Below are 144,179 nucleotides of genomic sequence, written 5' to 3'. Positions count from 1 at the left end.
TCGTCTCCTTGAGCTTCTCGGGGCCTCTCTGTCCTTCTGCAGCTGTAGGCAAACCTGAAGTCCTCTCTCACATGACTGGGTCCACATGGCAGAGCTCCCCTTTTCTCTGTGTCTCTCCTTTCTCTCCGTGTGTTCTCAGTTTGTGTAAGACCCAACAAGAGGATAGAGACCCAACCTGGGTCACGCCTCACTGAGTAGTCCAATCAAATGCCCTAAATCAATCTAATCAAATGAACAAATCAAGTGATCTAATCAAAGATTCCTTAACTGAATTTAATGCAATCAAAGAACCCCACACCCACAGGAATGGATTAGTTCAAGAACATAATTTTTTCTGGGGTTCACAAAATTAAAACAGTCACAAAAGGGTCACTTGTCTCTCCCCTCTCCTCCAGGACTTTCAGCTTTGGGTTGCTCTGTGGCTTTTCTCCCGTGTTTAATGAGTTCACCTTCTGGAGGCTTCTGTCTGTCTCTGCAGCCTTCTTTCTGTGTCTGGGCTTTTTATTCCTCTGTTTATAAAGGACTCCAGTAAGAGGATTAAGACTCACCCTGGGTCATGCAGTCTAATCAAAGGCCCTTAACTGAAGTAATTTAATCAAAAGTCGCACCTACAATAGGCTTACATGCACAGGAATGAATTAGTTTTAAGGACATGATCTTCCGGAGTCCACCCAGCTTCAAACGATCACAGCATCCATATGTTTAGAAGCTTCTGGAGTATTCCTTCATATGGTGATGTGGAAAACCTCAGGACAAAGGGCCTCTACCTAGTCAGTTCCACCCAAGCACAGCACTAGGTGCAGGGTCTGGTGAGGAGCTGGCTCTGAGCACAGAACGCCTGAGGCCAGGGTCAGGACCCAGTCTGGGGAATGGTGGGGAGGGCAAGAGTCTGGGGACAGGTGGTCTCTCAGTGGCCTCCTGGAGAGCCCCTGCTGAGACGAGCAACACGCAGGCCCGTGAGCCAGCACCTCAGTCCCTCCCAGGGGTGCCTAAGGCCCAGCTCTGGAGAGAGGCACTGCTTCCTTCTGGTGTTGTATTCCTCTTGACACCACCCCAGCTCCTGCAGATGTCCACTCTGGTCACCTTCCCAGGTCCTGCAGGCCCCATTCTGCTCCTGCCCCCCAGCCCCCGCAGGCGTCCACCCTGGTCCCCCCAGCTCCCGCAGAGTCCACCCTGGTCCCCCAGCCCCCGCAGAGTCCACCCTGGTCCCCCCAGCCCCCGCAGGCGTACACCCTGGTCCCCCCCAGCCCCTGCAGAGTCCACCCTGGTCCCCCCCAGCTCCCGCAGAGTCCACCCTGGTCCCCCCCAGCTCCCGCAGGCGTCTACCCTGCCCTCCCAGCTCCCACAGGCGTCCACCCTGGTCCCCCCAGCCCCCACAGGCGTCCACCCTGCCCCCCCAGCCCCCACAGGCGTCCACCCTGGCCCCCCCAGCCCCCGCAGGCGTCCACCCTGGCCCCTCAGCCCCCGCAGGCGTCCACCCTGTCCCCCCCGGCTCCGCAGGCATCCACCCTAGCCCCCCAGCCCCCGCAGGTGTCCACGCTGGTCCCCCCGGCTCGGCAGGCGTCCACCCTGGTCCTCACAGGGGCTGGGCTGTGTGTGCGCCTTGGAGGCGCCCACAGCCTGACACCCAGGCCCTGGTTCCAGCCTCTCTGACGCACTGACCAGAGGCAGGGGCTGAAAACACAGCATGGAGAGAGAAGCAGCTCCACTTTCTTCCAGGAGGTTGGCGACGAATCACACAGGAAGCTGCAGGCCGGAGATTCTGCCGCCCCAGGAAATACGATGGCCGAGCCGCGAGCAACCGAGGAGAACCCCGAGTCCCTGCAGCGCGGCTGGACCGCGGGAGACGGGGCTGAGCACAGAGCGTGCTTGGCGCAGTCCTGGGGCCTGGGCGTGGTGTGAAAAGCTTCTCAGGTTTAGCTCAGGGCTCTGTGAAATCAAGCAGTGTTGTTTCGCATCTCCAGATGAACGCAGGTTGTTCTAATGTGCGCTTTGCAGTTCGGTGCCTCCCAAGCTGCTGCCGAAGTCGGTGGAGGCCAAGGGCCAGGACAGCGGGACAGGGGCCTGCAGAGGGTGGGGAGGCCCGGCCTCAGCGCAGGGGTCCAGACCCCACCCGTGCCCACACCCCCGAATCCTGCTCCAGGCACTTTGGGAAAATGATCCCAAAGAAGGACCAACTTGGATATATAAAAATGTCCATGACAATGAACCTTGAAGATATCATGTTGAGAGAGCGGAGGGTGGCTCAAGCAGCTGAGCGTCTGCTTCCCACCTGGGAGGTTCCGGGTTCAGTTCCCCGTGCCTCCTAAAAAAAACAAAAGGCAAACATCAAGCAAACAAACAAAAAGAACCAACTCAGGGGAGCCAGTGTAGCTCAGTGGCTGAGCACCAGCTTCCCCCATGAGGTCCCACGCTCAATACCTGGCACCTATAAAAGGTATCATGTTGAGTGAAGTAAGGTACACGCAAAAATGACTGATACTGTTTGAGTGCACTTATATGAAATAACTAGGATGTGCAAATTCATAGAGACAGAAACCAGAGTACAGGTTGGGGGGAGGAAGAAGAGGAAATGGGGAGTTGAGGCAGAATGGGTGCAGTGTCTCTGCTGGGGTGATGGAAAGTTTTGGTAATAGATAGTGGTGGGGGTAGCAGAACATTGTGAATGCGATTCGTCCCACTGAACGGTGTGCTGGGAGTGGATGAGATGGGAAAGTTTATGTGTGTGTATGTTTCCACAGTTTTAAAAGAGAGAGACTAAATAGACAATAACAGTTAAATGCAGTACATGATCCTGAACTAGATCTAACAATGAAGGAGAAAATGCCCAAAGGATGTGTCATTGGAACATACCAAAAAATTGGAATATAGACTTAATGCTTTAAATCAATGTTAAATTTCTGAAACTTGATAACTGCACTTCATATGGTTGCATTAGTAAATATCCTTGCTTTTAGGAAATACACATGGAAGTATTACAAGTTCAAGGAGCATGATGTACACAGCCTTTCTCAAATGTTTAGAAAATAGAGAAATGATAGATAAATAGATATAGATTAAGTAGATGATAGGTAGGTAGATAGAATGATATAAAAAATGTGGCAAAATGTTAAAAGTTGGTAAATTTAGGTGTCTGGGAAGGGGTATGCGGAGTTCCCTATATATATTTTTTGTATAATTTTTGCAACTGTCCTGTAAGTTTGAAATTATTTTGAAATAAAGTTTTTTAAGTACATGACAGCATTAAAAAATTATTTTATTAGAAAAATTGTGAGTTTATAAAACAATCATCATAACATATATCACCCCACCACCAGCCTCTTGCACTGTTGTAGAACATTTGTTACAAATAATAAAAGAACATTGTTTTAGTTTGCCAAAGAGCTGCTGATGCAAAGTACCAGAAATGGGCTGGCTTTATAAAGGGGATTTATCTGGGGTAAAAGCTTACAGTTCAAGGCCATGAGAAGTCCAAATCAGAGCAATATAAGAGGCGCTCCTCCCCGCAAGGACCAGTGAAGGATTGAAGTTGGCTGATAAGTGACCAACAAACGTCACTTCTCGTTGTTGTCAGCAACATGATGCACCATGGTTTCTTTTTAACGTTTTATTTTGAAATCATTTCAAGCTTACAGGCTCACCACTGATTTTGGAATTTATTCTGAATCCTCTGCTGGGGCTTTTTGCCTGGTTAATCACAGATAGCTTCTGAGAAAGGGGGCATTAAATTCTAGAAGGCAGTTCAGACCTGTCAAATCTGGATGGAAACCATCACTTACGTTTGTTCAATAGTTGGCTGGATGGGAAAATCCAGAATCTGCACAATTCTCATGCATTGAACAACCACTAGATGCTGCTATAGACTGCGCTGTGCCTCCCAAACAGGCTCCTCTGGACCGCTCCCGCGGCCAGTGGGGCAGGGACCCATTCATTTAAATGTCTTAGTTAGGGCGTGCGTCCACGGACTTTTATGCAACGCAAAGCCCAACGAATCGGAAGCACTGCTTTTTCTCCCTCACTTACTCTCTCCATTAAGTAAAGATCTGGAAGGGAGTGCCAGCTAAAGTCTACCAAGTGCCTTCTCCGGCCACACAGATTTCAATCTTTTTTTTTTTTCTTTTAACCTCCGTGCTGGGTGGACATGCTTTAAAGCTGACAGAGAAGCCAGGAAAAGGGGCTACTCTTGGCTCTGCAGGCCAAGGCTTCCTGGGCAAACGCAACGAGGGGGCGCACGGCACCCTCAGCCAGGCTGCAAGTGGAAAAGACCCAGTCCTGCAGCGGCAGAGCCAGAGGCGAGGAAGCGCTCCCTGCTGGCCCCGCCCCCGCTGGCCCGCCCCGCCCCCGCTGGCCCCGCCCCCTGCTGGCCCCTCCCCCGCCCCGCTGGCCCCGCCCCCGCTGGCCCCGCCCCCGCCCCTGCTGGCCCCGCCCCCCTCTCCTCCCTCTCCTCCCCCTTCTCCCCTTCCTCCGGCTTCTCCCGGGGCCTGGCCAATGGGGAGCGCCAGGGGGAGGGGCAGGGGGCGCAGAGGCCGCTCCCCCTCGCGGCGCCGCCTCCCCGGCTGCGGTGTCGGCCCGCGGGCCCCGCCTCCCGAGGACGCCCGTCGCTCCCCAGGTTCCGGAAGCCTCTCCCCTCCTGGCCCCTCCGGCCGCGGGAGGCGGCAGCGCCGCGCTCCCGAGCCCAGGGGCTGCCCTGTCCCCCGGGTTACCCTGCACCTTGCCCACACCTGGGTAAGCCGTCCCTCTCTTCAACCCTCCTCGAATTACCCAGTCGAGTGTGTCCCCTCTTTTCTGCCAGAACCCGGGCCGATATCGTCCCTGAAGAGAGAGGGAGTACCCCGGCCCCCGTGGAAGAGCGGGCGGCGTCGCCGCGCGGGGAACGGGGCCGGCTGCCTCCACCGCGCATGCTCCCTGCGCGGCGACGGGGCGGGCTGCGGCGGGGGCCGCTAGGGGGCGCCGGGGTCCCGCTCTGGGCTGAGGAGACTCCTGCTCGGCCTCCTGCTCGCAGCGCTGCGCGCCGGCCCTTCCCGCCGGCCCCGGCTGCGGCGTCGCGGCGCCTCGTGGCGCTGCAGGAGCCTGGGCGCGCAGCCAGAGCAGCCCCCCGCGCGGCGTCCAGGGCTGGGAGCAGCCGCGGAGGCCTCGCGAAGCCTCCCTCAGGAGCGGCGTCTGAGCCCCTGCCCTGGAACACGCCCTGGGAAGTCTGCCTCTCACCCGAGGGAGTGCAGAGGCGGCGCGTCCCGAAGGCCGGGCAGCCTCCTCTTGGCCCTCTGGGGACGGGCGCTCGCGGCGTCGCGCTGCGGGGTGTGGGGAGGCCCCGGGGGCGGGACCCGGGGAAACGCCCGAGGCCGGCGTGAGCGGGACCCGGGGAAACGCCCGAGGCCGGCGTGAGCGGCCTCTGGGACGGCGCCTGCCCGCCGCAGGCGCCTAACAGTGCGAGGGAGCCCGGGCGCTGCCTGCCCCAGCGGGTCAGCTCCGGGAACTGCGAGAGATGGTAACGACGTCCAAAGGGATGGCCATTGTTTAAGTCGCTAAGTTAGAGATGATTTGTTCCGTAGCAAGGAAGAGTGATAAAGTCCTTCTTCCTAGGAGGATGACCAACGTGTTCAGGGAAACAGCTCTTCTCTAATTCTCTTAAAAATTTCCAAGGGAAGCGGCCTTGGCCCAGCGGTTAGGGCGTCCGTCTCCCACATGGGAGGTCCACGGTTCAAACCCCGGGCCTCCTTGACCCGCGTGGAGCTGGCCCATGCGCAGTGCTGATGCGCGCAAGGAGTGCCCTGCCACGCAGGGGTGTCCCCCGTGTAGGGGAGCCCCACGCGCAAGGAGCGCGCCCATAAGGAGAGCCGCCCTGCACGAAAGAAGAGCGCCTGCCCAGGAATTGTGCCGCACGCACGGAGAGCTGACGCAGAAAGATGATGCGACAAAAGGAGACACAGATTCCGGTGCCGCTGACAAGAGTACAACCGGACACAGAAGAACACACAGCGAATGGACACAGAGAACAGACAACTGGGGTGGGGAAGGGGAGAGAAATAAACAAAATAAATAAATCTTTTAAAAATTTCCAAAATGAGAGCATGGCACAGACCCACCATGACCTTACCTGGAGTTTGCTCTTGGACTCTTGGAAAGTTGGTAACTTTTTTGGAATTAAACGGACTTGAACTTTTAAAAATCTTTTAGAACTTTTAAAAAATTTAATGTATTTTTGCAAATTTCCGAGTAAATATAGATGCCCAATTTTTAAAAACAGCTTCATAATATTGAGCTCCAGTTTTTGAGTGTTTTCTCAAGCTGAATATGCCACTCGATAATATCCACCTGCTACTGGAGAATTTGTTAATTCATATATTTATATATTCACTCACTTGCTGATTCAAAAATCCATGAACTGTTTGCCACATGCCTAGTGGTGGTTTCAAGAACTATAGAAATATCAAGAACTTTATTTTTTATTTTTTCAAAGGCTCTGGGGATTGAAACTGGGAACTCATACATGTGAGGCATGTGCTCAACCACTGAGCTACACCTGCTCTGCTATCAAGAACTTTTAGGACTGTAACCCCAGAGGCCATGTTTTGCTTAAGTTAAACAAGAGTTGGATTTTTGCAGCCAAGAATCCTGAATCAGACAGAAATTTGTATGAGGTGTATATTAGTCAGCCAAAAGGGGTGCTGATGCAAAGTACCAGAAATCTGTTGGCTTTTATAAAGGGTACTTATTTGGGATAAAAGCTTATAGCCACAAGGCCCTAAAGAGTCCAACTCAAAGTTACTTCCTCACCAAACTCTGTTGCCATCTGTTGAAGCAAGACGGCAGATGATGTCTGTGAGGGTTCAGCCTTCCCTTTTCTCTCAAGTCTCCGTGGGCCCAGCTTCTTCTGATCTTAGCTGTGGGCTGAAGGGCTCATTTCTTTCTGGGCTCAGCTGCTCTGCTCTCTTCACAAGGTCAGCTGCAGACTATATGGCTCATCTCTCTTCCCGGGGCCTCTGCTGTGTCTATGGAACTGTCTTTCTTCCTCTGTGTTCTTCTCCGTGTATCTACTTCTGTCTCCTTAATTGAGCGTCTGTTTGTACAGCCCACCAAGGGGATGGGGATTCAACTCTGAGTTTCCCTAATGATGTGGTAGCCTCAAAGCCCTAATCATTGTTTTTTTAAAGATTCATTATTTATTTCTCTCCCCTTCCCCACTCTCCTGCCCAGTTGTCTGCTCTCTGTGTCCATTCGCTGTGTGTTCTTCTGTGTCTGCTTGTATTCTTGTCAGCGGTACTGGGAATCTGTTTCTCTTTTTGTTGCGTCATCTTACTGCATCGGCTCTCTGCATGTGCAGCGCCACTCCTGGGCAGGCTGCGCGTTTTTTGCACTGGGCAGCTCTCCTTATGGGGCGCACTCCTTGCGCATGGGGCTCCCCTACACGGGGGACACCCCTGCGTGGCATGGCACTCCTTGCGCGCATCAGCACTGCACTTGGGCCAGCTCACCACATGGGTCAGGAGGTCCTGGGTTTGAACCTTGGACCTCCCATGTGGTAGGCGGACTCTCTATCCATTGAGCCAAATCTGCTTCTCCCTAATCTTGATTTAATAAAAAGTGAAACCTCTGAATTTAATACAATCAAAGGAGTATCATGCCCAGAGGAATAGCCCAATTTACAAACTTAGTCAAGATCTCTTTTTGGAATTCATAAATAATGTCAACTGCCACAAAGTGTGAGGTGTGAGTAAGACACTCCCCAGGAAATGGAGAGAACCCAAGGCTCATTGTCCTCACTACACAGGGTTGAAGATAATGGTGGTAGGCGGCCTTCAGAATGGGTCCTGATGATCCTTGCCTCCTGGTATTCATATCCTTTGTGTAACCAGGCCCCACAGACTTGCTTCCAACAAACAGAATATGACAAAAGTGATTTTTGTCTTGCTTTATTATCTTCTAAGTTGGACACCTTGTGAGAGACCCTGAGGCAGAGGATTCAGATGAACCAGGCTCAGATTCATGACCTGCAGAAACTGTGAGATGTAAATGTGTGTTGTTGTGAGTCACTAAGTTGTGGGTATAACAGTAGTCATTTGGGGATGGGACCTTGCAAGTTATCACACGTGGTAACAAAGCAAGACTTAACTATTGGTTAAGGTTGTCTGTAATCAAGTACCCATTGAGGCTCCAGAGGACAGCATAAAAAGGGAATGAAAAGTTTGGGTAACAGAGGTTGGTGATAGTTGCACAATATTGTGAATATTACTACTACTAACAAATTGTACACTTGAAAGTGGTTAAAATGGGAAATTTTGAATAGTATATTTGCTACTACAATAAAAAATGTAAATAATACAAAAAACTAAGCTATACAATTACAAAAAAGAACAGCACAAAGGAAATGAATTCAAAGACTATGGGTGGCTTTATTGCTTCCCACTGGACAGTTGAAGGGAAAGAGTTGAAAAGCAAGTACAAGATCATAAATTCTTTTTCCTCTTCCACTCCCTTTAATTCTTACCCTTCCCTTCTCATCTCTTCTCTTCCTTTCATTTCCCTTCCCTTCCTGAAAACTTTAACACTAACGGCATTAGGCAGGACAGAGCAAGAAAAGCATCCGTGCCTGAAGGGGAGAGAAGTGTGGAGTCTGTGGGTAGAGGAGCATGAAGAGGGGAAGGAGGGCATTTGTGAGGGAGAGCTGCCTGGCATGGAGAGCCAGAACCTGGCGCACAAAGCCATGGCTCAGCTGGGGTGTTAGAGCCTAAGCGTGGTCATCAAAGCGTATGAGTTGTCTATTGCTGTGAAAGATATTTCCCCAAACGTCGTAGGTTAAAACAATAATCATCTACTATCTCACAGGTTGTGTTGCTCAAGAATGCAAGCAAGAGAAGTGGACATGGCTCAACTGGTAGATTGAGAACCCTGGAGGGTCCCGGGTTTAATCCCCAGGCCTCCTGACCTGTGTGGTGAGCTGGTCCATGCACAGTGCTGCTGTGTACAAGGAGTGCTGTGCCACGCAGGGGCGCCCCTGTGTAGGGGTGCCCCATGTGCAAGGTGTGTGCTCCACAAGGAGAGCTGCCCTGCACGAAATAAAGGGTGCCCGCCCAGCAGTGGCACTGCACACGCGGAGAGCTGACACAGCAAGATGATGCAACAAAAAAGAGATGCAGTTTCCCAGTGCTGCCAGATAACGCAAGCTGACGCAGAAGAACACACAGCGAATGGACACAGAGAGCAGACAATGGGGGGAAGGGGAGATAAATAAATAAAATAAATCTTAAAAAAAAGAATGCAAACAAGACACAGCAGACATGACTTGTTACTTCTCTGTAAGTTAGGGACTCAGCCGACAGACTCAAAGACTGGGGGCTGACGTCATCTGAAGTCTTGACTGAGGCTGGAGGATCAGCTTCTAAGGTGGCTCAGCCACATGCCTTGCAAGTTGGTTTTGTTGCATGTGGGCCTTTCCACACGTGGTCCCTTTCACAAGACTCTCTGAGTGTCTTCACAACATGGTGACTGGCTTCCCTAGAACCAGTGATCCTAGATAGCAAGCCAGGAGTAAGTCATCCTTTTTATGACCTCGCCTAGAGAGTCATATACTATAATTTCCATCACACTTTTTTTCATTAGAAGTGAGTCACCAAGTCCATTCCACATTCAAGGGGTGGACTGTGATGGTTACAATCATGGGTCAATTTGGCTAGGTGATGGTGTCCTTCTGTTTGGTCAAGCAAGTACTGTCCTAATTGTTACAGTGAGGTTATTTACCAGATGGATTTGCACACACAGTAAGTTGACTACATCTAAAATCAACAGAGGAATTTGCCCTCAGCAATGAAACAGTCTCATCCAATCGAGTGTAAGCTCTAAACAGAGACATGATGATTTTAGAAGTCAAAAAGGAGAATTTCTATCTCTTTCTTCTGCCAACCAGCTTCTTCTGGGGAATTCACTGAGACCTCATCAGAGTTCTCAGGTTGTGGCTTGCCCTACAGAATTCAGACTTGTGAATCCCCATGGTCACATGAGTCAATTCCTACAATAAATCTTTTAATATTTATACACATAATATTTATACACATATCCTGTTGGTTTTCTCTGGAGAACCCTGAGTAAAAGAGAGGAGAATTAGTTTCCACCTTTTGAAGGAAGGGGTATCAAAGAATTTGCAGTCATATTTAAAACCATTACAGGGGGAATCACATGGAGGGGCATACTGGCATGGGTTTTCAGAGCCCAAGAAGGAGGAAGGAGGCATCCATGTGGGAAGGACAGACCAGCGTGGGGAGTTGGGGCCCACGTATGTTTGAGGAGGGCATCTGTGTTCATGTGTGGTGACAAAGGGTTGGTAGATTGGTTCCATACAGGAGACTGATCATATAAGTAAACGTATAAGGATAATTGGAGCCAAGTTTCTTGCTGTCAGAAGAAGTTACAGACATGGAAATGGAGAAAATGGCCTAAACCCTTTTGTGTTTGATTGGGAATGGGAGGTATTAGTGTGAACTTATGGATTTCAATATAGACAGATGATAGAAGAGAGATAAGAAATATAGCTGTAAGCGGGTGTATGAATATGTACACGTATATTTCTTATCACTGTCTACTAAGAAAACCAGGGAGGTACAAAATCCTCTTATCAATGAATACACTGAGCACCCAGATCTTGACTTCAAAATATCATTTCCCCTAAAAGGAACCACAGTTCCTTGGAGAAATGGCTGATTCCGGAGTTGAAATAGGAAATGTACAAGATCAGCCCAAACATCTTTTTGCAATGGAAAGCAAGGACTTGCTCAAAGAATATTGGAGCTGTGTCTAAAGGACCCAGGACCCAGGCTCCCACTGGCCAAATCTGGGACTGTTTGAGCCAAACAAAATAAACAGTGACACTAAGAAATTATAACCCATTCAATAAAATAGGAAAACATGACTCTATACTTACAAGTATTAATAAATGTGTAAATAACAAGGAACAGAATATTTACAGAGTTTCAAAGTATCCACATCTAAGCCAAACTCAGCATATAAATGCACTACCTTCCCCCTGACGTGGGACATGACTCCCAGGGATGAGCCTCCCTGGCAATAAGGGATTATTACCAAGCCCCAACAAGCAATGCATCTGGAAAAAGACCTTGACCAAAAGGGGGCAATGGTAAATACAAATGAGTGTTTATGGCTAAGAGATTTCAAAGTGATTTGGGAATTCATTCCAGAGGTTACACTTATACAAGTCTCAGCAGGATCTCATTGCCTGCCACAGTAAACAGTGCCTCAAATAGTTGGGCTCCTGAAGACTCCAGAGATATCTGGAAACTATAAGCAGGGCAGATCGCTCAGGAATTCAGCAACCTGTCAGTGGGCCTTACTTTGGAATTTATGCTCCCCAGTGTAACACAATTAGATTCACTTACAGGTTCTTTACACATGGCTCTTCTGCCCTTTTATTTGAACCCATGATTAATACTATCCTTGATAGATATATGTCCCAGAGACTTAAATCTTCGGTCCATCCATGTGCCTGTTGAGCCCTAAATTTTAGTGGAGTTGCAACACCTATTTTCCAGTTCATTGGACTCAACTTGTTAGGCCTCAAGGCAGGGCCTTTATGGATAACCAGAGATGGGATGAAGAAAATTTCAACACGAGAGTTAGGCAAACTCACATTTATTATATCTGCAGAGGTAAGGAGCCAAGGCCAGTCTAAAGTGATTCAGACCTGACTCCCTGTGCCGCAGTTTTATTCTTGCTCAAATACCCAAGTTATTACTTAGCATTTGCTTTAATTATGCATTAGTTTTTATGCATATGGATGAACACACATAGCTGGTTATATAATTGCATGATTAGTATGTTCAGGAAATCATACTTGCACAGAGATTGCATGATCAAGAAAGGGGCAGACAACACCCCTGGGTGGGAATTTTACTATGTTAATTAAGCAAGTTAAAGTGAGGACAGCAAGGGGCTGCTTCTGCACAGGTCTAGATGACTGGTTGAAGCTGGTTTTCATACTTCATTGCTTCAATAGGATGTTCTTGACCACCAAAAGTAGAATTTGGCACAAAGAGAGGGTTGCATCTCATTACCTTCTGATTTACATACTATTTTTTTCTTTGTATCCCAGAAACAGGGAGAGAAACAAATTACTTTCAGGTATTCCATACATCCATCAAACTCAGGACAACTAACAAGGAGATGATGATGGACAACGCCCATTCCAAGGAACAGAAGAGTGTCTGCAACTGCAAACAAGAGATTTCCATCCATCTGTCCCATGGGATCTAAGCCCCCTCTCAATTAGAAGCAGAGTGGGCATCACCATTCCAAAATCCTCAAGAATGGGGAATGAACAATGGACTAAAGTAGACTCATTATTTTCTATTATAGACTTATTATTCTAGCAATGGAGGAACTCTTATCATTGATGTAAAGGCAGTGGCCACCAGAGGTTCTGAGGGATGGGAGAGGGAAGAATTGGATTTGTCCTGCATGACACTGCAGTAGCATGTACAGGCCATTATATATTTTGTCATAACATAAAATTATGTGAGACAAAGTGTAAACTATAATGTAAACTGTAGTCCATGTTTAGTAGTAAAGCTAATATGTGTTCATCAATTGTTAATATGAGAAAGTGTGGGAGGGGGAAGGAGTGAGGCAATGGGAATCCCTTGTATTTTTTATGTAATGTTTATGTAATCTAAAGCTTCTTTAAAAATAAAAACTTAATTATTAAAAAAACAAAGTATCCACAAAGTACTTATTAACTACAAAGGGAAAAACAGTGAGTGACTTTGCAGTGGAGAAACTTGGAGGACACCAATGTAATCAAGTTATCAAAGTGAACATCGCCAGTAATGTAACAAATCAAAAGCAGGCACATCTAATTGGATGCAAACAGAAAAGCACAGCACCAAAAATGAATCTAATCATGAAGAAACATCAGACAAACTGAAATTAGGGACTATAATAAAATAAGTGGACTACAATTCCCCCAAATATCAAGGATATGAAAATTAAGGAAAGACTGAAGAATTGTTCCAGAGTGAAGGAGACTAAGGACCAACGTGTCACTCTGAACTGAATCCTTTTGTTATAAAGGGTATCAGATGTAGAATGTCTTTGTAGGAACACATATTAACATAGTGTTCCATGACAGAATTAAGCCCTGATGCCCTAAAATTTCTGTAAAATATGACTTAACTTCTCTCCAGTGCATAAAGATACTAGTTATGTGCCATCCTTGGAAGAATTGGAATAAAAAGTGATCAAATAATTTTATCCTATTTTGTCATCTGGATAAGGAACACTGGTTGAGAAAGGCTGCATTAAAGTATTATAGGATGTCCATGTCAGCAACTTATGCTCAGATGGTTCCAAGGGAAAAAAAGTCTGAGAATGTTTCAAGTTTAAAGAGAAAGAGAAAGAAAGAACGTGCTATCAATTTTTAATCTAAGGCACCAACCAGGGGCTTCCCGTGATTGTGCTAAAAGAATCTTGAACCTCTTGTAAGCACAGGGCTGAGGTCGGCAAATTCAGACCCAAAATTTGATCAGTTGTTTGATAATGACAGTATCATTTGATACTGTATCCTCACCAAGTTTCTTAGGTGAAGGTGAAGACAGTGATGAAGAAAGAGTAGGATGCTCAAAAGTGCAGAGATTCACAATAGCCCTAATCCAACTGAGCCTTGCTCGTCTGCCTAGTCAACTTGCTTGGAGACCCCTTGGAACCCCACTGGAGGTACCTGCAAGAGGAAGCCAGTTCTGCACATCCTCACCCAGCACTAGATCCTGGCCTACTGCTAGAGCTGTGGTTCTCGACCTTGGCAGCACACTGAAATCACAGGAGTCTTAAAAAACACTGGATCTCTGGGCCCCAGGCCCCACCACCCAAAATTCTGATTTACAATAATACCGGTCTTCACTAGCTAATTCACAGGACCAACAACCTGGAGAGCGTATGTGGGAAGAGTCTGAGAAGAGCATGGCTTTTACACTTAGCTGAGTTTGCAGCCAGCCTGGGTGCCTTCCCTTGACCGGTCAGGGTGGATATCAGAATGGTCATGGGCTGCCCACAACTAAAAGAGATGGACAGCCTGCCAAGGTCCTGCTTGATCAAATATCACAGAAAAACTCTACATCTGGCAAATAGAGGGTTGGCTCAAATCACTGTGAAAGAAACAGCTCCTCTCCCAATTCCCAGCCCAATTCAGCTGTCAGGTGCAGAGCTCCTTGAATGAAGGTAACCCTGAGGAAAGTACCTCCAATAACTTGAAGGTTGTAAGTACATAGGATCACAGTGTACCCGAGGACAGAGGGTCGCCCTTGCTTCAAGCCTTTCCCCAAGAGGTCTGTAGGCTTTTTAACAGATTAACTGAACAGTGAAGAAAGGAAATAATAGTTTCTGGGTTAATTGGACATTGGCCCTGAGCTAACTCGATTCCCTGGGGACCCAGACCACCTCTTTGATCCACTGGAAGGAACTGGGTTTATGGCATTCAGGTGATAAATGGTGTGTTGGCCTGAGCCTGCCTCACTGTAGACCCTGTGGCCATCAGGCCTGGGGAGGGCGTGGACCAGATATCAGGGAACAGAAAGGCCAACTCTGATATACTGTTGGTGCCCTGCAGAGAGAGCACACAGCCCTCCTCTGGACCTACTCTGGCAGATGAAATGGATAACCATCGCGTGTTCACCTCTGAGCCCGAGCAGGAAGAGCTAGTGTGCTGTTTGCCGTGTCTCCTCTGCCACATCCCAGGTAGCAATTACTCTGTCCGCCTCAGAACCTGAAGAACGAAGACCTGGGGCAGAGCTGAGCCAACCCATGACAGTCACAGAGTATGAGAAAGAAATCAACCTTTATTGTTATAAGCCTCTGACCTTCCGCATCATTTGCTACTTCAGTATAGCTTTAGCCTAAACCAACTGATACATACTCCAAACCCATCCTGGGGTTATTTACCCTGTTCCTGAAGAGACACAGTCAGTCAGCTGGAGAATCCACACAGTAGCTCCTTGGCCCATGGAGGGAAGATTTCCAAGTGAAAGCCCCTGGGTCTCGCTCCCTGTGGTATGCTGAACTGGGCACCCCAGCATGGATTCGCCCTTGGCCTTGGTCTGCCGGGGGTGGGGACCAACGTAAATAGGATCTCTGAAAGGTGTTACTTCCGTTAGGTTTGGCCCAAGTGAATCAGACCGGGTTTTAATCTGGATTACTGGAGTCATTTATAAGCAGAATGAAATTCAGACACACAGAGAGAGAAGCAAGGGGTAGCCAGAAGCCAGAAGTCAATGGAACCCGGCAGAGAAAGGAGAAGGTTCCACCATGTGCATTGCCGTGGGAGGAAAAGCCACACAGTGCAAACTCTGTGGCTGTCATCTTGGCTTTAGGCTCCAAGTGCCCTTCTCCAATCCTTGGCCCCCAAGCCTCACCGCTGCCTGGTGCACGGAGGCCTCTGTCAGTGCAGCTGGCCCCACTCCTCTGAGCCGGGGGTGGCCCACAGAAGGTCTGCAGAATCCTCAGTTGAGAAGTCCTCAGCAGAGGAGTCCACGTGGTTTCAGATCTGTGTGCCTCTCAGAATCTGGGGGTTTTTAAACCATTCTCGGTGGTATCGCCATTCAGAAGAGCATTTGGTGGATTACCCTGTTGCCGGATCAGGAATACAATCTGATCAATGCTGAGAATCTGCAGGACGATTAGGGAGAAGGGAGGACAGGGGAGCATGTCGGCCATGGGGCCGGAGACCAAGCCAATGGAGACGAAGGCTAGAGGCCGCTGCCGGGCACTGAAGGTTTTACACATTGCTTCTGCAAAGGGGCATTCCTGGAGACCAGCTCCCTGCCAGCAGACCCCTGGAGCCGAGGAGCCCAGACACCTGCCCTGGAGTAGCAAGTAAGCCAGCTCCGCCCAAAAGAGAAGGACAAGCAGGGGACCGGGGTCTGGGAAGGTTCTGGAATGTGATTCTTAAGCCTGGGCTTGGACAGACTCCATGCCTGGGGTCTGGAACGGGGAGCGGAACCTGGGAGGGTGTGTGTATTTTTCAGGACACGGAACCTAAACAGAGCAGGATGGTTTTTCAAAGGTTGGGAAGGGCTGCTCTGGAGGTTCTGCCGCGTTTGGAGGCCCCCTGCGGCTTCTGGGCAGACCGAGATAAACTCGCTGTAGCCTGTGGTCAGTCCTGGCAGCTTATCAACGGCCTTCCGCGGGCCTGAGCCACTCGCCTCTTAGCTCGCGGGGGCCTCTAGGACGCTTGCAGGGGTAAAGGTGAAGCGACAGGCCCGTTGCACCGAACCCCACACCCACCCCCTTTCCACCCTCCCGGGGCCTCCCGAGGAACCGTCGTGCTTCTAGAGGAAGCCGTACACAACTGCAGTGCGTGCAGGAGTCCCCACATCCAAACAACTCATTCAACGACCGTGCCTCGGAAGGAGGGGCCGTCCGGGCGAGGGAGACCCGGGCTCCTGTCTCTCTCTCTAGGGAAGCCAAGGGCGCGCACGACTAATTAGAGCCAGGATGAAAACTTCGTACGTGAATACTTCTGGGGTCGCCCAGACGGGGGAGGCGGAGGGGAGGCCACGGGGCTCGGGGCCTTGGGTTTTTGCGAGGGGCAGGCTCAGTGGGACGGAGGAAGCGGTTGGGAGCCGGCGCGGGAGAAAAGGCGGGCGCGCGGTAACTGTGCCGCGGGCGGTGGAGCCCCCGCGGGTGGCGCGGGGCTGGGTGGCACTGCCGCCCCGTGGCGCGCCCTCCCCCGACCGCCGGGTCGCGCCCTCGCTTCCTTCCCCTGGCTCCCGGGTGGGGCTCGGGGCCGAGACCCTGTGCAGCCGCACAGGCGCCCCTCGATGCGACGCGCGGGCGGGCGCTAGCGCGGCGCCCGTCGCTGCTGATGCCCCTTTGGACTCGAGCCTTAGAGGAGATCAAAGGCCCGGCGGGGGTGGGCGCGTTGATCCCCCGCCGCTGGCCACCCCGGCCCGACGGCTGCTGAGCCCTGCGCGGGACCGCAGAGTCCAGGCGCGCTTTGGCCCACCGTGGCCGCGGGGCCCCGTGCCGACCGCGCTCCCTCGCTCCCCAGGCAGCACGGCACCGCCGGCCACGTCGCCGGGCAGTCCACCCGGCCGGGCAGTGCCCGCGAGGCCCTGCACAACAAAGGCGACCCCGGGCGGCGTCCAGCGTCCTGCAAAGGCGAGGGTCCGCCCCTCTGGGCGCCGCCCCCGCCGGTGTCCCCGACTCCAAGGCGCATCTATTTTAAATGTTAATGTTTTCCAGCGCAGCCCTGCTCCCAGTAAGCGGGCAGAAGCCTCTGTGGGATTAATAAGCAAACCGGCCCTTGGCTGGGGTGGGGGCGGGCAAACACTTGTTGGTCTCAAGGAGAAAGGCAGGTGTAGACAAACGCGCGTCAACGATGACACAGCCCCGGCCGCTCGCCTTAAGAAGGCTGCTTTGCGCAGGCATTCCAAGAGCTGACACCTTCCCAATCAACCGACCCTTGCTTGCTCCTGCCCCCCCCCGCCCCGGAGCGGACGGCGGGGCCGCAGGGGCCACCTGGCCGCCGCCCCCGCGCGCCTCGCGGTAACTGGATCGCAGGCGGCGCGCAGGGCCGTTCTGGGCGGAGCCAAGTTGCACCACTCGCCCGGGTGGGCCCGGACCCCGCCCGCAGCTCCCCGACCGAGTGTCCCCCAGTGCTCCCGATGTCCTCGGGCAGCCTTGGCCGCTGCGCTGTGTCCTCTCGCGGGCTGGGGACCACGGTGGGGTGGATGTCCCGGCCGGGAGGCCTGCGCCGGCTGCCGCGCTCGGATGGCACACGGAGAGGTGTCTCAAGGGTGCTGTCAGAGTCGTAGCACGAGTCTCCCTGTACAAATTCGGTAGTTTGTGGAGTTTTTGCCAACATACTATCAAACGGGAGTCCGCGCCCAGCCCCAGCTGCTGGCGTTGATAGCAGCATCAGGAACATGGGAACACGGGGCTGTGCCTGGGCCTGATGCTTGTCCGGCTTTTGTGGATTAACTCTGTGATGCCGTGACACGGGTCACCGGCTGGTTTCTTTCTAAAATGGGCGCATCACCTGCTCCCCACTGGCCTCGTGGGGTGAGAGCAAACAGTGCCTGGCGTCTCTGAAGGATTTGGGCTCTGAGCCGGGCAGGTATGACAGCCAAGGGCCGGCAGGGGCTAGGAGAGGGTCTCCAGGGACCATCGTGGTCCTGGGAAGCTCGTGTGCCTGTGGGTGTGGCGGAATCCACCAGATCCTCCAACCAGGACTGCCTGTGCTTCCAAAAGCTTTTGTCTCAAGCTGGGAAAACCATAGAACGCTCATTTGTCAAACAGGGGAGCCAGCACTTGTACTTGATGAAGTCAAGTCACACAAAGGAAAGAATTCTTTGCCCTTTTCCTGAGAGAGGACCCTTAGCCCAGGGAAGGGTCAGAGCTGCCCAAACTAGGGCCAGGCAGGGGGCATGCAGGGAGGAATAGGGAATGCTGGGAAGCTCTCCTACCAACCGGAGGCTGGGGTTCACCCCACAAAGGAGCCCCAGCCAGGCTGTTCATAAGCATTTCTCAAAAATCCCAGTTCCTCCTTCCCCTCTGCCCACAAAGCCAGTTGTGAGCCCTTTGGCCTAGAGAGGGAAGCTGGGAAGGGAGGGAGAACAGAAGACGGAAGAGGAGACCCTCTCAGGCTCGGCCACAGCATCTGGGTGCTGCCGAAGCGCCAGCGGGCATGGCGGGAAGACACTGTGCCTGGCGGGTGAAGATAAGCGGCCTGGGGTTGCTAGATGGCCTCGTGGACATCTGCCTGCCAGCAGAACGATGGGGCGCCTCCACTGGGCTTGACGCTGAGGGTCAAGAAGCCCGTGCGTCCAGCCTGTGACCTGTAGAGACAGGACCTGGCTTAAAGGCCTGCGTTCCTTAAGTCTGTGTTCAGTAACGCGGTGGGGACACAGCAGCCCTGAAGAGGAGGGGGAGAAGTGGAGGTCAGGGGAGGGATACCTGCGCGTGGGCTGGCCAGGAGCAATCCTCTTCTCCCTCGGTGAAAACGACTCGCCTCTGCTCTCCCTCGCTCTCCTAAGCCTCCGCAGCAGGATGGAAGAGAGCGGAATGTTCTATTCCTTGCCTACCCCACCCCCAACTAAGGCGTTACCTTGAAGCAAAATACCTGGAACTGCATGGGCCTGGCGGCCTGGCTGAGGTGAGCAGCAGCAGAGCAGACTTGCTTTCCGAGCAGGTGACACGGCAGACGCCCCTCTCCTGTCGCAGGCAGGCAGTCACCTGTCACCTGGGATCTTCTTCCTAGCTGGGAATCCAGCCCACTGCCTCTTCCTGGGAGGCGAGCCAAGCACTCTCCATCAGCCTTGGTCACCCAGTCTCCACCTCAAGGCTATGAATCCCTAGCCCAGGCCTACCAGAATTCTTTGTCAACCTTCACAGGACTTACACGGATGTCCATCCATTTTCCAAATTCTTACCAGAAAGTGGCCTGCAGATAACCAAAACGCTATATGCCCTGATTTCTGTAACTCCTCTTTTTTTTATTTTTTAAAAGATTCATTTTATTTCTCTCCCCTTCCCCCCGCTGTTGTCTGCTCTGTGTCCATTCACTGTGTGTTCTTCTGCGTCCACTCTATCAGGTGGCACCAGGAAACTGGGTCTTTTTTTGTTGTGTCATCTTGCTGTGTCAGCTCTCCATGTGCGTGGCACCACTCCTGGGCAAGCTGCACTTTTTTCAAGTGGAGCAGCTCTCCTTGTGGGGCACATTCCTTGTGTGTGGGGCTTCCCTGCACAGGGGCACCCCTGCATGGCATAGCACTCCTTGTGCACTGCAGCACTGCACATGGGCCAGCTCACCACACGGGTCAGGAGACCCTGGGTATGGAACCCTGGACCCTCCATATGGTAGGCCGACGCTCTATCAGTTGAGCCACGTCCGCTTCCCATGTAACTCCTTTTAATACAGAACCTATTATTATGGAAATACGGAATAGAGGCTGGTTGATTCACGTGGGAAGGGGCGCAGCTGGTGATGGGTCCACCAGTGGAGAGGGAGAAGGACGGTTTTGGCAGAGGGGAGGGCAGGGGTGTGGTAAGGGGCTAGCAATTGTAAATGCCATGACAGTAGAGAGCTTATTTCCATTAGACTGTGGGGAGCCACTGAAGTTTTTTTTTTTTGTTGAGGAAAGTGATTTATCAAATTTATGTTTTAGGAGTCTCGTTTTGGTGGCTGTGCAGAGGCTGAATGTTTTGTACGCTTTCCTTCAAGAAATATTTACTGAGCTTCTTGCTCAGTGCTTTTGGATAGAAAGAGAATGCAAGCCATGGAAGTAATTTCGATTCGTAGCCATGTTGAAAAACGGTAAAAGCAACAGGTGAAATTAATTTTGGTAATATTCTTTTTACCCCAATACATGAAAAGTATTATCATTTCAACATCTGATCAATATAAAAAGTATCAATGATGTATCTTACATTCCTTGGCACTGAGTCTTTGAGACCCAGTGCGCGCTTGACATTTACGGCACAGCTTAGTTTGGACGAGCCCCACTTCGAGGGCTCAGCAGACACACGGGATTTGCAGCTCCTATGCCGGGGAGCTTACTACTGTGCTGAATGCCGACGATGCCGCAGTCAGCAGGACAGACAAGGTCTCTGACCTCGCATAGCTGACATTCTCGTGTGGGAGACAGATATTAAAGAACTAAACAAGTAACTTCCCAGACTGATGTGTTATTAAGCAAATGTACTTGGTCTTCTGGTAGAGCGGGAAGCTGAGATGGCCTGGGTCAGCTGGAGAGCCTGAGGCTGAGACCCGAATGAGGCATTCACTGTGGGAAAACCACTGCTTGTATCAGTTCTGCTGACACAGTAATGCAGCATAACAAACCACCCCAAAATGGAGAGCCTTAACATAAGTATATTATGGTTCATGAGTCTACAGGTCAGTTGGGCAGCTCTGGTCCCAGTTAGGCTCCCTCGTGTGTCTGTGGACAGCTGCGGGCTAGGTCAGGAGGCTCTGCCCATCCCGGCGGCTTTCCCATGTCAGGTCTACTACACTGGCTGGTTTAGGATGCCCTAAGCTCTCCTTCAGGCAGCTTCTCAGGCTAGCTCAGGCTTGTACTCCTGGCTGAGGCAGGGATCCAAGAGAGAACACAGAAGAGTTCAAGGTTTCTTGAGGCTGAGGCTCAGAACTACAGCACTTTTTTTTTTTTTTGGCCAAGGCAAGTTACCAGGCAAGCCCAGATTCACAAAGTAGGGAAATAAGATTCTACCACTTAATGGGAGGAGCTGCAAAGTCACATTGAAAAGGTGTGGGTACAGGGAGTGGAGGAAAATTGGAGCTTTTTTTTTTTTTTTTTGCAGTCAATCTCCCCTATTACTTACAAAGATTTCATTTCCATCAGGAAGCTCTAAAAATTCTCAGTCTGTATGCGCCCAGTAAAATAGCTTCAAATTTAGAAACAAAAATAGTACAGGGAGAAATTGACAAAATTACCTCTACAATGAGAGATTTCAATGTATCCCTTGCAATTATTGATAGGTCAAGCAGACCAAAAAAACCTGGTAAAGATGCAGAAGAGCTGAACACAATTTACCATCTTGGCTTAATGCAGGTATCCAGTGAATATCTACCTATAAGTGTATCTCTATCTATTTTTGTGAGGCACACAGATAGGCTGGGCACACAGCATAACAGTGAGCAAAAGTTAACAATCTCTGTCCTCATGGTATTTATATTCTGGTGGAAGGAAACAAATAAACAAGTTAATATGTTAAACAAACAATGATGACTATGGTAGAGAAAAATAGGGAAAGGGGACTGGGGTCCTGGGATGCAGGGTTGTTTTTGATTGAAATAGCAACACCAGGGAGGCGCTACTGCGAAGGAGACGCTGGCTCAGCACCTGGCAGAGGTAGGGGGTGAGCCAGGAGCTGATCTTGAGGACTGGTGGTGGTGGACTGCAAGTAGAAAGGCCCTGAGGCAGGAGCTGGCTGGGCAGGTTCTGGTGGCAGGCAGCAGGCAGGCTTGGCAAGGTGGGAGGAGACAAGATCAGGGACGCAGTGTGGCCAGATCAAGACAGTGGATTTTCGCCTTGGTGACTGGAGCCCTGGAGGGCTTCTGATCAGGGGAGCTACATGGGCTTGAGGGCTGTTTCCGGAGCACGGCAGCCAGGCGTTCGCAAGGTGAGGGTCAGGTGGCCAAGGTGCCTTAGAGGTTGCTGGGTACGGGGCCCCCAGGGAAAGGTTTCCTCTGCCTCGTCTTTCAACTACCCAGGGCAGCAGCTGATTCCCCCAAAGGAGCCACCATCTCTGGAGAACATATTCCAATTATCCTGGAAAGCAAAGTAATTGGGATTATAATGATATTCATCTTCTTAATTCTCAGAGTGAAAACCTATCCAAGGCAAGAACAAAAGGTAACTCCAGAAAGCACTCCCCTCTCCACGGGGAGAACCACGGATGGAGCCACTAGGTCATGTGAAACCACTGCCGGGGACTTTGACGGCACTTTCCTTTCAGGATGTGGTCTTACACAAGAGAAGGAAATAAGGGGGGCAGGGCACTTATTCAATAAATATTTATTGACTATCTACTATGTGCCAGGCACTGTTCTAGGTGCTAGGGATAAAATAATGAACAGGATAAAGGTCCCTGCGTCATGGCAAAGATAAACATGTAAAGCAAATATGCACAATGTGTTAGATGGGGAGAGAAATGCCCTGGAGAAAAATAAAGCAGGTTAGTCACCATTCGGGTTGGGGGTATTGCCATTTAGAACTGGCTTGTCAGGAGCAGAGCTGAAAAGTCAGATTTGAGGAGACTTGAAGAAGGAGAGAAATGGAAGCATATGGATGTGATATCTGGGGACACAGTGTTTTGGGCCGAGGTAGTAGAAAATGCAGAGGACCTTGTGGTGGTTTGGAGCTGTACGTACCCCAGAAAAACATGTCCTTAAACTTTATCCATTTCCACGGGTGGGAGGCTACTTCAGTTAAGGGGCGACCCGCCTCATTCAGGATGGGTCTTGGCCCTACTGGAGTCCTTTATGAAAGGAAGCAAGACAAAGACAGAAAGCCACGGAAGCCAGAAGTGGAAAGCAACGAAACCCGGAAGAGAAAGGAGAAAGCAGTAGATGCGACCATGTGCCTTGCCACAGGGCAGAGCCAAGGGCTGCCAGCAGCCGGTCTTCGGGAAGAAAGCATTGCCTTTATGACGCCTTGATTTGGGCATTTTCTTAGCCTCAACGCTGTAAGCTAATAAATTTCCATTGTTCAAGCTGAACCATTTCATGGTATTTGCTTTCAGCAGCCTAGGAAACAAAAACAGGCCCTAAGTTGGGAACATGTCTGGCATTTTTGAGGAAGTGCAAGGAGGCTAGTGTGGGCAGAGCAGAAAGAAGGAAGGGAAGAGTTGGAGGTGGGTCAGAGGTGGGGGCAGGACCTGGCCCCCATCTTACAGGACCCTATCACACAACCGCTACAATGTCCATTTGTACCCCACATCCCATGATAAGGACAAAATGTACTGTACAGTCATTACACTAATCTCTAACTTCTGGTTGCCAGAGCTGAATCCTGTAAGTTACAATACATTTTACTACACGTTATCAGAAAGAAAACAAGAAACGTCTTAGGGACTCCGGTTGTGATAGTTCCCAGGCCTGGGTTAGAACAAGGAGCACAGCAACAACAGAACGGGCTCTTCCTATAGTTTTGTTTGCAGGGTTTTCTTCAACACTCAGCTAAAGAAAAGTTCTATCCCCAGGGAATAGTGGGTATCCCGTGTTTATGAAAGCAGAGTGGACTCCCTCATTCGCTGCAATAGCTCAAGCAAATGCAACCTCTGCATTCCTCGCTTCTAAAATACGGATAACCGGCTGAGCGGCAAAGAAGGCCCCTCGAGAACCCAGCTGGCACCCTACCCGACCCACAGGAGGTTTGTCGGCCGCTTCCCCTCCCCATCCGAAGAAAAATATTTGATTGCTGTCAAATGCTACCTTTGAGTATCGTGCTTGTCAACCTTTACCTGTGGAACACCGGGAGGGAGGGTAAAGTGCAGTTTCTGGTTCAGTGGTTGTTAGGTTTTCAGCTCTCCCAGAATTGAACCCTACTAAGTTCTTTAACACAATCCTCACACAAAAAACTCTGGTGGAAACCTCACTTGGTTGATAGGGCTCCACAGACTGTCTAAAAGAATGAGCTCGTCCTCTTTAGTTTGAAGCAGGCTCACTAACTCGGCCAGGGGCTGAGGCCCAGGGACGAAGGGCAGGACGAGTGGATCCTCTGGTCTCCCAGGTCCACAGCATTCTCTTCAGGGAAGACCTGGCAATTGTTTCGCTGCCACTTTCGACTTTTTGATCCTAGCTTTTTTCTGATGATAATTACTCCCTTAATTAGCACCCACAACCGTGTCATCGAAATAATTATAGTAAGTGCAGCCAGTACCTCTGCCAGCACTCTTCAACTGATAAAACAAGATCCTACGCATATTTTTTTCTTAAAGACAAAACTGACCCAAATAAACCAGTCCTGCGGGTATCACCGCAGACCTACTGTGGCTTCCTTTCACATAAGTTACAGAAGCATGGGCTTATTTTGAAACAATAAGAAAGTAGTGATGTGGCATTTAGGAAAAAAGTAAACGTCAGAATATAAATTTTGAAGCAGTTAGGCCCGCAAAAGGGGAACAATTTGACGACGCTCAAATCTGCCTTAAATTCCTGGTGGAAAGGGCTGCAGGCTTCTCAGAACTATTTTCTCTTTATTGGGAATTTCCCCGAATCGACTGGAGGGAGCTTGGAACTTCTGGGTGCATCCAAAGCAAATTATCCAAGGGCAGAAGAAGGGGCGTGCTCTTCACTGGAAGCAATTAGTAGTTTCCTAATTTCCCAGGCGGGCCTCCATGTAACCGCCTTCCAAACAGCAGGGCAGTCAGAGCCCAGTGAATCACGCATCTCTATTAAGAGAAGCCGACTGCATTGTGCTACTCCTGGAAACTGTTTTCCCACTGTGCACTTTAAAACAAAACAAACCCCCCCAAACTGTCCAATTTTCTAAATAGGCAATACATCGATACGGGAAAACCTCAGAACAGCACAAATGGGTGCACAGCTGAAAACACAGCTTCCTTCCTGCCACTACCCCCGCCGCACGCCTCCCCAGAGGCAACCATGGCTCGCTTCTTCACACTTTTTATTTTGGAAAATTTCAGATGTACAAGTAGAGGAGCCGGCAGGAGCCCGGGCGCAGGCACCCCGCCGTCCTGTTTGTTCCCCCTTCCCCAGTCTGCTGTGGGAGTATTTCAAAGCAAACACCGACCCGAGCTCAGCTTGCACGTCAAAGCGTCGGCAGGACAGGCGGCGGGAGGACTACGGGAACTGAGGGCGAGCGGCTCGCTGGCCACGGGTCCCCCGCGCCGTGCACCCCGCGCCGGCAGCCGGCTGCGAGCCGCGCGCTCCCGCCGCCCCTCCCGGCCGCCCCCGCCGGCCCCGCGCAGCTGCACACCCGCCGTCCCCAGACGCCGGCGGGTCCCCGGAGGGGAAGCGATTGACACAGCTGCCTGCACCGCGCCCCCGGCCCTCCCCCGCGGCACCTGTCTCCCGGCAGGGCCGGGAGCCGCGACCGTCTCCCGAGCCGCGGCGGCCAGGCCCGCGGCGACCGCTCCGCCCGCCGCCGCCCGCTCCCGCACGCCGCGCTCGGCCGCGGGGCCTCGCGGCGCGGGACTACAAGTCCCGTCGGGCCCCGCGGCCCGGCCAATGGCGGGCCCCGGAGCGTGCGGGGCGCGGCGCCTGCGCGGCGGTTTGAGTAAGGGGCCGCGCGATTGGCTGCAGGGTCAGGCGGCCGCGCGGAGCCTGTGGGAAGCGGAGTGACGGAGCGAGCGGCTGTTGGAGGAAGGAGGTGGGGGCCGGGAGCGCAAATGGCGTTGAGATGGTTCAGGGCCCTGTTCAAACTCCAGCGCTGACCATTCACCGGCGGAAGCGGCGGCGCAGGAGGCGGCGGCGGCCCAGCGGGGGCGCGGAGCGGGCTCCGGCACCGGCTCCGGCGGCGGCGGCCAGGGAGGCCTAGGCCCGGGCCCGGCCGGCGGCGGTCCAGGCGGGGAGGGAAGTTGCGGGGCCGCCGCTACCCCCCCCCCCCCTCCCGGGTTTCCTATTTACCGAAAGCCGAGGCTCGGCTTCTGACGGCGGCGGAGCCCCCCTTCCTCCCTTCGCGCACCGGCCGACCCTGTTCCCCGCGCGGGGCTCCCGCGCCCGCCCGTGGGCCGTCGGGAGCGGGAGAGGCGGAGGCGGCCGAGGCCAGAGCACCCGCCAGGCGCCGAGGGTAAGTGCGGTCTCGAGCGGCCGCCTAGGCCCGGGGCGAGCCGCCGGGGGTGGGAAGAGGGGATTTCAGCCTCGCCAGCCCAGCCCCGGGTCTCGGAGGAAGTTGGGCAGGGGAGCGACCGGGAGAACTCTCTCTTTCCTCTTTTATTTTCCTTCCGCGGAGTTGGTTGTGGGCGGCTGCCGACTGAACTTCCCTCCCTACCCCCGGCCAAGCGTGTTGCATTCAGCCCCGCGCGCCTTCCCGTCTCGCGGTGCCCCTGGCCGCCGCGAGGCCTTCCCCTGCCCTGGGGACTCGGCGGCGGAGGCTTCCGGGGCGGCGGAGGCGGCCTCCCTTCCTGGGCGGCGGCGGCGGGAGCAGGAAAGTTGCGTGAGCTTACCGCGCGAGGGGCGCGCCTCCCGCAGCCTGCGTCCGCGCCGGGCGCCCTCAGGTGAGGTTTCGTGGGTGGCTAGGCTCGCGCCTTCCGGCTTTCCTTCCGGGACGAGAGCCCCGGGGCCCCTGGGGGCCGGGGAGACGCTGGGTTCGGCCGGGCTTTGAGTGTTAGGACTTTGCCTGTGCCAGCGCACTTCCTTGAAAATTCGACCTGGCTTTGGGCAGAGGCAAAGGCCCAGAGACCGTTTAGGCTTCGCTGTGAATCATTCTTTCCTTTGGCGTTGGGAGCCTGAGTAAGAGAAAGCCTGTGTACCTGAGGTCCCGCTTCAGTTACAGTGTCAGATCTGCCTGCCGCACTCATTTTTTCATCTATACGTACTTTACTCTCTGCTCTCAGATAATGCCCTTGGCATATCTAACGCCGAGGGACAGTTTTGTTTTGTTTTCGAGCATTTTATTATGGAAAACTATCAAGGAAATAAAAAGTATGGAGTGTTATATGCTAAACTCCCATCTACTCATCGCTCAGATTGCAACCGTTATTAACTCTTAACCAAATTTCTTTCATCTACTCCCCTCCCTTTCTATACCCCTTAAAGTCAGGGGAAAAAATCTTCGACATTATTTCATCATTAAAATATTTTCAGTATGTATATTTAAAAGACCTGGACTCTGTTTAAAAAGGTAACCACAATATTATCACACTTAAAGTAACAACTCTTCAAAATTGAATACCCGCCTACATCTACAAGGTCTCCTATTGCACTTCAAACCTTCAGGTGTTGTGGTGCTAGCCCCGTTTTTACAGTTGAGTTTTTCTACCGGGGGCCTAAGGGAGAGCAAGACTGGTTTTTGGTTTGGCCGTCAGTCAGCATTTTTTGGTGCTGATCCTGTTGAGTGCATCCAGCCTTGTAGGTGTATGTGTAAGTGCAGGTCTGCATTTCAGGACTTTACGTTCTTGAAGGAATGAAGAGAAATGACTTCATTTTTGTTTGTGCTACCTGCCAGTGTACTTAGTTTTGTTTAGGCTGTATTTAAAAAGGAACCAAGATTCTTCAGTGTAAATCAACAGTACAAGGGGAGCTAGGTCTCTCTCAGGAAAAAGTTTTGTGACATATTAAAAGGTCCTCACACAAAGTATTCAACTATTTTCTCAACACAGATGTGATTGATGACTAAATTAATCATTATTTTGTCAAAATAGAATTAGCGACTAACCACCCATGAAAGGGAGAAAATTCTTTACAGCACGTAAAGCTAAGTTGGACATGATTCACTATAAATTGGAAGAATTTAAATTAATAAAGGCAAAATCTATTTACAGTATAGTTGAAAACATATTTGAAGTAGAGGTCAACTATCACTGCAGTTGTATTATATGTTCCAGAGTAATGAAGATTTTCAAGCCCCTAGGAAATTGCTTTAAACTTATTTATATTTAATATGTTGGTCTTTAAATTTCAAAAGTTCAAAGGGTAAGAAATGTTGATAGTAAGAAGTGTTGAAAAAGTGCTGTAACTTGCTTTAGAAATTGTTTGGCTTTTAACTTCCTAATCTGACTTTTTTTTTTCCTTTTGCCCTAGTACCTGGGCAGGTACCCAGTATGTGCTGTTTTGTACTTGGGCTTCTGTAAAGGAAGGAGGGCCAGAAGGAGCAAACCTAGTACCTATTGTTATGTAGATATGTGCATTAATTTATCCTTTATAAAGCTAAGACAAAAATAAAGGTTATGATTTCTACTGCTTTGTTTAATAGTCCATGGAACAGTATAACATGCTGAAATTCACCAGCTCCCGAAAATTAAACTTGGCAAAGGAGCACAGCACTACAGGGACAGGGAAGGATAAGGATGGTTTCTTGAGCTTAGGAAATGACCATCTAAGGAACACTTTTCCAAGTTACATTCCAAATTACATTAGACCCAGAATCAGAATCCTCAGCGTTGGGCTAAAAGGTTCTGGCTTTAATACATAACACCATTTTTCTTACCTTTTTTCTTCATATGAACAAGTGCTCTGAAAAAATGAGCACTTTTTGTCTTTTTAGGATTTTATATTATCCTGTTCAGATTATTTTTTAAGGTAGAAATGATGTTTCTGAGAATAGTAAACTGATGCATTTGAAACTTAAAAAGGAGATGTTTTACTGTAAGTGGTTTTGTGGATGCCATTTTATAAATTGGTTAGTCATTGTGCTTTTTTTACCTTGTGAGGAATATATGGATATGTATTTGTAAAGGTAAAATGAGTCCCTCTCTTTATACCCTCTCCCCCTGTATTTATTAAATCATTTTTAATGGTTTGTGTCTTGAATGTTGAGTAGTCAGATGGGGAGAATCTCCATGTTCTTATTTTTATATGTAGTGTTTAACACTTATTAACTATTTTGGTAGTTATTTTCTTCATTTTTTTTTTTTTTCCACAGAGAATATGAAACAGGTATCAAAATGACATCCAGATTTGGGAAAACATACAGTAGGAAAGGAGGAAATGGCAGTTCAAAATTTGATGAAGTCTTTTCCAACAAACGGACCACCCTTAGTACCAAATGGGGAGAGACCACATTTATGGCTAAATTAGGGCAGAAGAGGCCCACATTCAAGCCAGATATCCAAGAAATTCCTAAGAAACCTAAGTTGGAAGAAGAAAATAGTGGAGATCCTTTTGGATTTGATAGTGATGATGAATCTCTACCAGTTTCTTCAAAGAATTTAGCCCAGGGTAAGGGTTCCTCTCATTCAGAATCTAATGAAGCTGCTCAGCTGGAAGATATTACTTCTGTACTTGAAGCCAATAGCAAAATTACTTATCCAGTGGGTGAAGACAGTGTTGTAACTGATAAATGCTTGCCTTTGGAAGATACATTGGTTGGAAAAGAAAAGAGCACAAACCGAATCTTAGAAGATGACACAAGTAAAAGTAGCTGTTCTAAATTAATGACTTCAGGTAAGTTTGCTTTCTTTATTCTGATCCAAGAGAACTTCATGCAAACCATTTAGTTAAGTGATTTAAATTCTGAAGTATACTTCTTGGGTTTTCTTTCTGCATTTAAGATTAATGGGGACTATTGATAATTTTATAAAGGAAATTTAAGAACTTTAAAGAAACCAATTGGAGTTGAAATTTTATTTAAACATTTAAAACAACTTGGATATTAATGCTTCTAGACCATTCCCCAAGGCACATTTTGGGAACAGGCTTTCATAAATCCGTAATGTGGTGCCAATAAGAAACATCTCTTTTTGTTGGTTAAAGTCACACAGTATCTCATTTCTTTTACTGTGGAATATTTGGATGGTTACTGATAATGAAAGTGAGATGTACATTTACAATGAGGATTAGGTTTAGGATTGTTACACTCTCCTCCAAAACTAATTCAGAAACAATAAGGAGGTATTGAGTGGAAACTTTCTTGTAAATTGAGCTTAGTTTGGAGCCTGTTTGGGGCTAGTAGCAACTTGTATTAATAGGTTTTAATCTTTAGGTTTAATCTTTTTTAATGTTTAAACTCAGGTTGTTTTTTTGGAATATTAATTTGTAACTCTGAAATCTAGTACTCCCATAAAATAAATTTTATCAGTTGTACTCCTCACTTCTGTAAAGGGTTTGAGACTGAAAAATAAATGATAAAAGTGCAATTAACTGAAAGACTGAAGTGCTAGGAATAGAGGTGGCAGGGAGGAGAGAACCACATCAGCAGTAGGACAAGGACAGCCACCATAGTTGAAAACAAACCTTGGTTCCCTACTTCTTGGCAGTCAAAGTAAAGTGATCAGAAAGGTTATGTAGATCTCATATTTTGGGAGGAAGAAAAGACATTTAAACTTTCCTAGTACTGAATTCTTAAGAGGAATCTGTCCTTTGGAGGCTTATTATAAGGCACATCAAACCGCATAATGGACTGTGCCCTGCATAATTTTGCTAAAAATGCTGAGCTGCTTTCTCTCCTTTTTTTTTTAACGTCTCACCCTTGTATGAGAGGATGAGCCAGCTGTTATTGTCATTCCCTTTATCCTCCCGGTTAATTCTGATTTGGCTGTCCTTACTGCTTTGCCCACATTTCCTCTGAAGCATTGTTCATAAGTTAAGGGTAGGTTAAATCTTCATTTTAAAGAAACAGACAAACTGAGAGCATGGAGACTGTTTCCAAGTTAGCTCCTAAAAATGAATTATAACCCTAGAATTATTGCACTAAAATGAATTCTCTTTGTTGTGTAGGTGAAGGTCCAAGCTTTGCTAGAGGCTGAATTGTGAATAGATTTAGATTTACTGATTGATTTTCAACATGTTGAGTACCAACTATGTGTCAGCTGCTGTGCCAGACTGGGAGTGCTGTTCCACTCCTGTTAACTAGTGTTCCTACTGCTGAATCTTGCGATCCCCAATAGTTCATTGGGGACAGGTAGGCTGGAGGAAGGAAGGTGAGACTGGGAAAAGAGTGAGATGGTCAGGGAAGCAAGATGCAGGCATCCCTAAGTGCTGGCTTATGGAGAATGGGGTATTATTGTGAGGGAGGGGCCTCTCATAACAGAATATTAGTAGGGATGAATTCTTCTCTAAAGAGGAAAAGAGCTTTATAGTTAATATTCGTAGGCAGCAATTGCTTAGATGGTTTTGCTGATGGAATAGCTCTCTATATCCAAACTGCCATTTGAAGTTGGTTGGTAGGAACTGGAAACTGTTTTGTGTAGAAATGAGGTATTAGGGAAGCGGACTTGGCCCAATGGATAGGGCCTCCGTCTACCACATGGGAGTTTCACGGTTCAAACCCTGGGCCGCCTTGACCCGTGTGGAGTTGGCCCATGTGCAGTGCTGATGTGCGCAAGGAGTGCCCTGCCATGCAGGGGTGTGCCCGGCGTAGGGGAGCCCCACGTGCAAGGAGTGCGCCCCGTAAGGAGAGCCGCTCAGCGCGAAAGAAAGTGCAGCCTGCCCAGGAATGGCGCCGCACACATGGAGAGCTGACACAAGATGACGCAACAAAAAGAGACACAGATTCCCGGTGCCGCTAATAAGGATAGAAGTGGTCACAGAAGAACACACAGGGAATGGACACAGAGAGCAGACAACTGGGGGGTGGGGTGGGGAGAGAAATAAATAAAATATAAATCTTAAAAAAAAAAGAAAAAGAAATGAAGTATTAGATTCCCAGTCTAATGTAGCTAAATTGTGGTTCTGATGGGGATATAGGGGACTGAATGTGAAAACCCATTATAATGGGTCTGTAAGGAGAAAATATATACTAAAATATGGAAAAATAGATGTCCAAGCACATCACACCCTGTTAATGGGAAGGCATTGGTGTGGAGCACTATGGATATTCCACTCCCCCATTCCCTGCTTCAGCCATCCAGAGCTTCCTGCTGGCAGCCCCCTGTAGGAAAAGGGAACTTTGAGTGCTTTTAATTATCCCATCCCTACCTGACCTCTGCAAGTTAGCTGTTCTAATAAACCATTAATAAGTTTGTAGAAGTTGGCTATTGTTCTGAGAATGCGTATATGTGTTTTGACCTTTTTTTTTGCCTCTCCCCACTAAAATTTGGGCATTTCCTTTGTGCCTGGACTCTTCTTGTATTATGTTTGTCAGATTTGTCATTGTCTTTGATTTTAGTTGACTTGTAGAAACACGTACCTACCTTTTGGATAAGGGACCTCTATTAATCTGAAGTTGTTCCTAATCTGTTTTGATTTAGGACCCTTTTGAAAATGATGGCAGCTTTGGACCCTTTCTCCAGAGGAAAGTGCTTATATACTTGTTTTAGACCACTTTCATTGTTTTAAATGTTTTATAACAGATAGTACTTTTTAAAAAAAAGGATGACCAGTTTGAAGTGGAAACAGAATGAGGTCATAACAAGACACATAATGGCTGCTGTTTTCCAGACAGATGCTTGATGGGTACGAGAACTGAGAAACAGGTTACAAACTGAATGAGAACTGCAGGGAAGGACTGAGTTGCTGAAATGGCCTAACCCTTAAATTTTAAAAACTTTGATCATGGAAATTTCTAGCACAAAAATGGAATAGTAGAAGAACTCCGTGTACCCATTAGCCAGCTTCAACTTTTGTCAGTATATGGCAAATCTTGTTTCTCATATTTTATACACTGCTCTCCTCCACCTCCCATTTTCTACCCCCTGGATTATTTTAAAGCAAATTCAGGATTTCTCATTTCACCTGCAGACACTTCAGTATTATAATCTTTAATTTAAAAAGCATTTTAAAAATTAGAAAAACATTCTGATTGCAGTCACTGTTAGAGCCAGTTGGAGTTCTCCTCCAGGTGTGCCATTTAAAAATGACCATTAGCAGATGTTAAAGATTAGCCCTTTTCAGAGATCTTGGGGTGTTTTTTAAAGGGTGGAATCCAGGACTGTGTGCGTTATGGTTAAAAGTCTTCCCTTGCCTTTTATGTATGGCTATTTGACTTTCATTTTCTATCTTTGTGCTGTCTGCTACAGGTTTTTAATCTGGATTCTAGAATAAAGTGTGCAGAGACTTGTATTTCAGCTTGGCATACTTTCCTTGCCAGCCAGCTGGGAGTCAGTCTACACAGCCTGCCAAATATTGAGATAACTAAGGCATGGGCTCTTAATTTGCATGACTGGTTTTGTGGCCAATAATTTTTTTCCATTTGCTTAAAGCTGTACTGAGTATTTGTATGAGTAAGAGGGGACGGTATTGTCAGGAAATTAGGAACTTTGGTTTAGAACTGAAAGGGAGTTTTAGAAAGGGAAGCGAATTATTATATTCCTGAAAGTTTACAGCAGGACAGGGACTTATGACCTGAGATGAGATTGTCAGCTACTTATTGGTTAAAGTACAGGTGATTAATGAGGATTATTAAAGAATACTGAAAGTATAGTATCCACAACAGTTCTTGCCTTTCTTTAGAAATTGAATGTATTTGTTGTATAGAGAATGTAATTGTAATACCTTTAATCCGCTTCCTTTAAGAGAAGTGGATGAGACCTATTACTTATTTTGTTCCTACTTGTGCTGAGCCCTTTACCTATTAATTTCACCTTAATCACAAGCATGTAAGGCAGGCTTTATTCCCATTTTTTCCAGGGGGAAGTGGTTCAGAGAGGTTGAGTAACTTGAACTTAAAGTGCAAGAACTGAGAAACATTCAGAATAGGCGTCTTTTCTTATAATGCTGCTGTATTCTGATGTGAATGAACTTTTTCAACATTTAAAGCCATATATTTAAAATAACAGTTTCATTTTGACAAGGAACAAATCATGGATTTCTTCTTGCCTCTGTTTAAAGAATTTTCTTTTTGATAAAAATAATGACCAAACTATTTTTAAAGCTTAGTAAATAAAACTGACCTGATTTTTACAGGTACTAGCTATCCTCTACTTCTTAATTTCTTGTGCTGTATACAAATGGATATTCAGTAATATGCAGATGCTGAAGGAGGAACTGTAATTTTAAGGAAATTGTTTTAAAGTAGAATTTTAATTTTTTGTAGATTTTCTGAAGTAAAAGGTTAATTTTCAAGGTTTAAGTGGTTACAAAGCGCAGATGACCACTAACAGATTTCACTTCAGTCTAGGTTGTCTGCCAGCCATGGCGTAGTACGTGGAAAGCATAAACATAGAATACTTTTGTTTTTTAGAGCATTTTCCTCATACATCCCTTACTCTTAGAATTTAAAGCCAGATGATTCTTCATGAGTATTTCTGGTCCAGCCATTGATTGTTTGGGAAGTAGGCTTTAAACTTGTCTAGATCTTTGATTAGAGGAGGATGATTTGTTCATAGGCAGGTCTGGGGAATGCCATCTTTCAGCCACCCAGCTGTTATTTTAGTTATTTAGTGTCTCTTGTAATAGGTTGAGTGTTGGGTGGGTGTCCATGAACAAAAAAGACACAGTTCTTGCCTTTTTACATTTAGTGGGAAAAACTATAAAGAATATAAAGAATAACAAGTGCACTGAAAATTAAGGAAAAATAAAAGGTTTTGTGAAAAGGGATAATAGGCTTGCTTTCTTGGTCTTGGTGTGGCTTGGAGGCAAGGCTTGACATTTAACCGGACACTTGTTGGGTGCACTGAGAGAGGATGCATATTAGTGATTGGTGACATGGGTGATGAGGAAGAAGGAGACATGACATCAAGAATAATTCTTACTTGAGTAGCTGAGCAAATGGTAGTGTCACTCACTGAGATAGGGGGACATTTTTAGGAAAAGTTCATGAGTTCAGTTTTGGTTACATTGAGTCTGAGATGTGTTCAAGAGGCAGTTGGCTCTGCCAGTATGGAACTTTGAGATGATAAATTTGAGAGTCAGCTTGTAAACATAACTTGAAAGTGTAGGATTAGATGATGTCATTAAGGATAGTGTGAGAGGAAAACAGTATTAGGACTGAGCTTTGAAGAACTTTTCTAATATTTAATGGATGAAGAGAAGTGGAAGAAAAATTAGGAAAGGAAATTGAGTAGGAGCAGCTGGAGCAGCTGAAGGAAAATCAAGCCAGTGGAAAAGTGTTTCGTGAAAGGATCAACTGAATTGGAATGCTTTCACAACTACGAAGTCAACTAAAATGAGGACTGGAAGGCAGACATTGGATTTATAACTTGGATTGTCCTGGTGTGAGGAGTGAGTACCTGGTCAGGAAAGGGGAATAGTAGGTGTACATAAGTTAAAGATGTTTGAAGAGGAGAAGGAAAAGGGCAGCTTTAGAGGGGTTAAGGGTTTTGGGGATGTTTTAATGCATGGGAGATCCTTGGTGCATGGGATCCAAAGCATGGAGGGAAGGCGTGGTCTTGGGAGAAGGGATGCTGCATGTCCTGGACAGGAGAGATGGGTGAAGTGTGAGCATCATGGGAGAACAGAAAGTAAGATGATTTATGGCCAAAAGTTTTGTGTGTCTTCCCCTCCCACCAAAGTGACAAAAGAGATTATCTCTGAAAAGGAAAAAGAATGGCTGGGGCTTGAGGGAAAGGGGCAGAGAGTTCAGACATATGTAGCAGAAAGTGGAGGAGCTAGCTGTCTAGAAAGTAGACTTGCTGGATATTATTTAGGGTTGAATTTGGTCTCACTAAAAACTCATGGTCACTGATTTACACATTTGTATGTGGGGCTGTGTTTCCCTCCTTCCTTTAGTAGGCCCCATAAGCTGGAGCCTGCACAGAATGCAGAATTAGAATTATCGTGTATTGGCATTTGTGTGTGTGTGTATGTGTAAGTTTTCATTTCTCTGGGTTAAATGCCCAGGAGTGCGATTGATGGATCATATGATAATTGCATCTTTAGATTTTTTTAAGAAACTGCCTAACTATTTTCCAAAGTGCTGTTCCATTTCCATTCCCATCAGTAATGTGTAAGAGATCCAGTTTCTCCCATGCTTGCCAGCATTTGATATTGTCACTGTTATAATTGTTGTTATTATTTTAATTAGGAGGTACCAGAGATTGAACCCAGTCATGGGAAGCAGGTGTTCAACCATGGAACTACTGCTCCCCTACATCTGCTCCCCAAACAGAGTTGGTTCTTTCGTTGATTTGTTTTTTAGGAGGTTCTGGGAATCAAACCCGGGACCTCGTATATGGGAATCAGGCTCTCGACCACTTGAGCTGCATCCGTTCCCCCTGTATTGGCATTTTGTCAGACAATATGTAGAATGATGTGCTAGAGAAGCAAGAGAATTTGGGATATTTGTGTGAGAGTCGTTGAAATGATGGACTGTGGAATTTAAGCTGTTGAGGAACCATACAGGAATGGAGAAAGAGAAGGAGGGATCATATACTGATAGTCTAACAAATGAAAGTCAAGAGTTGGAGTACTTGAACAAGCAGGTTGGATGGTTGGTAGGTTGTGATGAAATATGTGCGTTATCTGTTTTTAACATAGAAGAGGTAAAGCATTTTGGGATGATGAGAAGCTCCTGGGTAAAACTCTGAGAACTGGTGGCTGAGATGGAATGTGGAGAAGACCATAAATGAGGAAGAGTTTTAAGAACTGGGAGCCCAGGGGTTGGGAATCTGATGGAATTCAGGATGATAGCAACCCTGGGGTGATGGACTACTTATAAATCTGGTGCAAAATTCTAAAAGAATAAAGAGATCGTTAGATGACAGATATGAGGAGGATTAGAGGGAACTAGCTAGGTGGCACAAGCTTCTAAAGAATGGACTTTTTGTAAGAGGGTAGAAGAGGAACAGTTTTATAGACGAGGCTCTGGAGAGTGAGGAGTCTTCTGATGACGAACCATTTTACCCTGAGATACTGGAGAGGACTTCAGGAAAAGGGGCATCCTTAGGTTTCACCCGGAGCAAGGAAGTGGTAAAGGAAATGAACCCCGGCTACATGAGTGTATGCGGATTATGGAAGCCCCAGGACCAGAGTTAAAGAGGGTGTTTGGTGGTAGTGGGCTGGTTTAAGAGACAGGAAGAAAGCACAGATGCATTGTGATTCTTAGAATACAGGAGATCTGAGATGGGTGACAAGATGGGTTTACATTTTGTATCATGACCCAGAGAAATGGATGAGAGGCATGGTGGCTTTAGTGCCATATTTTCCTGGAGCATTGGTTTTCAAACTTGTTTGTTCACTTGTTACCTGATAGGTTTTGAGAAGCACTGTCCCTGTTTCACACACCCCCCACTTCCACTCCCACATATTTTTAAGTTTACATCTTTATCTGTCTTGGTGCTGCCTGACAGGAACCCGGTGGCATATCCAAATTAGGGTAATACAAGGAGGGTTTGTTTGCTTGCTTGTCTGTTTTTCAGGAGGTTCCGGGGATTGAACCTGGAACCTCATACTTGGGAAGCAGGCACTCAACCACTGAGCTATACCTGCAAAACCACAAGAGATGGTTAGTTGCTTTGGAGTTTTTACCACTCCAGGCCCAAAGTGACAAGGGGTTATCTGAACCATGTTGAGGAGGCCACCTCGAGAGCAGTAACCTTGGAGGAATAAAATACCCAAACCTAATCATCCTCCTCTCCTCCTCTGTCCTGCTGGGACTCATTGGCAAACTCAGTGGAAGCCCAAGGGTAAGGAAGCCTCTTCATCCTGGTCAGCTTCCTGGGGCTGACCTCAGAACGGAGGGTGGATCTGGAAGGACAAATGAAAGATCGCTGGCACAGCGCCTTAAAAAAATTGTCATGCCTATTGATGTATAATTGGCCCACAGTGAAATCACTCTTTTAAGGAATAACATGTTACAGATCTTGGCAATACATACATTTATGTAACCACCATACCACCTCAGAAAGTTCCCCTGTGCTGCTTTATGGTCAGTCCCTTTTCAGCCACCACCGCTGGCAATCACTGATGTGTTTTCTGGTCCTCTAATTTTATCTTTTCTGTAACTGTCATATAAATGGGATCATCTAATATGTAGACATTTTTCGTTTAGCATAATGCTTTTGAGATTATTTGATGTTGTTTTTTGAGTTTATTCCATGTTGTTGCGTGTATCTGTGGTTTCTTCCTTTTTATTGCTGAGTGGTACTCCATTGTATGGATTATAATCCATTTGCATTTGAAGGACATTTGGGTAGTGTCTAGTTTTTGGGTAATTATTATTAATAAAGTTTTTATAAACATTCATATTTAGGTTTGTCAGTAAGTTTATGTCCCAAGTTCTTGGGTAAATATTTGGTGTGGGATTGCTGGTCATGAAAATATTCATCTTAAATTTAAATGTTGACATTTTAAAATAAAACTACCAACTGCAATTTATTTATCATAGTGATGTCTTTTAACCTTTTTTTAATTGTAAAACAGATACAGAAAAGTGCACAAAATATGTTTAGCTTCAGTGAGTTTCAATATAAGAGCAACACCCTTATGATCACCACTCAGGTCAAGAACTAGCAGTTCTACCAGCCGTTCCAGAAGCTCCTCTGCGTGTCCCTTTCGGATTACAATTCCCTCCTCACCCCCAAAATAACCACTGTTTTGTCTTTTATAATCATCACCTTCTTGTTTGCTAACGCCTTAATATTTGCTGTTCACTTTTATACATTAAAAAAAAAAAACAAAAAAAGAACAGATAGATGACCTTTTTCATTTTGGAATTGGATTTCTTTTCCCACTTTCCCTTCAGAATTTCATCCTAGCGAATATATATTTTGCTTTTTCATAATTCTTTGTTAAATAAATATGTATATGCATTTAAATTTTAAAAAATTTTCTGTCTGTAATTCTCTAAGTAGTTAAATTCCTTTGGATTAAGTTATGACCACAATTATTAGTTCACAATTGATTTTAAAAAATGAATACATTTGAAAGGTAAAAATTTTCTGGAAATGCACCTCTTAATGAGATGAGTTGTTAAGTCTCAATTAGTTTGTGTATGTGGGTGAATATTATTAGAAGAAGGAAAGCTTTTGGCATTTTAGTCCTATTTTTTTTAAGTACATGTAAATACTGAGAAGCCTTTTTGCCAAAAATGAGATAGGAATGGAAAGAGTTTTGTTATGGCAGCTTTTTTGTATGTGTGTGCCTAGATTCAATAAACTTCAGTCGTAGTTTCACTTTTATCCCTACCTTTAGTGCCTTTCCATGATGGATTATTTTGAAGCAAGTTCTAGACGTTCTGTTTCATCCATAAATAGTATAATTCTTTCATAGATATGGACTCTACAAACCAAACCAAACCAATATTGTACTTTAACAATTACCTTAGTCATTTTTTAAAAAGATTTATTTAAATAACACCCCCTACCCCCCATTGCTTGCACTCACTGTCTGCTTTCTATGCTCCTCTTCTTTTTTGGAGGTGCTGGGAAACGAACCCAGGACCTCACGTGGGAGGGAGGCACCCAATCACTTGAGCCACCTCTGCTCCCTGCTTGTTGTATCTCTTATTGTGTTTCCTTGTTGCATCATCTCATTGCATCATCCTGTTTTGTCAACTTGCTGTCTTCTTTAGAAGATCCAGAAACCGAACCTGGGACCTCCCCTGTGGTAGCTGGGCACCTAACTACTTGAGCCACATCCACTTCCCTTACCTTTGTCATTTAAAAAATGTGAAGCTTTTGAATAGGTAATGTATGTATGATATAAAATCCAAGGGGCACCAAGGAAAGGCTCCCTCCCCCACTTGTCAGTCATTCCCACTTCTAAGGGCTACCGCATCCGTGCATTTGTAGAACTGATGCATTCTTAACAGCTGTGTAGTATTCAGGCAAATGGCTGTAATAGCTGTATAGTAATTTTATTCTTAATTTTACATGGTATGACCAAATTGCTCTCTCTAGAGGCTGTATTAAGATATGCTCTCACAGAAATGTAGTTTTATTTGTATTGCTCTGTAGTATTTGTTTGTGTGGATAGATCAGAATATGTAAAGATAAGTATTCTGTTTTCATTAGGTTTAGTGTTCTGTATATGTCTGTTAGGTCTGGTTTGTTTAGTGTATCATTCAAGTCCTGTACTTCTCAATTGATCTTCTGACTAGATATTCTATGAGTTATTGAGAGTGGTATGTTAAAAGACCCATTCTATTAATGTAGAACTGTCAATTTCTTCTTCTAACCTGTTAGTATTTGCTTCGTATATTTTGGGACTCAGCTCTTAAGTGCATATGTATTTATAATTGGTGTATCTAATTATTAAAAGGTATTTGGGTTTAAGGTTTTTGGAATGATGTTGTTATGAGCATGCTTCTGTGTCAGACCATATGGAATCGCTATATTTGATCCTTTATAAAATGGAATTTCATATGGTTCCCTTTAATATATGTCTTCTGGTGCACATATGCATGCATTTCTGCTAGGTAAGCACTTCTAAGTGGAATTTCTGGGCTTTTGCGGATAATGCCAAAGTAGTTGTTACATTTTCCACACCCACCAGTTGAAGCTGCTGTATCTTCTCCACAGTACTTTAAATTTTGAGTTGTGGAGTGGTTTCTCATTATGGTTTTAATTTGCATCTTCATAATGACTAAGTGTTAAGTACCTTTTCATGTGTTCATATGTTTGTTGACCACTTTTCTATTTTGGATAGTCTTTATCTTCAAGTTGTAGGTGTTCTTCATAGGTTCTCAGGACTCCACACTATAGTCTGTCTTGTTCTCCTTATTGCGTTTTTGTTTTTTTTTTTTTTTAATGAGGTACTGGGGAATGAACCTGGAACCTTGTACATGCAAAGCATGTACTCAACCACTGAGCTACGCCTCCCCTAATTGTTTTTGATGGACAGAAGGTCTTAATTTTAATAAAAATTAGTTTCTTTCTATTATCATTAATGCTTTTATCTTTAAGAAATCATTCCCTACTTGAGGCCGTGAAGATATTCTTTTATAATACAAACTCTTTGTTTTTCCATTAATATTTAGGCCTTCAATTCAGCTGGAATTTGTAGGGGCCCCCCTCCCCTTTTATTAGAGAAGTTGTCGGTTTACAGAATTATTATGCACAAAATCCAGGATTCCCATATCCTTACCCAACCACCAATCCCTCGCATTGGTGTATAACATTTGTTACAGTTGATGATAACACATTTTTATAATTGAACTATTAATTAAAGCCCATGGTTTGTGTCATATCGAGAAAGGACTTTCTGGTTTTGGGTATAATGGTTTTTAAAAAATTCAACTTTAAATATAGTTAGTAATGGATATATTTTTGGTTTGTAACTCCATTTTAAATTTCTTATACAATCTAAATTACAAATGATTTTTTTTTTGTTTAAACTTTTTAAAGAATAATCATACATTCAGTGGTAATATTTTAATATTCTTTAATCAGTTGTAACAAAAGTACCACACTGGTGCAAAATGTCATCAATATGAGAATGTTAAATTTTGTGACTTTTCTGTAAACCTACACCTTTTCTAAATACAAAACAAAAACGTGGGCTTGTATGATACAGAAAGCATTGTTGTGGATGGTGATTCTAGTTAATATTACAAGTATAAGGGAAACGGACTTTGGCCCAGTGGTTAGGGCGTCCGTCTACCACATGGGAGGTCTGCTGTTCAAGCCCCGGGCCTCCTTGACCCATGTGGAGCTGGCTGATGCGGGCAAGGAGTGCCGTGCTACACAGGGGTGTCCCCCGCATAGGGGAGCCCCACGCGCAAGGAGTGCACCCATAGGGAGAGCCGCCCAGCGCGAAGGAGGGAGCAGCCTGCCGAGGAATGGCGCCGCCCACACTTCCCTTGCCGCTGACGACAACAGAAGCGGACAAAGAAACAAGACGCAGCAAAAAGACACAGAAAACAGACAACTGGGGGAGGGGAGGGGAATTAAATAAATAAAAATAAATCTTTAAAAAAAAAAAAAAATATATATATATATATATATATTACAAGTATAAGAATATTTGTTCATGAACTAGAACAATTGTCACTATTACAAGGTGTTAGTTAATAGGGTGGTATATGGGAAAATAAATCTAATGCAAACTATGGTCTATAGTTAAAAGTAATGTTTTAATATTCTTTAATCAGTTATAACAAAGTTACAACTCCAATGCTAAATGTCAATAATAGGGGGGTATAAGGTATATGGACTTTTTCTTTTTGGGTAATGAATATATTCTGAAATTGTTTTGGTGATGAATACATAACTCTGATTGTACTGAGAACCATTGTACACTTTGGATGGATTGTACAGTATTGTACTGTTTCAGTAAAACTACTAAATAAAATAATTTCCTTTTATTCTGTAATACATATTTGATTTCAGAGTTCATGTTTAAGTCTGATTAATCTAGAATATATTTTCTATGTGAGATACAGAACTAACTTTATTTTCCCCCAGATGTTCCAATAATCTTTCTTTCTTCTAGAGATTAGAAATTCCACAATCAGCATATACTGAATTTCTGCATATTATTTGCTCCTTCTCTTGTCCTTTAAACCAAGTTTGTATACATATTTTTAAAGGAATGGTTTATTTCCTTTAACAAGTAAGATTCTTAAGAGAATAAGTGGGCATTTAATTAATATTTTATGTGAGGTTGCTTACTGTTTTTCACTTAAGCAAAATAAGCCTTGAGAGTTTATATGATTTGTCGAATTTTCACACATCTAGTTACTGGCTTTGCTGTGGTTCAGTCATGTTCTTTCTCAAACACCAAATTCCATATAGTCGTCTTTATTGCGTGTAATTGCCTCTCCTTAAATATTACCTAATATGCAAAAGATTGAGTACCAATCTAGTGATGCTAAAAACTAAAATGAAAAGGCTTATTAAGTATCTGATTGCAGATGGTGCTGGACTAACTTGAACTGAGAGCTATCTACAGATCCAGTTTGACTCTCTAGCTTGAGAAAGGAACAGGAGGTTTTAGACGTGTGGTTCTGGATTCCTTGTGTGAATTGCAGCTATACTTGAGATACTGATGAGCTTGCAGGTTGGATTTCACTAAGCATAGTCTTAAAGGTTATTAAAAATATATCATATTGTGGTGGATTGTAATAACTGATAATTTGCATTTATGTGGTGCTCTGTAACTTGCAAATTATTTTTAAATAATTTGTTACCCTCTTTTATCCGTCTGACCTGCCCTTGAAGCAGATTTTATCTTCTCATTTTTTCAGGTCAGGGAAACTGTCAGAACTTCTTAAAGCGATTTGCCCAAGGTCATTTTAGCCACTAAGTGGCAGAGGAGAGGGAACTCAGATCCATTCAACACTTAATCTGTACATTTCTGTTATATAGCCTGTTTAGGTTAAAAGAGAGGAATGCTTAGCTTCTCTCTAAGAAGCTTTATTCCACCACAACCCCCTTTTTTTCCTCTTTATGGACTTAATGTTTGGAGACCTTACGAGAGAATATGACAGAAAAGCTAGGATGTTTGAGGGGGAAGGCAGTTGAAAAGTAATTGCTATTCTGTGTATTAGAATGAAATAGCCATTGTCTCTTTTGAAGACAAAGTTAAGAATTTTTGTTGGTGAGTGAAACAGTGAAGGGCTGTAGAAAGCATTTATTTTATATATTAAAATACTGTTGTGGAGAACTGAGGCAGCTTTTCTTATGGAGAACACTTTGTTGGTTCTTAGCTTTAATCATTGTATTATGTTCCAGAAGTTTTAAAATATAAAATACTTTAATAATAATTAACCTGTAGGATTATTGATGCTCTGTAAACAGATGAGTAGATAATATTTGATAATGATATAATTCCTTCAGTGAGAATATTCTTCTAGAAGACACTTTACCATTTCCACTTTGAAACAAATTTATAAGATAAGCTTATAACAGAGTTAAACTCTTACGTAAAACAGTAACTGTCAGTATTATCCTGTTAGGTTGAACACACAAACACAATGCAATCTTCTGGTTTTAGAGGGGGTAATATATATATATTTAAGTAACAATCAACATTTGATTTAGTAACAAACATTTGATAAATAATGGGTAAAAATCAGACATTTTATCAGTTATTTAAAATAAAATAAATAAAATTTAGTTTTCTAAACAATTTTAAATAAATTTTGCTGTGTCAAGGTAATGGAATGCTTATACAACTCTAAGAAAGAACACTAATGACATCTCACAGACTTTATGTAGTTTAAGCGTACAGGCGCTTCCTATATATTTCCATGGACATTTATTCCCAATAACACTGTAAACTAGTTCAGTGACTTCCTCTTGAACAGATGAGGACATTGAAGTTCTCAGGGAAACGCCCATAAGTTTAGGGGCCTTACCTGAAGTCTGCAGAGCTGGTAAAACCAGGACAGCATGTCTCTGTACTCAGACACCAATGCTCTTTCCTTTTGTTATGAAAGCAGTGGTGTTATTTCTTGAGGCTAGGTTTTAGAGAACTTTGCTTCTACCACTTTTAAGATGTCAAAAATTAGAGTTAACTTAATCTTCAGCTTTTCCGTATTTTCTGATTAATGATTGGTGCTTCTGTGATAATAAAAAATATCATGCCTTGCCTTCAGCTGGGAAATAGCTAAGAATAAAACTGGGATCCTTTGTTTATAAATTGAATGCTTCTAAAGGTAGGTAAATACACATCTTAAGTTAAATTTAAACCCATTGGGTAGCATTAAAAATTGAACAGTGAGTCCATGTAAAGTATATCTCTTGCCTGTTGGATATTTTGTAAATTGAGATTTGTATACGGTTTTTCTTAAATGTAGGTGCATCTTTTAGAATTTTATTGTTTGGCATTAGGTCAACATTTTGCCAGTGTTTTTCTGCAACTAGAAGCAGGGGTAATTAATCATAACACCAGTTTGAATCAATTCCTTCTCTCTTTTGGAAAGATATAAAAATCAACAGAAGTCAATTCTCCAAAGTACAAAATGAATATAGGCTGTTTAAGACTTACTATTGGCCGATACGCATAAACAGCTATTGTAGCCAGCTACCTGAGCCACTGATATCAAAAATTCTTTGAGGTATTGTAGCTTTTAGGATTAGAAGAAAGAAAGGAAAGCAGAAATAGCTAGAGAAACATGACCCTGGGGACAGGTCTCTAGACAGAGTTGGCATGTCTTATGGGCAGCCCTACCCCAAATCAATACAAATGGTCTCTGAATGTTTTGGTTTATTTTGTTATTCTGGTCTTTGTGCTCCTAAATAATTAAGTATCTTTATTTGAAAGAAAAACCCAGCCCTCTGAGGAGGTTTGGCAGTCTTTTATATGTAATTCTGAATTGATTCACTTCCATAACACTGCTGAACTCTGATCTGAGGCGTTTAGGGCAAAAACTTTAAGGGGCTTGGATTACCAGAGAAGGGTTATTAGAAGACACAATAGTTATATGCTGAAAAGGTAGAGGAGGGATGTCATGTAAATAGTGATTTCTTCACTGTCCAAAATTATTACAGTTATTTCTAGATGAATTCTGTATTATTTTAATTAGCCAAATATTCCTGTTATTTAACTTTCATATTGATTTCATTCATGTTTTTATCCTTTGACTTAAAGATTTTTCATTTTTATAGATAAAGTGGAAAACTTTAATGAAGAACATGAAAAGAACAGTCATCATATTTATAAAAATGCTGAAGACATTAGTAAGAAACCCAATTCAGAAACTGCAGTGGCTTCTGGATACAAAGCTGAGGAAATCAAGGAAACAAATGATACTTGGAACTCCCAAGTTGGAAGAAGGTCAGAATCTCCATCAGAAATTTCTCCAATTAAGGGATCTGTAAGAACTGGTTTGTATGAATGGGATAATGATTTTGAAGATATCAGATCAGAAGATTGTATATTAAGTTTGGAAAATGATCCTCTTTTGGAGATGAAGGATGAAGATTTTAAAAAGCAGTTGGAAAATTTAAATGAAGCTATTGAAGAAGACATTGTGCAAAGTGTTCTTAGGCCAAGCAACTGTAGGACGTACTGTAGGGCCAATAAAGTGAAACCCTCACAAGGAGCATCAAGTTTTGATAAGCTGATGGATGGCACCAGTCAGGCCTTAGCCAAAGCAAACAGTGAGTCAAGTAAAGATGGCCTGAATCAGGCAAAGAAAGGCAATGTAAGTTGCGGGACCAGTTTTAGAGGGACGGTTGGACGGACTAGAGATTATACTGTTTTGCATCCATCTTGCTTGTCAGTTTGTAATGTTACCATACAGGATACTATGGAACGCAGCATGGATGAATTCACTGCGTCCACTCCTGCAGATTTGGGGGAAGCTGGCCGTCTAAGAAAAAAGGCAGATATTGCAACTTCTAAGACCACTACCAGATTTCGACCTAGTAATACTAAATCAAAAAAGGATGTTAAACTTGAATTTTTTGGTTTTGAAGATCATGATGAGACAGGAGGTGATGAAGGAAGTTCTGGAAGTTCTAATTACAAAATTAAGTATTTTGGCTTTGATGATCTCAGTGAAAGTGAAGATGATGAAGATGAAGATTGTCAAGTGGAAAGAAAGATAAGCAAAAAAAGAACTAAAACAGCTCCGTCACCCTCCTTTCAACCTCCCCCAGAAAACAATGATAATTCCCAGGACAGTCAGTCTAGTACGAGTGTTGCAGGTAATTTTTTTTGTTTATTTGTGTTTTTTGTGTGTTTCAGTTATCGTAAGTAAATGTATTTTTTCAGGCTTAAGTTCACAGCCATCTCGTTTCTTCCTAGAAACTCAATTTTAATATGTTATATTTCATTTTAATACAAGTACCACTTTAGAACCACAAGTTACCTTAGGCAAAGATAAATCCTTTTTAATGTTATGATCAGGTCCCAAGTTGAAAGGAAAGAAACAATGTGTAGATGGAGGAGTCTTTTCATTTTGTATTTTATATTAGCTCTTAAGAATTTCAACATGTATGTGTGTGGGGACAACGATACCACGCATGTGCGGGTTTCAACCTTGAAAATCCAAATGCAGTGGAGTCCTAGGGATAGGTTTGGGCCATTTAGAACTATATCACTTGTAGGTAGTTGTAATTGGAAATAATAGAACATTAAAATTCATAAAAATCCTTTGTATTTGGTTTAGAACTAACTGGTTAATGTTAAAAATCATCTCAAACTCTCAAAGTGATTTAATAAAAATGAAAAGTGCCTAGTTAAGTATTCATTCACTCTCAACAATGGAAATTTAATTTCTCTCTTTAAGGTGGTAGGAACAGTAATGACTAGAAGTCCTCAAGGAGTTCATAGTCTCCACTGTGAGAGACAAACAAAGAAATAGGTTAGCTCTGCTATAATTAAGTCATTACCTGGCAGAAGCTTTGTGAAGCAGATTGACTTGAGTGAACAAGAATATGTGAAAGCCTCTAGGGTACAGGGTTTCTTAACCAACTCTAGTTTACCTGTCTCAATTTACTTGTTAAATAAAGCTTTCTGTTCTGTTGAGTTGTAGAAGAAATGTTATCATGATTATAATTTACAATTAAAATAATAATATTCTTCAATGTTAGATTTTTGGTTCATAGTAGAGTATACCGGTCATTTTTCTTTTTTTGGCCTGAAAATAGTTTTCTTAGATTGCAATTATCATTCTTATCTTCAAAACTTGGAAATCTGCGGTAGTATCCCCTAAGCCCCCCCCCCCCATCCCTTCACAGTTATGAGTCTTGTCAGAGTTCATAAATCGTTTTTGGAGAACTAAAGTTTGCAGTAGCCTTGCTAGCCCCTCTTAAGATATGTCTAGGCAGTATAGCTTCACAGTAGCTTTCTCAGGAAGAAGAGAGGTAACAAACAACACCCCAGCTCCTATTCTGCTACAGTTTACTTAAGAGGTTTTAGACTTATTTGGTAGCAAATTAATCCTAGTCGTCAATTGAAAATCTGTGAATGAAATGTACACTTTGGGGGTAATATATCTTTTTAGACTTAAAAATGTTAAATCATTAGGCTCCCTTTCAAAAACATGATGGAGATATCAAATAACATAAAAACCACCATTTGGTTGATAAACCCAAAGTTGGAATTTGAATCTTCATATAATGTGTGAAATAGCAAGCATTTTATGTGGATTAGGCTAGAGAAATGTCTTCCTGTTTTCTTTTTTCTTTAGATGACGGGAATAAAAGGTCCTTATAACCATTTGGAGCATCATCTTAATCCTTGGCTAGTTTTGTGTGAAGGACCCACGAATTACTGAACTATGTTGTTCTAGGTTATTTCATAACTTTTTGTCAAGGAAAGCTATCCTCTTTTTGGGTTTTGGTTTTTTAAATGTGTCCTGTTATTGGCCTTCTTTTTAGATGTAAGCAAGCATTCTTTGAAGGCTAATATAATTCAGTGGCTTTAAATTCCAGAAAAATGCGAAAAGGTGGCTACCATCTGATATTTTCTATCTGTATATGTTTCTTTAGAGTAGACCATGCCAGTGCCCACCAACATCCAGCAATTACATGAGCTATGAAGAACAGAAATTATTTTGGAAAAGCCTTAATTTTGCCATTTACACAGAATAAAGCTAGAGCACATACATAGCAACCAGGTTTATGATTTTTTCTTAGAAGGGGATGAAAATGGGAGGATGAGACTTCATGTCACTGGGGATATTTTATCAGTGATGTAGTGTTTTTATTCCTATATTTTCTCTCCATAATATGCCGCAAAAGTCTTCATAGGTTGTCTGGTAGATAAGTATTAGAAAGCTAGCTAGTTTTGATTACCATTTCAGAAAACTTGGATTTTACAGAGGACTTGCCTGGTGTGCCTGAAAGTGTGAAAAAGCCCACGAATAAACAAGGAGATAAATCAAAGGAAAATACCAGAAAGATTTTCAGTGGCCCCAAACGGGTAAGTGCTATCAGTCATTTTTCTTATTTGTTATTGGAGGGCTCAGCTTTTGCTAATTTTTTTATTTGAAAGTTACTATCAAACATGGCAATCATTAAGGTCTTTGAAAGGATGTGTGTAAGTCATTTCAATGTGGTCCAGCCTTATATTTGGACTAATTTGTTTGAGTTTACCTTTTTGTAAAAAATTAATTCCTTTCCTCAAATAGCTTGTTGCATGTTAGATTTGCTTTTTGAAAATTGCAATTAGAAGTAGGCAACATTTTCTTGTAGAACAAAGGAACTTTCACTCAACTAAAGAATGAGTGCACCCATTTTTTTTATGGCCTTAATTTTGCTTTTGCACTCTGAGGTACAATGCCCCCCAACCCCACCCCACCCCCAAGAGAAAACTTGCTTGACAATTGACAGAGTGGCACAGCTAATCTGCTCTGGGGTGGAATAATGTGGTGTAGGCTTCTGGTTAATGTAAGAGTGTGTATATCATATGCTGATTTCCAGAGCAGCAGTTCTTAAAGTGTTCCATCTCATGATTGCTTTACACTCTTTTAACATTTTATTGAAGATCCCATATAGCTTTTGTTTATGTGGTTATAGCTATCAATATTTATCAGATTAGAAATTAAAACATACTTAAAAGATATTAATTCATGTAAAAAAAACCTCATTGCATGTTAACATTTTTACGAAAAGTTTTTTTCTTAAATTGAGAAGAGTAGCATTGCTTTACATCTTTTGTAACTCTCCAATGTCTGGCTTAATAAAACAGCTGAAATCTGCTGCTGCATTAAATATGCTTTGTTACGATATTTTGTTTGAAATATATAAAGAAAATCCAGCTTTACACAGATATGTAATTATATTTTAATTATACTTTTCAGGTAATTGTGGATATTCTTCTCTGATACTATACCAAAACTTAACAAGTGATAGTTTCTTAAAGATTTGTTGCAGCTTGAAATTTTAAAACCATATCAATGAAACTTTCATACCGTTATGTTAAAATCTATTGGTCTGTCTTATAGTTTGAATGGATCTTTTACCCATGAATTTTTTTTTTTAACATCATACATCTGGTGGTTTTGAAAATATTGGCTCATTGATTTATGAAAATCTTTCAAACAGTGATGTAGTTCATTTTACAGTATCAAAAAAATCACATTAATGTCACTACCAAACTCATCAGAGAAGTCTTAGGTATTGGGAAGCTGTTAGGTTCAGGATGGTAGAATACAAGTTTTCAACTGCAAGTGGTGTTGCAGTGAATAATACTTATACTAGTACAGTTTGGAGCCACCTACCTTGATCTGTACTAAGATATCATAAATTTCATCCACCACTGCTTTTGCACCATCTCTATAAATGTCAACACAGTGACAAAGGCAATAACTCTTTTAATTATTATGAAAATGGTTTGACTTTGTGGACCCCCGATACGATCTTGTAGACCCTGAGGAGTCCTTTGACCATTCTTTGAGAACTACTGATTTAACTGCTTTCCTTTATTCTCTTCCCTCCCCCACTTTTCAAGGAGTCCATGATATTGTATTGTAGAATGTTCCATATTTAGAATTTGTCTGGTTATTTCCTCATGGTGTCATTGAACTTTACTTCACTATATTAAAGTAGTATATAGTGTCATAGAACACTGGAAGTTGTCTCAAAGCTTGATTAGGTTCAGGTTAAGTGTGTTTTTTTGTGTGTGGAGAGGACAAGAATCCTTGAATGGTGATATTCATACTCTTTATTGCTTCAAATCAGGAACTACATAACATCTAGTTGTTCCACTGTTAATATTGTTTGACCACCCAGTTACGGTTGTGATCATCAGCTCTCTTCAAAATAAAGATAGATTTTTCTCTTTATAATTTAATGTGTAAGTTATTATTAAACTGAGAGCTGCAGAATGGTGAGTTTTCTAATTGTATTGTTTTTTCCACATTTAGTAGATGGAATTTTGTTAAAGAGGAGTTCCACACTATAGGTGCAAAAATTTCTTATTAAAGGTATTAAAATATTTTGGTCATCTTAAATTTTTTTTTTTTAAGATTTATTTTTTATTTATCCCCCCACCAAAGTTGTCTGCTCTCTATGTCCATTTGCTGCACGTTCTTCTGTGTCTGCCTGTATTCTTGTCAGCTGCAGCCAGAATCCATGTGTCTTTTTGTTGCGTCATCTTGCTGCGTCAGCTCTCTGTGTGTGTGGTGCCATTCCTTGGCAGGCTGCACTTTTTTCGCGTGGGGCGGCTCTCCTTACGGGGCACGCTCCTTGCAGGGCACGCTCCTTGCACATGGGGCGTAGGGACACCCCTGCGTGGCACGACACTCCTTTCGCACATCAGCACTGGGTGTGGGCCAGCTCATCACTCGGATCTGGAGGCCCTGGATTTGAACCTTGGACCTTTCATGTGGTAGGCGAACGCCCTATCCATTGGGCCAAATCTGCTTCCCTAATTTTTTTTTTTTTAATGTTTAAATTCTCTTAGATATGGCCAGCATGAACCTTTTCAGGCTGTTTCTTATGCTCTTTTGATATAATCCCACCATCTTTGAGCACTTCCTTTTGCTTTTTGTGCATGTGATTTACCAGGGCTCATCTTACATTTTCCCTGTTTTGGGGTGTAATCATCCATTTCTCCAAGGACCCTTATTTCTTTTTGTGCAGATTAATATTTAGAAACCAAGATCTGAGTGCTGGATCTGTTCATAGCTACTCTAGGGCATCACTACTTCTAGGCTCTTATTGGACAAAGCTAGGAAATATGTTAAAGAGTTTCATTTCAAAGTTATCATTACAGAAGTTTTTTTTTTTTTTAAGATTTATTTATTTATTTAATTCCCCACCTCCCCCGGTTGTCTGTTCTCCATGTCTATTTGCTGCGTCTTTTTTCTTTGTCCGCTTCTGTTGTCATCAGCCGCACAGGAAGTGTGGGCGGCGCCATTCCCGGGCAGGTTGCACTTTCTTTCGCGCTGGGCGGCTCTCCTTACGGGCGCACTCCTTGCGCGTAGGGCTCCCCTGTGTGGCAGGGCACTCCTTGCGCGCATCAGCACTGCGTGTGGGCCAGCTGCACACGGGTCAAGGAGGCCTGGGGTTTGAACCAGGGATCTCCCATGTGGTAGACGGATGCCCCAACCACTGGGCCAAGTCCGTTTTCCTATAGAAGTTTTTTAATATGTATTTTTTAGATAAAGTGTAGATTTACACAGAGTTCCCATATACTCCACTCTTACTAACAATTTGCATTACTTTGGTACCTTTGTTATAATTGATGATTATGATTTTATTTAGTCTAATTTACATTAGGGTTCACTTTTTTTTTTTGCTTTTTGCTTTTAGTGAGGCTTCTTTCGCTTGGCATAGTTTTTTTTTTTTTTTTAATTAGAAAAGTTGTGGGTTTATGGACCTATTGTACATAAAATATACCACTCTATTATTAACACCATGTATTGGTGTGGTATATTTGTTATCGATGAAAACATTTTTATAATGGTACTTCTAACTAGTCCATGGTTTAACTTAGGGTTCATTTAGGGTTCATGTCTATGGGTTTTTTAAAATTTTTTTATTTTTTATTATTTTACTAATGTATACAAACTAAAGTTTTCCCTTTTAACCACATACAAATATATAATCCCGTGGTGGTAATTACATTCAGAATCCTGTGCTACTATCACCACCATCCATTACCAAAGCTTTTCCATCTCCCCAACAGAAAGCATTATTAACTCCCCATTCCCTCGTCCCACCCCAGCCCTGGTAACCTATATTTTATTAGATTGGTGCAAAAGAAATTGTGGTTTCGGACTGTGAATGTTAAATCTTTATAACTAGGCTCAGATACATCTTTATTAATCCGAATAGGAACCATTACAATCAATACATTTTTGCCAATGAGAAATAGGTTTGCTTATTCCTGTAGCATAAAAAATCCATTCTTCAGGATTCAACGAAGTTTTGGAAAGCATTTTCTGCATCCTGCTGAAAGTGGAAGTGTTTTCCCTGAAAAAAGTTGTTGAGATGTTTGAAGAAGTGGTAGTTCGTTGGTGAGAGGTCATGTGAATGTGACGGATGAGGCAAACTTCGTCGCCCAATTCATTCAACTTTTGAAGTGTTGGTTGTGTAACGTGCGGTCAGGCTTTGTCGTGGAGAATTGGGCCTTTTCTGTTGACCAGTGCTGGCTGTGGGCATTGCAGTGTTCAGTGCATCTTATCGATTTGCTGATTGTACTTCTCAGATGTAATGGTTTCGCTGGGATTCAGAAAACTGTAGTGGATCAGACCAGCAGCAGACCACCAAACAATGACCTTTTTTTGGTGCAAGTTTGGCTTTGGGAAGTGCTTTGGAGCTTCTTCTGGGTCAAGCCACTGAGAGGCCAATTATTGTATAAAATCCACTTTTTGTCACATGCCACAGTCCGATCGAGAAATGGTCTGTTGTGTAGAATAAGAGAAGATGACACTTCAAAGGGACAATTTTTTTTATTTTTGGTCAGCTCATAAGGGATCCACTTATTGAACTTATTCACCTTTCCAATTTGCTTCAAATGCCAAACCATACAATGGTTGATGTTGAGTTCTTCGGCAACTTCTTGTATAGTTGAAGAGGATCAGCTTCGATGACTGCTCTCAGTTGGTCGTTGTCAACTTCCGATGGCCATCCACTATGCTCCTCATCTTCAAGTCTCTTGTCTCCTTTGCAAAACTTGTTGAACCACCACTGCACTGTATGTTAGTTAGCAGTTCATGGGCAAAATACATTGTTGATGTTCCAAGTTGTCTCTGCTTCTTTACGACCCATTTTGAACTCAAGAAAATTGCTCAGATTTGCTTTTGTCTAATATCATTTCCATAGTCTAAAATAAATATAAAATAAATAGCTAAGTCATTAGCAAAAATGTGAGAAATGCACATGAAAAGGATGTATAACATAACCACATTTATGTAAGAATATGCCAATATCAAATGGCAAATTGCAGCAGTGCAAAACTGCAGTTAGGTTTGCACCAATCTAATAGTTTCTAACTATGAATTTGCTTGCTCTAATTTTTTCATAACAGTGAGATCATGCAATATTTGTCAGTTTGTGCCTGGTTTATTTCACTCAACGTGATGTCTTCAAGGTTCATCTATGTTGTATGTATCAAAACTTCATTCCTTTTAAAGGCTGAGTAGTAGTCCATTGTATGTGTATACCACATTTTGTTTATCCATTCAACTGTTGATGGATACTTGGATTACTTCCACTTTTTGGCACTTGTGAATAATGTCATTATGAACATCAGTGTACAAATCCCTATTTGAGTCCCTGCTTTCAGTTTTTTTTAGTATGTACGCAGAAGTGGGTTGCTGGGTCATAATGGTAATTCTGTACTTTCTTAGGATCTCCCAAACTGTTTTCCACAGTTGCTGGACTATCTTAAATTCCTAGCAGTGAGTGAATTGGTGTTTGTATTTCTCTGCATCCTCTCCAACACTTGTTTTACATTTTTAAAATAGTACCCATTCTAATGGGTATGAAATGGTACCTCATTGTGGTTTGGATTTGCATTTCCCTAGTGGCTAATGATGTTGAGCATCTTTTCTTGACCTCTTTGAGAAATGTTTGTTCGGGTCTTTTGCCCATTTTTAAATTATATTGTCTTTTTTGTTGTTGTCAGATTTCTTTATGTATTGTGGATATTAAACTCTTGTTGGATATGTGGTTTTTCAATATTTTCTCTCATTCTGTAGGTTGTCTTTTTACTTTGATGATGAAGACCTTTGATGCATGGAAGTTTTTAATTTTGATTTATCTAATTTTTCTTTTGTTGCTTGTGCTTTTGGTATAAAGTCTAAGAAATCATTGCCTAACACAGGGTCCTGAAGATGCTTCCCCATGTCCTCTTAAGAGATTTATAGTTTTCGTTCTCAATTCATTTTCAGTTAATTTTTATATATGATATGAGGTTGGGGCCTACCTTCTTTCTTTGCATATGGATATACAGTTTTCCAGAACCATTTGTGGAAGAGCCTATACTTCCCCATTTGAGTGGATTTGGCACCTTTGTCAGATCATTTGGCCATAGATAAAAGGGTTTATTTCTGAACTCTGTTTTACCATTGGTCTGTATATTTGTCCTTGTGCTAGTACCCTGCTGCTTTATTACAGCTGTTACTGTAGTTTTAAAATCAGGAAGTATGAGTCCTCTAACTTTGTTTTTCATTTTCAAGATGATTTTGGCTACTCAGAGCCCCTTACCCATTCTTAGAAATTTTGTACTTAGAGTTTATCTTTTTTTTTTTAATGCTTTTAATTTTTTAATTCATTTTTTTTACTATTACATTAAAAAAATATGCGGTCCCCATATACCCCCCACCCCCCTTACCCCACAACTCCCCCCATAGCAACATTCTCCTCCATCATCAGTGACACATTCATTGCATTTGGTGAATACGTCTCTGAGCATCGCTGCACCTCATGGTCAATGGTCCACATCATAGCCCACACTCTCCCATGTTCCATCCAGTGGGCCATGGGAAGACATACAGTGTCCGGTAACTGTCCCTGCAGCACCACCCAGGACAACTCCAAGTCCCGAAAACGCCTCCACATCTCATCTCTTCCTCCCATTCCCTACCCCCAGCAGCCACCATGGCCACTTTCTCCACACCAATGCTACATTTTCTTCGATTACTAATCACAATAGTTCATGAATAGAGTATCAGTAAGTCCACAGTAATCCATATTCTATTCCTCCATCCTGTGGACCTTGGATTGGTTGTGTCCATTCCACATCTGTGTCAAGAGGGGGTTTAGATTCCACATGGATACTGGATGCAATCCTCCTGCTTTCAGTTGTAGGCACTCTAGGCTCCATGGTGTGGTGGTTGACCTTCTTCAACTCCATGTTAGCTGAGTGGGGTAAGTCCAGTAAACCAGAGTGTAGGAGCTGAAGTCTGTTGAGGCTCAGGGCCTGGCTATCATATGGTCAGTCCAGAGATTCAGATCCCCTGGGTATATATTAAACCCCAGTACCAACTACAGTTCTGGTAAAGTAACAGGAAAGGCTTGTGAAAAGAGATCACATCTGAGTCCAGCTCCATCACACAGAAACACCAGCTCCAAAGAAGGGCCAACTGACATGGCAGTGAACTCCATCTGCCATGACCATAAAACCTGTGGAGAGTTTATCTTTTGTTCTTTGTTTTTTCCAACTGAAAATCATGATGTTCCTAATAGTATATTTGCTATATCCTACTGTATACATTAATTTTAAAATTATACCAACATTACTATGAACAATAAACATACTGAAGTTTAAGATTTCTTTGCCGGTCTTTTTCTCCTTAGATTATAATTCACTAAGGATGAACCATCCAAATAATTGTGTTCAAAAGTTTCTTGAAAGAATTGGCTTCTTATCAATTCAGTACTCATTTGAGTTCATTTGTATTTATTTTGTTCAGTTTTTTAAAACACAGTTTTAAATTTAACATTGGAGCCGTTGTTTTGCAGCTATTAACGTAGATAGCTTAGAAGGCAGCAAAACGCTTATACTTGACCTGGTTATAAAGAAATCTATCTGGCCTGCAGTGAATTGGGTCATGGCAGACTAGTAGGCAGCAGTCCTATTTACTGTTGGGGGATGTAATAGGATAGTGCCATTAGCATGAGAGGAAAACTAAGAATATTATTGCTCATTTATAAAACCAAAAGAGCCATGAGATTGAACTCAGTTTACAGATGGCTGTTTATAAAACCTAGCCTTAAAACAGCAGTCCTAACATTTTACTACTTGAACATCATAAATCAGTAAATCTCTTAATTTCCTTTTAAACCTCATATTGTTTCAAATACTTTGACAAAACCCTCTATTTTAAGTGGGGTTCTGTCAGAAATTCTTAACTTGGAATCTGTTGCTATTTTGGGTGAATTGGTAAACTTAAAAAGTGTTTTTTTTTTTTTTTTAAGATTTTTATTTATTTCTCTCCCCCCCCCACCCCCGTTGTCTGCTCTGTGTGTTCTTCTGTGACCACTTCTATCCTCAGCAGCACCGGGAACCTGTGTTTCTTTTTTTTATTGTGTCATCTTGTGTCAGCTCTCCTTGTGTGCAGCGCCATTCTTGGGCAGGCTGCACTTTCTTTGGCACTGGGCGGCTCTCCTTACTGGGCGCGCTCCTTGTGCGAGGGACTCCCCTACACGGGGGACACCCCTGCGTGGCAGGGCACTCCTTGCACGCATCAGCACTGTTCATGGGCCAGCTCCGCACGGGTCAAGGAGGCCCGGGGTTTGAACTGTGGACCTCCCATGTGGTAGACGGACGCCCAATCCATTGGGCCAAGTCTGCTTCCAAAAAGTGTTCTTAAGTGTTATATAACTTTACTGCTTTAGATTCCTACCATTCTCTGAAACTAGGCCCTGCATTTGCCTTCAAGATACTAAAAGTCTAAGAGTTGTTTGATAGATGGCACAGTCATAGAAAGGAGACTATTGGGAAACAGAAATATGGGAAACTTAGCCTGTTGAGTTTTGATGAGCATAAAAGAATAGAGGAAACAAATGGTATCAACATATATTTAAACTAATATAGTGGGAATGATATATATTTAAACTAATATAGTGGGAATGATGAAAAGTTAGGGTTTATGCTTTCTGTGAAAAAATAAGGAAAGCTTTATTCTCTAAGGAATTTTTAGTGAGATTATCTCCCAAATCTCCAGAGAATAAAAGAGAGGGAGAAGGTAGGTGGGTGCAGGAATGTTCTAGGTCTGGAAGTGTCCTGCTGGTTTGGGGATTTTATTATTTTATTCTTGGTATGCTTAGATTTATTTTAGGAATGCTGTCTTTCCAGTTTGGCACCAAGAGTGGTTTCAGAGGAACAGAATCTTAAGGATAGATTCTCTGAAACGCATCTGGGTTTTCTGGGATTAGTTTTCTAATCTGATGAGGTAAAGGTACTAAGGACCTGGTTTTTAAGTGGTATAGAGGGCTCTGGTAGTCCATGGCTTAACTGTGACAGAAGCATATCCCTCCCTCCATTTGAGGGTTTCTCAGCCTCAGCTCTGTAGACAGTTTAGACTAAATACTTTTTTGTTGTGTGTGTGTGTCTTGTACATTGCAGGATGTTCAGCAGAACCCTCACCTCCACCCACTACATGCTAGTAGCACAGCGCTTTCCCTCTCACTCCTCTGTCCTCAGTCACAAAAACTAACATGTGTCCAGACATTGCCAGATGACCCTTGGGGAGAGGAGTATTGTTCCTCCATTGATGTGTGTATGTGTATTTTTGTGTACATACATGAACACACACACCCCACTTGAGAATAAGTTGCAAACTTGATTCTTGTTATCCCTAAAATTTGTATTTCCTAAAAAGGAAAGCACTCTCCTGCGAAGCTACAATCTCATCACAGTCAGGGGATTAACCTTGATATAATAATATAGTCTAATCCACAGATCCCATTCAAATTTCGTAGTTGTCCCAATAATGCCCTTTATAGGTAAACAACTCCCCTTCTCCCATTTCTCACACACAAAAAGTCCGTAATGCAGTTGAGAATCATTTGTTGCATTTAGTTGTCACAAGTCTCTATTCTTCTTCAGTCTGGAACAGTATTCCTCTCTTTCCTGATTTTTTCTTGGCTTTGGTATTTTTGAAAAATTCAGGCCAGTTATTTTGTACAACTTGCCTCCATTTGTGCTTCTCTGATGCTGCTCCCTCATGATTAGATTTGGATTATGCATTTTTGGTAAAAATACACAGAAGTGATGCTGTGTCCTCATTACATCTTATTAGGTGGTGTTCAGTATTTATTGTGCCACTGTTACTGCTGATGGTAAAAGATGGTGTCTGCCAGGTTCCTCAATCATAAAAACAATATTTCAGGAAGATCATTTATAACAATGTGAATATATTTTCCTCATCCATTGGTGATTGGTGATTGTTGCCTGAACCAATTTTTATTGTCATGGTTGCTGAATATGATTTTCTGATTATATCATTTCTTCAGTTATTCGTTGGCCTTCTACTGTGAGGTAGAACTTTCCCCCTCCCCATGTAAATAGGAATATTTGTATGTATCTATCAGTATGAATATATTCCTGTGTTTGGGGTCATTTATTATTTATTTAAATATTACTCTCATTTATTTTGGTACTTGGATCATCCACCCCTTGGTTAAATCTTTCAAGCTTGCTTCTTGACATGTCCCCACTATGATTGTTGTTGTTGTTTTTTTAATCTATCTAAAGTGCATGATATAATGGTTTTTAGTATAATCACAGTGTTGTGATTTTTTTGTGGTGATGAATGCCAACCATGATTTGAGCATTTCCGTACTTTCTGACATGCCTAAGGCTCTTGATAGACTTTCTCAGCCCTGAAGTCAGCCATTTCTCCCAGCACTGCTGGTTTTTTTAAGTGAAGAATCGTATTTAGAAGTAGAGATATGGTAACTCTAGGTGTGGTCATTGCTTCTAAGCCCTTTCAGCAAACAGAGCTGGGGATACATGTATGTCTGTACTAACCCTCTTGTATGTACTCAAATCTACGCTAGGGTGACTTTGAGTAGACAGAGCTAGTTAACTTGTAAATAAATGTATGTACATATGCATGCTTGCTTTCTCTCTCTCACCCCCTATTCCTTGATCTGCTTACATATATTCAGAACCATGAGTTCACACTGATAACTCCAGTTCCTGTCCAATGCCACCCATTTATTCTAGCCATCTCTCTTTCCAGTTTTGCTTCCCTTTGCCAAGAGTGAGAAATCTGGTTCCCATTATCTTCAACATATTTACTTACTAGCTCTTTCCTCATGTTTGGAGCTAATTTCCTCTCAACTCTTCTCCCTTCCTCCTCCCTACATCTCCTTTTCCCCCTTCCCCTCCCCCCCCCCCCATGTTAGAAAGCATTTACTTTAAGTGAGCCATCTGTGAGAATTTTCTCTAGTACCTCACCAGGGATATAGAGGAGTTGATTATGCCAGGATTGAAGGCTGCCTGGGGGAGCACATGCAGCAGAAAGATGATGAGGAGGGTGAAGAAAAAATCTGGTAAAAACATAATCGGAATGATTACTCATAAAGGTGTCATTTGCTAGGGGAAAAAATGAAGAAGATAGGGTTTGAGGGATTGGGTTGGAAAATAATTGGATTTTAAGGTACCTGTTGTTCTTTTGGGTATTGTAGTGTTTGTTTTTAAGATGCCACCCTAATTGTGATTACTGGCTATAGTTTCTCTGCATCCCATTATTTGCAATTGCCATATGTGTGCTGATGTACTTAGCTGGTTTCTTCTACCTATCCTCATAATTTGCTTTCTATTTTTTAATCAGTTTTATTGATATATATTAATAAAGCATACAGTCTATCCAAAGTGTACAAGCAGTGGCAGTTGGCGTAATCACATGATTGGGCATGCATTACTTCAGTCATTATTAAAGCATTTTCATTATTCAAAAAATAATGATAATAAATGAAAAAGAGACAAACAAAAGGAACTCTACCCCTTAATAACCACCTCTCAATCTCTCTGTCCCTCCCCTGATGTACACAACAGCTATTCTAATACTCTAATTTATTTGTACTTATATTTTATATAGATAACTTTAAACAATATGTAGCACCTTCTGTTTTGTCTAGTTTCTTTCACTTAGTTTATTTCCTTTCTTTTTTACTCTTATGTACGATTATTAATATGTTATAATACACTGCTGTCCGTAGTGTGCTTTGGTTATATTGTTGCCTGATAATAACATCATGTAACATTAACATTTTTTCATTTTCAAAGAAAAACAATCATATGTACGCAGTATTACCCATACTCATATTTCACATGTGGTTTTGCTGTGCTGTACAATCCCATGTTAATATTTTTTTTAGCTTTCCTTCTAGTAATATACATGACTTTAGATTTTCCCTTTCAACCATTGTCAGGCACATAGCACATATCACTGCTAGTTAGAGACATTATGATGTGCTTTCACCATTACTATTCATTTCCAAAGATTTACAACAACTTATTTACCAGTTCTGTAAAGATTAACCCTCAGCTTTCTGTTCTCTGACCTCATTTTGTTTTCTGGTGACCTCTTTTTTAGTTATTAACTCCATGAGTTTACACAGTGTATTTAGTTTATAATAGTGCAATCGTACAGTGTTTGTCCTTTTGTGCCTGACTTGCTTCTCTCAACATAATATCCTCCAGTTTCATCCATGTTGTCATATGCTTCACAACTTCATTTCTTCTTACTGCTGCATAATATTCCATCGTGTAAATACATCACAGCTTGATTACCCTTTCATCGGTTGATGGACACATCTGGGTTCTTTCCATTTTTTGGCAGTTATGAATAACACGCTGTGAACATTGGTGTGCAGATACCTGTTTGTGTCACTGCTGTCAGTTCTTCTAGGTATATACCTAGTAATGGTTTTGTCAGGTCATGTGGCAAGTCTATATTCAACTTCTTTAGGAACTGCCAAACAGTCCCCTACAGTGGCTGTACCATTTTATGTTCCTACCTACAGCGAATAAGCGTTCCTATCTCTCCACATCCTTTCCAACACTTGTAGTTGTCCAACTTTTTAATAGTGGCCATTCTAATAGGTGTGAAATGATTTCTCATTGTAGCTTTGATTTGCATTTCCCTAATTGCTAGTGATGTTGAACATTTTTTTCATGTTTTTTTTTTGCAGTTTGTATTTCTTCTTTGGACAAATGTCTTTTTAGGTCTTGCCCATTTTTTAATTAGGTTATTTGTCTTTTTATTGTTGAGTTGTAGTATCTCTTTATGTTTCATGGATATTAAACTCTTATTGGCTATGTGATTTCCAAATATTTTCTCCCATTGAGTTGGCTGCCTTTTCACCCTTTTGACGTAGTCGGTTGAGGTGCAAAAGTGTCTACTTTGGAGGAGGTCCCATTTATCAGTTGCTCGTGCTTTGGGTGTAAGGTCCAAGAAAGCACCACTTACCCTAAGATCTTGAAAATGTTTTCCCATGTTTTCTTTTAGTAGTTTTATGGTCCTGGCTTTCATATTTACAAAATTGGTTTTCTGGCTCTCGATTCAGCTGCTGCCCCTCTGCCCTGCTTGTAAGGCACTATCTCCTTGGTTCAGCCTGACCAACCTTTGGCACTTGGAGAGTTGAATTTTACTGGGGCCATTGGCCATCTTGTTTTTCCAGTGAAGACTTACCACAGTTCACTGATGAAACGAACCATAATGTCAGTCTTGGCTTCAACTCTCAAATATTTATACTTTCACTTTCATCATTTCCCTATGGGTTAGTGCTTGGCCCATCTGGCAGTATCTTTTATCTGACTCTTTAAGGAACATTTTGGACTTTATTTTTTCTTTCCTTCTGTCATTCAGTATGCCACTGGATCAGTGGACTTCTGGGCAACTAAATTAAATTTAATTGATTATCAGTATAAATCATGATTACATTTTTAATTGTATTTGGAAGTTATAATTGCCTAAAGCTGCCATTTTAAAATTGATGTGGTTTCATAGTTTTATACTCCGTTTTTGCTCAATAAAATGAATCTATATACGTTGTCATTGTAAAATGGATCTTGGAATTGAAGGGACTCTGTAAAGAACCAGAAGTCCCATGCCTTTCCCAAAACAGATGTTGCATCCACAGTATGCAGCTTTAGCAGTTTGAACTCACTCTCCTGAGGCAGCTTATTTTTCTGTCAAACGGTTTTACCTGTTGTTACTCTGTTCTGTGTCTGGGGCTTCACTGACCATCCTGGGATCCAGTCCTCAAGGTCGTGGTGTGAGGTCCTCTCTATTCCCAGGGACTAGAAACCTGTGACATAAATGGATATAAAGCCTGAGAAAAGAGCATCTGGTGGGGTGGTCTCATGGTAAGGGATACTTGCAGAAGTATAAAGGTGGTGAAAAGTCACTGCTGCCCCTCCACAGCCTGCAGGTTGGTTATCCTGAGAGTAGGTGGAGCCAAGCAGGTTTGGCCTGAGTCTGTGTGCAGAAGGTCAGTTTGGGTTGACTCTTCTTCATTGTTTTTATTCAGCACATACTACATGCCTCTCACAGTGTGAGTTACTACTCATATAAAAAAGGAATGAGATAAGTTTATTATTGAACAGACATCATTTCTGCCTTGTGAGGTAAAATGTTTTTCCCTATTGATCTGTATTAAATAAAGATGTAGGGTAATATACCTTATTTCATGTGATCTAATTTTTTTTTTAAGATTTATTTTTTATTTGTTTCTCCCCCCTTCCCCGCCCACCCCCCCCAGTTGTCTGCTTTCTGTGTCCACTCGCAGTGTGTGTTCTTCTGTGTCCGCTTGTATTCTTGCCAGCGGCATTGGGAATCTGTATCTCTTTTTGTTGTGTCATCTTGCTGCGTCAGTTTTTCCGTGTGTGCAGTGCCATTCCTGGGCAGGCTGCACTTTTTTCGTGCGGGGCACACTCCTTGCGCGTGAGGCTCCCCTGCGTGGCACGGCACTCCTTGCATGCATCAGCACTGCGCGTGGGCCAGCTCATCACACGGGTCAGGAGGCCCTAGGTTTGAACCTTGGACCTCCCATGTGGTAGGTGGATGCCCTATCTGTCGGGCCAAATCCACTTCCCTGTGATCTAATTCTTGTGGAGTTTTTCCCCTTAAATTTTTTTCTGAGAGGATGTTAATAAGGAATAAAGGTATTTTTTTTTTAAGATTTATTTATTTATTTATTCCCCCCCCTCCCATGGTTGTCTGTTCTTGGTGTCTATTTGCTGCGTCTTGTTTCTTTGTCCGCTTCTGTTGTCGTCAGCGGCACGGAAGTGTGGGCGGCGCCATTCCTGGGCAGGCTGCACTTTCTTTTCACGCTGGGCGGCTTTCCTCACGGGCGCACTCCTTGCGCGTGGGGCTCCCCCACGCGGGGGACACCCTTGCGTGGCACGGCACTCCTTGCGCGCATCAGCACTGCGCATGGCCAGCTCCACACGGGTCAAGGAGGCCCGGGGTTTGAACCGCGGACCTCCCATACGGTAGACAGACGCCCTAACCACTGGGCCAAAGTCCGTTTCCAGGAATAAAGGTATTTTTAATCTCTCTGTTTAGTCCAGGTTCCTTTAAAGTTTGAATTTTTTAGATATTTCACTGGAACTTATTACCAGAAAGCTGTGGTTTGAAATGAGAAAATGTGACCAGTTAACCAAGAGTCGGACAACTTTGATATACATTGGACACATAGCCTCTGTGTTTGTGTGTGTTAGGGCTTATTATAGTTTGGAATGTATATAATATATTTAGAGTATATATATTTAGAGTAGGCCTCAGACATTCAGAAACTCTTTGCTAGACTTTTTCTTTTCTTGACATTCTGATGATTTCATGCTAATGATGATCACAGATTAATGCAAAATGTATATAATATTTCTTGAGACTGGTACCATAATTTTTTCACCTTTAAATTCCCATGTATGGGAATCTTGAAATATCTCAGCTTAATTTGAGACAGTTATTTAGAAATAGTTTGATCCTTTCCAGGCTTGTAAATTTTATGTGGGAGAGTGGTCTTTAGTCTAGGGCACATTTTCCCCTTTTCAGAATATTTGCCTTATTCCCTTGAATTCCTAAGTTTTCAGCTTTGCCTAGTGGGTATCTGAACTCCTTTCAGCCCTGTGTGAGTTCTGGGAATTGTTGCCTCTACCTCTTCCTGGAGACCCTTCCCCTGACCTCAGGTAGTCAGTTTTCCAACGCATTGACTCATCAGTGCTCAGCCGCAAACTGGGGGGGGGACGCTCTCTAGATTTCCAGAGTTGTTTGTGTAGTGTGCTTCTCTGGCAGTGTGCCCTAGGATCTCTAGCCTTGACCACCATGGATTCCCAGCTCCACCTCCTCTGCTAAGAGAACCTGCTTGGGTTCTCCCTACTTGTGCCACTGCCTAGAAACTCTGGCAGTGGTAACAGCTCCTTTGTTTCCTTTTCTTGGGGACCACTGTCCAGTGCTGCCTGGTGTCCATTGTCTGAAAATGGTTTCTTGGATTTTGTCTAGTTCTTTAGTTTGAGTGTAAGGATAAATCTGGCCCCCATTACTCTATCAGTGTCTTACTATAATCGCTCTGTTCTATGCCCTTGTAGTCAAGAATATATATTTTCTACATGGGAACTTAAGAATATAATGATTACCTACAGAACAAAAGAGGCATCCGTCTTTCCTTTTCTTTGGGTATGTTTTCTTCCTGTCTAGCCTTTCTTTTGACTTGATTTGGAATTCAGCAATATTAAATTGAAATACAATTATATCTATTAATGTTTATATTGTTCAGTTATGATTTATACGCTGCTTCATACAAAAAAATATTTGAGAACATTCTCAAATCAATAAGGTTGAAAATATGTGAGGAAATTGTGTTAAAGTAAAAGTAAGGAATAGAAGGAGATAAAGCCAAAATTCAAATCTTGTTGCCCTAATACAATTGTGTTAGGGACATAACCACAGCTGTAACTTTGAATGTCTTAGTTGCCAAGGCAGAGAAGGTTGTCAGTGGCCTCCCTTTTAAGGAAGGACCAAGTATGGCTTATGTTTTAATATTATTTCTCTGCATCAACCAAGGAGGTACTGTTGTTAAACTCTGAGAGTTGATGGGTGTTAAATTAATAGTATTTAATTTCATAAATATAAATGAAGGATATCTTTATCCCTTTTCAGTTTCTCGGATTGCCTGTATTAACATTAGATTCCTCTTTTTATTAGTTTTTGATTTCTTATTTTTGTTTGCTTATGCTTCGTGGAAAGCACATTAAAATATTAAGTGCTAGAATGATAAATTATTTATACTTTTTGTGTTTTCCAGGTTTTCTGAGAGAGCATTTAGATTTTTTATTTGAAAATAAAAGAATGTCAAAGTTACAGAATAGTTTCTAAAATAAAAAATAGTACTAAGGACAAACGTCTTTTACACTAACATTTCTTTTTTCACTTGTTAACATTTCTTTTTTCACTCGTTTTCTCTCTTTCTGTATGTGTTGTTTGTATGTATCTGTATGCACATATGCATAAATTTTTTCTATTTTAGCGTAGGTTAGCTATACCATAGCCCTTTACCCCTAAATATGGTGTGTGTTTCCTAATTACGTATCCACATTACTGTTATGAACTTCAGGAGATTTAACACTGATACAGTATTTTACCCTAGTCAGCTATTTTTTTAATTTTTATTTTTTACAATCTTGTCGTTTGATCCAATAATATACCTTGTAATGTTTCTCTCCTCTAGAACAGGATTCAGTCTAGGGTGAGGTATTGTATTATAGCTGTCATACCTCTGCAGTCTTCTTTAACCAGGAAAATTTCTGCACCTTCTGTCTTTTATGAAACTGACAGTCCCTTTATCTCCTTAAACAACAACAGCCAAAAAAAAAACTTCCCATTTTGGTTGAGTCTGATGTGTGCCCGTGATTAGATTCAGATTATGCCTTCTGTGCTAAAGTGTCCTTTTCGGGGGATCACACCATCCGTTCAGAGTGTTGTCCACTTCTTCACCATCTATTCAATATTGTTTGCTCCCTTGGAGAGGCACTTTAAGACACTTCAGTTACCTGGTTTGTCATCAGAATATCACCTTATATTTAGTGTACAATGGTGATTCTTGCCTGATCCTGTGTTTACCGTATTGGTTGCAAAATGGTACTTTTCCAATTCTCATACTATCTCCATTTCAGTCCTCAACATCTGTTGTAACTATGAACCCTCCTTTTCTTCCATTTATTCATTCACATATTTTTCTTTTCTCTGTATTGACGCATGAATTCTTGTGTGTGTCCCTCAGCCACCAGTGGTCAATAATTCATTATTGTGGGAAGTGGACTTAGCCCAGTGGTTAGGGCATCTGTCTACCACATGGGAGGTCCGTGGTTCAAACCCCGGGCCTCCTTGACCCATGTGCAGCTGGCCCATGTGCAGTGCTGATGCGTGCAAGGAGTGCCATGCCACACAGGGTTGTCCCCGCATAGGGGAGCCCCGCGCGCAAGGAGCGCGCCCCGTAAGGAAAGCCACCTAGCGTGAAAGAAAGTTCGGCCTGCCCAGGAATTGTGCCGCCCACACGGAGAGCTGACACAAGAAGATGGTGCAACCAAAAGAAACACAGATTCCTGTGCCTCTGACAACAACAGAAGCGGACAAAGAAGAACACGCAGCAGATAGACACAGAGAACAGGCAACTGAGGCGGGGAGGGGGAGGGGGAAGGGGAGAGAAATAAAATAAATCTTTTAAAAAAATTCATTATTGTCCTTGATTATTTTAAGTTTATCCCAGATTTGGCTAGTGGGAGCCTCTTCCAGTTGGCTTTTTTCTCCCTGTGACACACCTTCATCATTCCCTGAGTACCTCCTTCCTTTCTGGCATAACACAAGTGTTCCAGGTTTCTCTGATATCTGCTTGGCTCCAGCTCTGGATTGACCATTTCTCTGAGGAGCCCTGGTTCCCTTCATTGGGGAATGAATGGTACTAGAGACCAAGATCTGGGCACTAGGTGTGCTCATGGACTCTTTGTCCTTTGGGGGGACAGAGATAAGGAAGATGTATTTGTGTGGATATGCACTCACATACCTACAAAAAGGCATTTGCATATGCATATAGATTTGCACATATGCACTTATCTATTTCAGACATCCCTAGTTCGTTCACTCTTTTTTTTAAAAGATTTATTTTTTATTTTTTTATCCCTTCCCGCCCAGTTGTCTTCTCTCTGTGTCCATTCGCTGTGTGTTCTTCTGTGACCGCTTCTATCCTTATCAGCGGCGCCGGGAATCTGTGATTCTTTTTGTTGTGTCATCTTGTTGTGTCAGCTCTCCGTGTATGCGGCGCCATTCCTGGACAGGCTGCACTTTCTTTCGCACTGGGCAGCTCTCCTTGTGGGGCGCACTCCTTGCTAGTGGGTCTCCCCTATGCGGGGGACACCCCTGTGTGGCACGGCACTCCTTGCATGCATCAGCACTGTGCATGAGTCATCTCCATAGGGGTCAAGGAGGCCCAGGGTTTGAACCGTGGACTTCCCATGTGGAGGCGGATGCTCTATCCATTGGCCAAGTCCGCTTCCCCCTCGTTCACTCTTATATCTCCAATTTCAGTCCATGCCCACAAATATTTTTCTTGCCTTCTGTCTTTTCCTCAGTGAGACCCTGGCTCCCAGTAACTTAAATGCATTTATTTAAATCTGCAATAAATCCAAAATAGTAACAGAATTGCTTTGCCCACACCACTGAAAAAATAAATCTACTAAAAGTATCCAGAATTTGTTAGCAGTCCCTCACAGGCCCTGCACTACCCTGCCTAACACTAAATGTATAAAGGCAAATATTGTTCATAAATTACTTGGATAGTTCTGCCTGTCTGCCTCTTGGTCTGTCTTTTTGTCTTCCCTTCAGTGTGGTTGCTTTTCATTTGAAATTTGAGTGGGTTTATTTGTTTTGGTTTGCTTGTAGTTTTAGAGTGTTCTCCCCTTTACTTCTCAGGGAAATATTTTCAAATATGTAGAAAATTAACATGCTTTCAGAAGTCAAGACAATACCAGAGAAGATTAGGTGATGCTTCACGCCAGAACAGTACCACTGCAACACCCACCCCTTGTAGGTCACCAGCTTTGTTGTTTACTGCTTTATCCTTTCTTTGTTTCTTTTAATTAAAAATAGATGTTTTCTTATTTTCCCTTCTATTATAAAAGGTAACGTCTATGTCTGTTTTTTTTGCATTTTGATTTTTTTATTTAGTAATATATTCCAGAAGTCATTTTGTCTTAATTCATAAAGATCCTCCTCAGAGGATATGTTTTTAATAATTTAAAGTTGTTTTCAGTTTATATTTTTTCCTCCATTCTCTTTCATGTTGATATCCTTTAAATGGTTTCATTTTAGTGTTATACGTAAATAGTTTCAAAATACACAAATCCAATTGTGGAAGAATTAGTTATACTCAGCACTTCCTTACCATTGTTGGTCCTGATACCCAGCTAAAGATGGTCCAAAGGTGGCGTATTAGTTAAGATTTGGGTCTGCTGCTGTAAAAGAAATCCAAATTAATTTTTGGTATATTACTTATCTCTGGCTTACCAGTCCTGTTTATCTCGACTGTTTTCAAAATGTTGCAGCGTTAGAGACCCAGGCTTCCTCTGTCTTGTTGCTCTGTCATCTATGGAGTATTAAAGAGGAAGTCACACAAGGTGTACCTCACTTATGGTCACACAGCATTGACTAGAGCTTAGTTGCATGCACATGCATGCAGCAAGAGATGTTTGGAAACCAGGATGAGCATGTGTCCTGGCCAAAAGGTCTTAACAGGAAAACGACAGGGAGGATGGATATTCTTCAACCACAGGTATCAGATATTTACAGCTTCTATTTTCTTCTCATTTTTGGTAATTATGTTCCTAATAGAACTGGTCCCTATATATTTAATGACGTTTTTACTTGCAAAAGCTGTAGCTGATGTTTTCAATCTTGACTCATTATAGTATCTTTTATTTTATAATTGTCGAATGGTAGGCTAAGTTGTTTTAGTTTTCACCATGTGCTGAGTATTGAATTTCATGCTTTGTTACCAGAACAGCTTAGAGTTTGTGCTCAGCTTAGAGTTTGTGCTCAGATTCTGCTTTTATATCAGATGTGACATGGTGTGTTTTCATAAAACTGGATGCCAATTATACTTTTGCAGTTGTACCTACAGAAAGAACTGAGTAGTGGTTTGCATGTTTCTTCATGTGGAAAAGAGTTGGCAGTTGCTTCATAAAAACAGCAGCTGTCTCTTTAAAAAGTATCAGTATCTCTAACACTTAATTGAATCAGACAGAGAAGGTTTTCTTTTTTTTTTTTAAGATTTATTTATTTATTTAATCCCCCCCCCCCCAGTTGTCTGTTCTCTGTGTCCATTCGCTGCGTCTTGTTTCTTTGTCCACTTCTGTTGTCGTCAGCGGCATGGGAAGTGTGGGCGGCACCATTCCTGGGCAGGCTGCACTTTCTTTCGCGCTGGGCGGCTCTCCCCACGGGGGGCACTCCTTGCGCGTGGGGCTCCCCTACGCGGGGGACACCCCTGCGTGGCAGGGCACTCCTTGCGTGCATCAGCACTGCGCATGGGCCAGCTCCACACGGGTCAAGGAGGCCCGGGGTTTGAACCGCGGACCTCCCATGTGGTAGACGGACACCCTAACCACTGGGCCAAGTCCGTTTCCCTGGAGAAGGTTTTCTAACTGTCCTCCCATTTAGCTGTGGATTAGATTCTCTACCCACTGCTCCGTATTATGTCAGCTGAATATGTAGTTCTTAGTTGTACAGACATGGTTTGTTTTTAGTTTAGGGATGTCTGTAGTTTTCTCTTAAATAATTTAGTGCTCTATTTAACAAATTATATACATTTAAGTGTTTTTTTTCCCAATAGTTTAGGACAATTTGAAATTATGTGATTATGCTTGAAAGAGCTAAAAGCTGCCCTAATCTTTTAAAAACTTTTCCTCTGCATAACTGCTACCACCACCCATCTTTTATAAAATTCCTTCAGAATATTTGTAAAAACCAGATTCAGATTGGGTTTTTTGTTTTTTCATTTTGAAATGCCACTAAAGCACCGTACATGACACACACACACAGGTGTGCATCAAGAGCACTCTGCTTTTTGAGAAATCATTTGGTTGTACAGCATGCGATTGAATTAATGGTGAAATGTGATTCTGTTTTCATGATATCCTTGTGTGGGTAAGGCTGCATGAATTTAATTCAGCTTACTATTCTTGTACTCGTTTTAGTACATAGACTTCTTTAAAAGTCTGAAATAATTTTGGTCTTTTTTTTTTTTTTTTAATCATATGACTTAAAAAACAAGTTACTCAAATTTTTCCCATTTAGGAGCCAGCTCAATGATGGGGGTCAAATAATCTTATTTCTTCTCAGCATTTCAGGAAGGAACTCTTCTTTCGTCAAGTTTATGATGTGATTCAACAAGCAAATCTGTTAACCACAGTCTTGGTGTTATGATTCTAACAATCAATTTTTATCCGGAAAAAAGTATCAGTGATTGACCATTGTGTTCATAGCAGCTGGATTATCTCTCGTGGATATCTGTCATGGCTAAATGCCCCTTAAGTTCTGTCAGTGACACAGCTTTCCCTGAGCTATAATGGTGTGTTACACTGGAGATTCTTCTTGTCTTCCATGACTCTGGAGAATTGAATAGAAAAGAGTAGTTGAGATATGCCGAAGGGGGTCCAGATCTTTTGAATTGTTAGAGTATATGCCAAAGGGGGTCCAAATCTTTTGAATTGTTAGGGTATTCTTTGTAAGTGCTTTCTACCTATTTTGTTTTAAATATTTTTTCTGATTAGATTACAGAGTAAACAATTTGTGAATTCCTTTACACGGAAAAGTTAAGGTATCTGGTTAATGTGGAATATCTGCTTTTTAAACCAGAATAAACTTAACAAGATTAAAGACAATGATGGTACATTCAGAATGACCCAGTTAAAACTTAGCTAGGTTGCTAAATGGTAAGGGTGATTTTCATTTTCCATGTGACATTGATTGCTACCTGGCATTTTTGCGGTACTGTGCACATTCACTTTTCTCTGAGCAAAACAATAGTGTTGTGTGGTTTCCACATATAATTCACTTAGGTGCATATGGCATTCTCATATCATTTTGAATGATTTAAGAAGCTCAGTGTCAGTGTTTTGCATCTCTCCGACTCTCCACCCCTCTTTGACGTGTGTGTCTGTATGTATGTGTATGAGCCACATCCAGATGTTATTTTTTACTTTTAGTAAATGGAATGTATCTTTATTCCCCTCCTGTGTGTCCCCCCCCAATATAATCAACCCTGAGTATTATTAATCTTCTAAGGCTTTGAAACAATAGTCAAGGAAAAGTTCAAATTGGATCCACTTTTATTTTATTTTTAAAATTTTTATTTAAGAAATTGTGTGCTTATAGAGGACACAACATAACACGCATAATTTGCATACATCACCCCTCCACCAACACCTTGCATTGTTACGGGACATTCCTTACAGATTATGAAAGAAAACTGCTAGGGATGCCCATGTGGCTTGGTGGTTGAGCCCCGGCTTCCCACATACAAGGTCATGGGGTTCAATCCCCGGCCCCCAGTACCTGTAAGAACTGCTGACTGTGGTCGATAACTTAACATTTGGTATATTTTTTCCATACACCCCCTATTATTGACACGTATTAGTATTGTACATTTGTTATAGTTCATGAGAGAACACTCTCATGTTTGTCCTGTTAACCATAGTCCATCACCCACCATGAGGTTCGTTGTGTTATACAGTCCCATGCCTTGTATCATCCATCCAAAGTACGCACTCTGTGACTTTGACTTTTATCACAGAGTTGTGCAATCATTGCCTTAGTAAATTTTTTTAACATTTTCCCTAGTCCAAAAGAAATTCTTTGTCTGGCTTAATTTCATTCAGCATAATGGCCTCAAGGTTCAACCTTGTTGTCATATGTGTCCCAATTTCATTTCTTCTTATTTTGTTTTTTCATTCATTGACACTTGGGTTGTTTCCATCTTTCGGCAATGTGTGAGTAATGCCGCTATGAACGTCAGTGTGCAAATCTCTGTTCACATCCCAGTGTCAGTTCTTCTGGATGCACTCCTAGTAGAGGGATTGCCGGATCATACACCAGTTCTATATTTAGCTTCCTGAGGAACTGCCAAACTGTCTTCCACAGAGGCTGCACTATTCTTCATTCCCACCAACAGTGAAGGAGTGTTCCTATTCTCCACATCCTCTCTAGCACTTGTAGTTTCTGGGTTTTTGTGTTTTTTTTTTTAAAGGCAGATTTTATTTATTTATCTATGTATTTGAGGTAGTGGGACCAGGGATTGACCCTTGGACCTCCTCTGCGGGAAGCTGGCACTCAACCACTGAGCTACATTGGTGCCCCTCTTTTTTTAATAATGGCTGTTCTGTGAGGTGTGATATGATATCTCATTGTGGTTTTGATTTGCATATCCCTAATACCTAGTGATATTGAACATTTTTTCCTGTGCTTTTTTTTGCCATTTTTATTTCCTCTTTAGAAAAATGTCTAATATTTATGTCTTTTGCCCATTTTTAAATTGGATTGCTTGCCCTTTATCATTGACTTGTATGATCTCCTTATGTAGTATGGAAATCAAACCCTTCTCAGATATGTGGTTTCCAGATGTTTTCTTCCATTAATAGGCAGTCTTTTCACCGTCTTGACAAAAGTCCTTTGAAGCACACAAATGTTTTAAGTTTGAGGCAGTCCTGTTTGTCCATTTTTTCTTTTGTTGGTTATTCTTTGGATATAAGGTTTAAGAGACCACCATCTACCGCCAGGTCTTGAAAATTTCCCTTCATTTTCTTCTAGAAGTTTTATGGTTCTGAATAGGTTTATATTGAGGCGTTTGATCCATTTTGAGTTAATTTTTGTATAAGATCTGAGAAGAGTTCTCTTTCATTCTTTCATATATGGATATCCAGTTCTCCCAGCACCATTTGTTGAATAGATTGTTCTGCCCTGCCTGGGTGGGTTTGACAGCCTTATCAAAAATCACTTGACCATAGAAAAGAGGGTCTGTTTCTGAACAAACAATTCAGTTCCTTTGGTCTGTATGTCTATCTTTATGCAAGTTCCATGCTGTTCTTAACCACTATAGCTAGTTAGTATGCATTAGAGTCTGGAAATGAGAGTCCCCAACTTTGTTCTTCCTTTTTAAAATGTTTCTGGCTCTTCAGGGCCCCTTATGCTTCAAAGTAAATTTGATAATTGACTTCTCCATTTCTGTAAAAAAAAGGTGATTAGAATTTTTATCAGGATTACACTGAATCTGTACATTAGTTTGAGTAGAATTGACGTCTTAACAATATTTAGTCTTCCAATCCATGAACATGGAATGTCCTTCCATTTATTTAGGTAATCTTTGATTTCTTTTGGCAGTGCATTGTAGTTTTCTGAACACAGGTCCTGTACTTCTTTGGTTAAGTTTATTCCTCTTCCTAAATATTTGATTCTGTAGTCACTGTTGTAAATGAAATTCTTTTCCTGACTTTCTTCTCCGATTGCTCATTACTAGTGTATGGAAACACTACTGATTTTTGCATATTAATCTTGTATTCTGCTACTCTGCTGAGCTCACTTATTAGCTCTGTAAGCTTTGTTCTAGATTTTTTAGGACTTTCTATGTATAGTATCATATCATTTGTGACTAGCGAAGAGTCATACTTCTTCGTTTTTTATTTGGCCGCCTCTTATTTCTTTTGTTTTCCTGATTGCTCTAGGTAGAATCCTGAGCACTATATTGAACAACAGTGATGACAGTGGGCATCCTTGTCTTGTTCCTGAGGCCAACAGGAAAGCTTTCAGTCCTTCACCACTGAGTGCAATGTTAGCTGTGGATTTTTCATATATGCCCTTTATCACGTTGAGAATGTTTTCTTCAGTTCATATCTTTTGGAGTGTTTTTATCAACAAAGGATGCTGTATTTTGTCATTTGCCTTTTCTGCATCATTTGAAATGATTATTTGATTTTTATTTTTCGATTTATTAACGTGATATATTACACTGATTGATTTTTTTGTGTTGAATCACTCTGGTATGTCTTGGATAAAACCCACTTGATCATGATGAATAATTCTTTTAACATGTTGTTGGATTTGATTAGCAAGTATTTTGCTGAGGATTTTTGCATTTATTAATATATTCATTAGGGAAATATATATGTAATTCTCTTTTTGTTATATGTATATCTAGTTTTGGTATTAGCATGATGTTGGCTTCATAGAATGAGTTGGGTAGCATTCCCTCCTGTTCAGTTTTTTGGAAAAGTTTTGAGTAAGATGAGTAATTTTTTTTGTCTTTTTTTTTTTCCAAAGATAGATAGATGACACAAAATGTTACATTAAAAAATATGAGGTTTCCATATACCCCACTCCACTCCCCCCCCATTCCTCCCACATCAACAACCTCTTTCATCAGTGTTGGCACATTCATTGCATTTAATGAATACATTTTGGAGCACTGCTACACAGCATGGATTATAGTTTACATTGGAATTTATACTCTCCCACAGTCCATTTCAGGGGGGTTATGGCAGGGATGTGTAATGTCTTGAGTAAAATTTGTGTTAAATCTTCTTTGAATGCTTGGTAGAAGTCACCTGTAAAACCAACGGCTTTTCATTTTGGGGAGGTTTTTGATGTCTGTTTCAGCTTCTTTGTGATTGGTTTGTTGAGGCCTTCTGTGTCTTCTAGGGACAGTGTAGGTTGGTTGTTCATCTGTTCCTAGGAATTTGTCCAGTTCATCTTTGTTGTCTAGTTTGTTGGCATAGAGTTCATAGTATCATCTTACAAGCTGTTTTATTTCTGTGGGGTCATTGATGATATACCCACTTTCATTTCTGAGTTTTTTTGCATTTTTTCTTTTTTTTTTGTAAGCTTATCAAAAATTTGTCAAATTTGTTGATCTCAAAGAACCAACTTTTTGTTTTAATTGTTTTTGTGTTCTCAATTTCATTTATTTCTGCTCTGATCTTTGTTATTTCATTCCTTCTGCTTGCTTTGAGATTAGATTGCTGCTGTTCTAGTTCCTTCAGCTGTTAGTTTGATCATTGACTTTAGCTCTTCTTTTTTAATTTAAGCATTGAGGACTATAAATTTCCCATCTTGCTCAGAAATGCTGGTGCAGGTAACCTCAACTTCTTCCCAGCTGTATGCAGGGCTGGATCCCAGGCTATGGCAGCAGTCTGATCTGGGTGGAGAGAATCAATGCCTACTGTCACTTTCAGTCAGCCCCATTTCCCCTTCTGTCAGGGTGGAGTTAAAATGGAGGCTGCCAGCCTCTTTCCAGCTTGAACAGGTTCAGACGTTGGCTGTACTTGGGATTGCACTTCAGCCGGCAGAGTGTACTTATCAGTAGCTGATGATGGTGCCAAGCTGTCTCTTCCTTCCCCCTGTTTGGGAAATGGAGCTTCCAGCTCCCCCAGGGAATACTTCCCGAGTCATCTTGTGCCGCCAGCAGGGGATGGGCACCACCAGCCTCCGTGGCATGGGGTGCGTTACTCATGACTCTTCACTGCAGAGGGGCTGTCTCCTTCCGTTCTTGCAGGATGCTCTTCTGGTGTCCTGGGCCCCCAGACAGGTGATTTAGATAGCTCTGGCTAATTACTAACTGTGCTGGAGGACAAGCTGACTCTTGGGGTTCCCTATACTGCCACCATCTTACCCCTGCCTCCTGGATCCACTTTTATTTGAGACTTAGAAGATAAAGAAATTAGAGTCCATGTCCTATTAAAAAAATATATATATATTTCTTAGAGTTTATTCTAGTTTAGTTGGGATTGGGTATAGGAATCAATATGATACTTTAGAGTAAAACCACTAGTTTAGTTTTAGTTGTTTTTTCTCTAAGTAAAATATTTCACTTCATTTTAGTGCATGAACATTTTTTATCTCTCTCATTGGAAGTCCTTTATGATTTGTCTTTCTTTTTTTGTCTCGGAAAAAAATGTTTTCCATTTTACTAATTAGCATTAAAATGGTAAAACAAAAAAATAAAAAATAAATGGCAGTACTAAATGGTATTCTTCAGTCAATGATGAATTCATTGAGTGTGACCTTTTAATATAACTTACTCATTTATTCTGAATAATGTGCTTCAGGGGCTTTTGAGAGTAGTAATACAGTGTGGCCTCAGTTTACATTTTGAAATAACACTTGTTAACAGTGTTTTCATGTCAGTTATACCAGGTGGTGGGCAGATCCTATATTCCAGTTTTATTACGATATAGAGGACGTCATTTCAAACACTCTTCTAGTGTTTTACATTTATTTATTCTTGCAACAATCCTTAGTAATAGGTATTATTATTAATTGGCCCATTTTACAGATGAGAAAATTTATGCATAAAAGGTTGAATAGCACACTGAATTTTAACCCAGGTTATATGGCTCCTGGGTCTACTTTCTTAACTGTTGTGTATGTTACCACTCATAAGGAAAAGGAGGTATATTTTAATTTAGAATCTTAAGCTGCATTGCTATCTCAAAGATTGTTTATTACCTAAATCCAGTGCTTTTTGAAAAGAAGTATGGTGCTTGAACTTTGAGGCAATGTTCTTCCCAAAATACATTTATCTTCTGAGTTTGTGACTATGCTTTGGGTTCTAGAGGTTGCTCAGATTAAGGATTTTGTAGCTAATAGAGGTACATGCTATATAGCTTATGTTTGGGGGGAACAATAAGGAACAGAGCTAGGTTTTCAAATTTCTTTTGAGTCCACTGTACGTGGTTGTGCCTCAAGAGACCTGATCTGAGTAAGTGGCAGTAAGGCGCATGGGTGCGGCATGAATTGCTTCAGAGTGCTGGTGCATCATTACTTTATGGAAATCTGTTATGTAAGAACCTATGGATTTGTATACACAGTACAAACTCTGCTTAAAGGAACTTTCGTGGTAGGATTCCTTTTAGCATTAAGATTTTTAAAATAAATTTACTCTGAATCAATTTAAACTTTGTCTTTTGGTAAGCCAGTTATATTTTGGCACTTAAATCATTGCCTTGACGTCACAACATGGCTGTGTTAAATGTAATAGTTGTTTGAAAAGCTGAATTTTAGTTTGATGTAAACTCCAATTATGTTGCTTCACTATAATATGTAAGGAGAAGATGGTTAATTTTTTGATAAAATTTTGGCCAGTCTTGAAATACGTTTTTTCACTTGTACTCTTATATGTAATATAAGAGTTTATGAAATATAAATAACACATATTACTTAGTGTAACATTTATAATATAGAAAACATGAAAATTCCAGTCTTATTAACAGAAAGCAAATCTAATCAGATCAAACAATTTATTTGAAGTTTAAAAGATGAATTTAACATCACTTTTGTAATGAATGTACATGAGGTATTATTTTTCTTTGCTTTCAGTCTTTATTTAGTCAATCTCTTATACAGTTATACTAAATTGATTTGGCAAGAAAATAACCTGAAATGATGTGCAACAGTTTACATCTTTATCTCCCTTGGTTTGAATATTCATACATTTTCTATAGAATCATGCATTTTATTGTATGGTGCTATTTTATTTTAGACCCCGCTATATCTAGTAGTATGTGCTATATGAACCATATTTACCTTTATAACATTTGAAAAAGTTAGAATGATGGCATACATCTGACCCCAACAGTTTTGGTTAAACAAATTGTAGAAAAGTGTAGCTGTCATAAGCTGTCTGAAACCCATTGTTGGAAGATTATGGGTCAAGCATCAGAATTTATGAACAGAGTTTTGCCAGAGAGTATGTTGAATTAAATATATTAATTACTAAGTTAGTACAAGCCTGGCCAGGAGGTTTATTTTCAAGTGCCACCTTCTCTTAGTTGTTAATATTTGCACAGCACTCTAAATCCCAATGTTGTGGCTGCATACCTTAGTGACATGGCAAGTCTGCCAGAGGCATGGGCCTGTGCTGGGAATGCATGCTGCCTAGAAGATATGTTTGTATGTTTCAGTTATCTCTGTGGTTTACTTTATTAAAGGAAACACTTCTAAGGATGCAGAGTAAGATGGAAACAGTTGATCTTTTCTTCATTTCTCTAGTCTCCTACTAAAGCTGTATATAATGCCAGACATTGGAACCATCCAGACTCGGAAGAACTACCTGGACCACCAGTAGTAAAACCTCAGAGTGTCACGGTAAGTGAATTGTACATCTTCATTTAATAAGTTATAAATTAGCTAAGCAAAACTACCTTAAAAAAGAATAATTCAAAAGTCTCTAACCATTTATTTTGGACTTCACTGAAATTTAATAACTTGTTTAGTCCACTGGAATAGTTAGAATTGTGGACAGAATAGCAGAAATTCTAGTGCTACTACCTTGTAAATGAAAGCCATAAAATTTTTAAATTTCGTTTTACTCCTGAGCCACATTTTAAGGAATTTAAGTATTTAGTGTGTAAAAGAAAGAGTTTTATTTCATGTTTCTTTAACATGCTGCATAGATCAAAAAGTGGCCCTGAGTGGTTTAATTTACTTTTCAGAGGAGGACCTCTTCCTGCATTCCAGTAATATGTTTCACTTTAAAACACATTTGAGAAAGACCCTTACCAAATTATTTTCTTCAGAAGGACTGGTAGGATCACATGTAATATCTTGATAAATGGTAAAGTGCCATTCATCTGGACCTGCCAAGTGGGAACGGGTTTTTTTAAATAATAACAAAATAATTGGGGGGAGTAGAGATCTTTCTAAAATATACTTTAATATTCCCTGCTTTCTTAAACTGATTAATAAAACAGTCTCCGCTCCCTTTGGTAGCACGAAATCACCATTGTGCACGTTAGTGGTTATGTACCATGTGAGTGGATACCATATCCCTGTTATGGATGTTTGTTTCCTCCCTGGATTACCTTAGTTTTCTGTGCTCTTTAAACTCTTTTGTCTCTCTGTTATAGTTTGTCTCACCGTTTTCTCCTTCCCAATACTATTTATATATGTAGCTGTGGTTCTTTATTCTAATGTTCCTGGAGACAAATAATAAATTGTGTTGCAATGCAAGGTTAAAAAAGACCAGAACAAATTCCTAAGTGGGTCTTTTGTAAGTAAAACATGTATATCCTACTTGGTAGTGCATGGAATTGGAAATAATCCCTATGACCTTTTAGAGGTCTCCCCCTTTTTTTTTTGGCTTTATTTACTCTTTTGGAGCTAAATTTGCCAGATAGATAGGATGTTACTATTTTTATATACCTATTTAGAACAACTAATTTAATGCCTTTTTAATAGGTGAGGCTGTCTTCAAAGGAACCAAATCAAAAAGATGATGGAGTTTTTAAGGCTCCTGCACCACCACCCAAAGTGATAAAAACTGTGACAATACCTACTCAGCCCTACCAAGATATAGTTACTGCACTGAAATGCAGGAAAGAAGACAAAGAAGTAAGCAGCTATACAGTCTTACTGCACGTGTGTAGACATTTTATGTAACATTTAGCCTTTAAATGTCTTAAAAAAACTACAGTACACCGATATTCACAGTTTTGAACCAGGAACTAAAAATGTATCTTGTTCTACCACTACTGGTGTTTTAAAAATATTTTTTTGTTGCCATCTACTGAACTCTTATATACACTTAAATGAAATGGAGCGAGCCCATGGATTTAAATATCCTAATTCATAGTTACAAAAGAGGTGGACTTTTTTCTCTTGGCAGTTGTATACTGTTGTTCAGCATGTGAAGCACTTCAATGATGTGGTGGAATTTGGTGAAAATCAGGAGTTCACTGATGACATTGAGTACTTGTTAAGTGGCTTAAAGAGCACTCAGCCTCTAAACACACGTTGCCTTAGGTAAGATCTTATTTTACATTTGAAATTATATGCTCGCAGTATCTCATTAACATTTTCCAACTGGGTGATGTTAAGCCAGTATTTGTGTTTTTGCTATCATGGGTGTATTTATAGCCTTTAAAGGATTTGATTCTGCACGGAGTAGAGGAAAGATGGGTGATCATAGCCCTTTAGCATAGTATCGGCTTCAGTTTCCAGATGCTTAGAAGATGGTGATGCTAACGTATCTTTTGGTTTTTTTCAGGTCAAAATTTTTATTAGGAGATAGACTTACTTAAGCACGTTTTGATCTGGGTTATTGTTTGCATTCTATAATGGACTGAATATCTTGATTTTAATCAAATTTATCAATTATTATAATGCCTTTTGTTTGGTTTTTAATAATAATGTGTTAAAGACAGTAGTTTTATATTAGTTTCACTCAGGAACAATTGGTAAAGTAAGGAGTTTTTCATTTCCATTGTAAATTTTTTATCTCCTTTTTTAAAACAAGGCAGTGGTATCTGCCCCGGGGCTTACACCATTGGTTACGGAGACATAGTATAATTAAGTAATAACCTTGATGAACTTGTTAGCAGCCCATCCACCTGCCATCATACCCTGGGCCTTGCCCTTTGGAACTAGAATCTAATTATCCCTAATTTTCGTATTGTTTAGTTGCCATCTAGAATTTGAGAATTTTAGAATCAATCTAAAAATGGACTTAATATACTTTGTAAAGTTCATGCTTTAATCAAGTAAAATAATTCTGTTGGTTATGCAGAGTAATATTTTGACAGTGAAAATTGAGAGTGATAAATTAAAAATTATTAAATATCCTTTGTTTAATGTTTTATTCTTATATACGTTTGATAATTTTAATATAATAAGCATTATTACAGGTCTTACAATGGTAGTGATAGTATGAGGAATGCGCTAAAGAGAGGAACCTGTGGTTTATTGGTGTTTTTAAATATAGTATACTTAATCACATACTAGGTATCAGTAACTTTAGTTTACCTTTTTTAAAAAAAATACCATGATTTGTGTAAGACTTCGTCTCCCCCTCCCCCTCCTCTGTTTTTGATATTGCACCAAATAAAAAATAATGCACTAGCTATTTTCAGTTCCCCTAATTTATTTTGTTTTCTTCTAGTGTTATTAGCTTGGCTACTAAATGTGCCATGCCCAGTTTTCGAATGCATCTGAGAGCACACGGGATGGTAGCAATGGTCTTTAAAACCTTGGATGATTCCCAGCACCATCAGGTATTTTTAAGTTTTTGAGATTTAAAAGTATTATTTTAAAATGCTAGTCTGTTGAGCTGTCATGTATCTTCGTTGGATATTCATATGGTTGCATATGTAAATATTTCCTAATTATGGGTTGAGTTCCTTTTGTTGAATGTATGGAGCTTAATGTCAGAATTTTTTGCTTAACAGCCACCTAAGATGATTTTCTCATGTCGTTTTTATTTTTTTCTTGTCAGTTTATTCTGTTAAACTTTATTCAGTCACCATAACTGGCATATCACAGCATACTTGACTTTTAAGTCTCTTAAGAATTGATTTCCTTTAATCAGAAAGTGCTGAGAATAATCTATTATTTGGCATTAATAGTAATGAAAAAAATAATATTTAGATAATGCCTTAATTTAAAAAAAATACAAAACACATTTTGTCTGAATGTAGCTTTGTGGGGAAACAATTGCTATGTAAGAACCCAAATCATACTAAAGATAGAAAATCAAGGCAGCCACAGAGATCCAGATAGCACTTATTCAGACTGCTGTCTTTGGAACTAGAATAGAATAAGGTAGATTTAAATTTATCTAGTTAAACATATGTTCCCCATAAATGAATTTTCTTTTCCACTGAATTTTGTTTTCATCTTTCTTTTTAGAAAGCTTGAGCTTAATGTCTGTTTTCAATTCTGCAATTTTCAGTGCCTCCACATTATTTTTCCTCCAGTCATATTACAGTGTGTACAGTACTTGAAGGTTGAATGGGGATATGGGTGATTCTTTATAATGAATATATTTATTAAATCTTGGATATCTCATTGTGAAAAGGAATCAATTTTTCGCTTTTATTATGACTTTGATGCTTTCTTTTAAAACTACAGCATATATAATATTCAGGTTTAAGTCCAGGTAATTACATTTTTAAACATCATCACATTTAAAAGAATATAATCACTACTAATCAATATCAATAGTGGTGTTCTGAGATGGTTTTATTGCATTTTTATTCAAGGAAATTATGTCCTAAATACAGATTAGGTGTCACAGAATTAATCTGATACTGGGTTTTCTGAAACTGAAAGCAGTGTACTTAACCCTGGGTCACAATTCCAGTACCAAATTGGAGCAGATAAAAGAATACTTAATGAAGAGGAAGACCCGAGAACTGCTAGTTGATTTGCTCTGCTCTGCAGTTAAGAGAGGGCCAAGGCATTCATGTGTATTCTTGGAGGCAGTGGCTCTCCCATGGTCTGTACTATGGCATCATTGCCAAAAATAAATGTGCTATGCAAGCATGTAATCAATCACTTAGTTTGAAATTTCTCTACCTTTCAGGGTCAAAGTTTAAATCTTCAGGTTGTTTATTATGTTTTCATGCATTGAGATAAAAGTACAGAGTATCTCCAACATCGGGATATCTCAAAACATAGAAGCGTTTCGTTTAGCAAGAATTTATCACCTTCAATACTTAGATTGTAATACTGATTATAAATTGTGCTAATAACTACCTCATCTAAATGATTTTTAGAGTACATTATGTTAATAGTTTAAAAAGCTTACTTGGTTCAGCCAGTCGTTATTGCTTTATTTTGAAGAAATGACCCCAAAATTTTTATTTTCAGCATCCTAAGTTTATATACTTAGGGAAATTCAGTTGTGTTTATTTTTCAGAAAACATGATGCTGAGTTTCTAATGCATATTTTAAAACACATTCCAGTAATAAAGAAATGTTAACTCTCCATTTAGCACAAAATGGCTAAAGAAGCATGTGACTCTGCTAATATCAGCTTAGGGACATTCGTGTAGGGAAGGATCATAGAAAAGAATTAAGCAACAGTGCTTTATTCACTTATTTACTTTATAAATATATTTCCTTGGAATACTTGAGAGGGAACCACTAAAGAAAGCATTTTGAGGATTTCCAGCATTTTCAGCAATATAAGTTTCAGGTAATTTGTTGCCATTAATATATTAACAGTGAACAAATCTCCTGAAATTGTCACCAACTACTTACTTGAACTTTTGTTGTGTTTTATTTTTGGTCTGTTCAAGAATCTGTCCCTTTGTACAGCTGCCCTCATGTACATATTGAGTAGAGATCGTTTGAACATGGATCTAGACAGAGCCAGCTTAGATCTAATGATTCGACTTTTGGAACTGGAACAAGATGCTTCATCAGCTAAACTACTGAATGAAAAAGACATGAACAAAATAAAAGAAAAGATTCGAAGACTGTGTGAAACTGTACACAACAAGCATCTTGATCTAGAAAATATAACGGTGGGTCCCTCCATCCCTGCCTCCCTTCCTTTCATTATAAAATGAAAAATACTAAGTCCTGCCAGTAGCCATGTGACTTTGGACAAATCATTTAACCTCTTTAGCCTCAGTTTACAAATTGGCAAATTCTTCTAAGAGAGCATAACTCGCTTCTCTGCCTGAAATTCCTAAACTAACTCATCTGTATTTAGGTTTCTGGTTCAGTAAATGGCTGTAAAGTTTCTTTTGCATATTTGCCCAGTCCTTTTCTCTTGACCTTTTCCCCTCCATGTAGAAATTGCCTTTGAATTCTTTTTCTCTGTGTGATTCATGATAAAAGATGCAAAGGATTTGGGAGGACCATTCATTTCCAGTGAATCTCAGTGGCTTATTCCAGGGTATCTGAAGACTGATTCCTAGACACCTGCCTTCCCTTGGAGCAGTGTCCCTCATGATCAGGGTTTTGCTCACGGAGCACAAGGCCCCACCTGTAAAATGCCCATACTGCTTGGGTTTGATGTTTTACTTACAGAATCAGTAATACTACAGTGGTTACTAGCAATACAAGACAATCAGCCTGTTTTGAAGAATAAGATTGTTGTATAATGCCTGGTTTTCAGATATTTCCAACATGGACATTATATGAACTTTATTTTTTACTATTTCCTCCTAAACTGAAGACTATAGCATTTGCCTCAAAAATTTAAGAAGGCTTCGTGCTAGCCAGATAAAATTTAGGACTATTGCTTTATTTAATTAGGGCAGAGTAGGGAATAGAGTTTGTTAGTTTGGGGATAGAGGGCACAAGTTTGTTTTAAAAGGCAAGATTAAAAAATTGACAAGTGTTCAGTACTTTTCAATTATTAAAATTAGAAAAATAGCTGTTGTGCTCAAATGGTAAGGTGGAAAGATTATTTATGGTTCTACCATTACCATACTACCTGTATAGTAGTACCTTTAAAACATGTTAGTAAGTTTTATTTACTTTGAACATTTTCACAAAATTTATTTTATGAAAGAATATATTTGAGCCTGTATTTTTAATTTGCTGCATAATTGAATGGTTAGACCCTTATATATATTTTTTATCCCCCATATTGTTCAACATACAGATTATTTTCAGGCATTCGCTATTTAAAAACTTGATGACGAACTTGTTCATTGAATTTCTCCCAGGTTTTGATGAATTTATAAGGATTATTATTATACCAATATAATTTTCTTAATATAATATGGTGTGTTCAGTATTTTACTCACGTGATTAAAACCAGGATACTCTTCCTAATTTTAAGATGCCTTTTTTTTCCCCCCTAACTTCATCTATTCTTGAATATTGTTTAAGTTGTAGGATAGGACATTGTTTTATAGAATGAATATCCCCTACGCATTTGTTTTGTCTTTTGTTTATTGCTTAATTTCTTTCTCAGAACAGTGTAACTTCTGGTCTGCCATACCTAGATCATTTAAGATATTAAAATTATTATAGTGTTTTAAGTAATTCAAATAAATAAGAGCTAACCACTTGCAGAGTAGTGCTCTTATTAATGAATTTCGGCTATTTAACTCTGAGGACCATTCAGTTTTCAAATAAAATGGTTGAAAAATAGGTAATTTTTAAATGCTAGTTTATAATATGCTAAATATCGCTTAAAATAGCAATCTTTTTATAGAAATAGAAATAAAATCCCTTTTTAGTATTAAAATCTTAGGAGTTTTTATCTATCAACATCAAATTACTGTCTCCTTCTTTCCTGAATAAAAAATGCCTTATTAGGTTTCAGCTTTATTACTATGATTCATGAGTTCATACATCTAAAATAATCTCATTAAAATACTCTTTTAGGGACTTATAATGAAAATTGAACAAAATTGAATGCGTTTTATAGTATTAGATTGTTGTTTTGTATCACTTTGGATAAAACCCATATGTATCTTTTTAAGACTATACTAAAATCTCCTAGGTGTGTTCTGAATCCATAATGCTAAGATTTTCTCTAGTAAGAGCTGTTGTTTGCATTTCTAAATATCTAATTATATTCAGTTCGAAATAGAACAGGAGGGCTTAAGCATCTTTTCAAGGGTGGAATCCTTGGGAAGAAGAGCAGGTCTTTTCAGTCTTTCTAAGCATTTCTTTTGTTATGCTGAGATTCCTTTGTTACAACAGGAGCCAGGTTAAAGTGGGCTACATGCTTTAAAAAAAGGAAAAACAATAGTTAAAGGCAAGTAAAGAAAAGGAAATTTTAAATCAGTTTTTAAATCTGGCTCTTATTCTTTTGTGCGCCCTCTAGTGGTGATCCTGAAGCATCACCTACTTATTTATAATAATTATGTCAGGGTGGCCATTTGATGAGCATGCATTGGAGTCAGGATTTGCAATATAACGGTTAAGATATGAGAATCTGTAACACTAAAACAAAGGATTTGTATTCACAAAAGAGAAGAAAATCTACAAAACAAATAGAAAAAGACTAGCAGCCTTGTATGAAAATCAGAACAATGAACAGGAAACTTTTGGTAGAAAAAGTTATTTGGAAACTAATAACTATGTGAAAAATGCTCACATTTACTATAGTCAGAAGAATACAGATCAAAGTAATAAGATACCATTTTCCATCTTCAGATAGGTAAAACTTCTTTTTTCCTTTTGAGGGCATGTGGATTGAACCTGGGACTTTGTATGTGGGAAGCTGGCACTCAACCGCTGAGCCACATTGGCTTCCCTGAGTTAGCTTTTTAGTTCGTTTGCGTGTTTGTTTTTTTGATTTTAGGAGGCACACAGGAACCAAACCCAGAACCTCTCCTGTGGGAAGCAGGCGCTCAACTGCTTGAGCCACATCCATTCCCTAGGCAAAAATTTTAAATGATAACTTGTGCTTTTGAGAATTCAGGGTAACTGGCATCCTCACATTTGGCTTCTGAGAGTGTTACTTGTTACAGCCTTTATGGAAAATGAATCCATACTGATTTGCATTTAAGATACATGTACACTTTGCTCAGTAGGCCCACTCTTGAGCATTTGTTCATTCAGCAGTATCAGTATTTATTATAATGAACTGACTGATGATAAAATAATAACAGATTTTCTCTGGAAACAAGCCATGTAATTAAAAACATTTGTTCAACTTTAGTCTTCTGTTAAAGTAAAAAATTTGTTCTCCTAGCATGTAGTGACCTTTTTGTAAGAAAATCAGTCCTTAGAAATGTTGCCTTTGAATTATTGCTAAGAGTGAATGTGCATTAATGGTGCTTCTGGGTTTTAGACTGGGCATCTGGCTATGGAGACGTTGCTGTCCCTTACTTCCAAGCGAGCAGGAGACTGGTTTAAAGAAGAACTGCGGCTTTTGGGTGGTCTGGATCACATTGTAGATAAAGGTACACTTTGCACACATTGCCTTCTTGTGCGTCTTTCATAGTGATGAGGCATACTTACATGCAGTTCTTTTCTCTTAGTAAAAGAATGTGTGGATCATTTGAGCGGAGATGAGGATGAAGAGAAACTAGTAGCCTCGTTATGGGGAGCAGAGAGATGTCTGCGAGTTTTAGAAAGTGTAAGTATGGACTACTTGGAAAAAATTATTTAATCTTAATTGTCATATTTGTGTGTGTGTGTGCGTGTGCATGAGAGAGAGAGATACTGCTGCATATATAACTCCAGAGTTTATCTTTTGTTAATCCAAGTTGAAATTGCAGTACATTGTTAGAGCAGCCTGTTGTTAATTAAGTTAAATGAGCACTTTTATATTTTAAGAGATATATTTTAGTTATTTATATTATTGCCCCAAATGATATCTTGCCTGTCCAGGCAAGAATTTGTTTGTATTTTCCTTTACTGTGGCAATTCTGCTTAAGTAGAATTTTAACCTGTTCAAGGAAACCAGTATTTAAAATGCAGTCAGGTTTTTGTTTTGTTTTTTAAATTATTAACCATGTTCTTGATTTTGCTGTTACTTGAATCAGAGTACATGTAAGCACAGCTTGTAATAATATTTGGTTTTAAATCATGGTACTGTTGAACTGCAGTTGTTTGTAGTAAGTATAGATTAGAATGTGTGCTGCTAGTGAATTTCAGGACGCATCGGTTGTGTCAATCAGATGGCGTTAGGTACTTGAACAAGCATCTGTATGAAAATAATCTTAGCTCTTGGTTTAGGTGAAATTGAAATTTGTCTTCTAAAGTGCTTGAGGTATGTTAGATAAATAGATATTTCTTTGTAAAATATATTCTAAATTAATTTGCATTTGAACTTTAAAGTCTTGGTTTGTTTATAATTAGGAACTGCTTTTTTCTTATCTTCAGAATATTTGGTAATTGGTAATTCATTACAGTGAATGTATAGTGCAGGATATATTATGATATGAATGCGTGCTTTATAGCTGTGGTGTTTTAATTCTCTTATAAAGCAGTTCCTCTATTATTCTACATCTGCAACATGTGGGTTAGATGACAAAGACTGTGCTTCTTCATCTCTGTATCTTTTAGAGCACCACACAGTGTTTTGTATGTGAATGTATGGAAGGTATAGATTGCCACAGTCACACCAGAATATTAATGATTATTATTTTCATGGTTTTCCCTTTTAGGTAACAGTGCATAATCCAGAAAATCAGAGCTACTTGATAGCATATAAAGACTCACAGCTCATTGTTTCATCAGCTAAGTAAGTTTTCTTAAAATCTCACATATTTATTTAAAAGGTTTGGATTGATCATGTAGAAAATAAGATTGTTTCACATTTCTCCATGAAGTCCTTGTGTCTCATGTTCTGTGAGTCAGAGGCAGTACAGTATAGAGCAATAGTTAGAAGTAAGACTCTGGAGCCAGAGTGAGTGAGTGTGGAGCCAAGCTTCATAGGCTATAACTTCGACTGTATAACTGTGGTCAAGTCATTAACTTGCTACAAGTTGTTCAGATATGGATGGGTGGGGGGAGTAGTAACTGTATTTATTCCTCTGGGGTTGTAACAGTTAATGGAGTTATTACAAACGGACTGTCTAGCTTTCTTCGCCTGCCCTTTGGACCCAATTGCCAAGGATCTACATGTGGCTCCCCTCTCCCCACTGACTGACTTCATAATAGCCAGCCTAATGCTCTTCTTACCTCAGCACTTTTAGGGTTTCCCAGCATGACTCCAGTCTTGGTTCTGTTGTCTTCTTACCACAGCCTCCTCCTTATAGCTCTGTCCTTACTCCTGAAAGTTCTGTTCTCATTTTGTGACTTTCAGCCCATCCAGCACAGTACCACAGGGAGTTAGTTAATCTCCCCAAAACCTCTTACTTTGGAAAATAAAGAGATTTGAACTCCAAATTTCTTACTTCTTATTGCCTTTGCATGTAATACTTCCATATTCTCTGGTTTCATGCCAGAGGCCCACTGCTATCTGCCTCCCCCCCCCCCCTTTTTTTTTTCTTTCTTTTTACTTTGAAGAATTTCAAACTTAAAGTATACAAAATTATAGGATAACTCCCATGCACCCATCTCTCAGCTTGGACAATTAATACTCATGGCCAGTTTCATTTCCATCTATAACCCCATTCATCCCCTCCTCTGTATTATTTTGAAGTAAATTCCTGGTGTATTATTTCAGCTATAAATACCTTTAGAGACATAATCTCTAAAACAGAAAGATTCTTTCTGAAAAAGATAACCACAGTACCATTTTCACATTTCATAAAATGTGTTGTATATATGCTATAACCAAGGACCATGTAAAAGGAAGTATTTTAATGGGGCAGGTTTCAGCTTTTTCATTGCGTTTGGGAAGTCCGGTTCATGTGGTTTGGAAGAGGTCAGAATTGGGTGTTTTTGAAAGGGCATTCATCTGGCTATTTGAGCTTTTCAATAGAACTCTGATTAATACAGGAATAGCACATTGAAAAATTATATAAACTCCCCCTCCCCCCAAAATAAACAAATATAATTCAGTTGAGTACTGCTTAAGGCAGTCAAGTTACCAATGACAACATGGTAGTTCTAGCTAATATCCCCAAACATCAAAAGAAAAGATTATTTTAGGTTAGTCATAAAAATATTAAGGATCCTTGTAGTATTTCTTCAGTATGTTTTAAGGACCAACTTGGGGTGGATTAGATATGGTGCAGTTTTCTTTAAAGGTTTTGTATGGTATATGATAAATGAAGAATCAACTGACAGAGTCTGATCTCTCTTAGACTTTTAAAAATATATTGATGGACTTGGCAGTTTGAAGAGTCTCCAGAGATATTAGACCCATTTAAGTTTCCTTGTTATTTGGTTAGCATCTTGAGAATTATTGAAAACAGTTGATGGATACCCTTGTATGACTGCCAGGAGACATAAAAGTGAAAAGACTGCCTAGTAAAATAGATAATTTGCTTTGATGCATAAAAAGTATTTAATACCTGTCTATCCAAGGTTGTTGTGCAATATTAATATAAATAATATTTTCTACCTCTGAGAGTTTGCATTCTGGATGAAAAACATCTAAATGAGGTGTGGAATTTTCCAGGGTTAGCTCTTAAAAAGGCTTTTACCCTTTTGGGGAAGAGGTTATGCCAGGTCTCTTGTATTGGAGTGAAAGGTAAAATGGGGCAACTCCTGGGAAGTATAGAGCTGGCTAATGGTGGATGTATGGACTGCCAGGCGTGAAGGAAGCTACTGTCATGAATCTATAATTTAACTTTGTTTAGAGAAATTATTCAAATTACCTTCTTTAAAATTAAATGAAAATTAGCACCTGGTGTGATATCATATGTACTTGGTACATGATTGAATAGTTAATGCATTATGATTTCTCAAATAGGAAAAATAAATGCCTCTGACAGCATTTTTGACAGACTTCAACTATTAAGGTCCAGGTAAATAGAAATTTTTAATATAAAGTGTTACTTGAACCCAATAGTCTCTGTTTTGTTTTCTCTTAAGAGCATTACAGCATTGTGAAGAATTCATTCAGCAGTATAACCGTGCTGAAAACAGTCTGTGCTCACCTGATAGTAAGACTCTGCCTCAGCAGAATGTAACCAGTCATGTAGGCAAAGCCGTGGAGGACTGCATGAGGGCCATCATTGGGGTGCTGCTCAATTTGACCAATGATAACGGTAGGTCGTTTTCTACATCGTTTGTCACTAATCGATTGTATCTTTCATAACTAGTCATTCCTCTTGTTTCTTTTTTTTTTGTGTGTATTTATTTTAAATTGCCATAATATAACTCACTGACTTGTGAGTGATTTAACTGCTTTTAGGAATTAGTATTTTTAGAAATGGTCTAGTTACTTGGCTCAGGAAATACTAGAGTGAACAGTGTATATCAATAACGGACTAGCTATATACTGTATCCTTTAATACCTTTTTTTATAAGTGCTGGTTGTTAGGGTCATAGGAGGGAACTAATTTTTTCCTACTTACCATCCTGTGTTTCAGAATGGGGCAGCACCAAAACAGGTGAGCAGGATGGTTTGATCAGCACAGCAATGAACTGTGTGCTTCAGGTTCCTAAGTACCTACCTCAAGAGCAGAGATTTGATATTCGAGTGCTGGTGAGTCCAAGTGCCTATTTCAGAAATGAGTTTCACCCAGTAAGATGTAGAAAACTTCAGCTTAGTTTTTGGTATAAGGACCAATGATTTAATATACCATGAAGTGTTATGATGAATTCCTCATGAATATATCTCTTGTACAAAAGAGAGCAAAGAAGGGTCCTATGTCAGACATAGTATGAGAACTAAAGATGGTCTTTAAAAATTAGAGTTTTAGTAATGGGTGGTTGTGATGGTAGTACAATATTGTGATTGTAATTAATAGTGGGTAAAATGGGAAACTTTGTGTTGCGTGTGTGTGTGTGTGTATATATATATATATATATGCCACCACAATAAAAATTTTTTAAACATCAAAAGAATTCATTATTTGGGAAGGCCATTATCTTGTGTATTGGTTTTTAACCATTAAGTTTCTAGCTGTCAATAAAAATTTGTGTATTGCGTTCATTTGCTTTTAATTCTCATCTGTGAAATATGCATCTTTTAATTTTTACAGGGATTAGGTCTACTGATAAATTTAGTGGAATACAGTGCTCGGAATCGGCACTGTCTCGTCAACATGGAAACTTCATGTTCTTTTGATTCTTCCTTCTGTAGTGGAGAAGGAGATGGTAGTTTAAGGCTAGCTGGACAAGTCCATGCTGTTCAGGCTTTAGTGCAGGTAAGCAGCACTTTACAAACAAAACACTTGCAGTGTGTCATCCCCTTCCTCTCCCTCCCCCTTCAGAACTCCTGAAGTACATCTTTGGAGGAGAAAGAGAATGTCTTTTAGACCTGACCAATTCTTGGAAAAGCTTCTTTTTGGACTGAATTTTAGTTTAATTGTAAATAGGAATTCTTAACCCAGTAAAATGGTGGTACAGGTTCTCTGTAGACCAGTGAGAGATGTCCACTGGTTTAGACTTCACCCGTTCCTCTGCTGGCCCTCCTCACCTGCTGAAATCGTTCCTTACCTGTAAGGCCTGCTTGCCCTGCTTGCGTGGTCTAGTGGTTGGCATCGTGGTTGCAAAATGCAGAAACAAGACATAATTATCAAAAGTAGATTATTGATTACAAACTGGGACCAGCCTCAATCTCAGCTCCTCCAGTTCAGATCCTCCAGTTTTTATCTACTGGTCTGTGTCCAGGACTGTGTTAGACCTCGTGTGCTACTGTGGACAGTGGTGAAGTGACTGACATAGGATGTCTTACAGTTTCTTTGAATTCATTTTCCATTTTCCTGTCTTAATCTTCTTCATTATGTATGAGGGTTGACTACTGATAGGAAGTAATCCCTTGGCTTTTTTCCCCCCTCAAACTCAGAATACTGTCTTGAATAACTTCAAATTTAATTTTTAGTTCTTTAAAACATAAAATTATATGTGAAGCCAGTGAGACCTTGGCAGTTATTTAGTAATAATAGTAATAGTAAACAGTAATAGTAATTTGTAATTATATGTGGTAGTAGTAAATTATTTTCGGTCTTCAGTTATTGCTTAATTCATTTAATGCAGGAAAAAATTTTAAAGTATTTGGCCCCTGCCTTTGTTATTATTTTTTTATAGACCCCATTGACATATTTACTTTTCTGCTTAAAAGAGGCATTCCTTTCCTGTGTAATTTGTTATAAAAAAATTTCTTACTTTTGAAATGATTATGAACTCACAGAAAGTTACAGAAATAGTATGAAGATGCCCATGTACCTTTCACATAGCTTTCTCTAATGGTGACATCTTATATAGCTGCAGTAAATGTCAAAACCAGGAAACCGACATTAGTGTGTTAATGTTAACTAGGTTGCAGACCACATTGTTTTACCATTTTTTAACCTGCGTTCATTCGTGTGTGTTCTGCCGCTTTATCCCATATGGAGATCACCACAAAAGAACTCTCTTCCCTACCTAACCTCCGTAATTGCTGAAAATGACTAATTTGTTCCTCTTCCCTGTAGTTTTGTCATTTCTAAAACGTTTTATAAATGAATTTGGGTAATATGTAACCTGAGATTGACTTTTTTCACTCAGCATATGCCCTTGAGGTCTGTTGAGGTTGTTGCACAGATCAGTAGAGTGCATTCCTTTTTATTGCTCAGTAGTATTCCATTGTATGAATGTACCAGAGTTTGTTCAGCCATTCTGATTGCTGTCCTTTAATATTGACCTTTGTTCAAGAGATCTAAAATGAATAAAAATATTCCATAACTGGCCTCAGAAGTTATTTTTGAAGAAATAGGTGGTTGGCCTGTTTTACTCCCATCGCAGGGGTTCTTTTGCCAAAGGCAGCATCTCCCAGGCAGTCCTCATTTCTGGGTTCCTTCAGAATAGTCTACAGTGTCTGACCTGGTTGTATTTGATAAAGCCAGCTCAGTGTTGAGCTTTCGCACAAAGTGCAGAATAGCAGTGCTTGTTCTTCAGGGCTTCATCCCACAGCATGTCTGGCTTGTTTACATGCTATGGTTTGTCATTTTTTAGTTAGTCCAAAGTTCTTGTTTTTAGAATATAATTTATACCTTTTGGGTAATGGATCTGTCCTGAGTAATGACTGTTTATGCATATTAACATATGAGCAATATATTTACCTAAATATATTACCTAAGATTTTTTATTATGATTAATGTATAGTTGCTTTTCCCCCCCTGTCCGTTGTCCCATTGAGCTTTTTATATCAACACATAGGTTTATCTTTCTTCATAATGACTTCATTTTTTTCCTGTTTTTTTTTTTTTGGTTTGTTACACAAATTTCAAAAATAAATAGCCTAGTATCTAAATCTTGGACCATACTTTTCAGTGTGTAAGGTAATTTCCTCTCATAAATTGTTGTTTTATTATAGTATGTGTATTTAAAATTGATGTCCCCAGTGCTCTCCCATCACCAAACACCTCCACCCCTCCAATTTTTTTATACTTCCCCCAAAATCTGTATGAGTCTCTATTTTTCCATACTCCTGCCAACAATTGGCATAACAATTTTTAATTGTTGCCAGTGTAATATGTCCCTAGCTACCTTTGGCACATGTTTAGAAACAGTAATGACACATCTTTTTAATTTTATCAAAGCCCTCTCAGAAGATACCCATTAATTATTTTTGGACCTTTTGAAACTAGTAATGCATGAACTTATGTGTTCACAAAGTACGTGAGTCATAACTGGTGGCTTTGAGGCCATCACCATTCAAATTGGTGGATCTAAACATTTTGATATCAAAACTCCTCTGCATGCTTAAAAAATTATTGGGGACCCCAGGGAGCTTTACTGAATTAGAAATTAAAACTAAGAAAAAATTTAAAACACAAGAATATAAAAATACTCATTCCATTAGCCATCAGAGTGATGACCATGTGTAGGTACTAGAAAACTCTGTACTAATGAGAAAAATGCAAGAAGTCAGATAACCTCTTAGTAGTATTATGAATATAATTTTGACATCACGGACTCCCAGAAGGTGTGTTGGGGACCCCCAGGATCCTTGGACCAATTAAATAAAGTAAGCGGAGATGAGGAATTTAGTGTGTTCACCTTAATATTGCCATTGATAAGCAAGTCAATATAGTTGTGATCCATTTTGGGGTCTTTGAGAAAGACCTTTGCTTTTTACTTTTATTGATACTTGATTTCTTAAAAAATTTCTTTTGAGGAAACTCAAGTTGCTCTTCCTCTAATATTGTATAGGTTTGTTAAGTGTCCTTTCTTCCTTCTAGATAATTCATCCAGCCTGCCCAGATTTTTGTTTGTTTTTTAAGTCAAGTTTGTATTTTCTGCTTTAATTTCCTGTTAGCACTATCCAAACTAAGAGAAATTATTGAGACTTTATTCTTGTAAACAGAATATTTACATCATTAGTAGACAAACTTAATTTACTTAATTGAATGCTAGCAGCATTTTTTTACATTTGTTTTGAACTTTTGTAGGATGCAGAGCAAGGACTTTTACTGATTCTAACCCTTTTTTTTTTTTTTTTAAAGATTTATTTATTTTATTTAATTCCCCCCCTCCCCTGGTTGTCTGTTCTTGGTGTCTATTTGCTGCGTCTTGTTTCTTTGTCCGCTTCTGTTGTCGTCAGCGGCTCGGGAAGTGTGGGCGGCGCCATTCCTGGGCAGGCTGCACTTTCTTTCACGCTGGGCGGCTCTCTTTATGGGGTGCACTCCTTGCGCGTGGGACTCCCCTACGCGGGGGACACCCTTGCGTGGCAGGGCACTCCTTGCGCACATCAGCACTGCGCATGGGCCAGCTCCAGACAGGTCAAGGAGGCCCGGGGTTTGAACCGCGGACCTCCCATGTGGTAGACGGACGCCCTAACCACTGGGCCAAATCCGTTTCCCCCCCTTTTTTTTTTTTTAATACCAGACAACAACATGCCTCCTTAGGTTAATGATGTTTAAAAGTTATCAGAAACTTATCTTTGTGTACATGGAGTTTTATGTTGACTGGTAATCTCTTTTTAATGATGTTAAAAATCAATTTTCATCAGCTATTTCTTGAACGAGAGCGAGCAGCCCAGTTGGCAGAAAGTAAAACAGATGAATTGATCAAAGATGCTCCCACCACTCAGCATGATAAGAGTGGAGAGTGGCAAGAAACAAGTGGGGAAATACAGTGGGTATCAACTGAAAAGACGGATGGTACAGAAGAGAAACAAAAGAAGGAGGAGGAGGATGATGAACTTGACCTCAATAAAGGTACTTTTATTTTGAGTGGTATATGTACAAATTAAGAACAGTGGTTCAGTTTTGCTTTGCCCTTCAAAACATATTTAAATTTATGTATTACCAAAATCTTGCTGTTATTTTGTGAACTCTCTGTTTTGTGTGATGCAGAGGCAGGCATGCTGCTGTGGGAACCATGAGGCTGTCCAAGCCTTTTGTTCTTTCCCGGCATTTTTTTCCTTTACTTATTTGTAAGGAGACATGTGGCTGAACAATATGACCCATAAAGACTTTTCCAGTTTTGAAATTTTGAGATTCTGTTAATAACATCACTTTAGAAACTTAGATCTATTGTTAAAAATTATAGTAATTCTTTTCAAATGGTTAGTAGTAGGTGACAAACAAAGGAATGTACTGGAGGTAATATCTTTCCCACTCAGCACTAAATAACTGTTGAGGAATTGTGTTACTTGCTTTAACATTCATACAAGTTCTGCAAGATAGCACTTTGTAAATTCATTTCACTAAAAGCGAGACATTTAATCTGTTTGCCTTCACCTAGCTAGGAAGCAGTCCCTAGCAATGTCTGATTCTGACCCTGTGTTCTCTGTTATGCCTAGCTGTGGCCCAATTCTAGTTGTGATACTTTAAGAAATTTTTGCTCCATTTTCTCAGTTATTAAATTTTGATGTTTCCTTTTGGCAAGGTGATAATTTTGGCTGTTTAGTGTTCTTTAAAAAAAAAAAAGACAGCTTTACTGAGGAATAATTCACATAATGTAACTCTTTAAAATTGTACAGTTCATTTTGTTCACAAGTTTGTGCAGCCATCACCATTATGTAATTCCAGAACATTTTCATCAACCCCAAAAGAGACCCTATACTCGTTAGCAGTCACTCCCCCTTCCCTGTCCCCCAGCCAGTGGGAGCTACTAATATAGTTTCTGTCTCTTTGGATTTGTCTGTTCTGAATATTTCATATAAATGAATTCATATATTACGGGTCTTTTGTGACTGGCATCTTTCACTTAGAACTTAAGTCATTTTTTTGAATCATCCATTGCCAAAACTTTTTCATTGGCCAGAACGCCACTCTTTTTTTGGTTAATATTCCATTGTGTGGACATTTCAAATTTTGTTTATTCAGTGATGGACACTGTTTCTACTTTGGGGCTATTGTGAATAATGTGGCTCTGAACATTCAAGTACAAGTTTTTATGAAAACATGCTTTCATTTTTTGGGAAATATACCTGGGCTTGGAATTGCAGGATTATATGGTATCTCTATGTTTAACATTTTGAGGAACTATCAAACTGTTTAACAAAGAGGCCATTCCATTTGACAGTTCCACCAGCGATGTATGAGGGTTCGTTTCTCTACATCCTTCCCAGTAATTATTTATCTTTATTTTTGTCCTCTTGGTGGGTATGAAGTAGTATTTCATTGTGGTTTGATTGCATTTTCCTGATGACTAATAATGTTGAGCATCTTTTCATGTGCTTATTGGCCCACTTCTGTATTTTCTTTGGCGAAATGCTTCTTCACATCCTTTCCTTATTTTTAAATGGAGTTATTTCTCTTTTTATTGTTGCGTTGGGAGATGTCTTACACGATTTTGAAAATAAATTCCCCCGTTTTGTGGGTTTTCTTTTCATTTTCTTGATAGTATCCTTTGAAGCAGAAATGTTTAATTTTATTGAAGTCCTGTGTTTTTTTCTTTTGTCACTTGGGCTTTCGATGTTGTATCTAAGAAACTATAGACATTTGTTTCTTTTCCTTTTCGCTGTGTTCAAGTTAAAGAAACCATTGCCTAACCCAAGGTGTCAAGAAGATGGATTCTTATGTCTTCTAAGAGTTTTATGGTTTTAGTTCATAAGTTTAGGTATAAGGTCCATTTCGAAGTAATCTTTGTAAATTTGTGACGAAGAAGTCCATCTTCATTCTTTTGCATGTACTTAGCCAATTGTCCTAACACCATTTGTTAATGTTTAGAAGTTTTGAAGAAAAGATAACCAAAATTGTTGATACCATGACATTTTTATTTTTTGAGATACTGTTATAAATTTTTATTTAAATATTCTCAGCTCTTCAGCATGCTGGCAAACACATGGAAGATTGCATTGTGGCTTCATACACAGCACTGCTTCTTGGTTGTCTCTGCCAGGAGAGTCCAGTAAGTAAATCATTCTGTGATGCTTTATATCTTCAAAAGTTTCCCATGTAGTAGCTTCATACTATCACTTGATTAACTTTTCTTTTTTTCCCATTTATTGCCCATTGTATTCCTAAAAGGCTTTTTAAAAAAAGATTTATTTATGTATTTCTCTCCCCGTCTCCAGCCCCCTCCCAGCAACCCCCTGCCCCAGTTGTCTGTTCTTTGTGTCTTTTTGCTGTGTCGTCTTCTTCGTCCGCTTCTGTTGTTGTCAGCGGCACGGGAATCTGTGTTTCTTTTGGTTGCATCATCTTGTTGTGTCATCTCTCCATGTGGGCGGTGCCATTCCTGGGAAGGCTGCACTTTCTTTGGCGCTGGGCGGCTCTCCTTACGGGGCGCACCCCTTGCGCGCGGGACTCCCCCATGCAGGGACACCCCTGTGTGGCACGGCACTCCTTGCGTGCATCAGCACTGCGCATGGGCCAGCTGCACACGGGTCAAGGAGGCCTGGGGTTTGAACCGCGGACCTCCCATGTGGTAGACGGACGCCCTAACCACTGGGCCAAGTCCGCTTCCCCTAAAAGGCTTTTGACTGGCTATGCAATTTGTTTAGTTTTCTTTATTTCACTGTGGGAGAAAAATGGCAAGACAGTGTCTAACCATTGCTTCCAATAATTTCTCTAAACATTTAGTTTTCTTTCTTTATAACTCTAGATATGTTCATTGTCATGCTGTAGATTTTACTGAAGAAGGTTTGGAAGGAAATGAATTAATTCTTTTATAAAAGTGAATTGTTAATCTTTGTTTTTATTAAAACTGATAAGTCTTTTGGAGTTATGCTATTTCAGATATAAAACTGCTGGTGTAAAAAATTGGTCAGAGTTTCTAATCTCTTGGGGAAGGAAGATTTACATATATAAAATTAAGATTAAATTTGAAAATAAGTATGTAATGTTAAAAACTTTCAAATATTTGCTGTACTTGTTATGGTTGCAGTAAGAGTACTCTGGGGCTAATGAAAAAGATCTTGGTTGATGGGTGAATCAATTCAGATACTGTTGGTTGGAATAAAAGAAAGTATAGTATAAAACCTGGGCTCAGTTGGCATCATTTAAATGAAATGGGAAAATTTAGTTTTGTTTAATTCAATGTCTCAAAGTCATCAGGACTCAGGTCATTTCTTTCTTGAACCTGTGCTGTCTTCTGCACAGTGTCTTGTCCTTTGCTAGCACTCTCCATGGTCTGATCTGGCTGTAGATGGGTGTCTCATCTGGTTTAAAAGGATTTCTCCCTTACCACCCTGATCCTGCCCCCATCAAGTTGACCTCCCCTTGTATTGGTCAGCGGTGGGTCATATGCTTTTGTCTAAACCATTCACACCACTAAGAGTTGTTTAGATCTTAATTTCCCTACAAGAAGGGAGGGGATCCCAACAGTCAGGCTTGAGTCAGTCCAGAAATGGAAGGTTATGGCCATTGGGACAGTTTGCTTCCATGTCAAAATTATATTAAATGGAATATACTTCCATTATGACGTCATTGATCATATGAAGGGGCTGAATTGGAGGAGGAGGTACTTATGCTGCTAGCGCCCTGTGAACAGGTCCACCCACCCACCCACCCAGGGTTTCTGTTTTTGCCATCGAGTTCTCTGTGGTGCCTTTTTTTTTTCCCGTGTCCATTTGTCCAATCCGGTGTATTTTCCAAAATCTCTCGTCTGGCCCTTCCATATTTTCATTGTAGTCAGTCTCTGATCTGTGTGCACACCAGCCCCCTTGGCGTGGCCCTTGCTGGCCCCGCTGCTTTCTCCATCAAGATCCAAGGCCCTGGCAGCCCTGCAAGGTCTTCAGCCCCCTTTCTCATCAGCTTTCAGTTCCTCCTTTTCCCTTGGTTGACTGTGACAAGAGTAGAAGGGCAAATAGGAAATACATACCAAGCAAAAGGAAAGAGGAATCAGCCTCAAATAAGCAGCAATGGGCAGAAAAATTAAAGATTTTTAAATGTTCTGTTTTATATATAATATATCCTAGTTTCAAACATTATACAGTCATGTTCTTTCTTAAAAATTAACTTGGACTGTTATCACAAGTGTTTCATCTCAGCCAGGCTTTCCTTTTTTTTTTTTTTTTTTTTTTTTAATAATTTATTTCTCTCCCCTTTCCCCCCTCCCCGCCCCAGTTGTCTGTTCTCTGTGTCTATTCGCTGCGTGTTCTTCTTTGTCCGCTTCTGTTGTCAGCGGCACGGGAATATGTGTTTCTTTTTGTTGCATCATCTTGTTTTGTCAGCTCTCTATGTGTGCAGCGCCATACCTGGGCAGGCTGCACTTTCTTTCGCACTGGGTGGCTGTCCTTATGGGGCGCACTCCTTGTACGTGGGGCTCCCCTATGCAGGGACACCCCTGTGTGGCACGGCACTCCTTGCGTGCATCAGCACTGCACGTGGGCCAGCTCCACACGGGTCAGGGAGGCCCGGGGTTTGAACCAGGGACCTCCCATGGGGTAGACAGATGCCCTAATCACTGGGCCAAGTCTGCTTCCTAGGCTGTCTTGCTTATGTTAAGAAATTCCTTTGTCTCAGTCTCTCTTTTCTCTTAAAGATTGTAAGGTTCTTAAGTTGTGGGTAAGGTGGTGAAATCCTAGAGCTACTGTGTCTTTGCTGCCCATTTCAGTTAACCTTAACAGGTTAGCTGATACTCTCAGATGTAAGGCAATGTATTTTTAGAGTATTTGACAGAATGTATAATGGCCTCTATTTGTCATCGCAGTAGCATGCAGAACAATTCCAGTGCCCCCAAAATGCTCAGTGTTACATCTGTTCTTTCCCCCCTCCCTATAGAACCTCTGATAGCCACTATCTTTATATCAATACTGCAATTTCTTCTGTTAGAACAATAATAAGTCCACTTTGGTTCATGATTATAATCCCCTCCTTATGTTGATTTATTCCTCAGTATTGAGAATTTGGGGGTGGTGATCCAGCCTTGCTTCATTTTGAGAGGGGCGTTAGATCTTATGGGGCAGATAGAAGAACTATTTTGCTTGTAGTTGCAGATACTCTTTGTTTTTTAGGATGGGGATTGTCCATTATCATTTTGTTAGTTGTCTTGGGCAAGTCTGATAAACTGGAGGGTGGGTGTTGGCTACAACTCTGCTGAGATTCAGGGCTCAACCAGCATATGAACAAAGATTTAAGTCTCTAACTAAAAGGGATAGAAGAATCATGTGTAGGGAAATTATAAATGAGCCTAACTCTCTTACATTGGGGAAATAGGTTGTCATATATTCCAAGGTAAGGCCCACTGATGGGGTGCTGATTTTCTGGGGCTATGTGCTTTGTCTTTAGTGTCCAGATGTCTCTAAAGCCCTTGGAGCACCCGTGTTTGAGGCTTTATTTATTGTGGCAATTAGTGAGATCCACTTGAGAAGTGCATAAGCATAACCTCTGAGACATCCTCCCAACTCCCTTTGAAATCTCTTAACCATAAATAACTCCTTTTGTATTTATTGTTTTCCCCTTTTTGTCAAGATCTTTTTCCAAATGCATTGTTGGTTGGTGCTTGGTAATAATCTTTCAGTGCCAGGGAGGCTTATCCCCAGGAGTCGTGGCCCATGCCAGGGGGAAGGTAGTAAATTTATTTGCTGAGTTTGGTTTATAGAGAGAGGCCACATTTGAATAACAAGGTTTTCAGGAGATAATTTTATTTTATTTTTTAATTTTTAAATTTTTTCGGGAGATAATTTTAGGCCACAGTTATTATTAAACTAAGTTTCAATTTTTTAAGTATAAAGTTCATAAGTACAAGCATTAATGTCATAAACTTGGCATATTGGTCTGTTTTCTTTCATTAGGCACTGCCTATTTGCTCTAGAGATTCTTGCTACTATTTGAGTACACAGCAGAAATCCCCAGGATGGGAGTTCTAATACTTTGTTTTTTATTGCGTGGGTCTCCACCCACTGAGGTGACACCCTGTGACCACATGAACATATTCATATTCCGTAGAGGCAGACCTCAGGTCCACCCTTCCCCATACACGTCCCCTCAGCACCGACACCCTGCACCAGCGACACTCCCCTGCCAAAAGAACAGCCCCGCAATCGTATTCCCAGCCACAGTCCAGATCCTCCCCAGAGCTTACCTGTTCTTCTTCCAGAACTCCCAGTTCCATAACAGTCCAACCCATCCCCTCAATCCCACTTACGCTCACTCTCCAGGACCGTCAATCCCACTCATATAATGAAACCTGTCACCCCCATTCACTTCCAAACCATCCCCTTCCACTTTATCATAGATTCTGCCCAGATTGAGCATCAGCTCACTACTCTCTACTCTCTATCTCCATGAGTCTTCTTAATGTCTTTAGTTCATATAAGTGAGATCATACAGAATTTGTATTTTTGTGTCTGATTCACTTTACTCAACATAAGGGCTTCAAGGTTCACCCATGTTGTCCGTATGTCAGTACTTCATTCCTTCTTAGAGCCGAGTAATATTCCATTGTGTGTATAAACCACATTTATTTATTCATTCATCTGTTGATGGACACTTGGGTTGCTTCTAGCTTTTAGCAGTTGTGACTAGTGCCACAATGAACATTGGTGTACATATATCTGTTTGTGTCCCAGTTTTGTTTTGTTTTGTTTTTTTAGTTCTTTTGGGTATTTTCCTAGTGGTGGGATTGCTGGATCATAAGGCATTTCTGTACTTTGCTTCCTGAGGAACTGCCAAACCGACCTTCACAATGGCTACACTATTCTGCATTCCCATCAGCAGTGAGTGCAGCTCTCTTCCTCTACATCCTCTCTAATACTTGTAGTTTTCTGGTTTTTTAATAGCACCCAGTCTAGTAGGTGTAAGATGGTATCTCATTTTAGTTTTGATTTGAATGCAAATCAAATAGCTAGTGATGTTGAACATCTTTTCATGTGCTTTTAGCCATTTGCATTCCCTCTTTGAAAAGTGTCTATTCAGCTCTCTTGCCCATTTTAAAAAATGGGCTGTTAGTGGTTTTATTATTGAGATGTAAGATTTTTTTTTTATATGCTGGATATTAGACCCTTATTGGATAAGTGGTCCCAGATATTTTCTCCCCCAGGCTGCCTTTTTACTTTTTATGACAAACATCTTTGAAGCACAAAAGTTTTTTATTTTGAGGAGGTACCATGTAGCTATTTTATCTTTCATTGCTTGTGCTTTGGGTATAAAGTTTATGAGACCATTTCCTACTACAAGATCTTGTAGGGAAACGGACTTTGGCCCAGTGGTTAGGGCGTCCGTCTACCATATGGGAGGTCCGTGGTTCAAACCCCGGGCCTCCTTGACCCGTGTGGAGCTGGCCATGCGCAGCGCTGATGCGCGCAAGGAGTGCCGCGCCACGCAAGGGTGCCCCCGCGTGGGGGAGCCCCACGCGCAAGGAGTGCACCCATGAGGAGAGCCGCCCAGCGTGAAAAGAAAGAGCAGCCTGCCCAGGAATGGCGCCGCCCATACTTCCCGTGCCGCTGACGACAACAGAAGCGGACAAAGAAACAAGACGCAGCAAATAGACACAGAAAACAGACAACCAGGGGAGGGGGGGAAATTAAATAATAAAAATAAATAAATCTTTAAAAAAAAAAAAATATCTTGTAGATGTTTCCCTACGGTATCTTCTAGGAGCTTTATGGTCTTGGCTCTTATGTTTAGGTCTTTGATCTACCTTGACTTAATTTTTACGTAAGGTGTGAGATGGTGATCCTCTCTCGTTCTTTTGGATATGGACATCCAGTTCTCGCAGGGAATTTGTGGAAGACACTGCCTGTCCCAGTGGAATGGGCTTGATGGTCTTGTCACATACCAGTTGGCAGTATGTGTGCGGTTCTGCATCTGAACTTTCAGTTCTCTTCTGTTGGTCGGTATTTCTGTTACACGTGCCAGAATCATGCAGTTTTGGCGTTTTTTGCAGGCAGAAAGTTTATTGGAAAGCTTTCCCAACGGGGGCATCTGAAGAGTAGACTTCAGCTCCCCTTCTGGCATGGCGGGGTCTGAAGAGAGACTTTACTTCAGCCCACCCCTGGAGGGTGGTGGATATGACTTTATACACTACATCAGTAGGCAGGGAAACTGAGTACAGCCTGGGCCAAATGGCTTGAGGGAAGTGGGATAGGAGGTAGGGTATTCTTGGAATGCGGGAGGGGTTAGTGGTGCCTGGGCCCCGAGGGGGTGAAGGCTCTTACCTGCTCTACTTTGTTTATTCTTGGGATTGGATGGGCTGCCTCCTCCCTGGTAGGCATTGGAATGGAGTCACAGCCGTATGACCTGTTAATCATTGCAAACCTTGTAAGGGGGAACTTCTAACATTTCTAACTCTTTGATATTATATATATATACTTAGATCCTTCATCATATATATATATATGATCTAAGTAATAGGAATACTGAGCAGAATGAAGGTGAGGGGAGTCAGGATGTCAGCTCAGTCTGGCTATTTCCTGCTGTTATGGGCGGTGAAGGGTTCATTTCCCTCTTGTCCAGTGGGTTCCGATTTCTGGTCCCAAAGAGGTTGGTATTGGCGTTCGTGTTCACATATTCCTGAGTTGTTGATTGTACCATTCGGTCTATGAATCGGACTAGAAGCCAGCTGTGATTTGGTGCCCAGTGTTGGATGGGTACTTGGCAGCATCAGGGCAGAGATTCCTCACCAAGCAATCAGTCTCAGTGCTACCCCAGTAGAGGATTCCCGCACCAAGTGTTGGAGAAAGTCGGTGCTCACTGGGATGCAGAGACTGATGATGGCAAGCAGAAAGTTTATTGGGAAGCTCTCCCAGCGGAGGGGCTCTGAAGAATAGACTTCAGCCCCCCTGACGGCATGGCAGGAGTCTGAAGATAGACAGCCCACTGTGTGGTTTTGACCACTGCAGCTTTGTAGTATGCATTAAAGTTAGGCAGCATGAGTCCTCCAATTTAGTTTTTCTTTCTCAAGATAAAAACATTTTTTAGTATAGTGAAATAAAATAGTTTCTCAGATTGGTTGTATAATATTGTCCTGATATCATATTGGTTTATAAATATTTTAGCTACTTCTTGCTAACAAGGCAGAGAAACACCTTAATTTCCTCTCCTGTCATTGTACACAAAGGTACTCAACTGTTTTTGTGTGTCTGTATCACAGATGATATTAGATCATCTTTGGAAATATCTTCTGGTTAATTCCTGGCCTTTATACTTAGTAGAATTCACCTGTAGAGCATGAGGAATATTCTTTGATCTCTTTATTCCATAAGCAACTGCATAAGGGCATTCTGAAATAAAACATTTTTAGTCTGTACTCCTCCTCTCCAAATACCCCTTTTTCTCCCCCCCCCCCACCCCCATATATTCAGCAGTGCAGTTTGTTATTTCAGGCATTTTTCTGCACTTTTACAGAAGTAAATATGCATTCATATACTTCTTTGTATCCTGTGCTGGTGTTATCTTTTTCCTTTCTTTCTGAGACAGGAGTGGGGTCGGTAATGGACGCACATCCACAGATGATGTAGATGGGAACTGTGTGCTCACCAAATAGTGCAGGCTGCTTGTAGACGTTTGCACCAGCGCAGCGCAGGTGCGCGCTCGCGTTCCTGTGGCTCCTCCTCACCCCTGATCTCTTTCCTCAGATCAATGTGACCACCGTGCGTGAGTATCTGCCCGAGGGGGACTTTTCAATCATGACAGAGATGCTCAAGAAATTCCTCAGCTTCATGAATCTTACAGTAAGTGTGATGATTGCAGCCTCTGTGGTTTTACTTAATAAGCGTGAGGCATTAATGGCAGTAGGGAAAGCTACTATGACCATAGTGAGTGGAGCAAAAAGAGATTCTCTATTTTAATAATGGTCTTCCATTTCTTGAAGATCATTATTATAAATATCAGGGCCAAATAAATTGATCCTGTATTATCAAAGCCACAATTTAATCTGAGTATGCTTTCATTTGTAGTGTTCAGTGTAGTGAATCTAAAGAAGTTAAACTGAACCAATAACTTCTGTAATTTGTTAAATATTAACTGTTTCCCCCTACTCCTTCCCTTCCAGTGTGCTGTTGGAACCACAGGCCAGAAGTCTATCTCTAGAGTGATTGAATACTTGGAACATTGCTAGCTGCTTTACCTTCGCTTCAGGTGCTCGGTAATGCTGGAACTATCCTTAGACAGAGAAAAGTCATGAGAGAAGCCCTTGAAGCTGTACCAGGAACATTCATCAGTATCGCTCGTGTTTGGATTTTTAAGGCCACCCGATTTCTTCGTCGTGCATTCTGCATTTGCTAAATGACAGTTACTACATCAATCTGCAACTATCAAAAATGAGGGAAAAGGTTCAGGCTGTTAACAATTTCATGCAGTATTTAAATACACTTACTTTGGCAGAGTTTATAGTCTCCCCTTGTTTTCTTGCTTTATTCTGGGCAAGTTTTAGGGGGAAAATTTGTGCTGCTGTTAGTGCCACTGCTGTGTGTGCTGAGCCGCTGTTGTCATGCCAGCCGGGCGCAGAGGCAGCCTAGCTACTGAGGTGTCGAGTGCTCTGCGGACCTTCTAGACAGCAGCTTAGTTCCTTTTTCAGGCTCATTGGCTTTTGCTTTTTTGTTGAATGATTCCAATCGTAAATAAAGCTTTTAATAATTTTGTGAATTTTTTTGTTGTTGTTCCCTAAACTACTGTCTATATTTAAAATTAGATGGAATCCAAAGACACAAGGGATTAATAGTATATTTTTTTATTCTTGATTAGGTTTGGGTTGTCGAACTGTTTTTCACTTTTGAGACCATGACCAAATTCGATTTCATACCATAATGTGTCATACCTATAGACACAAGAAAACAAGTAACAGTTTAAGGGAATATTATATAAGATGTTGTGCCCTGTTAAAGGATAAAGCAAAACAAACCAACCCAGGGTAGTTTACACTTAATGCTAGGTGAGGCCTTTGAAACATTATTTAGGTTTTGAGGGAAGGCTCTCTAGATATATTTTCTAATGTTCAGTACAATAAATATAAGGAAGCTAAAACACCAATGTGGAATTCATGTTTCTGGATAACATGTATATTCTTCTATAGAGTGACAGGATCAATTGCATAAGCGCAAAGCCTTAAATTTGCTGGTTTAGAGAAAATCTTTTTTCATTCAGATTCTTATTTCATAGAATGGTGTGTTGTTTGGAAAACAGTCATGGAAGACACAAAACACATTTTGTGTATTTAATTTCTCAACATTGCAAAAACTTTTCCTTGTACTATTGTTCAGACCACTGGTTATGCTTTCATTTTTCCTCCCTTTTTAATTGAGTAGGCCTGAATGCAGGCTTTCCAGAGATCTATTTCATTATATTTTTAAATACCTTTTAGGTCGTGAGAGATCATGTTTCTTCATTGGATTTGTAAAACTTGAAGCCATAAAAATATTAGTTTGGTGTGTATTGGGGAAAATAGCTAAAAGTCTAATTTTTACCCATTTAGACTTCGTTATTTCCTTGTATAAAGTGACAAATCGGGGCTCTTGTATCAGTGCCAGCTGTAATTTTTTTAATGCAGTGGCTGCCTTCTATTGTCTTCCTATTTTTGATAATGCAGATTGTTGGGAAATCTATAAGGAAGTAACTGATTCCAGGCAAATTGTTTCCTTGTTCCTCCTGCCCACCCCAATCCCCAGCCATCACCTTTTGAGAACATAGTATGCCAGTGTAACTTGGGAAAGATTCTGAGACTGTATTTGCCCTGAATATAAAAATGCTAGCATAGCAAACTATTTCAAAAGCGTATTGGTAAATGATATTCATAAAATTAAATTAGCTAGATATATTTTGTTTAATGGTTTAAAAATACATGCTATTTATTAGTCATTGGATTTTAGAAAGGAACAGATTTTTAGGTAAGAGTTGTGGCAGGTGGTAAGGAATATTATAAAACATTTGGATGAGAACAATCAGGGCGAACTACATTTTTTGTTACACTGGTAATCATTTGAGAATTGATTTACCTCAGTGTTTAACAGTTTTTGTTTTGTTTTGTTTTTTAAATAATAACTAATTGTCAAGCACTGATAGAAATGCAGATTTTGGTATGGGGGTGGGTGGGGGAGAAATCACCTCACAAACTGCAGTGCATTTGTGTGTTTTAACCCTCAGAGAACTCTGCATTTTAGGGTACTTGAGGCTGACTTGCAAATTAACTGAAGTTTTAAAGTAACCTTTTTTTCCATTGTAAATATTTCTGTAAATACTACCAATTGGAAATTAGAACAGTAGAATACTTTTCTGAATCCAATCCTATTTTTATTTTATACAGTATTTCTCAGCTGTGATCTTTGGAGCAAAAGCCAACGGCAGGAAAAAATAGTTTGTACCAGTTTCATGAAGTATGTCTTTGGGTTTTTGTAAATAATTTTAACTCAAATAAAATTGCTACTTTCAATACACATGTTGTCTTTAAAATAAGTCTATTGAACTATTTTGGAGGAAGAAGTCTCATGTACTTGATACAGCCGGCTCATGGGAAACAAAAGTGAATTTCACCCTTTAATATACTCATAAAATTTTAACCAGTTTTTGTTAACTCTTTCATTAAGTACTTCTCCATGTTCTTACTAATAGTTGTCTGAATATAATATAAACTCCCAGTAACTCAAGCTCACTAGCAATGTTGGTTTTCTCCTTGTGTAGTTATGCCCCTGATATATTTATTAAGTTGTTTTGGGTCCTTTTGCTCCTTTGAATATGACCCTCAACTTCTTTGTTTTGGAGTCTTTAAACTTTCTTCCTAGCTATCTGCCTTTAACATCTCCTTCCTGCTTTTAGCCTCAAAAGCAAATTTGAGGATCTTTCCCAGAGTTCCTGTCTACTCTACCTTGTCACCCACATGGACAGTGTGTAAGAGTAGGGTACAGCTATGGGTATAGAAAGAACTAACTTACCTAAAGTTTGGATCCTAGCTCTGCCCTCGTTTAACTGTCTTTGAACAAATTCCTGAACGAATTCTTGTATCTTGTTTCCTCAACTGGGAAATGAAGGTAGGATCAGTACATATTTGGGGGTTGGAAAGATTAAAGGAGACAACATGGTGAAGCATTAGCATGGTGTTTCACACTGAGTGAGGTTTGGGTAAATGGTAGCTTTTACCAAATGATTTGTTTTCAATCTGTCAGGAAGTTAATATTCCAGATAACTGAGGAGAACACTGAGTGCTGAGGTCATATTGCTGAGGTGGTTTCATGATTTAAGTTTAGCAGCAGATTTCTAGAAGTGCTATTTCCAAAATTGGCCTTGTTTAATAATACCTTGGTAGCAGAGGGGCTCATAAGAAAGCAGATTTCAGTGATTGATAAAAATGTTTTCAAGCATGTCCTTCAGGTGTTTCTTCTTACATCGGAAGAAAGGACTGAAGGAGGTTTGCACAGCTGTTAAAGTTCTGATATTTGATGCTTAGATTAAGGACTTCATGTAGAAATATTCATTAAACAACAGATTTGAATACACACTATTAAGTGTTTTCCTCAAACCTCCTCTATTTCCCTGTTTAACCTTTGTGTGCAGTTTCACTACAAATGTCATATACTGACAAGTCAAAATACAAAGCCACATCTGTATACTACTTAGTTTTTAGGTAAGTAAAAGAATCTGTTTGCCATCCAGAATGTTACAGAGAACATGGGTAAATGGAACTATACTATTGTGAGGTTCATAAATTTATAGTAGTACTAGAACTAAGTAGATTGTGCTAAATTAAAATTGCCTATTATCTCTAGCTCAAACTTCTAGAGGAATCAAAGTGGGACACTAAAACATATTTGATTAACCAAAGGCAGGGAAGGAGGAACAGTAACAAAAACATATTTGAAAAATAGAAAACAAATAGCAGGAAAAAGTAGATACAGGGAAAAGGCAAAAAACGCTTTCCTGTAAGATAAACCAAGAATGGCCACTAAATCTAATGATGTAATAATTGTTAAATGTAAATGAAGTAAACAATTAAAAGATAGGCATTGTCAAACTGAATAACTGAGGTGCAAACATACAGATAGTTTGAAAGTAAAAGGATGGGAAAATAATATGCTAACACTAATCCTAAAACTACTGGGATGGCTTACTTTCAAATAAAATAGCTTCAAGAAAAGGAATATCAGATGAAAGCATTTCAAAATGATTGAGAGAAGAAGTAATAATTATAAACATCTGCAGTTACCAGTGCTTCAAAATACATGTAACAAAACCTGTGGGGGGAGGGAACAAACACTAAAAGGAGTACACAAACCCATTATCATAGTTTGATATTTTAACACTCCCTCAGGAATTGATAGAATAATTTTATTGAAAATTGGTAAATATAGTGGAGATTTGAATGAGAGTATCAGCTACTTTGACATTTATATAATGTTACCCCCATTTTTTTTCAAATTCACATGAAACTTTCACTAACAGGCCCTATGATGGACCATAAAACAAGTCTCAAAGAATTTCAGATGATTGAAACTGCACAGAAGATATACCTTAATCATAAGGAATTCAAACAAGTCATTAACAATATTTAGTGCCAATGTTTGAAAGTTAATACCCAAATAACCTGTGGGTCAAAGAAAATGACAAAGGAAATTAGAAAATATTTTAATTGAATGATAGTAAAAATACAAACCAATTTGTGGGACTTAGCCAAAGCAGTACTTAGAGGGAGATTTGTAAATGTAAATTGTTTATATTAAAAAGAAGAGTGGCTTAAAAATCAATGATCCTGATTTCTATCTCAAGAAGCTAGTGGAGCCTATATGACTCAGTGATTGAGTGCCAGCTTCCCACATACAAGGTACCAGGCAGGTTCAGTCCCTGGTCCCCAGTATCTAAAAAAAAAAAGAAGCCAGAAAAAAGATAGGGATTGAACCTAAAAAATTTGAAGGAAGAAAAATAAGAGACCAATGAACGAAGAATAAAGACAATTGAAAAATATTTACCAAAGCCAAAGACTGATTTTTTGGAAAGATTGATAAACCCTTAGCAAGATTAATCAAGAAAAAGAAATTACTAATGTCAGGAACAAGAAAATGGAAACACTACAGATCCTACAGACATTTGAAAAATTAAAAGAATATTTTGAACAACTTAAGTCAATTTTCCAACTTTGATTAAATGAACAAATTGCTTGAAAAGACAAAACTGATTCAAGAGGAAATGGGAAAGCTGATGAGTTCTAAATCTTTAGCAGTTAAATTTGTATTTTAAAAAATCTTCCTATAAATAAGTCTCCCAGAAGACATCACTGATACATTATATGAAACATGTAAGGAAGAAGTAATATCAATCTTACATATACTTATTCAGAAAGCAGAGGAGAAAGGAATATTTCCCTGACATATGAAGCCTACTGAACCCCAAAACAAAAGGCAAAGATATCACAAGAAAACTACAGACATTTCATGAATATAGATGTAAAATCTTTAACAAAATATTAGAAAATCAAATCCATTACATAGAAAATGCACAATACATCATGACCAAGTGGGATTTATCCAAGGACTACAAATTGGTTTAACATTTGAAAATCGGGAAGCAGACGGGGCTCAACTAATAGAGCATCTGCTTACCATATGGAGGTCCAGGGTTTGATCCCAGGGCCTCCTGACCCATGTGGTGAGCTGGCCCATGGGCAGTGCTGCCATGCACAAGGAGTGCTGTCCCATGCAGGGGTGCCCCCATGTAGGGGTGCCCCACGCTCAAGGAGCACGCCCTGCAAGGAGAACTGTCCCGCACGATAAAAGAACAGCGTGCCCAAGAGTGGCGCTGCATACACACACAGCAGATGCAGCAAGATGACCCAATAAAGAAGAGACGCAGTTTCCCAGTTCTGCCAGATAATGCAAGTGGACGCAGAAGAACACACAGTGAATGGACACAGAGAGCAGACAACAGGGTCGGTGGGAGGGGGAGGAGAGAAAGAAATCTTTAAAAAAAAAAGAACATTTAAAAATCTATCACCAATTCCAATTAGAGGACTAAAAACATTTGCTCATCTCTTTAAATATAGAAAAAGTGTTTGATAATATACACCTATTCATGATTAAAAAAAAAAAGCAAACTAGAAATAGATGGGTACTACTTCAATCAGATAAAGAGTTTATTTGGGAAAAAAAACTAATGCCATAATCTAGTGAATCACTGAATACTCTCTTCAGAAGAGAAACAAAGCAGGGATGTTCACTCATAGCACTTTTTAAGAAAATAGAATTGACAAGCTTTTTCTAAAAATATACATGGGAATGCAAAGGAAATTGAGTCAAAGCTGAAGAAAGAAAACTTGTACTTCAAGTTTTACTATTAAGCTATACCATTAATCAAGATCATGTGGTGTTGGGAAAAGGACAAATAGATGAATGCAACAGAAGAAAAAGCCTGGAAACAGACTCATTCATATATGGTCAATTGATGTACAGAGCATTTTTAAGATCATTTTCTTAAAGGCTTCTTTCAATATGTATACACTTTCATCTTTGTTGGTGTTTTCTGTATTTTTATCCTCTTCCTTTGGATTGACCATCATTTCCTGTATCTTTGTCTTGTACTCTTGTTGCACACTGCACATTTTAATATTTTAAAATGTTAACTCTGGGATTTATTCTGACCCAGAACCAGATGGTTTCACAGGAGAAATCTACCAAGCTTTCCCAAAAGTCTTAACTGCTCATACTCTTCAAAAAAATAGAAAAGGGAACACTCCCTAACAACAATCACCCTTTGTTGGATAAAGATACCACAATAAAAGAGAACCACAGACCAATATCTCTTATGAATATAGATGCAAATATCCTCTACAAATTACTAGCAAACCAAATCCAACAGCATATTAAGAGAATTATACACCTTGATCAAGTGGGACTTATCCCTGGAATGCAAGGTTGGTTCAACATAAGAAAATTAATGAATTACACCACATTAACAGAATAAAGGGGGAAAAAACCCCACATGGTCATCTCAATACAATAGAGGCATTTGACAAAATACAGCACACTTTCTTTATAAAAACACTTAGAACACTAGGAATAGAAGGAAACTTCCTCAACATCATAAAGGGCATATATGAAAAACCCACAGCTAACATCCTACTTGATGATGAAAAACCAAAAGCTTTCTATCTAAGATCAGGAATTAGACAACGATGTCCACTGTCACCACTGTTATTCAACATTGTATTGGAAGTTTCAGCTGAGCAGTTAGGCAAGAAAAATTCTTTAAAGGCATTCAAACTGGAAAGGAAGAAGTAAAACTTTCCCTAATAGGTGCAGGTGATATGATCCTATATACAGAAAATCCTGAAAAACCCACAACAAAGCTCCCAGAGCTAATAAGCAAGTTCAGCAAAGTGGCAGGGTCCCAGATCAACACCCCAAATCAGTAGTGTTTCCATACACAAGCAATGTCAATCAAACGAAGAATTAAAAAAAAAAAATTACATTCAGAATAGCAACGAAAGGAGTAAAATGTCTGGGAGTAAATCTAACCAAAGATGTAAAGGACTTGTACAGAGAAAACTACAAAACATTGCTAAAAGAAATGTAAAGAATCCCTAAGTAAATAGAAGGATATTCCATGTTCAAGTATTGGCAGACTAAATACCATTAAGATGTCAGTGCAACCCAAAGCAGTTTAGAGATTCAGTGCAATCCCAATAAAAATTCTAACAGCCTACTTTGCAGAAATGGGACATCCAATCATTAAATTTATATGGAAGTGTAAGGGGCCCTGAATAGCTACAGCCATCTTGAAAAATAATGGAGTTGGAGAACTCTCACTTCCTGATATTAAATCTTATTACAAAGCCATAGTAATCAAAACAACATGGAACTTGCATAAGGATAGACATAAAGATCAATGAAACAACTGAGAGCTCAGAAATCAACCCTCACATTTATGGCCAACTGATTTTTGAAAAGTGGCAAAGACTAGTCAATTGAAAAATAATAGTTTCCTCAATAAAAGGCGCTGGGGAAGCTGGATCTCCATTTGCAAAAAAAAAAATAGAACACCTATCTCACGCCATATATAAAGATCAATTCAAAATGGATGAAAGGCCTAAATTTATTTGTTTTATTATTATTTTTAAATTTCTCTTCCCATTCCCCCTCCCCCTGCCCCCAGTTGTCTGCTCTTTGTGTTCATTTGCTGTGTGATCTTCTGTGTCCGCTTGTATTCTCCTGGGCAGGCTGCACTTTTTTCACGCTGGGTGGCTCTCCTTACGGGACACACTCCTTGCGCATGGGGGTCCTCTAACACGGGGGACACCCTGCGTGGCACAGCACTCCTTGCGCGCATCAGCGCTGCACGTGGGCCAGCTCATCACACCCGTCAGGAGGCCCTGGGTTTGAACCTTGAACCTCCCATGTGGTAGGCGGACGCCCTATCCATTGGGTCAAATCTGCTTCCCAAGACCTAAATTTAAAAGCGAAACTATCAAACTCCTAGATGAAAACAGGGAAGTATCCTTTTTTATTTTTAATTTATTTTATTCCCCCCCCCCCCCGCACCCCCCTCCCTGTTGTCAGCTCTCTGTGCCCATTCACTGTGTGTTCTTCTGCATCCGCTTGCCTTATCAGGTAGCACTGGGAAACTGCATCTCTTTTTTTTTTTTTTTTTAAGATTTTTTTTTTTTTAAGATTTATTTATTTATTTAATTTCCCCCCCTCCCCTGGTTGTCTGTTCTTGGTGTCTATTTGCTGCGTCTTGTTTCTTTGTCCGCTTCTGTTGTCGTCAGCGGCATGGGAAGTGTGGGCGGCGCCATTCCTGGGCAGGCTGCACTTTCTTTCACGCTGTTTTTGTTGCATCATCTTGCTGCATCAGCTCTGTGTGTGTGGCACCATTCCTGGGCAGGCTGCGCTTTTTTCGTGTGGGGCGGCTCTCCTTGTGGGGCATATTCCTTGCACATGGGGCACCCCTACGTGGGGGTGCCCCTACATGACACAGCACTCCTTGCGTGTGGCAGCACTGCTCGTGGGCCAGCTCACCACGCAGGTCAGGAGGCCCTGGGGACTGAACCCTGGACCCTCCATATGGTAGATGGACGCTCTATCAGTTGAGCCACATCCACTTTCTGGGAAGTATCTTCAGGACCTAGTGTTAGGCAGTGGTTTGTTAGACTTTATACCCAAAGCACAAAAAACAAAAGAAAAAAATAGATAAATGGGACCTTATCAAAATTAAAAAACTTTTGTTCCTCAGAAGACTTTGTCATGAAAGTAAAACAACAACCTATACAATGGAAGAAATTATTTGGAAACCACATATTTGATAAAGGATTAACATCCAGGATATAAAAAGAAATCCTTAAACTTCACAAAAAGACAACCCAATTTTAAGATAGGCAAAAAGACTTCAACAGATATCTCGCCAAAGAGGATATATGAGTGGCCAGAAAGCACACTAAACAATGGTCAACATCATTAGCCATCAGGCAAATGCAAATCAAAACCACAATGAGATACCGTTTCATACCCATTAGAACGACTGCTATTTAAAAGAAACAACTTAAATATTAGAGAGGATGTGGAGAAATAGGAACATTCATTCATTGCTGGTGGCAAAGTAACATACTGCAGCTACTGTGGGAGATAGCTTGGCTGTTCCTTTTTTTTAAATTAATGATTTATTTATCTCTCCATATCCCCTTGTTGTTCGCACGTGCTGTGCCTGTTGGTCTTCTTTGTTTCTTCAGGAGGCATTGGGAACAGAACTCAGGGTCTCTGATGTGGGAGGGAGGCACCTAATCACTGGAGCCACCTCTGTTCCCTGCTTTGTTGTGTCTCTCATTTTGCTTTTCCTCTTGTGTCTCTTGTTGTGTCATCTTGTTGCGTCAGCTTGCCACGCCTGCCCGTCACCAGCTTGTCCTGCTCGTCTTCTGTAGGAGGCACCAGGAACCTCTGCTCCCTGTTTTGTTGGGTCTCTCATGTTTTTCTTCTTGTGTCTCTCGTAGCAGCTTGCTGTGCCTGCCTGTCGTGTCAGTTCACTGTCTTCTTCAAGAGGTACCAGGAACCAAACCATGGACCTCCCGTGTGATAGGCAGGAGCCCAATCTCTTGAGCCACATCCGCTTCTCTTGGCTGTTCCTTGGAAAGCTAAGTATAGCACTTCCATATGACCTGGCAATTCCATTACTAGATAGACACCCAAAAGAACTGAAAGCAGAGACTTGAACAGATATTTGCACACTATGTTCCTAGCATCATTATTCACAATTGCCAAAAGATGGAAGCCATCCAAGTGTCCATCAAGCAATGACCGGATAAATAAAAGGTGGTATACACATACAATGGAATATTATTCACCATAAAGAAGAGTGAAGTCTTGATGCAGGCGACAACATGAATTAACCTCAGACATCATGTCGAGTGAAGTAAGCCAGACCCAAAAGGACAAATATTGTATGATCTCACTGGTTTGAAAACAATTAGAATACACAAACTCACAGAGTCAGAATCTAAAATATAGGATATCAGGGGATGGAGTGGGAATAGGGAATGGGAAGTTAAGGCTTACAATGTGCAGGGCTCCTACTGGGAATGATGGGCAAGTTTTAGGAGTGGAGGGTGGTGATGGTAGCACAACATTGTTAGTACAATTAACAGCACTGAAATATACAGCTGCATATGATTAAAAAGGGAAACGTTAGATGGTATATATGGTAACCAAGTAAAATTAAAAAAAAAAATCCATGGAACTACATTACATAAACAAGTGAACCCTAAGTTAAGTTATGGGCTTAAGTAATAGGACAATTATAGAAATATACTCTCATCAATTGTACAAATGATTTAACACCAATGCAATGTGTTGGTGGTGGGTGGCACTTGGGAATCCTGGAGTTTGTGCATATAGTTCTGTAAACCCACAATTTCTCTAATAAAGGAAAAATATTAATTATTTAAATTAAAAATTAATATTTTTTAAAAGCCATGGGATAGAGTGAAAATAGTACCTAGGGGGAAATATGTCACCTTAAATGCTTATATTTTAAAATTTGAATGGCTAAAAATTCTAAAATACCAAACATCCATTTTAAGAAGATAGAACAAGACTAATGCAATAAACCCTTAATATGCTGAAAGAAGGAGGTAATATAACGTTTTAAAAAATTGACCAAAAAGTGATTCTTTGAAAAATCTAGCTAAACTCTGGGGCCACTAATCAAGAAGGAAGAAAAAAAAAGACAAATTACAAAATGAGCTATAAAAATCAGTACATAAGTACAGAGGCATTTGAGATGTAAAATGCATTAATGAGGACATTGAATAAATTTGTGCTAATAAGTTTGATAAGTTAAATTAAGTGAACAAATTCCCAGAAATATATAAATATTGGAAGAAATATTTTAAAATCTTTTTAAAAAAACACTGATGAGCTAGTAGGATAATGAGACATTACTTGGTCTAAGTATTAGAGTAGGTGAAAAAGAAGAAACCAACACTCACAGCCACTTTTGCTCTGAGGAATTTGCTGATCCAGAAGAAAATCTCAGTAAGACTTTAAGGGTAAAAGCATTACTCACCAGGAAAATTGTTATTTCCTTCTGAAATTTGTCAATTTAACAGAAAGACATAGAAATATTAATTTTTCTCCCTAAAAGTAGGGCCTCAAAATATATAAAGCAATAATTTACAGAATTATAATGATAAATAAATTGATAACCTGGACTTCATCAAAATTAAGAACTTATATTCTTGAAGGACACTGTTTAGACTGGGAGAAAAATATTTGTCAATCTCTTATTAGATAAAGGATTTGTTTACAGGGTATATAAAGAACTATCAAAACACAATAATGAGAAAACAAACTCAACAAAAATTCAACAAAAGATTTTAACAAATACTTCAACAAAGAAGATATAAGGATGGCCAATAAGCACCTAAAAATGCTTAACATATCATTAGTCTTAAGGAAGTACAAACTGAAACCATAATCATATGTCACTAACACCTGTTAGAATGTTTAAAATTAAGAAGACCGATCACACCAAGAAGTAGAGCAACTGGAAATCGCATACACTGCGAATGGGACAACCATTTTGGAAAACTTCTTTGCAGTTTCTTAAAATGATAAAAATTATACTTACTTTGTGACCTGGACCTTCCACCACGCGGTGTTTATCCAAGAGAAATGAAAGTGTACTTGTACACAAATGTTCATAGCAGACTTACTGCCAAAGACTTACCGAAACTGCCAAAAACAGAAAACAACGCGAACATTCATCAACTGGCGAATGGACACACCACTGTGTCTGTACAATGGAATACTCTTCAGCAATAGAAAGGAATCAACCATTGATATATTTAACAACACGAATGACTCTCAGAATAATTATGCTGAGTGAAAGAAGCCATACAAGAGTCATACAATTTTAGCCCATTAATAAATAATTCTAGAAAATGCAAACTGATCAGTAAGGACATTTCATAGAGCTGCAGTTGCCCAGTTTTGCAGGGACTGAGGCGCAGCAGAAAAGAGAGCATGCCAGAAAATCACACTTTTAATGTATATACTAAAAAGTTATTTAATGTAACATTAAACAAATAAAGACAAAAAAATAAATAAAAAGTTATTTAAAACAATCCTGGGGAAGCAGATGTGGCTCAGGTTGAGCACCTGCTTCCCATGTACGAGGTCTTGGGTTCAATCCTTGGTATCTCCTAAAGAAAAAAATTCCTGATGGCTTAGTGGAAACTTGACCTTTGTTGTCGCAAATTATCATGTATTGTTGGGGGTAGGTAGCGAGCATAACGGAGTCCCTGAGTGGTTGACAGGCATGTGTATTTCAACAAGCGAATGACTAGATCAAGGCTAAGTCGGGCCACTCCTTCATTCTTCAGGAATCATGAAAAGAATAGGAATGGTTCTTTGATGTTTGCACTCGATTCTCTAAATTATCCTAGAAAATAGGGGATACTGTTGAAAACAGGGTCTATTTCCAAAGTAGCTTAAGGTATTTTAAGCGTTGAAAAACATCAGGATGTTGTGAAATTAAAAGGGTGAAATTTAAAATAAATCTGCAGGAGGAGGGGTGGACCTTGATCGCCCTTTGCTGATAAGCAGCCGGCACCGTGGAGGGGCCCGGCGGCCCGAGCAGGTCTCGCTCCAACCTCCGTGGAGCCCGCCTTGAGGAAGGCCCCAGGAGGGATCCAGCTGTGAAATCCATCCCTTTAGCTCCGCTGAATGCTGAATGAAGACGTCATCGAAATCTTATACTTCCCTTGGCATACGAAACATCAGAATTTACTTAAATTTGTCACTTTTGAAATAGTTTCCGACTTAGAGAAAAGTTACCAGAACCGGACAAAGAACTTCCGTTTACCCTCCACTGATATCCCCCAAGTGTTACCATTTTACCATCTTTGCTCTATATCCCCCTTCCTCTTATTATCTTTTTTTTCTGAACTATTTCCAAAATGTCGTAAAAACTGATGTATCATTCCTAAATGTGTTGACATGTTTGTCACAAAAAACCGGAATATTCTTCTACATAAAAACAATTTCAGCATGAAAACTAAAGAATTAACCTGCCGGGCCACTACCATCAAGTCTGCAGACTCGGGGAGAGGATGTGACTCCAGCGGTTGAGTGCCTGCTTCCCACATGGGAGGTCCTGGGTTTGGTTCTTGGGATCTCCTAAAGACAACCAAACAACAAGCAAACAATGGAAAAAACCAACCTAGGGGACCCGATGTGGCTCAGTGGTTGAGCGCCAGCCTCCCGCATACAAGGGCGTGGGTTCAGTCCCCGGCCCCAAACACCCCCACCCACCCCCCAGAATACCTGCAGACCCTATTTGGGTTTTGCCAGTTGTTCTGGTTCTGTGCTTTACAGCGCAAGGGCCCTGTTCACCAGCTCACCCTGGAACAGCCCCTCAGACCTTCCTTGACCTTCAGGATTCCGCCCGTGAAGGATGCGCCGCCGCCTGCTCAGCTGACATCCCCTTGCGCTTACATCCAGGGAAGCTCGTTGAGCAGGACCGCGCAGGTGGGACGTGCGCGGCCCTGCGCGGGTGCGGTCAGGTGGCCCCTGGTGGCTTTGCTCCCTGCCGGTGGCGTTGCTTAGGTAGGTAGGGTCAGTCAAGTTGTCTTTTCCACTTTGTAAGGAATACGCGTTTCTCGGGGGACCTGACAGCGTGAGCTCCCTGTTACTTCTCGCATTTCACCCACTGGCTTTGGCATCACGTCGGGGGTGAAATCGTGTCCCCCACAAAAGGCATGTGCAAGTCCCAACCTCTGGTCTGGTGTGAACCCGTTGGTAAAAAGGACCTTGGAGGGTGTGTTAGCCGCGGCGAGGCCACACCGAGTGCGGCGAGCCTGACCCAGGACGACTGAAGGCCTTAGAAGCAGGGCAAGTTCGGGTGTCGCCAGTGAGCAGGAACCAGAGGAGGGCACAGGGGACCATGTGAGGGAGGGGGATCGAGCCTGCGCGGGGGGACCCCTGCCTGGAGCTGTGAGCCGGGACAAGCCAGCCAGCGCCTGGTGTTCTGAGCAGCCCCGGCACGGCAAGCGAGAGTCATCCCTTATCCTCGTCCCAAACTATTATGACAACGGTCGTTGCAGAGTATGATTCTCTGGCTCAATCCTTGCTTCGCTACTGGTTGACGTGCTACTGTAAAAAAGCTTTCCTTTCTCTCCCATTTATTTTGTTGTTTATTTATGCCCATATGTACTCAAAGGTTCCTATTTTATTCTAATCATTACTATTTAATGGTCAAATTGTCCCCGATAATGTCCATGGGACACCTTTTGACTGCTCCTGTCTCCTTTGGACATGTCACCATCTCTGAGAATGTCCATACTTTCAGGTACAAGTGAGATGTGCCAGAAACATCGCAATTTTTACTGGGAGGGTTTTCTTAAAACTGTTGCAAGGAATTTCAGACTTTTTGATATGCAAAACTTGAGGATTGGGAAAAAAAAAACAACCTGAAGGGTTGAGCTCTGAAATGGGCACAGAAGAATTCAGATGCTATGAAATGAAGTTATTCCAGTAAAATTGAGTTTTTCACTTCCCTAGTTACACAACTGCCTAAGTGCTAGAATTTTTACGGCAATTTTTGGAGGAAATTGACCTTAGCACAAATTCTGAGCTAGGAGACTCCATGGCTTTTATTTAGAGATTTTTTTCCTTCACTTGGCGGTCTCTGAGCCTGGACAGGGTGCTAACTCTCCAAGCTTCGAATAGGGTGCTGGCTGCTTCCACATGTCCCTTCTCTGATAAAATCTCTACAGCATCCCTGAAGGACGGGTGGAATCCATATTTCTCAGCGAAATGAACAGAGGCGCCCAGAGGCTGTCGCACAGGGGCAGAGCTGGCCTTCAAAGGCAGGTCTGCTGGCCTCCAAAGGCTGCAGCGCTCCGCGGCCTCCCCTGCCCTCGGAGCCCTCTCCCCGCCCGGCCCTTGGCCACTGCATCTCTGTTTCAGGGGCTTCCCTGTCCAGACTTAGGGTCCTGAGGGCAGAGACCATGTCTTATTCCTGTGTGATTCCTCAGCAAGCTTAAAACATCTTTTTATTTTCATCTCAGCCAACTTCTGAAATAAATCCTGATTTCATGGGGCAAGTAGGAAAGCCTTGAAAGCTCGAAGGGAGAGAGTAATTAGAAGCAGGGGAACTCCAGGGGGGGGCCAAAGCTGAGAAAGAGATGGAGCGGATAGGATCCCAGGTCGGTTTGAATATTTTGAGAAACAATTTTAGTCTCAGTTGGCAATTTGGGATGAATTACAGATGGGCACTTAGGAAACTAAGACAATGATTCACTTAAGAGTTGTGACTGTTAATTTTTTGTGTCAGCTTGGCTCGGCTATGGTGCCCAGTTTTGGCTGAACACTGGTCTAGACGTTGCAGTGAAGGTATTTTGTAGGTGTGATTAATATCTACAAACATCTCCACGCGGTCGACTTTAAATAAAGGAGAGTGCTCTAGATAACGTGGGCGGCCCTCATCAGCTGAGAAGAAATTCTGCCTCGAGACTGCCGCATAAAGTCCTGGTGAGTTCCCAGCCTGCCTGTCCTGCAGATTTGGACCCACACAGAGTGTGAGCCAATTCCTTAAAATACAGCTCTTCAAATCTGTCTATCTATCTATCTACCTATCTATCTATCTATCTATCTATCTATCTATCTATCTATCTATCTATCTATCTACCTATCTACCTATCTATCTATCTATCTTACAAATCTTAGTATCAGCATACTGTTTAGAAATATGCAAGAAACTGGCAGAAGAAAGAGCAAAAAGAACTAGAAGTAGCTGCCCCTGGGGAGCAGGAATCAGGGGTGAATTGGAGGCGAGCCAGGGCACCCGACTTTTTCATTGAAAGCCTTTTAAGTGTAGAAGTTTTGACTTCTTAAGGTACACACACATGTTACTTTGATAGAGATAACCCAAGTTACAAAAGCAAAATGTGCATCAGGTAGAAGAGGAGAAGGTTTCACACATGGTGCGGGAGGAAAGGGCAGTATTGAGCTTTTGCATTCTAATCCTCTCTAGCTATTCACCAACAAGATGCACATTTAGGAGGGAAATTGCAAGCTAAAAAAAAAAATAAGTAAAGTGTGCGGCAGCTGGGATTTGCTTCAGAGCAGAAACCACTTCCTGAGTTTAACCTGCAGACCGTGAAACAGTTTCTGAAGTACTTAAGCATGAATTCTTCCATGATTTGCCAAGTGAAACATCAAATAATTTTTGGTGACTAAACTGAAATAAAAATAACCTTTCAGGGTGTCAGGTGTTAGTACTGTAGCTACATTGTATAACAAGGAAAAGAAAACAATCTAAACCAAATATTACTTATGCACCGATTGCTTACTCCAACTTTCTCTGATTGATGTTCTGCCATCCAAGGTGAAAATTTAAGCTCAGTTTTCATAAAAATAGCGAATACGGAACATTTGCTATATATATGCCTGATCCTGTAGAAACCACATCCTGCATTTAACCTTAGCATCACTGAACAGTTTCTGAAATGGTAAGAAACTACTGCACAGTCTGCCGGAACCAGCCAGAAATAGTTTAAGTGGGCTCATATGAAGACTGACGCTTCGTTTCAGGGCTAGAAGTGACTGTTTACATGGCTGCTGGGGACTGAGTCACGTCCCGGCAAAAGGCCTCCTCAGCTCCCAGCCCTGGCCCACTGGTAACTAGGGCGTTTGAGGACGGTATCAGCTCAGGTGCCCTAACTGAAGGAGGGGTCAAACCAATACGGCTGAAGTCCTTGGAAGCAAAGCAAACTGGACACACACAGAGAAGCCACAGGGAGCAGCCGGGGGCTGGAAGTCAGTGGAATCCAGAAGAGAAAGGAGAAGACGCCGCCATATGCACTGCCATGTGGTGGAAAGGCCAAGACCAGGGATGGCCCTTAGGCAGCCCCAGAGTGCCAGCCAGGCCTTCGGGGAGAAAGAGCACCTGGAGATGCCTCAGCCAGCCCCAGAACGCCAGCCAGGCCTTCGGGGAGAAAGAGCACCTGGAGATGCCTCAGCCAGCCCCAGAGTGCCAGCCAGGCCTCTGGGGAGAAAGAGCACCTAGAGATGCCTCAGCCAGCCCCAGAGTGCCAGCCAGGCCTTCGGGGAGAAAGAGCACCTAGAGGTGCCTCAGCCAGCCCCAGAGTGCCAGCCAGGCCTTCGGGGAGAAAGAGCACCTAGAGGTGCCTCAGCCAGCCCCAGAGTGCCAGCCAGGCCTTCGGGGAGAAAGAGCACCTGGAGATGCCTCAGCCAGCCCCAGAGTGCCAGCCAGGCCTCTGGGGAGAAAGAGCACCTAGAGATGCCTCAGCCAGCCCCAGAGTGCCAGCCAGGCCTTCGGGGAGAAAGAGCACCTAGAGGTGCCTCAGCCAGCCCCAGAGTGCCAGCCAGGCCTTCGGGGAGAAAGAGCACCTAGAGGTGCCTCAGCCAGCCCCAGAGTGCCAGCCAGGCCTTCGGGGAGAAAGAGCACCTGGAGATGCCTCAGCCAGCCCCAGAGTGCCAGCCAGGCCTTCGGGGAGAAAGAGCACCTAGAGGTGCCTCAGCCAGCCCCAGAGTGCCAGCCAGGCCTTCGGGGAGAAAGAGCACCTAGAGGTGCCTCAGCCAGCCCCAGAGTGCCAGCCAGGCCTTCGGGGAGAAAGAGCACCTAGAGATGCCTCAGCCAGCCCCAGAGTGCCAGCCAGGCCTTCGGGGAGAAAGAGCACCTGGAGATGCCTCAGCCAGCCCCAGAGTGCCAGCCAGGCCTCTGGGGAGAAAGAGCACCTGGAGATGCCTTGATTTGGGCATTCCTAGCCTCTGAAACCGTGAGCCAACACATTTCTGTGGCTAAGCCAACACATGGTACAGTATTTGTTTTAGCAGCTAGGAAACCAAATCAGTGACATCGCAGAATTGCTTAAAGAGAGGCCACAATGGCGTAGGCTGAACTGGCTCACTTAAGCACCTGTTACTGTTCCAACTCTCACCTGACTGTCGCCTCCCCAACCTCGGATGACATTTTGAAGGATGTTTTAATATTCTCTGCTAACATTTACCGAGCACATCTTTTGCTTTTTAGACGCTTCTGAGTCGATGCTTTAAGATTTCATGAAGTGTGAACACAAGCTCTCTCCTAATTTCCAAGGCAGTGTGACGTTAAAAGACAAACAGAGGTTACTTTTGGGTCTTGCCTGGCAGTTAATGAATTGTCTGTGATGTTGTGTGCAGGTCTCTGAGATCCATCAAATTAACGCAATAGGCTTTTTAAATCAATTTTATTTAAGCATATTCATAAACCATATAGTCTATCTAAAGTGTACAATCAGTGGCATCCGGTATAATCACTGAATTGTGCTTTCATCACTTCAATCAATGCTAGAGCATTTTCATTACACCACAAGAAAAAGGAAAAAAAAACAACAACCAAAACCAAACACAAAGAAGCAAAAGCCCCCAAACTCTACCCTTATTAGTCACTTCTCAATCTTTCTATCCTTCTCCTGCATAACTGCTAATCTATTTCCATCTCTATGATTTATTTGTATTTACATTTAATGCACTAGCAGTTTTGGGCTTGGAAGTGTATCATGTTAAACAACTTTCCATTTGCCTCATTAAATCTATCTTGTATCCATTTTAGGCAAAGATTATAGCAAGAGATGACATCTGTCATATGAGTGGTTCGTAAAATGGCAGTGAATCGAGTTCACATCCCTGCTCTGCATATTATATAATACACAGAGGTCCCTGCTTAGCTCCCTGAGAGGGAAGCAGCTGATGGTTCCAAGTTTATAAGAGAAACACACGTGGAAACCTGGTCTGTGTAACTAGCCTTGCCACTAATAGAAACATGACATAGTCATATGCTAAACAGGTGAGAAAGAAATAGCATAGGAAGTGCAGTTAAAATAGAGAAAATTTAAGCCAAATTCTGTAGAAGTATTTTAAAATTTCATAGTAAACAAAAACCTGAGAGAGGATTTCCCGAATTGCAGACCCTCTCTTTTCTAAAACTCTCCCCTCTTGACACACTCCTCTTTGGGGGATGGCTTCAGACAGTCTGGCCCACTGAGGCAGCATCACCCAGGAAGGGCCCTGAGAGGGAAGGCATGGCCTGCCCAGCACCAACCCACTTTTTTTTTCAGCTCGAGGTTTTCATGTCCAAACATAAAGTCTTGTAAGGTCTTAAAATAATCCTTTCACAAACGAAGGCAGCTTTAAGCTGTCAAAACACGAGTTCTTTGTCAAAGGTTAAGTTTTTCTGTCCTCATCTGCTGTAACCAGCTGTCAGCATCTTTAGAGATTAGTTTTTAATTCACACCAACTCCTGCACGCGGCCCTTTGGCCAGGGGTGGATCACGCCTCAACGTCCACCGCGACCTCCTAGGAGCTGCGCGGGTCCACACGCCTGCCGGTGCGGAGCCAGCCCTCGTGTTTCCTGCGCCTTTCGGCCCACCTTGGAGACGCAATGCAGGACCTCCTGGCTTTTGCCGCAGGTCTCAGCGCACCTGCCGCAGCCCTTGCGGCACTGTGTCAGGGAAGGGACACCAGTGTTGTTCTGAGCAGGAGACAGCGGGGAGCGCTTGGAACCCTAAGGCTCAGGCCCGCCCCTGCTGGTCCCGGCACAGCCCGTCCTCGCCCCCAGGGAGGCCAAGGTGGCCGCCGGGTCCAGGTCCCCCTTGTGCAGGCCGTCTGGCTGGCCTGCAGGGTGGCCCCCAGTCTGCGGTCTGGGCCTCCCCCTAGCAGCAGCCGGGCCGCCAGGGGCAGGAGCCGGAGGGCCAGCGCGGGGCTGGACTGTCCAATAGCATTTTAATCTAATCATCTACTGGTAGATGACTCGTTTGCAGGGGTGAGCTGCAGGGGTGGCCAGCCTCGTGTGGTGTAAAGACAAACCCACCCCCCTGCAAGGGGCAAGGCAGGGGAGGCACAGCGTCCACGTGGGCTGCCGAAGGGGGCACAGGTCCAGGTGTCTGCAGGGCTGGGCTGCTGCAGTGACCCAAACCTTCCCAAGAGAAGCCCTCGTCTACTAACACCTGCTCGGTGCCGCGTCGTAGGCACGGCCGCCTTAACCGTCACCCCAGCTCTGGGAACGAGGGTGCACCCCTCCTTTTGGATGTGGCACCTGAGGCACGTTTGGCAGGAAAGGAGCTCAGCCAGTACTTTACCCCAGTTCTCCAGGTCTGTGCTCCAGCCACCACGCTCGCTGCCTCTGGAAGCGGACACTTCTGAAGGACAAAGAAATCTCCGGTCGGAGCAGGGCGGGTGCTTCCTGAACCAGTCCCCTGCGTCAGAAGGCCACTGTCATTTATCCGCAAGCCTCTGGCATGTCCCGTGTGGTCCACCTAGATCTGTCCTGATGCTTTGGAAGATCTGGCGTGAATGAGAAGTCCAGGAAGAAGTGGGGAGTAGTGGGACAGTGTCCAGAGAAGAGACAGGTTTTTCGGTGTACATCTGCAGCTTACCCAAAATAAAGTTTTCTTTCCCTTAGCTTAAAAGAAAGAAAGTAAAAAATATTTTTTTTTCTTACACCAGCCTTCATCACTGGTTGGAAATACATCTTGTGTGTTTCCTTAAGGCCTGTTTCTCGGAAGCCCAAGCATCCCCTGATGCTGATGCAGAGCCCAGTGCCCTGGCTGAGCATTTGTTTGTATTTGTCCGGGATGCTGGCTTTATAAAAGTTCAGTGGGAAAGGAGATGATATGCTACTGTAATTCCTAATGTGTTGGCACTGGGAAGAAGAGGGACGAAGTTTGGTGACTGCATCCCTTTCTCCTGAGAAATGATCAGCTAAAAGAGTACCATTACCAGACCTGGGCTGGGGTGAGGCTCCTTGAACCCTCCAGTCCTAGCTGAGCCTCCCAACACGACACCACATGGAAAAGAACGAGCCGTGCCCACTGAGCTCTGCCACATTCCTGACCCACAGAAGCAGGAGCTATGTAATGACTGTTGTTTTAAGTTACTAAGTTTTGGGGAACTTTGTTACGCAGCAGTAGCTGAGACTGATGCTTATTAGGAAGATCCCCAGCTGAAATGATTCATCTAAACTCAGCGACAAAAAAGCTATTCAGAGGAGAGAGTGAGATGGTGAAAAGGCGAGGCAAGGACCGAGAGAAGCTGAGACACTCTGAAGGGAAAGATCAAACCAATTCTAGAAGCTGCTCAAGGGTCAGTAAGATGGCCTGACCTTTAGAGGAACACTTTGCACAATGTCAGCATGTGGCTGAAGCTCAAAAAGTATTTGTTGAATAAACAAATGGATTCCTTCAGCAGTCAGCTTTCTGCTCTATTTATCTCCAAATCCATCAGCAAAATAGAGTCCTCTCCAACATGTCAGCTGGTTTCTTGTTTATCTTGTGGGTCATTTCATGCTCCTAAGAATACTCAATTTTCTTTGCTGTGTTTGTTCGCTGTCACTCAAGTGGCTTCCCTCTGGAACAGTGTCAAGTGTTCTGGAATTTTTATACAGGGCATGCTGGGGAGGTGAAACTGGTTGGAAGGGAGGGCTAGAGAACTTTTTAATTAAAAAAAATTTTTTTTAAGGTATAACCTATATATAGTAGAATATGCAAATCTTTAGTGTACAAGTTTTATGAATGCATATCATGCAGTTACTGCTCTGATCAAGATCTAGAAGATTTTCACCACCTCATAGGTTCTCTCATGCTCCTTCCCAGCAATTTCTTCCCCCATCAAGATTTTTATTGTTACAAGTTAATTAAAGTGCTCTTAAATGCCATGCATATGTATGTACATCCAACATGTCTGTGTCTGACTTCTTTTGCTCAACATAATGTTAAAGATTCATCCAAACTCTTGTGTATATTAGTAATTTGCTCTTTTTTATTGCATGAGTATGCCACAATTTATTCATTCTGTTAATGAACATTTAGGTTCTTTCTAGTTTGTTATGAATATTCCTTGTACATATCTTTCATGGACATACACACTCATTTCTCTAGGGAAAATATCTAGGAGTGAAAATGTTGGCATGTAGGGTTGGGCATATATTTAACTCTACTTGATATTGCCCAACAGTTTTCCTAAGTGAATAAACCAATTTATTCCCCCTCCAGCAATTAATGAAGAGTTCCAGGTGTTCTATATCTTTGTCAGCACTTAAGATTGTCTTTCACATTTTAGCCATCCTGTCTGGTATGTAATGGTGTGTCACTGTGGTTTTAATTTGCATTTCTCTGAGGAGTAATGTGCATAATGGCCATTTGGATATCCTCTTCAGGAAGTGCATGTTCAAGTCTTTTGTCTAATTGTCATTTACTTATTGTTATGGAGGTGTTCTTTTTTTTTTTTTAAAGATTTGTTTATTTATTTCTCTTCCCTTCTCCCCACCCCCACCCCCACCCCCACCCCCATCCCAGTTGTCTGTTCTGTGTCTATTTGCTGCGTGTTCTTCTTTGTCCGCTTCTGCTGTTGTCAGTGGCATGGGAATCTGTGTTTCTTTTTGTTGCGTCATCTTGTTGTGTCAGCTCTCCATGTGTGCAGCACCATTCCTGGGCAGGCAGCACTTTCTTTTGCGCTGGGCGGCTCTCCTCACGGGCGCACTCTTTGCGCGTGGGGCTCCGCTATGCGGGGGACACCCCTGCGTGGCAGGGCACTCCTTGCGCGCATCAGCACTGCGCATGGCCAGCTCCACACGGGTCAAGGAGGCCCAGGGTTTGAACCGCGGACCTCCCATGTGGTAGACAGACGCCCTAACCACTGGGCCAAAGTCCGTTTCCCAAAGCTGGAGTTTAATTGACTCCCTTGCCCCACCTGTTTCTCTACCTTTTTAAAAGGAGGTACGGATGATAGAACTAGGAGCCTCGCGCGTGGGAGGCAGGTGCTCAATGACTGAGCTCCATCTGCTCTTCACTTTTGCTACTTTTTAAATACATAAATTATACCATATTTAATGTACTGACAACTCCCACCATCTTGTTTATCATTATTGTTTATTTTGAAGTATTATCTTAAATAGAAAGATGTACATCAAATTCGAAAGCCTCAGGGGGATGCATTAGCAGTCTGGCCTGCTGCTCCAGGGTCATTTTAAGGCTTTCTCCATCCGGAAAGACACTGACCGCTGGCGCCCTGCTTGTCCCCTGGCACAGTGTGTGTGGGGGGCTTGGAGGTCGACGCTGGGCGGGAGGGGCAGTGCGGGGCGTGGAGGGGCCCTCTGAGGAAGGGGGGGCGAGAGCAGAGGGGAGGCCACGGGGAGGAGGGAGGGGGCGTCCGAAGGCCGTCGGGGCTGGGGCGGAGGAGCGCCGGGCGCCGAGCCGGCCTGCCCGTGTGCGGGGGCCCCGGCTCAGGCCCACCCGCGTGTCTCCCCTGCCCGCGGCGCGCCCCGCGCTGGGACCGCCCCTGCTGCCCGCAAGCAGGCGGAGGCGGGGGCTGCCCTCCGTGGACTCCGACGTCTACCCGGGCCGGGCCGACCAGGCTGCGCGCGGCGCCCTTTCCCCGGCCGGGGCCGGCGCGGGTGCGGGGGGCGCCTGGGCCCCGCGCCCGTCTTCTCCTGGCACCCCACCAGCACCCTGGGGCGGGTGCCGGGGCTCGTGGGCGTCACCTGCCTGCGGACGCGGGTGGGCGCAGTGACGCAAGGGCGTGGGTGCCACCTCCCGGGCGCAGTCCCCGGCGCCGCAGCTTCCGGCGCGTCAGGAGCGCGCGCCCCCGCCACACCCGCCCCCTTGTCCGCGGAAGGGGTCAGCCGCGAAGGGGAGCGGGGTCCAGCCGCCTCTCGCCCCCACCTTGCTCGCGGTCCCCCGGAGGAGCCCGCCGCCCTAAGCCCCTCGGTCCCCGCGCCAGGCCCCCGGGGGCTGCGGAGCGCCCTGGCCGACGGTGTCCCCCTGCGCTCCTCCCCGGCCAGGTCACCCAAATCCAGCGCGAACAGCCGCGGGGACCCGGAGCGAGCCTGGGCGCGCCCCAGCCGAGATGCGGGGTCAGCCAGAAGGTTCCAGGAGGCGACCCCGAGCGAGGCCTGCAAGACAGGAATAGGCCGGACCGGCCGAGTCGCCGGGACGCGGAGAGCGGCAGCGGCGGACCTGGGCGCAGCGCGCCGGGGCCCCAGCGAGCGGCAGTGGGCTCCGCGGCGCCGAGGCTGCTGGAGGCCCCGCAGCTCGCGGGCCTACCCGGGCCGCGCGTGGAGCCTGCTCGGCGGGTCTCCAGGGCCCCGGCCGCGCCCGCCCGCGGGGCCGCTTGGCGCGCGCTGCGACCAGGCCGGGCCCTGCGCCAAACGCGGGGGTCCCTGCTGACCGCGCGCTCTGCGCCTAGTGTGCACCAGGGCGCAGGGGCCAGGGGCGCTCAGGGGCGAGGGCCTGTGGGGTGCCGTGCTTTCCCCTCCCTCTCCGCTCCTCCCGGGCTCTTCGCTCGGAGTTGGACGGAGGAGAGCAGCCCCGGGGCGTCCTCGAAGCCAGGTCCTGGAAATGCGGGCCCCCCTTGGATCCCAGCAGCGACCTCGGCAGGCAGCCCGGGGACAGCAGGTCCCGCGAGAAGCCCCTGGCTAGGCCGCTCGGTGCCCTCCTGCCCCTGCCTCGCAGCCCCTGCCCTCTGCGGGCACTGGAGTTAGCGCTTGACACAAACCTCCAGGATGCAGAAAAACGCACAAAGCGCGCGTGTCCTTGGTTATGTGAATTAATACAAGACGATCCCCCCGCGAACCACCGCCCAGGCTGAGACCGGGAACTTGCCCCCCGTGCCCTGCCCGCCCCCCAAGGTAGCCGCGTGGTGCTGAGTTTCACAGCGGTTACCTCCTCGTTTCTTGACAGTTTTGATCGCCCCGGGGAACTCTCTGGATATTACAGTTTAGTCTTGCTTATTTTGTTGATGACCTTTCAAGTCTCCTGATCTCCAGGTTCCTTCTCCATCTCTTTCTTTTCCTTACAATGGAAAGGACTTGAGCCATTTTCCCTGCCAGGTTTTGCACGGTCTGGATTTTGCAGGTGGCATTTTCAGCACCTTCTCTGAATTCCTGCAAATCGACAAGGTTTGCTCCCACTGGGCTCAGGATTTGGGGTGAGATAGTAGATGGTGATCGCCTTTTCATCAGAGCCTCAGCTCTTCTTTGTGAGATGTTAGAGGTGCTGCTCAATGGTTATATTCATTAATTCCTTGGCTGACACAAAATGGTGAAAAATCAATTCTCTCATTTCTTTTTCATTTATCTCAGGTATTAGCTGGAGTAATGGTAGAAAGAAATCCCTCCTCTCATCCTCTGTTTGGCTACATGGTGGGCCAGTTCATAGAGGAAAGGTAGTGTAGATGCTTGTTTCTTTCCTTTATCCACTTCCAAGATAATAAATTTCAACCCTGTTATGGGTTGTGTTCCCTCAAAAGGCATGTCCAAATCCTGAGCCCACTACCTGTGGGGGTGACCTGATTTGGAAGTGGGGTCTTTGCAGATGGGATCCCGTTCAGATGAGGCCATTCTGAAGTAGGCTGGGCCCTGACCCAGTAAGAAGTGAAGAGAAGAGACACCCAGAGGGATGATAGCCACGGACAGAGGCAGAGCTCGGAGTTACTGGGCCCCAAGCCAAGGAACCCTGAGGTTTTCCAGTAACTCTCAGAAGCTGGGAAGAGGCAAGGAAGGCTGCTTCCCTAGAGCCTTCCAAGAGCACATGGAGCTGCTGACACCGTGGTTCCAGACTTGCAGCCCCTAGAACGGCGAGAAATGAGCTCCTGTTGTCTTAAGCCGCCCAGCCGGGGGTAATCTGTTACGGGTCCAGGAAACTAAGACACCTCTCATCCTCTGTGACGGTTTGATGTTGGATGGACCCAGAAAATCGTGCCCCTCAAGCTAATCCGTTCCTGTGGATGTGAACCGATGGTAGGTGGGAGTTTTGGATTAGGCTAAGGTGTAGCCCAGGGCAGGTCTTAATCCTCCGACCGAGTCCTTTATAAACAGGAGGAATACAGAGAGACCCAGACAGAGAAACCCACAGGAGAAGAGGCAAAGCCAGGGGCAGCTAGAAGCTGAAAGCAACGAATCCCAGAGGAGATGGGAGAGACCAGCAGATGCCACCGTGTGCCTTGCCTGTGAGAGAGGAGTCCAGGATCGCAAGCAGCCAGACTTTGGGGGAGAAAGTGTCACCTGACAAAGCCATGATTTGGTCATTTTCATGACTTTGGGACAGTAAACTTAAAGCTAATAAATCCCCATTATAAAAGAAAACCCATTTCTGGTATATTGCCTTTGGCAGCTTAGCAGACTAAAATATCCTCTGAGGATGATGGATTTGTTTTTTAAAAATGCCATTATGCAGTCAAGGATTTAAACATATCTGATGGCCCCGTCTTGGGGAATTTGGAACCTCTTCAGGTTAACTCTTGCAGCTTCCTGACGTGGCTTCAGTGTCTTTGACCGCTTTCTTGCTGTCCGATATAACAAGATGGTCTAGGTTTATCTTCTACATTTCCTGCTGGAGCCTGGAATCAGCCACCTGTCCAGGAAGCGTGGTTTCTTTTAGCAGGGAATAATTTTCCTAGACCACAGCTGGGATGCTAGGGTTGACCATTGTTTCTAGGCCTTTTCAGGGGAAAGAGTTAGGAATTGCAAAAGTGATAATATACGTTGCGGATTCATTCTGGCTTTTCCAGTTCAGATGGAGGACTGTAGGGTTGTTACTTAACCTCTTCCTCTGATATCTGCATCTCCTTTCTTCCACCCTGGGAACCCTGGCTCTTAAGGGCACAGGGAATGATTGACTTAGAATATTCCAGATCCACTCACATGCCTTAGGTCAGCTGACACAAAGCAGGTTCAGAATAACAATACCCAAATTACTACAACTAGTTATCACTACTGAAAACAGTTAAAATAGTCTCTGTATGTTCATCCTCCTCCCATGTTTTTGTTTGTAGCGTGTCTACATTCTCAGAACATAAAGCCCTCACATATGATAATCCCTCCTTTCTCACCCCCATTTAGCCTTCATTCTACAAGTAATTATATGTTTATTGCTCACCACCAATTCTTATGGCCACATCTCTGTCTTTTAGATGTTTAACTTTCTGAAGCTGGTCCTTTGTAGTTCTTTAAGATGGCCCGTAGAACACTCTGCGATACTACGGTAATAAAGGCAGGCTCCCTATTGCTGATGTTTCCTTTCGCCTAAGCTCCAGCCTGGCTCAGCCTGGTGCTGTTACTGATCCCTTATTTAAACATTTGATATTTTGTTCATCATGGATTTTTTTGCACTTATTTTGATTTTTTAAAAAAGATATTTCACTAAAGTCTTGTTTATCTTGATTACGGAGTCCTTTGGTGCCTGTTTTGGATTGAATTATGTCCCCCCAAAAAACATGCTCAAGACTTTGCCTCTGGTCCTGTGGGTAGGAACCTCTGGCAGCTTGAGATTATTTTATGAATCCCAAAAGGAGAAAGATTATGTTTGTAAACTGATCTGTTCCTCTGGGTGTGATACCCTTTGATGGCATTGAATTCAGTTAAGAAGCCTTTGATTAGATTACTTGATAAGATTGGTTTAGGGCTTTTTTTTTTTTAAAGATTTATTTACTTATTTCTCCCCACACCCCCTTGTTGTTTTGCATTTGCTGTGTCTGTTTGTTGTGTGCTGGTCTTCTTTTTAGAAGGCACTGGGAACTGAACCAGGTGTCCTGGAGTCCTGGAGATGCTGGAGGCCCCACACAGAGAGCATGAAGTCTTCCAGGTGGAGCAAGATCACACTCTGTCACTTCTTCTGAAAATCTCCCAAGAGCAATAAGGGAAACAAGAAACAGTGAAAGCAAGTGCTATCTTTAATTAAGCCAGGAAGCAGCTGAAGCTCTGAACCACATAGATGGGAAGGCTGCCAAGGGAAGTGGAGCACCAATTAGAAAGAGAGAGGGTGGAGACAAGTGTAGGGCCTACAGAGCTGGCAAAGCAGACGGCTTCAAGGCAAAGGTGCGCTCCGAGGTGCAGCATCAGCCTCTTCCCACGGTGGACGGGATCATGCGCCCCATTCAGACATGCTCTTGGTCTTGATTTGTGCTCCTGTGGGTGTGAATCCAGTGTAAATAGGACCTCTTGGAGATGTAATTTTAGTTAGGGTGTGGCCCGCTGAGTGAGGTTCCTTAATCCAAATGACTGGAGCCCTTTATAAACAGAAGACATTCAGACACAGAGAGGGGAGAGCCCTGGAGAGGAGCCAGAAGCCAGAGGTCAAGGGAAGCTAGAAGAGAAGGGAGCCATGCGACGGGAAAGCCAAGGAACCCAAGGATTGCTGCCAGCCAGAACACCGCCAGCCCGGGAGGAAGCAAGCCTTCCCGCGCTGAAACTGTGAGCCAGAACATTCCTGTTGCTAAGTCAAACCACTGTGCGGTATTTGTCTGAGCAGCCTGGAAAACTGAGGCACTCTGACTTGTAAAAGTAGGAACAAAAACCCAGATTGTGGGCAGGAGCTTTCCTGGATCCAGTGTGTTTCCAAGGAGCAGAGGAGGTAGAGTTGAGTGAAGATCCACAGAGAGGTGCCACATGTGCAGGTAACAGCCGCTCTGGGGAAGAGCAAGACAGACTCTTATGTTGAGAGGAACCCCAAGCAGCACCTACTTCCTGTCTATTGGCTAGGGAGAAGTAAAGGTGGAAATAACTCATAGACAGGGTCTGGGACTTAAAGAGAATTTCTGTCAGCTTGGAGCATGGTCCTGACTGTTCTCCTTCATGAGGCTCCTGTGAAAAAGCTGGTTCAACAATGATAGTCCCTCAAGAGAAAACTGCAGACCAGTCTCCTTTATGAAAATTCTAACTAAAATGTCTAGGAACGTTTTAGGCACAAAGGATAAAACAGTGAAAAAGACCATCAGTTTTCAGGGAAGCAGATTTGGCTCAACGGATAGAGCCTCTGCCTACCACATGGGAGGCCCAGGGTTCAAACCCCGGGCCTCCTGACCCGTGTGGAGCTGGTCCACGTGCAGTGCTGATGCCACGCAAGGAGTGCTGTGCCACGCAGGGGTGTCCCCTGTGTAGGGGAGCCCCACATGCAAGGAGTGCGCCCTGCAAGGAGAGCTGTCCTGTAAGAAAATATAAAGTGCAGCCTGCCCAGGATTGGCCCTGCAAACTTGGAGAGTTGATGCAGCAAGATGCTGCAACAAGAAGAGACACAGGTTCCCGGTACTGCTGACAAGGATGCAGGCAGACAAGGGGGACACACAGCAGGTGGACACAGAGAGCAGACAACGGGGGGAGGAGAGGAGGGGAGAGACATAAATAAAAAATAAATCTTAAAAAAAATTCTATTAGTTTTTATTAGTGTCACATGTTGATAAGTGTTATGGAGATAAATAAAACAGAGAAAGGAGATAAGGGTTGGGGAGTGGGTCATCCCCGTTATTTTAGTTGGGGTGACAAGTGAAGCGCTTGCTGTCAGGAAGGAAAGGAAGGAAGTAATATTCAAGAAGGAAAGCTGCCCGACCCTCTCCAGAGCTGCCTAAGCTGCTGTGGAAACGCCACACGGTAGCTTGGCTTACACAACGTGGCTTTATCGCCTCGTGGCTTCAGGGGCTGGCAGGCGTGCTCCCTCCTGGGCCCGTCGGCGCGTCGCGGTCCTTGGGGCTCCTTGGCTGGCTTCTCTGCTCCCCGTCACAGGCAGTGCCCTCTCCTTTCTCTCCCAGTGTCTAACTGATTTCCAGCTTCTGGCTCTTCCGCATTTCTTTCCCTCTGTCTGAATTTCTTCTGCTTATAAAGGACTCCGGTGATTTGGATTAAAGCCATCCTCATTCAGTCGGGCCACTTCTTAAATAAAGAACATCTTCGAGAGATCCTCTTCACAACGGGTTCCTGCCAACAGGAAGGCGGATCAAGACCAAGAACACGTGTAAGTTGGGGTATGTAATTCAGCCCACCACGGGGCCCGGAAATTTGAGTAAATACGATATCCTGATCAAAACCCACAAAATGGGAAGAGGTAGAAACATCCTAAGCATGATAAAAAAAAAATACTTTACTCTGGGAAGTGGATGTGGATCAAGCATTTGGGAGCCGGCCTACCACTTGGGAAGTCCAGGGATCGGTTCCTCGTGCCTTCTAGAGAAGATGAGCAAGATGGATGAGCAAGATCTGGCAAGCTGATGCAGCAAGATGATGCAGGAAGGAGACACAAAGAGGAAACACAATCAGAGACAAAAGAGCAGTGAGAAGTGGTGGCTCAAGTGACTGAGCGCCTCTCTCCCACATGGGAGGTGCCAAGTTTGGTTCCGGTGCCTCCTAAAGAGAAGACAAGCAGACAGCGAGCTCAAAAAATTGGGGGGGTGGGGGGCGGGCAGAAATAAAGAAATAAAACCTTTAAAAAATAAAGTAACTGGAAACCTTATATATAATTAACAGTAGATTGGGAATTTAAGATATGTTTTCATGCAATGGACTACAAGAAAAATAATAAGAAAAAATACATTACTCTACCCCAAAGCCAGCAAGGCTCTGTCATCACCAACACATGGCCTGAAGTAATCCACCTTGAGCAAGGGTCAACAGACACCACAACACTCTAAAATAAACTCCTTTAAATTGATTAAAGATTGTTGAAACCACAAGAGAATAGGAGAAGTTATTTCCAATGCAAAATTAGTACCCTGGGTTTATAATACATTCCTACAAAATAATTAGAAAAAGCTAAAAAACAAAAGTGTGCAAAAGATATGAATAGGCAATTTGCAAAAGAACATATCACTGGCTATAAGGAAACTCAATCTCGTTAAAAATAGGGAAATGCAAATTAAAAAATGTGAGAACGATACCTTGACATACTATAAGATTTGCAAAAATTATAAAGTCTGATAATAAGCCCTACTGGGGAAATATGGCCCAAACAGGACATTTGTGTAAACTGCGTTGTAATGTGAACCAGCCCTGCCGCTTGGAGAGCAGTGTGGCAGTCCCACTTAGAAACTTGCTTTCCCTGAGGTGGAGATACTTGTAAGTGTCTGCTCCCTGGAAATCCACCCGCTCGCTCCCAAGGACACGGCCACCCAGATGCTCACTGTGACTCTGCTGGTAATTCTAGAGAAGGGCACCCGTCGGCCCCAGCAGGAGCGTGGGGTGTGAACCGTGGAGGGGCCACATCACCGAACACTGCACGGAGCAGGAGACCAGAGGAGGAGCCACATCCGACAACGTGTGGAGACCTGAGAAACGTGGCGCAAGGGAAAGCGAGTTGCAGCACGGTACTCACAACGTCGGAGCAAGTGATGCGAAGTCAAGACACCACCCTGGAACCATAATATACATGCTCAATGGACACAGACGTGTGAGAGTCTAAAACTTGATTAGATCGAGCAGCAGATCTCTCAACTGCAACGACTGAGGCTACACGTCGTGGCTGCGGGAGGGAAGGACAAGCGGCGGCTTGGACCTCAGCTGGGTCTACAGTGAGGCATTTCTATCAGGCTCAGTTGGGGTTCCCCGGAGAAAAAGAACCAACAGGCTAAGCGCTTGTGTGTATATATACACAAATGCACATAATGTGTGTGTATATACATATATGCATCTATACACACACGTATAAAGAGATTTATTTGAAGGACTTGGCTCATGCCTTCAAATAAATGGTGGGGCCAGGCAAGTCGGAAATCTGTAGGGCAGAACAGTGGCCTGGAAATTCCAGCAAGAGTGGATAGTGCAGTTGTGAGTCAGAAATCCATGGAATAGGTTGGACGGCTAGAAACTCAAACCAGAGTCTTGAGGCAGCATTTTGTCCTCTTCGGGTCACTTCAGGGTGTTGCTCTTACGGGCTTCAAGTGATTGCACAAGGCCCACGCGACTTACAGAGGGCCACCTCCTGTGCTGAGAGCCAGCTGATGGTAGATGTCAGTGCCACCAACAAAATACTGTCATGGCACCACCTAAACTTGTGTTTAACCAACCAGCTGGGCCTCCTAGCCTAACCAAACTGCCCCATCAAGTTTATTGTGACACGTTATCTAGAGAAAGTGCCCCAGAGCAAAAGGGTACCATGGGTTACTTTTGCATGGTGGGTGTAGGGGTGTCTTTTATAGCTTTGCTGCTCTGCCAGCTTAAAAATGTTACAATTAAATTTATTTGCATTTCTGCAGACTAGAAAGACGCTGGAAAGTTATTTTTCCTCCAGAAAAATAACTAAAGGACAGGCTGAAACAGCCTAGAAAAAGATCTTCTAGGGTTTTGGGCACCACGTGTAGGCTGGATGCTCCCCAGAGGAGAGAAGGACAAAGGAGGGAAATCTCGGGGGCAGAACTGTGAGCTGAAACCAGCGGCTGCTGCCGCTGGCACCGTCCCCAACACTAAGGACACTTTAGAATTCTCAGGTCGCTGGGCCTGCGGCTACAGACAAAGGGGGCTCCAGGGATCCATCACCCCAGGAAAGGGGAGAGAGGGACACAGCCTACGCTGAGTCAGCTTCTGACCCACAGATTGGGTCTGCTGTGTCCCAGGAGCCCTCCCGGCTGGGTGGGACCACCCACTGGTTCACCCTGGGAGCCGGGGAAGGACTGGAGAAATCCGACCCTCCAACCTCCCTCTCTTCTAGCTGGGGCTGATTGCTGAGGACTTGGAGGGGAGGGGAAGTGTTTCCAAGCCAGAGAAGGCTGGAGAACTGTCTCAGAGAAAGTTTGAATTACAGGGCTCTTAACCTCCAGACAGGAAGCGCTATCACACGGATCCAGTCTGCTTTGCAACAAAATCACTGGGACCAGGCATTGAAGTAAGACCTGCCAAAGAGCGACATCTACTGGCAGAGCAAGGAAGTGCATGTGAAAAAATTTAAAATAAATAGGAGTGGCTTTTTCTGGCTTCTATAGCCTCCCTCCCCAAGGCCCTAGGAAGCGAGTCTACAGCCAATTCCTGGGCCCAGTGCCCAGTTTTGAGCAACCAGCAGGGACAGTCAACAGTACAGGTTGAGCTAAGAATCAAAGAGCAGTGGTAACACAGCCTCCTGCCACTAAACCTGTACATAAGAAAAAGAAATTGAGCATCTGAGTAACCTATATCCTAATCAGATGCCTAGACATCAGCAAAAAATTATGAGCCATACTAAGAAAATAGAAGACATTGCCCAAGAAAAGGAAAATATCAAAGCTCCAGAAGAGACGCAGAATTTGAGAGAACTAATCAGTGAGATACACACAGATTTCCAAAATCAAATTAATGAGTCCAAAGACAATATGGTAAAAGAGATAAATAACATCAAGAAGCCATTGAGTGAGTACAAAGAAAAAACTGAAATCCTGAACAGAAAAGTAACAGAGCTTATGGGAATGAAAGACACAATAGGTGAGAGCAAAAATAAATTAGAGGGAAGTGGATGTGGCTCAACTGGCAGAGCATCCATCTACCATATGGAGGGTCCAGGGTTCATTCCCCGGGGCTTCCTGACCCGTGTGGTGAGCTGGCCCATGCACAGTGCTGCTGCCGCATGCAAGAAGTGCCCTGCCACGCAGGGGTGCCCTTGCGTAGGGGTCTACCATGCACAAGGAGTGCACCCCGCAAGGAGAACCACCCTGCTTGAAAAAAGCGCAGGCCACCCAGGAGTGGTGCTGCACACACGAAGAGCTGATGCAGCAAGATGATGCAACAAAAGACACAAGCAAGATGACGCAAACAAAGACATGCAGTTTCCTAGTGCCGCAGGATAATGCAACAGACACAGAAGAACATACAGTGAATGGACACAGAGAGCAGACAATGGGGGGAAGGGGAGAAGAATAAATAAAATAAAATCTTAAAACAAACAAACCAAAACGACAAATTAGAGACATATCCTCTATCCACATAGAGGATAGTAGACTCAAAATGATAAAAGAGAGAATACCAAAGACGGAACAGCTAAAATTGAAGAGAGAAGAGAACAGAGAGAGAAAAGAATGGAAAAAATTGAGCAGGGGCTCAAAGAGTTGAATGACAACACAAAATGCAACAACATATGTGTCATGGGAGTTCCAGAAGGAGAAAAGGGAAAAGGTGCAGAAAGAGTATTTGAGGAAATAATAGCTGACAATTCCCAACTCTTATGAATGAGATGAACTTACATGTCCAAGAAGCATACCCATCAGAATAAATCTGAATAGACTTACTCCAAGACACATACTACTCATAATATCAACTGTCAAAGATAAAGAAAATTCTTAGAGCAGCAAGGGAGAAGTAAACCATAAAGTACAAGGGTCACTCAGTAAGATTTAGCATAGATTTCCCTTCAGAAGCAATGGAGGCAAGAAGACAGTGGTATGATGCAATTAGGATACTGAAAGAGAAAAACTGCCAGCTGAGAATTCTTTATCCAGTGAAATTGTCCTTTAAATATGAAATTGAGTATAAAATATTCATAAACAAACAGAAACAAAGAGAGTTTGCAAAAATGAATCCACCTTTGTTGGAAATATTAAAGGAAGCCTTAGCAGCTGCAAGAAAAAGGAGATACAGGTTTGGAGGAGAGTATAGAAGAAAGAAAAGCAGAAAGGATGACCAAAAGAGTAAAACGATAGACAAAAATATGGTATGACCTATGAAAACCAAAGAATAAAATGATGGAAGTAAATGGTGCATTTACAGTAATATCATTGAATGTAAATGGATTAAACTCCCCAATCAAATGATACAGGCTGACAGAATGGATAAAAAGACACGAGACATCCATATGATGTTTACAAGAAATTCACCTTAGACCCAGGGATACAAAATGGCTGAAAGTGAAAAGTTGGAAAAAGATACTCCACTTGAATAGAAACCAAAAAAGAGCAGGGGTAGCCATACTAATATCAGACAAAGCAGACTTTAAATGCAAAAAAGTTATTAGAGATACAGAAGGTGATTATACATTAATAAAAGGGATAACCCACCAGGAAGATGGAACAGTCATAAATAACTATGTGCCTAGCCAGGATGCCCCAAAATAAATGAGACAAATTCTGGGAAAAACTGAAGGGAGAAATAGACATCTCTACAATAATCTTTGGAGACTTCAACACCCCACTCACATTAGACAGAACAACTAGACAAAAGCCCAAAAAGGAAACAGAGAATTTGAACAATACGATAAACGAGTTAGTCACAACAGGCATATACAGAACACTGCATCCAAACTCAACAGGCTAAACATCCTTCTCAAGTGCCCATGGATCTTTCTCCAGGATAGATCACATGTTAGGGCACAGTGCAGCTCTCAATAAACATAAAAAGGCTGAACTTATACAAAGCACCTTCTCAGATCATAATGGAATGAAATTGGAAATCGACAATAGACAGGATGAAAGTAAATTTGCCAATGTGTGGAGGCTGAACATCACACTCCTAAATAATCAGTGGGTCAAAGAAGAAATTGCAAGCGAAATCAGTAAATATATTGAGACAATTAAAAATGAGGATACAATATATCAAAGCTTATAGGATACAGCGAAAGTGGTCTTTTTTTTTTTTTTTAAAGATTTATTTATTTATTTAATTCCCCCCCCTCCCCTGGTTGTCTGTTCTTGGTGTCTATTTGCTGCGTCTTGTTTCTTTGTCCGCTTCTGTTGTCGTCAGCGCACGGGAAGTGTGGGTGGCGCCATTCCTGGGCAGGCTGCTCTTTCTTTTCACGCTGGGCGGCTTTCCTCATGGGTGCACTTCTTGCGCGTGGGGCTGCCTCACGCGGGGGACACCCTTGCGTGGCACGGCACTCCTTGCGAGCATCAGCACTGCGCATGGCCAGCTCCACACGGGTCAAGGAGGCCCGGGGTTTGAACCGCGGACCTCCCATATGGTAGACGGACGCCCTAACCACTGGGCCAAAGTCCGTTTCCCGCGAAAGTGGTCTTGAGAGGGAAATTTATAGCCCCAAATGCCTATATTAAAACAGAAGAAAGAGCTAAATTTAAAGATTTAACTGAACCACTAGAGAAACTAGACAAAGAACAGGAAACCAATCCCAAAACAAGCAGAAAGAAAGAAATAACAGAGATTAGAGCAGAAATAGATGAAATTGAGAACAAAAAACAGTAGAGAAAAACAACAAAACCAAAAGCTGGTTCTTTGACAAGATCAATAAAACTGACAAACCCCTAGCTAGACTAAGAAAGCAAAAAGAGAGAACATGCAAATAAATACAATCAGAAATGAAAAGGGGGGAGTTTTAACTGGCCCCACAGAATCGAAAGAATCATAAGACAATATAAGAAACTGTATGCCAGTGAACTAGAAAACCTAGTGAAATGGACAAATTCCTAGACATGCACAACCAACCTACATTGATACAAGAAATAGAAGAACTTAATAAACTAAACACATTTAAAGAGATTGAATCTCCCAGCAAAGGAAAGTCCAGGACCAGATGGCTTCACTGGAGAATTCTACCAAGCAGTTCTAACACATTCTGTGTTCATGGATTGGAAGAATAAATGTCGTAAAAATGTTAATCTTACCCAAACTGATTTATAGATTCAGCAATACCAATCAAAATCCTAGCTGCTTACTTTACAGAATTAGAAAAGTCGATTACCAAATTTATTTGGAAGGGAAAGTGCACCCAAATAGCTGAAAGCATTCTAAAACAGAAGAAGGATGTGGGAGGAATTTCCCTGCCTGACTTTGAAACATATTACAAAGCTACAGTGGTCAAAACAGCACGGTACAGGCATAAAGATACACACATAGATCAGTGGAATAAAATTGAGAATCCATAAATAAACCTTCACTTATAAAGTCAACTGTTTTTGACAGACCTACAAAGTTAATGGGACAAACAGTCTCTTCAACAAATGGTGCTGGGACAACTGGATATCTAAAACCAAAAGAAGGAAAGAGGACCCCTATCTCACTCCCTATACAAGAATCAACTCAAAGTGGATCAAAGACCTAGAAATAAAAGCCAGAACCATAAAACTACTAGAAGAAAATGTAGGGAAACATCTTCAAGACCTTGTAGTAGGTGTGGTTTCTTGGACCTTATGAGCAAAAAAGAAAAAAATAGATAAATGGGACCTTCTGAAAATTAAACACTTTTGCACCTCACAGGACTTTGTCAAAAGGGTGAAAAGGCAGCCAACTCAATAGGAGAAATTATTTGGAAATCACATATCTGATAAGGGTTTAATATCCAGGATACATAAAGAGATGTTACAACTCAACAATAAAAAGACAAATGACCCAATTAAAAAACGGAGAAAAGACTTGAACAGACATTTGTCCAAAGAAGAAACACAAATGGCAAAAAAAAAACCCCAAAAAAACACGTAAAGAAATGCTCAACATCATTAATTAGGGAAATGCAAATCAAAACTACATTGAGATATCATTTCACACCTATCAGAATGGTCACTATTAAAAAGACAGAGAACTACAAGTGTTGGAGAGATGTGGAGAGATAAGAACACTTATTCACTATTGGTGAGAATGTAGAATGGTGCAGCCACTGTGGAGGACAGTTGGGCAGTTCCTAAAGAAGTTGAATATAGACTTGCCATGTGACCCAGCAGTACCACTACTGGGTATATACCCAGGAGAGCGGAGAGCAGTGACGTGAGCAGACATCTGCACTCTGATGTTCACAACCAAAAGTTGGAAACAACCCAGGTGTCCATCAAGCAATGAATGGATAGAGAAACTGTGGTGTATTCACATGATGGAATATTATCGAGCTCTAAGAAGAAATGAAGTCATGAAGCATGTGACAACAGAGGATGAACCCGGCGGGCATTATGTTGAGTGAAGCAAGCCAGACACAAAAGGACAAATACTGTATGGTTGTGTGACTATGAACCAAATATACTGTGTAACATATTGTAGGATTCAAAAGAAATTTATATGTATCCAGTACATTTAATTGAGAAATGGATGTTTCTATTCAACTGTGTTTTCTTTTTAGTTTTTAATTGTTTGTTTGTATTTTCAATTATTGAATGTACAAAATAAAGTTAAAAATTTGATTAACTCT

General features: G+C 42.1%; 1 protein-coding gene and 1 long non-coding RNA gene across 6 annotated transcripts; both read left to right on the top strand.

Annotated features, from left to right (window-relative positions):
• Window positions 1-4,586: 4,586 nt before the first annotated feature.
• LOC131278837 (uncharacterized) lies at window positions 4,587-9,364 on the top strand. The gene is made up of 3 exons (XR_009186291.2): window positions 4,587-4,725; window positions 7,926-7,999; window positions 8,824-9,364. It is a non-coding gene; the product is annotated as an uncharacterized lncRNA (long non-coding RNA).
• A 16,413-nt stretch (window positions 9,365-25,777) lies between these two features.
• Window positions 25,778-108,300, top strand: WAPL (WAPL cohesin release factor). Of its 5 annotated transcripts, XM_058299401.2 has the most exons (20): window positions 26,142-26,270; window positions 29,064-29,584; window positions 45,508-46,551; window positions 48,654-48,772; window positions 78,348-78,443; window positions 79,536-79,688; window positions 79,963-80,099; window positions 81,235-81,346; window positions 83,375-83,602; window positions 86,842-86,953; window positions 87,032-87,129; window positions 88,163-88,239; window positions 90,483-90,658; window positions 90,983-91,098; window positions 91,598-91,762; window positions 95,551-95,758; window positions 97,810-97,898; window positions 105,508-105,603; window positions 105,924-106,016; window positions 108,171-108,300. In XM_058299401.2, exons 2-19 carry the CDS (start codon window positions 29,086-29,088, stop codon window positions 105,987-105,989), a joined length of 3,591 nt encoding a protein of 1,196 aa, XP_058155384.1. In that variant the 5' UTR covers window positions 26,142-26,270; window positions 29,064-29,085; the 3' UTR covers window positions 105,990-106,016; window positions 108,171-108,300. The 5 variants fall into 5 exon arrangements, with proteins under 5 accessions (XP_004483278.1, XP_058155386.1, XP_012376930.1 ...); XM_004483221.4 differs by lacking the exon at window positions 26,142-26,270 and adding an exon at window positions 25,778-25,850 and having other exon boundaries at window positions 105,924-108,300; XM_058299403.2 differs by lacking the exon at window positions 26,142-26,270 and adding an exon at window positions 25,785-25,850 and having other exon boundaries at window positions 48,672-48,772; window positions 105,924-108,300.
• Window positions 108,301-144,179: the final 35,879 nt, after the last annotated feature.

Source organism: Dasypus novemcinctus, chromosome 6 (assembly GCF_030445035.2).
Source record: "Dasypus novemcinctus isolate mDasNov1 chromosome 6, mDasNov1.1.hap2, whole genome shotgun sequence".
Classification (NCBI taxonomy): Eukaryota; Metazoa; Chordata; class Mammalia; order Cingulata; family Dasypodidae; genus Dasypus; species Dasypus novemcinctus.
Note: the sequence above shows the minus strand (reverse complement) of the source record. Positions and strands in the feature narration are given on the sequence as shown.

What these genes read in the sequence shown, in the direction of transcription:
- WAPL (XM_004483221.4), top strand. Translation starts at nt 29,086, where the DNA reads ATGACATCCAGATTTGGGAAAACATACAGTAGGAAAGGAGGAAATGGC. An exon ending in TTGATCTAGAAAATATAACG is followed by an intron (nt 83,603 to 86,841) that starts GTGGGTCCCTCC and finishes TCTGGGTTTTAG; the next exon opens with ACTGGGCATCTGGCTATGGA. An exon ending in CTCATTGTTTCATCAGCTAA is followed by an intron (nt 88,240 to 90,482) that starts GTAAGTTTTCTT and finishes TTTTCTCTTAAG; the next exon opens with AGCATTACAGCATTGTGAAG.